This window comes from Musa acuminata, chromosome BXJ2-5 (genome assembly GCF_036884655.1).
Source record: "Musa acuminata AAA Group cultivar baxijiao chromosome BXJ2-5, Cavendish_Baxijiao_AAA, whole genome shotgun sequence".
Taxonomy (NCBI): domain Eukaryota; kingdom Viridiplantae; phylum Streptophyta; class Magnoliopsida; order Zingiberales; family Musaceae; genus Musa; species Musa acuminata.
The window spans coordinates 41,063,027-41,207,205 of record NC_088342.1 but is presented as its reverse complement, the minus strand read 5'-3'; the positions used below and the strand labels follow the sequence as shown (position 1 = coordinate 41,207,205).

The 144,179-nt window shown below is 36.5% G+C and overlaps 10 protein-coding genes, 3 non-coding genes and 4 pseudogenes across 25 annotated transcripts; 12 read left to right on the top strand and 5 right to left on the bottom strand.

The window, feature by feature from the left end:
- The first annotated feature begins 24,012 nt into the window (after positions 1–24,012).
- Positions 24,013–25,917, top strand: LOC135611813 (probable indole-3-pyruvate monooxygenase YUCCA9). The gene is made up of 3 exons (XM_065107450.1): positions 24,013–24,781; positions 24,866–25,237; positions 25,456–25,917. Exons 1-3 carry the CDS (start codon positions 24,110–24,112, stop codon positions 25,678–25,680), a joined length of 1,269 nt encoding a protein of 422 aa, XP_064963522.1. The 5' UTR covers positions 24,013–24,109; the 3' UTR covers positions 25,681–25,917.
- A 5,344-nt stretch (positions 25,918–31,261) lies between these two features.
- On the top strand, positions 31,262–31,380 carry LOC135613298 (5S ribosomal RNA; annotated as a pseudogene).
- Positions 31,381–31,735: 355 nt separating this feature from the next.
- Positions 31,736–31,854, top strand: LOC135613274 (5S ribosomal RNA). Its single transcript, XR_010487258.1, has one exon. It is a non-coding gene; the product is annotated as a 5S ribosomal RNA (ribosomal RNA).
- Positions 31,855–32,195: 341 nt separating this feature from the next.
- On the top strand, positions 32,196–32,306 carry LOC135613271 (5S ribosomal RNA; annotated as a pseudogene).
- Positions 32,307–32,457: 151 nt separating this feature from the next.
- LOC135613310 (5S ribosomal RNA) lies at positions 32,458–32,576 on the top strand (annotated as a pseudogene).
- Positions 32,577–32,817: 241 nt separating this feature from the next.
- On the top strand, positions 32,818–32,935 carry LOC135613270 (5S ribosomal RNA; annotated as a pseudogene).
- Positions 32,936–33,253: 318 nt separating this feature from the next.
- LOC135613286 (5S ribosomal RNA) lies at positions 33,254–33,372 on the top strand. The gene has a single exon (XR_010487269.1). It is a non-coding gene; the product is annotated as a 5S ribosomal RNA (ribosomal RNA).
- Positions 33,373–36,540: 3,168 nt separating this feature from the next.
- LOC135612813 (uncharacterized) lies at positions 36,541–61,617 on the top strand. Its single transcript, XM_065109520.1, has 13 exons — positions 36,541–37,028; positions 40,802–40,973; positions 41,053–41,270; positions 42,144–42,207; positions 44,968–45,040; positions 52,747–52,824; positions 53,712–53,869; positions 56,295–56,463; positions 56,638–57,100; positions 57,287–57,670; positions 58,682–58,885; positions 59,762–59,895; positions 61,052–61,617. Exons 1-13 carry the CDS (start codon positions 36,648–36,650, stop codon positions 61,230–61,232), a joined length of 2,679 nt encoding a protein of 892 aa, XP_064965592.1. The 5' UTR covers positions 36,541–36,647; the 3' UTR covers positions 61,233–61,617.
- Positions 61,618–62,532: 915 nt separating this feature from the next.
- Positions 62,533–64,078, top strand: LOC135611930 (uncharacterized). The gene is made up of 2 exons (XM_065107575.1): positions 62,533–63,098; positions 63,809–64,078. The coding sequence occupies exons 1-2, from the start codon at positions 62,605–62,607 to the stop codon at positions 63,966–63,968; spliced, it is 654 nt and encodes a 217-aa protein (XP_064963647.1). The 5' UTR covers positions 62,533–62,604; the 3' UTR covers positions 63,969–64,078.
- Positions 64,079–65,719: 1,641 nt separating this feature from the next.
- On the top strand, positions 65,720–68,135 carry LOC135612812 (photosystem II reaction center PSB28 protein, chloroplastic-like). The gene is made up of 2 exons (XM_065109519.1): positions 65,720–65,909; positions 67,575–68,135. Exons 1-2 carry the CDS (start codon positions 65,834–65,836, stop codon positions 68,048–68,050), a joined length of 552 nt encoding a protein of 183 aa, XP_064965591.1. The 5' UTR covers positions 65,720–65,833; the 3' UTR covers positions 68,051–68,135.
- A 539-nt stretch (positions 68,136–68,674) lies between these two features.
- Positions 68,675–75,902, bottom strand: LOC103985665 (uncharacterized). 3 transcript variants are annotated; one of them, XM_009403433.3, is made up of 10 exons: positions 75,368–75,902; positions 74,229–74,441; positions 73,930–74,130; positions 73,462–73,569; positions 73,188–73,325; positions 72,832–73,083; positions 72,374–72,694; positions 72,104–72,271; positions 68,933–68,966; positions 68,675–68,815 (listed from the first exon to the last, which is right to left on the bottom strand). In XM_009403433.3, the coding sequence occupies exons 1-8, from the start codon at positions 75,848–75,850 to the stop codon at positions 72,107–72,109; spliced, it is 1,881 nt and encodes a 626-aa protein (XP_009401708.2). In that variant the 5' UTR covers positions 75,851–75,902; the 3' UTR covers positions 68,675–68,815; positions 68,933–68,966; positions 72,104–72,106. The 3 variants fall into 3 exon arrangements, 2 of the variants coding, with proteins under 2 accessions (XP_009401708.2, XP_009401707.2); XR_671746.3 differs by having other exon boundaries at positions 68,693–68,815; positions 68,933–68,980; XM_009403432.3 differs by lacking the exons at positions 68,675–68,815; positions 68,933–68,966 and adding an exon at positions 71,528–71,748.
- Positions 75,903–82,723: 6,821 nt separating this feature from the next.
- On the bottom strand, positions 82,724–95,331 carry LOC103985667 (bifunctional riboflavin kinase/FMN phosphatase). 9 transcript variants are annotated; one of them, XM_018825669.2, is made up of 13 exons: positions 95,033–95,172; positions 94,641–94,909; positions 92,299–92,373; positions 90,372–90,480; positions 89,948–90,134; positions 88,054–88,184; positions 87,047–87,116; positions 86,876–86,941; positions 85,436–85,590; positions 85,253–85,348; positions 83,395–83,546; positions 83,245–83,328; positions 82,724–83,159 (listed from the first exon to the last, which is right to left on the bottom strand). In XM_018825669.2, exons 4-13 carry the CDS (start codon positions 90,445–90,447, stop codon positions 83,010–83,012), a joined length of 1,167 nt encoding a protein of 388 aa, XP_018681214.2. In that variant the 5' UTR covers positions 90,448–90,480; positions 92,299–92,373; positions 94,641–94,909; positions 95,033–95,172; the 3' UTR covers positions 82,724–83,009. The 9 variants fall into 9 exon arrangements, with proteins under 9 accessions (XP_018681214.2, XP_018681215.2, XP_064965588.1 ...); XM_018825670.2 differs by lacking the exon at positions 92,299–92,373; XM_065109516.1 differs by lacking the exon at positions 94,641–94,909 and having other exon boundaries at positions 92,218–92,373; positions 95,033–95,170.
- A 1,824-nt stretch (positions 95,332–97,155) lies between these two features.
- On the bottom strand, positions 97,156–101,979 carry LOC103985668 (E3 ubiquitin-protein ligase WAV3). The gene is made up of 2 exons (XM_009403442.3): positions 101,270–101,979; positions 97,156–99,503 (listed from the first exon to the last, which is right to left on the bottom strand). The coding sequence occupies exons 1-2, from the start codon at positions 101,525–101,527 to the stop codon at positions 97,593–97,595; spliced, it is 2,169 nt and encodes a 722-aa protein (XP_009401717.2). The 5' UTR covers positions 101,528–101,979; the 3' UTR covers positions 97,156–97,592.
- Positions 101,980–116,707: 14,728 nt separating this feature from the next.
- TRNAF-GAA (transfer RNA phenylalanine (anticodon GAA)) lies at positions 116,708–116,780 on the bottom strand. The gene has a single exon. It is a non-coding gene; the product is annotated as a tRNA-Phe (tRNA).
- A 6,831-nt stretch (positions 116,781–123,611) lies between these two features.
- LOC135612811 (RPM1 interacting protein 13-like) lies at positions 123,612–131,468 on the bottom strand. Of its 3 annotated transcripts, none has more exons than XM_065109513.1 (4): positions 131,239–131,468; positions 130,628–131,131; positions 125,178–125,264; positions 123,612–125,013 (listed from the first exon to the last, which is right to left on the bottom strand). In XM_065109513.1, exons 2-4 carry the CDS (start codon positions 130,991–130,993, stop codon positions 123,931–123,933), a joined length of 1,536 nt encoding a protein of 511 aa, XP_064965585.1. In that variant the 5' UTR covers positions 130,994–131,131; positions 131,239–131,468; the 3' UTR covers positions 123,612–123,930. The 3 variants fall into 3 exon arrangements, with proteins under 3 accessions (XP_064965585.1, XP_064965587.1, XP_064965586.1); XM_065109515.1 differs by having other exon boundaries at positions 130,628–131,108; XM_065109514.1 differs by having other exon boundaries at positions 130,628–131,105.
- A 2,211-nt stretch (positions 131,469–133,679) lies between these two features.
- LOC103985671 (pentatricopeptide repeat-containing protein At3g24000, mitochondrial-like) lies at positions 133,680–136,211 on the top strand. Its single transcript, XM_009403449.3, has one exon. It carries the CDS (start codon positions 133,804–133,806, stop codon positions 135,481–135,483), a length of 1,680 nt encoding a protein of 559 aa, XP_009401724.1. The 5' UTR covers positions 133,680–133,803; the 3' UTR covers positions 135,484–136,211.
- Positions 136,212–137,507: 1,296 nt separating this feature from the next.
- LOC135612810 (uncharacterized) lies at positions 137,508–143,920 on the top strand. Its single transcript, XM_065109512.1, has 8 exons — positions 137,508–137,763; positions 138,510–138,955; positions 139,043–139,115; positions 139,262–139,342; positions 139,448–139,511; positions 141,973–142,060; positions 142,153–142,237; positions 143,605–143,920. Exons 1-8 carry the CDS (start codon positions 137,650–137,652, stop codon positions 143,641–143,643), a joined length of 990 nt encoding a protein of 329 aa, XP_064965584.1. The 5' UTR covers positions 137,508–137,649; the 3' UTR covers positions 143,644–143,920.
- Positions 143,921–144,179: the final 259 nt, after the last annotated feature.

Genomic DNA, 144,179 nt, shown 5'->3' with positions numbered 1-144,179 from the left:
TTGGTCAATATACCTTTTCTAAAATAATCTTAGTAATCTTTAATATTTATTCTTAAATATCTTAATACCAATAGCATAAAATATCTCATTCATATTAATTATCTTAAAATTCTCGGTGAGAAATATCTTGATTTTATGTAATAAACTAAAACCACTATTGGCAAACCAATATATCATTTATATATAATACTAATATAATAAGCTTACTTCATTAACCTTTAGATATATACGTTGACTAATAGTATTTTTTTTTAATTTGAAGAAAGTAATGATATCATAAAACTGTATATTCTATTATTTGAAAGCATGTTTAACGTCATAAATGAATTTTCTATGTTTATAATTTTAACTTTTCTTTTCCTTCTCTACAAGTCCTTTAGATTATTCTATATAAATTTTCTCATTTGAATCTCTATTCAGAAATAATGTTCTCATATCTATCTTCTGATATAACTCAAGATTATAATGAGCTACTAATGTCATGACAATCCTCAATAAGTTCGGTTTAGAAACCGGAGAAAATATCTTGTTATAATTGATATATTTTTATTAAAATAACTTTAGCCACAAGTCTAGCTTAATATTATTTTATATTACCTTTTAAGTTACTTTTTATCTTAAAGACTAATTTGCAATCAACTTTTTTACGATTATTAGGCAATTCAATGAGTTCTCATATATCATTCTGGTCAATCGATTTCAATTCTTTTTTTATTGTGCCATACCATTTTTAAAACTTGACACATTATACAATATTATTATAAATATTTCAATCATTTAGGTTGTTCTACAAGATTATTAGCGATAACATCAATATCATGTGAGGGTTCATCAATGTTATTTTATTATTCAATTTTATTTATTTAATGATTTGAGAAATGACCTCTCGAATATGAAATAATAAAGAAGTATAAACTTATATCCCCTCTATATTAAATTTAATCTTTTAAGATTTTTCACTCCCGCTAATTTCACCATCTTATAGGAATATTGTATTATTAGATTCTACTATCCTCATACTATGATTATAGTAATAAATTATATCTCTTGAAATTTTCTAGATAACTAATCAAATACCCAGAAATAATTATTGGATCTATTTTTTTTTTATATGGATTGAAGACTCTTATCTTTGCATGAGTATCACAAATATATAGATGTATCAAACTAGATTTTTTATTAATTAATAACTCAAATGAAGTTGATAGAACCGACTTGCTAGGAACCTTGTTCAAGATATATATAGTTATCTTGAGAGCTTCACCTAGGAATAACTCATCGTACTTCTAATCATGTTCACAATACGATATTGCCATTTCAACAATGTCATTCTATTATAGCACACTTAGTATACTAAGTATAAATACTTTGCTTTTCTAAGAAACTAACAAAAGGCCTAGAATTCTAACCTAATTCATTATATTGGTCATAAAACTCACTACCCCTATAATATTTAATAATTTTAATTTTTTTATCTAATTTTCTATTAACTTTATTTATGTATACCTAAAAAATGTCAACAACTTAGGATTTTTCATATATTAGATACACAATTATATCTTGATAGGTCATGTGATAAAATTTTTTTCTCTACTAAATTAAAGAATATGAAGTGGTTTACATATATTAGTATAAATAATCTTAAGAAGTTCTTTAATTATTGTGATATTTTTCTTTGTATGCTTAGTTTACTTTCCCTTAATGCAATCTATACAAATATCAAAATTAATGAAGTCTAAAATTTTAAAATATTATCATTTATTAATTTTTAATTCTTTCCTTGGAGATATATGTCAAACGTTTGTGACACAATATAGAAGATTTCTCATTATTAAAATTATGTTTCAGTCTAAAATTTGATTATAGGGTCACCAATGTCTTTACAAAATTCTAGAATTAACTTTTATTGAATCATAAAATATATTGAGTTTACCATTACCGAAAGAAAGACATAGCATATGTCTTGAAATAGTAAAAACGTAGTATGTGTCTACAAGATCCATAAGATGACTTATCTTTAGGCGTAATTAATAAGTTCTCAGTGCTATCACTTTCACTTTGAGATGATTCCCCATGACTATAAATCTTTCATATTCTTTTGATTTTTGGATTGAAAGAAATCTCTACATATTATTGGTAACATGAGTTAAAATACCAAAATCAATTTACTAAGCATTAGAAGGAGCCTCTATAATATTTGATTCAAAATATATAAAATTTAAGTATATACCTTTTATTTTAAATCAAGTCTTATGTTTAACATAGTCTTTTTTCATATTTTTTTTTACCATAAAAAATTATTTTATTGTGAAGTCTTTCTTTTTATTAGTCTATTTAGTATTTCTAGATCCAACAGATTTATTTTAGTGAATAACATTTTAACTTTCTTTTTTTTATTATCAACTTCTTGAATAGTAGTTAAAATATTATGGGATCTTTCTTGTTTTACTCTTGATTCTTCGTAAACACATATACTAATCAACTCATTCAAGTCTCATTTATCATTATTTGTATTACTTTTTGTGCTTTCTAATAAATTCCAACAAATCTTTCTGTTCTTGGTTGTGTTAGATATCAGTTTTCTAGTTTGGAGGTGATGTAATGGGTAGTTCTCCGCACACTATAATGTCTCTTTTTCTGAAAGTAGATTGTTGTTGTTCTTTCTTCTCATCTGATAAGGCTTTGCTCTTTTGTGCTGCCATTCAACGATGGGAAGCCCAAAAGCCAACACCCAGTCGAGACAACAGAGCATCCATCGAAGTTCCCGCTGTTACAGCGAAGTCCCCAACCGTTTCATCATTGAAATGATCGTAAAGGTCACGATTCTCAGTGTGGCTAAGACACTTTTGGCAAGTTGACACCTGCTCTTATCAAACTCCCAGCAAAGCTCTTAATATCTTCTTCGCTTTTGACCTGCCACCACCTCTCTGAACAAAAAGCAAACGCAGCCATAGCTGATGCATCCACCACCACTGCCTGAAAGGTACCGGTGGGGCATAAAAAGATAAAGATGACATTGTGTTTAGGCGTCCCGAGAACAAGTTATCCAGAAACACAAGTCCCATTGTCTCTGTTGATTCAGATAGGAACCACTTTGTCTTTTCTATTTCTCTGCTCAACTCAACACCTCTGGTGGATCCATTAGAAATGTCACTAGGGGGCAGAACGACTAGTTTAATGTGCCAGTGTTGGAAGAGATCAAGTTTTCTGCTTCTTTTTCTTCCCACCATAATTGCATGCTTAATGACAATAAGGCATTGCTCGCTGCTCTGCCGACACTAATTCTTGGGCTGGGCAACTAAAATTTCTGGCCGGGTAGGATTTTTACCCTAGAAATCAGTCATTTGATATAATTTCCTTGAACTAGCCAGGTTCAGGATTTGCATTTGTACATGGTGCCTTGGCTTTTGATGTTTGAGTTCTTATACCGAAAGATGCATACAATCATTGCCCGTAGTTGTGCATCAAGAGTAGCTGCAACCACTTTTCTACTGGGCAAAAGGTATATCGACAAAGCACTTGCAGCTATTTTCTTCACAATGACAAGAGAAGAAGAAAGCATCTGCAACGACTAGGAAAAAGATACTATTCACTCTTATGAAAGGATATGAGCTCAATGGATTAGTGAGCTTTGGTTGGAGGGACTGATATGATAGAAGTCTTTTCTTAGGAGAAGCAATCATGCCAAAAGCACAACCTGCTTTCTTCCTCAGAGCATGGAAATGCGAGGTCCCCCATCAATCATTCCTAGCAAGACGACCCTAACCCATCCTCGTACGACTAGAACAGTCATTCTTATAAAAAATTTAAAAGATAAGAGAGATATCACTGAAAAATAATAGTAAAATTAAAAAAAACAATCATTATTGCTTGTAAATTAAAATGCCAACTACAAGGGTTAAGTAACGAAATAAAAGTATGAGAATTACTATCGATTTTGGTCTTCTCTATTTTTACCATTGGAATCTCCTCTTGAAGTTTGAATAGTAAAAAAATTAGATTTTTTATTTTCTGATAATAGTTGGACAAAGCGTTCGTGAAGAACTTTGGTTAGTAGAACTCGAATAAAAAGAGGCTATGGTTGGATGATAGAACCTTTTTATAAACTCTTCTTTTGACTCTTAGGGGAGGCTGAAAAAATTAAGATAGATTGGGACTCCTTGCTATTACTTTTTAGTTATTTTTGAATATATTTTTTTCTTTTTGCTATTGTCGAAGGTCTCTTTGGAAGCTATTAAGACCGACAACAAATCAGAAAATATCTCTATAATAAGGTGGCTATAGGTAGGAAGAAGAATTACTGAATTTGCAAACTCCTTTTTCTCTTTCTCTCCTTGCTTCTTAGTTTAGGACCAATTGGCTTCTTAAGAGGAGCATGGCTTGGATGCTTCAAAGAACTATAACCCCTAAGATTTATACGATTGAGAGCGTCCAAAATCCTAATATGAGTAGGATTTATCCTTAGTTTCTTATAGTTATAGGAGTTTTTTATTATGATCCCCATTGTTGGCTAAGCGCTATCATAATCTTAATCCTATTAGAATTGAGATTAAGTTGACTTGTGATTCTTTAGATGAGACTCTCTTCTCTTTTTTATAGCTGAGGTAGGAGTAAAATCCTAGTTAGATTAGGACTTAGAAAAGTTCTAATACATTTAGGATTTGGAGAGTCTTAATACATTTAGGACTTGGAACTGAATTAAATCTAGTGTTTGAGCTGGAGATTTGACTTAATCTTGGTTTGATTTAATCAAAATCAAATTAAAGTCCGAATGAAGCTTTAGTTGAACCAAATTGAAGTTTAGCTTGAACTCACGTCCCTGATCAGGAATCCGAAGAAAATAAATTTATGTAACTTAGCTTCCACCCATCCATAAAAATTGGCTTAGTGAAGTTAGGTCTAAAACTTAAGATGATTTAATTAGGAAGCATACTATTTGATGGGTTGATGGATGAGAGTTGGATGAGAATAGTTAAGATTGAGGAGTGATACGAGATTATTCCATTAAATTATATGATTTTATTTAATTATGTAAGATATATTATAATCTGATTAAAATCTACTTATGATAAGATTTATGATAAGATTTCTTAGAAGACGAGATTAACGAGAGAGACTCTTTATTTAAATCACGCTCACATGCACACGGGTCCTTACTAATCAAAAAGGATATTTTTACTCGAAATCAGATAATTTTAATGTATATTTTTTAGTTCATTTTTACTAATTTTTTCTTTAAAAAATTAATTATTTTTTACTTATGCTTTTAGCTATAAAATTTATATTTTACCCTTATGAAATTGATTATTTTTGGTTGATTTCCTTTGTTTATGATTTTACCTTTCTAATTCGATATAATTATCTTAACAACCATAATTCAATAATAATAAAATTATACCTAAAAACCTTATAAATATTTTTCATCAAAATTAAATACAAATAAATTATAGATATTTTACTTTTATCCAATGTGATATAACGTATTATTGTTAAATTTAATTGTTTATGTTATTTAAAAATTTTAATTATTATTTTGGATATTTATTGTGGCTATTAAATACATGAGCATTCAAGAAAATTATGAAATAATATTTATTTTTTAGATATGATTTATATTTTATCATGTTGATAGTTATATATACATATATATATATATATATATATATATATATATATGAGTTTTTTATATTAATTAATTTTCAATAATAATAATAATAATATTATTATTATTATTAAATTATTTTTGTATGAATTAGATTAATAATATTTGATGTATATTATTTATAACTTATATCCTTAAGTTTTATCTAACTAGTAACTGTCAAATTAGCCTAGGAGGGTAAACTTATATGATATGAATTATAATAAATATTTTATCATTTATAACATAGTTAAAAGTGAAATGATATTTACACACACCTCCATAACTTATGCAGAAGAAACGGTTCACTCAGAAGCAGTCTCTTCAAGTCAAGAGCTTCGGGCTTAGTGAGCGATTCAGTGTTAGAATCTGAAATCTTGTTTTACTAACATGAAGGGTCATAGCTTGGGATGGTAAACTACAAACTGCTCCCCATGTTCATGTGCAAAGAATGCTGCAAGTAACTTCAAGAATCAACTAATTTGTGAAGGTAAGAGGTTGTAGATTCTATTATCTGGAGATAGATAATGGATTCCGCTCTCGCATAATAATTATTATATTAAATAACTGGAAGATGCCTTCGAATTGGACAGCATCAGTAGGAGTTTCCTTGGGACACAAAATAAGCACACCATTTCCACTGCATGTTAGTGTAATCAACAAATGATGAGATAGTAATAAAAGTAATGATTATATAAGGAGTCAATACCATTTAAAAAGCTAAGCTATTAAACATTATTTCAGCCACCTGCTTGAGGGCTGTCAGCCTCCAATTAGGTCTGATCACATTCGGCAAAACCTAAGAACCAGAATCCAACAGGTAAGGGTCGATTTTGGAAGCGAAATTTATAGTTTTAATTTCAATTCAGTCGATTTTGGTTCTGTTTCGAATTGATATTTTTTAAAAAATAATTTATAATATAAAAAATTTATAATTTTATTTTTAAATTTTAAAAATGATGTAATAAGTGTACATGTGTGATGATATAATAAAAAAAACTTGATATAAAATTAAATAAAATTATAACAATCGTTGTAGGTGTCGAACATTTTGATGCTCTTAATATGTTAAATAGGCAATCGTTATCTCCGTAGACAACCTCTTAGTTTTGTTTTATCACCTTTGTGTAATTGTCTATGCATGCTTGAGCTTCAATTGATTCTATCGTCATACTTGATCTAGTTTTATCTAAAAACCATCCTTCCATGTTGAAGACTTACTTGATAACTACCATTAACATGGAAAGAGCCATGTTCGACTTTCATATAGTTTCAAAATATTTTATATTCTCTTCGTTCCTTGAATTTAAAATTTTAGTTACATATGATATGAAAAAGCAATCGATATTACCAACTTTCTTGAAATATAGTTTGAAGATGTCTTTCTTGAGTTATCGTATCGAATTTTTAAATACCTTCTTGGCGGTGAAGACTTTTACCTGCCATCGAAAAGAGTTTAAGAACTTTAAAAATTCAATAAGTGTTTGATCAAATGTGTGAAAAAAAAAAAAAAAGATTTCAACCGTTTGTTTATCATTGAGCTCGACTATTCGAGTCCAATGGTCGATCAATTTTGGTCGTACTCTTATTTTTAAGATGAAATCATGGAATCAATAATTTTGATTTTCTAAACCTATGAACCAAATCATCACTCGTAGGTTCTGGTTTGGTATTAAACTAATAAACTATCCAGATGATTTTGATGTAATTCTAGTCCAATTCAATTTTGGTTGAACCAAAATTGAATTGGATTACTTTCAATTGTACGAAAGTAAAATGCATAAAGTGTAGTAGACTTGCACGAATCAACTGGCTAAAGAAGCAAAGGAATAAACGCAGGTAAGAAGTAACTGTTTGCTACATGAAACCAGTTGATCATGACACAGCCTCATGGAGTAGTTCCAAGGTGGCGTACAATATCAGTGACTTGATTGTGGACTCCAAGCACAATGTAGTCCCTCTCAAATGACATTGGAAAGCGACATTGTTGGATCTATCGATCAGCACAAGGATCAAATCCATAGAGGAGGCCTCCTACACTTAATGGAAAGATTGCACATCTTTTTGTTTGCTTAGTCATTTCCCCTATTTCGTTTGATACATTTGAATCCGAAGGTTAGGAGGCCTCCGTGAAGAACTCAGGAGACAGAGACCTGTTTGTTGCATAGCGTATCACAAGCATATGAAAGACACTAACTACGCCATTTGATTCAGCTACAAACCATATATTAGCAATGTGACTGGAAACAGAGCAAAAATATCCAATCTCAATTTAAAATTATCAACTTCAGATGGAGGTTCGAATGTGTTAGTTATTCTACTCATTAGATAAGCCATCTCAAATAGTTGCCTTTCTGCAAGCTCAAAATAAGGCTAGTGCTACAATTGTTTTCTTAATCCATGTTGAATGACACAAGTCTAATGTATTTACAGAAGCAGGTCTAATTGACTAAGGTATCAGCAAACTAATATGCTTCGATTAGAATTTTCTGGAACTACGATCTATAGTTTGGGAATCCCATGATGTAAACAAGAGAGTTACTGTAGCATTCTTTCTTAAACATGGCTATTTTAATCTAACGTTTCCTTCCCTTTCTTCTTTCTTGAAGTGGGAAAAAGGAGAACAAATTTGAGAAATGTCCATAGTGAAATCTCTGTGACCAATTCTACCATCAAACACAACCAAAAGAAAGACATGAAGGAATTAAAAAAGAGTAAATTTTGATACGTGGAACAGAAAGCGAGAAACTCATCTTCAAGAACTGACCTACCAGTAACCAATATCAAATCAGAGGACGACATCCAACGATCTATAAGAGCAGGAATCGAGCTCAATACCTTATCGTTGTTCAGATTCTCTTGCAGTTGGAGATTCTTCTCCCGCCGGAACCCCTTGTTGCACACCCTGTAGATGAAATCGGATGATGGCTTTGTCGGTGAGGTTGCCGAGATGGATCATGGTGGGCGTAGGTGGGCTCGGGGCAGAGGCACACTCACTGCTGCCAGTGAAGCTGTAGGTTCTGCTCCTGCTGGAACCCCTTGTTGCGCACCTCGTCGAAGAATTGGTTCGTAATTATCAGTGACAAAGGGCCACGCGAACAATTTTTCCTAAGAAATCCTCCAAGAATCGTAAGATTTTACGCTGACAATTCATTCATCTCGACCAAGCAACAGCGCCGTACGCGAGTGCCACGCGATGAAGGATATCCAAAAACTAAAAATAAAAATACGCCGTGTCCGGTTGTGTCTGCAACGTATTCGCGTCTGATATGTCTCCGACACAAATACGCCCACCAAAAGCACACGTCATTGCTTCAGGATCACCGTATACCATGATCTACCACTCGATCTATTGGAATCGAGGAAGAGGTCGATTTCTTTTGTTGGTTCGACAAGTGTGGGATTTGTGCTCTTCGACAAGAGGTGATATTTACTGTTGACAACTCCTTGATAATCCCTTCAAAAATAATAAATTATTATTTTATTATTTACAATATCAATATTATCAACTTTTTTTTTCTTCACCACAACATTATACTCTATATTTGGGTATTCGATAAATTTTTATAATAAGACATGGGACTATTGGTGATATTCCAAACACACCTACCAAGGAATGAGGATTCAAAGTCTTATACGATAAATTGAAACTATCGTTTACTACAAACTCGAACATAAATGATTAATTCAGCTGTGGTTTCAAGCCTGCAATCCACAAAACCCTACAAGGAACTAAATTCCAGTTGCTTTAGCCAATCTGCAGGTGTAGTTGGTAACCTATACTGCAATCTATTAGTGTTGCATGGCCAAGCGATGCAATCTATTGGTGTTACATGGCCAAGCAAAATTTTAAACTAGGGATAAATCATATCCACAAGGGATACAAAAGCCAGCTTATTAATCATAATAAACTCTTATAAAAACAATGTCAGGTGAACCACTACATTATCGTCTTCTCTCTCAAATATTTTTGGCAAACAAAAAAACCATTCGGCATGGGTCTACATAGTTCTCGTATCTAAAAAAGAGATGCCCTTGTGTACAAAGAAGTAAGATGATTAAGCTGTGTTTGCCTCACCAGTGATATCCTGTCCAAGCCTGCAATGAATAACGTGAAAAGCATTTACATGTCAAAGAAACTGAAAGTTATTATCTGGAAATGATGAAAAATAATGTTGGTCTGCCAAAGTAAACTCGAGTTAAGAAAAGTATAGAGGAAACAGCTATGTTCGATATGAGTATTTATATAAACAAATGTAAAGGCAGACAAATGACAAGGTATCCGCTAATCCATTATAAGAAGAAAGTTAATATACACAAGTCTGATCCTTTTAAGGAGAAGGTTGGTTTTATAATTCAAACTTAGCTGCTTATTTTGATGCCGTCATACCGAGGTCCATTCTCACACAACTATAATTCATTTAAGAAGCACAAACATAGGCATGAACATTGACATAGTAACATGTCATCTTTTTCTAAAAAAATAGAAATACTGTGAGGATATATTTTATATATATATATATATATATATATATATATAAAATATTTGATTAACATGAGTTTTATAGTATTTATATTTAAATTTTATACACTCAGTAATGTGAATAAATAAATATTATCACACAAGTTAAATAATTAAAATCATCTAAATCTAAGTATCCAAAATAAAATTTAAGTATATCAAATAATATTTAACAATCACTATGTGCATTCTCTATGTCATTATCACCTCTATCTAGTGATTCATTGACATCATTAGTAAAAATAATTTTTTCTACTCTTGATTCATCTAAGGATAAATTTGTAACTTCAAGTACTCCAGCATCTTCCAACAAATTTGATTTAGATCTAGCAATATCTCATATTTTAATATCTCTCTCTCTCTCTCTCTCTAAGTATTCTAGTGTTTTTCTAGAAAGAAAATAGAGATTACAATGAATTAATACCAAATCAACAGGATGTTGAGAAGTTATTATTATTATTTTTTTAAAGAGCATATGAAAGAATAGTTGTTTCATTTTCTCTCATAACATGGTGAAGAGGAATAATGCACAAGCAACTTCGAAGCTAATGCCTGAAACATAGAAAGTGATGAACCATATATAACCCATGAACTTTTATGATCCATATGATAGTGATCATGTAAAAAATCATGGGCAGTTTACACAAAAAAAAACCCTTTCTTATATGACGCTCCCATATTTGATTTTTACCAAGGGGCTTCCTTTTTTTTATTATGACCAAAACATCCGCTATAAAATAAAATAAAAAAATATGTATCCATTGACCTTGTTTGACTTAGGGTTTTTTTAGCATGTTTGATATAAACCAAACCAATTGAATGAAAGCCTATCTATTTGCTTTGGTTCAATTGAGACCTAAATTATCCTTTATTTTTTCCTAAATTCCTAAATCATGCTACCCCCATTTGATTAATGCAACAAAAACTTGTAACAAGATCATTGTTTCCAACCTTCTTGCCACCGGTCATTGTCGCAACCACCGTCATCGTAATCAAACAAGAACTTTGTCAGTGTTTCTTAGCCTAACCTAGTGATGCATTGAGCCCTAGTCATTACAAAAGTGGTAGGAGGTTACCATTGCTTTCTTTTGTAGGTTTTTTAAATATTTATTCTAAGAATATATTCTTTAAACATCTTACAGAATAAGGTCTTAGTAAATAGATCACCAATCAGTATAATAAAACATAGATTCTTAATTGACACTAGTTATTTCTGAACTCTTTATCTAATTATTAAGTATTTTATGCCAATATGCTTAGAATCACTAAAGTAATTGACATTTATACAAAAAATAATAATTATGGTGATTATAAAATTTATTTAGCGATTTGACTATTGAATCTAATTACATCCAAATGAAATTTGATAATTACAAAGCTTCGTTAGTGACATCAAAGTAAATTAAGAAATTAGCTTCTATTATTGATAATGTATTAATAACTTATATTATACTTTTCTTATAAATTACCCCTCTACCTAACATAAATACAAACCTTAAAATGAATTTCCTGAGGTAATTTATATAAATAATATCTAAAAATTCTATCATTTTAAGTTGATCTAATTTTTTTACACATGAGCATATAGTTACTTCATCTCTTACGAATATCATTTTTTTATTTTTTTTAATATTTTATTCCTATATAACTCTAATATCTATCTAGCATTTCAATTGTAAAACTGATATCTAATATTGTATAGACTTCTGACTATACATGCATAAGAAATATTTTTTTATTTAATTTTTTTTAAAATCATTTTAAGATACTGAATTTGATTAAATTTTTTACCTTTGATTATAAGTGTAATATTTGATGAATAAAACTACATATTAAATCTCTCTAAAAGTTAATCAATATATTATTTTTGAGATAGTCATAGGAATTATTAAGATGTATCCATAAATATCTCTATGTTAATAAAATAATCTATCTTGTTCATATTAATCATTTTAAAATTGTTAGTAAGAAATTTTTTAATTTTATATAATAAACTAAGATCAGTACTAGTAAGTAAAATATCATTTACATACAAAACCAATATAATAAACTTACTCTCACTAACCTTTATATTTATGCACTGATCAATAATATTTTTCTTAAATTTTCAAGAAGTCATGGTATCATAAAATTTTATATATCATTCATTATCTAGAAGCTTGCTTAAGATAATAAATAAATAGTTTAAGTTTGCAAGTAAAATTTTTCTTTCGCTTCCTTGTGAATCTTTCAGGGTATTCCATATAATTTTTCTCATCTAGTTTTCCATTTAGAATAGTTATCACATTCAACTGATATAATTTAAGATAATAATGAGCTACAAATATTAGGATGATTTTCAATGAGTATGTTTTAGAAATTAGATAAAATTTCTCATTATAATTAATATTTTTTAAGTAAAACTTTTAACTTTATATCATTTAATATTATACCCTTTGAGTCATATTCTATCCTAAAGATCAATTTACAGTCAACTCTTTTATAATTATTAGATAATTCGATAAGTTCCGAAACACTATTTTAGTTCATTGATTTTAGCTCTTCTTTCGTTACTTTATACAAATTTCAGAATCATTACTTTCAACTTATAAAAACGATAAGAGATCCTTTTTAAATTCCTATATAATAATATAATTTTATAAATATATCAATAATCATGAGAAATGTTGAATCTTCTTTCCCTTTAAAATATACTAAAAATTACCAATTATGATTTTTAAACAATTTAATCACTAGCAATATTAATATTTTATGATAATATATTAATGTTATTTTATTATTCGTCATCATCAAATCATTTAGTGATTTAAAAAACAACAACTACTCAAAATAAGAAATGATAAACGAGCATCAACCTACATATCCCTCAATATCAAAATCAATTTTTTGGGATTTTTCATTCTCATTGATTTCACTATTTTCTAAAAATTTTGTATTACCATATTCAACTATTCTCATGATAATTAGGATAACAAAATCTATACTCATTGGATTTTTCATAATAACTAATAAAATACTCATAGTTCTAAGATCTATTTTTTTAATATGGATTGAAGACTTTAATCTATGTAGTATAATTCTAAATATGTAAATATCTCGGACTATGTTTTTTATCAATTTAGAACTCAAATAGAGTTAATAGAACTAACATATGAGGAACTTTATTCAAGATATACAAAATTATCCTTAAAACTCTACCTATATTGATTTAGATATAGAAAAATAACTCATCATGCTTCTACTCATATTAATAAGCATAGAAGTTCACTTTTTCATAATTTTATTCTGTTGTGTCATACTTGATAAAGCATATTAAGTATAAATAGCTAAGATTCTTTCTTGATACAATAAAATTTATCACCCCTTTGGATTTGATGATAAGTACTCATTACTATCATTTTCACTTTAAAATGATTCCTTGTGATGACAAATATGCTCTTTTAGTTCTTTGAATTAAAATAAATTAATATACATTATTAGTAACGTAAGTTGAAACACCAAAGTCAATCCACTAAGTATTAAAAGGGACTTCTATAAGTTTGTATAGTATTTCTAAACTTAGATGATTTATTTGGTGGATTGTGCTCTAACTTTTATTTATTATCACCCACTTCTTAAGCAATAGTCAAAATATTATGAGATGTTTTCTATTTTAATCTTAATTCTTTCTAGATATATAGTTTCACTTATTCTTATTTGCATGAGAAAAAACTCATTTACATTCATGCCCAATGTTTGGAGCTTTGTAATTTTATCAATTATATTAAGGATATGATTTAGAATTTCTCGAATGTCTTTCAATAATATGTCAATTAATGACTTGTTAATAAATTCAAATCAATATTAAATATTCAAATATACTAATTACAAATGATAATGAAGTCTAGATGTTATTAGTAATAAGTACAAGACTAAGTCTATTAGACGTATTTCAATCATTTATTTCTATTATTTATTTCGCGGGACTTAACATTTCATCAATTAAGTGCGTGACCCTTTCAGAGTCAAGATCTAATACTTCTTATGTAAATTGCATAAGATTGAACCATTTAGAATAATTTGATCTAAAATATAGTGATAAGAATATAATCATGAAAGTAACATTTATAATAATAATATAATATAATATTAATATCTTAAGTTTTTAAAAAATATGATGAGCGATTGATATATCTCTATTTTACCTTTGGATAAAATATCAATATATCAAGTATTTACTCAAAATTTTATAATTATGGAGAATTAATATCATCTTATTGATTAATGTTGCTACCTTTCGGTATATAACCCTAAATTATAAGAACATAAAAAATAGTATTATCATATCATATCACATAATTATTAAATGTGAATCCAATTTGGGATTACCCAAATATCATAATTATGTGTATCATTACAAATATTATTATCATTAATAACAACCATGATAATTTTTTTATGTTTCTATAATTTTATCGATTCAAGCCATTTTTACAACTACAAGATAAATATAAAAATATTTTTTAAAATAATAAATATTTATTATAATTTATATATCATAAGTCTATTATTGTATGCTACTTTGGTAACTACTAATCAAATAAAACTTAAATATATAAATTATAAATCATATTTAATAATTTTTATATTAATTATAGAGAAATTATTTAATAAAAAATGACCATAATAACTATTGAATATAAACTTTAATCAATAGAGCCGTATAATAGCAATGGTCATGATAAAATAAAAATCATCCTTTCATGTGAAAATAAATATTATTTTTTAATTATTCTCTCATGCTCGTGTATTTAATAACCACATAATTTTTTAAAACAAGAATTAAAAACTTAAATATCACAAGAAATTTAATTTAGAAAATCAAATATTAAATCAATTAAGGATAATAATATTCATAGTGACACACACAAATGTCAAACCACTTATTATTCTACCACATGAAAAAAACTAAAATATCAATAATTTTTAATAATTTTGATAAAATTATTTATTAGATTATGTTATGACATTTTATGTTTTTATTGATTCTATAAAGACTTTAATGGGCTAATTTTATTAGGCTAGATTAATTGGATAACTTAGAATTGGACCATCTAAATCAAATCAGGTCAATCATAAATCTACATTGTGTTTAAAGAGAGTTGAGCTTAGTCTAAATTGGCTAATCAAAATCAGGCCAGATTGGAGTCAAAATCAAGTTCGATGGAGTATGAACTAATTAGGGAGGTGAGAGAAAATATATTTATGATAATTAGATCACTAGGATGTCTTATCATTATACAGGGAGAGTCTAGAAAAAGATAATTAGAAGTATTCCTCCCAAAGTTTTCTCCTAAGATATCCTAATATAAGTGAGCTTCATTTTCATTAACCAATAACTTTAATCAAAATTTAATTATATGTTTAATATATATAATCTTAAGTTAATTAGATCATAAAATAATAAGGTTCCTTCACTTAATACCACACATCACCCATGCTTGCACCCGTGAATAAGAGGGGAGAACTAGAGTTCATGGTTATTGACAAGAAGGAAATGGAATGGAGGAGATGGAGAATAAAGGGGCAATGGCCAATGGGTGTACTTCTCCGCCTCCCTCTAAAGGCGAGCAAGATCGAGAAAGATGAGCTATATCCAAATTGGGTTAAGTTAGCCTATTCAACGAGCTCAACCTAATTCAACCTAATCCATTAAATTATAAAAGAATAAGCATATGTTAATTTTAAAAAAATATATAACAAATATTGAGTAGCATTTACTCCTTAAATTATTATAATTTTTTATATCAATAATTTAATATCATATCAATAATCTGTGTGACACGATAATTTAATCACATATTAAATTTCAAAAGATATTTGAGTTAGTTTGTAAGATTAGATAAACATATTATTATTAAACTAAGTTTAACTATTTTGGACAAATGACTCGAGCCTATCAATTTAATAAGTTAGTTATCCTACATGTTATGATTAATGATATTAATGCATAGTAGGTTACTTGTTGATGAGACTAGAGCTGTGAGTTGGTTTATATAATTAGATGGGTTTATCTTAAGATATGCTTATAATGAGTTGGTTTATCTTAAAGTTAAATATTTTTGGGTTAGTAGTTAATAGCGAAAACTCAAAATGTATCACCATATGTATGTGAATGATTTCCTTCTTTATTTTAGGGGCTAATAAGTAATCTTGTGATGCTATTAGAAATATTTTGTATTTGTATAAAACTCTTACTAATCAAATGATTAATCTGTCTAAATATGAGATTTTTTTTCCTTCAAAATATCTCAATAAGTTTTAGAATAGACATTTGTAACTTTTTTAAGTTTAAGAAGGGTTTTTTTTCCTTTTAAGCATTTGGAAGTATTTATAATCTTTTCAAGTTTGATGTAATATGTTGTTGATAAGATAGAGAATTAGCAAGGAACTCTTATTACTCCGACTAAGTAAATTGTATCTTGCCACGGGAACATTCTTACCACATGCGAGTCATATTATCTTGATTAATTCTATATTAAACTCTATTCATTTTTAATTCTTAAGTATCTCCTAGATGTCGAATACGATCATTGATGCGGTTCTGAAATTTGTTAGAAAATTTCTTTGGGATCATTGATGGAGTTATATTTTCTTTCCTAAGAAGTGGTCACTCAACCTTAGGAGGATAGATTGGGTATTAAATACTTGCAAACTATGAAATTTGCTGTAAAGAAAGAGAATTTTATAATATTTGAATAATTATGATAATCTATGAGTTAAAGTAGTTAGGGCTAAATATGGGAGTATTGATCCTTAGGATTTATATTTTCTTCTAAAAACAGTTGGTGTTGGAGATTATTTTTTTGTTACCTTTGAAATTATATGATGATTTCTGGATAATGGGTCTTTAATTAGAGCTATTTTAGATGATTTCACTAAAGCTCACTTCTTATAATATTTTTGAGATGTAAAATTGGGTGTAGTTTTAGATTTATTTTAGATGTAAAACTGGGTGTACTTTTTATAACAAAGGTTTAAAATGTATTTTCAAAAATGATACAAGTGATCCTCTATTTATTAGGTGCAAGTATATTGAAAAGGGGAGTATCCTCCATTGTGAAGTCCTACTGTATCCAAATTACTATTTAGGATAAAATCAAGATGATCAATGAAGAATTAAAATCCAAGATTCTACTTCAAATTCTATGCAAGACGATTCCTATTTCATGAGTGATGAAAATTTTGATTGAAGATACTTTGTATATCCTTAGTTATTTTGGTTCTTTTCTTATTACTCATGTAATATAAATAAAGAATAAGACTACTAACTAATTGACACAACTATTAGTTAATTTTTTGGGAGAAGGTAGTGACCCTCACAGTTGGTTAGTTTTTTGCACTAATTGACACAACTATTCTTGTATCTTTGCAGCTTAATTAATATAGTTTATTTTAAAAAAATCATACTTATCAAATAAATATACTAGTTTTTTTATTGGACCCTATCACAACATCTAATTGACTGTATTTTCTGTTATTTTTTCCATCATTTTATTTTTTTCAAAAATAAAAATCTCTTTTTTTAGATGGATTCTACCTGATGCAAACCGTTGCTCCTACCCAGATTAACACAACCTACATATCTTAAACACTTTTCTTCTTATTTCTTCCTTTTGCAACGTCAGAAAATTTTGTACAATGGAATGATACAGATATATTTTATTTCCTGCTTTTATTTCTTCCCACGAATGAGAATTTTATACCACACTAATTTTTCCCTGCTTTTCTAATGTAAAATCAAGGTTAATTTATTTTTATGAAACAGGCTATCAAATGATACAGCATCAGTCTTTCAGAAAAAGATAAAGTAGTTGATATATACAGCAGCAGAGTTGATAACGGAATCATGAAGTCCCCACTGCAGTAGCAGTTCTGCATGTTCTACTTTGTGAAGAAGGCAACCGAAAATGCTTATCATTAACCAGCAGCAACCCGTCCTCACATGCCGCACCTCTCTCTCTCTCTCTCTCTCTCGTTTGGTGTATGCAGTTCATCTCCATGTGGGCTCGTGGATTCTACCTGATGGCTAACCATACAATCCAGTCAAGGGAGAACATGACTGAGAATCTAAAAGACAAAGAATGGTGCCTTGGATCTTCTAATTAAACAGCAAGTCATACATATGCATGCGGTCCAAGACAAGCAGAAAGATCTACCAAGTGTTCGACGAGGACCCTCCACATTAACTGCTGCTTGTGTTTGACTTATGGATCATCTAATATTGACATAGCATTAAGCAAAGTCTAATGCATCTAAAAGTGGGCCAGATAACTACAATAAAATAAACCACATACCCCAAGTAAAGCATGCATGAATGTGAACTTGATCACGTTGAGCTTTGAGTTTCGCAAAAACTTAAATCAACCAACAAACTAAACTTGAATCTCGTCTGCAATTCCTATATGCAAAGGAGCATGAACCCAAATCTTGAACCACTAAAGGCATAGATATGTGGCATCCATATGTGGGTGGAGCAAGATTCTCCACAAGGAAGAAGATACTGATGAAACAACAGAAGAACACAGAGAAATTGATGCAAACTTTCCAATGTACTCTCTCTCTCTCTCTCTCTCTCCATGCCAATACTATATGTTTCTTACCATGTGATTTACCTAGGAAACTGGGTTGACACAAAAATAAGTGCACAAATCCCTGTGAAACGACCACTGTAAGAGTGCCATTCAAATCTCATAGACATGAAAATTTAGATTGGTGAAGAAAACAACAGCATGTGTCAGATGGTAATGCTTTGAAAACACTAAACAATCAAATAATTATAGTTCCACATGGTAGTTAAACGGTTAGCTACCGACCACATAAGGAGAACCTGACCGTTGGGAAGTGGTCAGATCATTTATGTTAGTCACTGTTGACTGAGGAAGACGAGCGGATGAATCTGTTTTGTCTATGTGATGAGGCAATGTGCCACCAGATGATTTGATTCTCCTCTGGCCTGATGCCATGTGACCACCAATTCGATTCTAATTTGACTCAGCCATATGTCTAACCACCTCTTAATTAATTATAGTTTCAGGACTAACGAACCCGATTAATACACATGCATGAGCATCGGATTAAGTGAATGAGATGCCATTCTTTTTTCCATGAACTAATATCTTTTAAGAATTTTTTTGATCATGATGCATGTTAACTAGTAATGCATGCAAATAAATGTTTGTGTTATTAGGTTATCTGAGTTAGAGGCCAAGGAATGTCAACTTTGTGTTGTTCTTATTGTAAGCAGATAATGTGGTTCGATTCGAGGAAGGATTTAATATGGCATTGGAATCTTTTAGTTGTTTGATTGAAAGAGCATGAAGGTAGATCATCACAAGGTAATGAGATGATGGCATCTACTTACCCACTTGGTTAAGTATGCATGAACCTTCACATTCTCCTCAACACCAACCTTCCAAAAGCCTAGTAAATGCTAATCTAATGTGGTTACTAATTATATAGTCTCTTATCCATGTATTTGTTAACTTCAACAACTGGTGCCATTTTGTAAACTATTTAATATCACACCGTGCATTATGATCTGTGATATATTTATTTTTTCCTGTCCATATACCATTAACATTGAACAGTAATATATAATATGGGAGTTCCTGCACAATGCAATCAACACTTAACAGTATCAGTCCTTTCTTTCATAGCAGAAAAAATAGGAATAAGAAGTTACAGAATACGCTCAACCTACCGACATAGCTATAAAGCTTGAGATTTTTTTCAGTTTGGTATGACGACAAAGCCATGACCAATCAACATAAGCAGATCATTTTGCTATGTTTCTGCTGTTGCAATTTGCCTATGTGCATTGTAGCAATTTGATCAAAGATGCACATAGCAATTTGATCATTGCCATTTGATTTGATTAAACGATCTATCTACTGTTGCAATTTGATCATTTTGATATGTTTTATGTAAAACACTACTTGTGTTAGCATTTGCCGAGGGTGGCAATTCTAGACTCAACTCGTCAAATATAGACTATCCATCCACATGACGTTGGACAAAGCCAACTAGATCTATTTTCATGCTCTAGTTACAGGGTGATTTCAATAACTACCTCAATCATGATCTAGTAGTTATATGGTAGTTTTAATAACTACCTCAATCATGATCTTGTAGTTATAGGATAGTTACCACTAGCTCCTATAAAAAGGATCATAATTCATGAAGCAAGATATATAGAGAATATCTTGTAAGTATTCTTGTCAATCCTCCTGTTTTTAATATTATAATAGTATTTTATTTTTTTTCCTTGCTCCTTCATCTCCAACATAATAGAGATGACCTTCTATCAAGCCAAAAAACAAAAAGAGAGGTGAGGCTAGCGATTTTGAGATGACCACTCATTGACATATCACATGTGTATGTATCTAAAACCATTAAAGTAAAAAAGTTGTGTCTAATCCAAAGCTACATTTGTTTGGAAAATCTCAGTGATCTTCAAGTGAATAGAAAATATAGATTGTATTCTTGTTAATGAATAATAGAATATATTAGGTCCTAATTGGGTTTGATATGCATGATCACAAGAAACCGTCAAGAATGAGAATTCCTGGACAAATCGCAATAACAAAGAATAAGCTAGAACATGCATATGCAATGCATCATTTAGTTGCCATGATTGCCAAAGAATATAAATAGATAAGCTAGTTGATGATGGATTTAAGTTTCAGCTTGGCCCAATTCTTATAATTTGTTCAAGTTTCCCTTTCTCCTTTCTCCTTTCTCCTTATGATTAGGATTTGGTAGCTCGATGGCATCGAAACAAATCATACCTGCTTGATACCTTCATTAACATATGACAGACATGGATTTGTGATTAGGCTTCTGGACTGCATTCTTGCAGAAAGTAAGCAAGCATGATTAGTGGCTTTCTAATGTTGAATCAATCATCAGTTGCTCTTAATTATTTGTGCTCACAAGGAGCCACCAGAATTCATGTGGAAGCTGCAAAGCAGTACATATAAATGGAAAAGTATAGATCGAACTCAATTAGTTAAGCATGACCTTCCCTCATAGAAATAATTTCTTGTGACCCTTTAATGATCAACTAGAATAAAAAAGGGCCCATGGTGGTTTATGAACATTATTAGAATCCACAACCCTCGTTCTTTGTGGTACTAGGCTTTGATAAAGAAGAAGAAATCCTATTCAAGGAAGTTATAAAGCTCACAAAGATTTGAGAGGTATGCAAGCATTCTTTTTGAGACTGGACCGTCCCTCACTAAAAATGTAAAGAAATAACATTCCCTCCTTCCCCCCTTTTGAACCGTCCTTCCTAAAAGCACACATCACATAGGTTAGGCACACTCCAAGAGTCCACCACAACACCTAGGAACCCACAAAGAAGTTCCTTTTTAACTAGTTGGTATCGATCCTAACACCATGGTTTCTAATCTTCGTGAACTTTTCACGCATGAGCATGCCACTCACTCCTTTTAGCTAGTAAGAAATCTTCCCATCGAGATTGCTTTGTGGGGTAATTAAAGTCTATGATCGCCGACCACAAAGATCTAACGTTTAAACAAAAGGGGATTAGGATACATGGACATGGCGCTCTTCCTCCATTTGTCCAGTGCAGAGTTAACCTACCTTCATGCACATATCCCTAACTAATCATGCATGAATTGTTGCAACCAATGTACATGTGGTTCTACTCATTGCAACGCTTATGGAATGAGAGCCCAATGAGGAAGCACCACTGCACATTCTACCTCCTATCTAGGCATGAAAAGTAGAGTCACTTGGGAAACCGAGGTCTTATAGCACATGCCTCGCCACCAAGCTCTCTCCCCCTCGAGCAAGAGGATGAGAACCAGTTTCACCACTAAATCTTTTGGCGTAGCATTTTGAGTCCCATGTGCAGATTAAATAAACAGGCCTGATTTCACATGATTTATAGTGTCTGCCGAAACAAATTCATGAACCTCCATTTTCTCACAATGTAGATCGCTTGACCCAATCTACAGAACCAACAGAAGGAATCTCATGCGGATTTAAAGCGTTCGAAAAAGGAAAATGCACAAGGTCAGAACATGCTTGAAGTGATTTCATGCTGCTCAATGCACATAGAATATGCTGCATACTTCGCAAAGATCTTTTATTCTTTGAAGAAACTGGGAAGCAAGGATCATGAGGATGCAAAGACAGAGAAAGTTTCAGCATCAGAATCCGCACACAAACAGTTCAATGGATGGAGGCCAACGAGGGTTATTATGGTGGTGGGGTGGGGAATCGCCGACTAAATCCAGGGTGGTAGATCCTCCAGCCGTCAGATATAGATATTATTTCCCTTCTCATTTCTTATTGGTCACCATTCATTGGGACCCGCGCAGCAGCAGTCGATCTGATTGGCCGGCGCCTTGAGATCGTTCCAGGTGGACAGCATGGTAGCTTTCGGCTCATCCATTTCCAACTTCGAGGTTTTGCTAGCTATATCATAACCATTGCCAGATCACTGCATCAAAGCAGTTCATATGGAGATGATGAAGCAGAAAGACTATAAGAACTGGTAGCAGTGGTGTCAAAAATACTTCATCAAGTTGGGGTGGTGGTTGTGTTGGATTCTCTAATAGTACATGTGGATATTTAAGAGGGGTTTGGGATGCAAGTAGGACTAAATAATGCAACCCATTTGACCAGTACATGTGGTTGCCTGAGTGCAGGAGAAGCAGAAGCATTATTCATGCAGTGTGTGTATGGTGGGATTGGGGCCTGTTTCATCATCTGCCATGGCTGAGGCTAAGAGGTCAAGTGACCTTACAAGTGAAAAGAACTAGATGGATATGTCATGGCTTATGTTTCATGTGATGCTTAGATGGTATCAGAACATTTGGCAACTTTCATCACGACATGGCTTTTTGTGAAGTAATTCATTTTTTCTTCTTTGCATGGAAATGGAGGACAGCTTAACAACATACTCGAGCAAAGCTCTATAGAATGATCTATACCAGGATCAGATACTGTTTGAGGTAGACATCAACACTTCAAAGCATGTCTTGATGGTTTCGTAGCCATGAATGGATCCAAAGTCAATTTTGATGAGTCTGATTGCTACAGCTCCATTTTGGCTCAGCAAATTCAACTTGGGAGGAACTTGCTACTTGAGCTTTAATTCCTAATGGAACAACGTGTGGCTAATGAAACATAATCTAATTTTCCTTCAGAGAACAGCTTGACATAAAGCTTGGACTAAAAGAAAACAAATTCCATCTCCCAACCTTTCACTCATTATGTAGTTTCATTATCTAATCTAGTGCTTCCATAGCTAGTGTGTTATCACAATGTGACAATAACGATCTCAACAAGTACTTCACATGAAGACATCAAGAAGCAATTTGTGCCGGCAAGCAACGTTTGATGAAAGGAAACACGGGATGGAGGGAATCAATTGAACATATATGCTAAACTTATACTTGGAGAAATCAATAGAGTTACCGACTTTGTGAGATACATATGTATAGATAAAATTTTGCGTTCAGGACTTTGTGAGATACATATGTATAGATAAAATTTTGCGTTCAGAAAATGAACACTAAGATCTTGTGATCTTAACGTCTTCTTCGCCCATAGAATATTCATGGAAAACTTGGTATGTTTGTATTTTTAGAGAGTGACCTGCCTTCATGAACTTTGTACAAAGAGAGGCGGCAGGCTTATTATATTGATAGGGACCTCCGAGTCATATGCACAGCTCTCATGAGCCATGGTCAGGCAGCTCCCCCCCTATTTAAACACCTCCCCTACCTCTCACCCTTCACCACTTCATCAAATCCTCCATTGCTTTCTTCCTTGCTATCTCCAAGTCCAGCTTCCAACTGCTATCATCACTTCTTTAGCTCTGCTCTGTTCCCACCTGCCGTTGCATCCAATCCCCACTTACACAACCAAGAATGGTCTTCATGGCTGATCAATTCGACTTCTTCTCGCGGAGGTGCGCGTGGGTGAACGGTCCGATCATCGTCGGGTCCGGCCCCTCCGGCCTGGCCGTCGCAGCATCCCTGAAGGAGCACGGCGTGCCCTTCGTCATCCTCGAGCGATCCGACTGCATTGCCTCCCTCTGGCAGAAGCGCACCTACGACCGCCTGAAGCTTCACCTCCCCAAGCAATTCTGCCAGCTGCCCAACTTCCCCTTCCCGGAGGACTACCCCGAGTACCCCACCAAGAAGCAGTTCGTCGACTACCTGGAGTCGTACGCCAAGCACTTCGAGATCAGCCCCCGGTTCAACCAGTCCGTGCAGTCGGCGAGGTACGACGAGACGAGCGGGCTGTGGCGCGTGAGGACAGTCGGAACCGGCGCCGAAGCGGGCAACAGGAGCCACGAGATGGAGTACATTGGCAGGTGGCTGGTGGTCGCCACCGGTGAGAACGCGGAGAAGGTCGTCCCCGAGCTGGAGGGACTGGGGGAGTTCGGCGGCGACGTGACCCACGCTTGCGACTACAAGTCCGGCGAGGCCTACCGCGGCAAGCGCGTGCTGGTGGTCGGCTGCGGAAACTCCGGCATGGAGCTCTGCCTCGACCTCTGCGACCACGACGCCTTCCCTGCCATGGTGGTCCGCGAGTCGGTGAGCAATCCTTGCTGAATGAATCCCACTTTTAATATGCTTCCCGCATCGGCATCTTTCCTGATAAACGCCGCTTGATCGCAGGTTCATGTACTGCCGAGGGAGGTTCTCGGGAAATCCACGTTCGAGCTGGCTGTTATGCTGATGAAGTGGCTGCCGCTGTGGCTGGTGGACAAGATCCTGCTGGTATTGGCATGGCTGGTGTTGGGAAGCATCTCCAAGTATGGGTTGAGGAGGCCGTCCACAGGTCCCCTGGAGCTCAAGAATACGCAGGGGAGGACCCCTGTCCTCGACATCGGGGCTCTCGGCAAGATCAGATCCGGCGACATCAAGGTGGTCCCTGGAATCAAGAGGTTCTCACCGGGAAGAGTTGAGCTCGCCGACGGCCAGGTCCTCGACATCGATTCCGTCGTCTTGGCCACCGGATACCGCAGCAATGTCCCTCAGTGGTTTCAGGTACTAACCAAGATTCTCTACTGTTCCAGCTCGACAGTTAAAGTAGTTTGGTGATATTGCATTTGATGAGACAGTTTTACTGTCCAAGAACCACTCGAAGGCCATGACTACTACTACTACTACTACTACTTCTTCTTCTTCTTCTTCTTCTTCTTCTTCCTCCGACATTAATTCTGGTGTTAAATGAGAGATTGATCCATCTTTGTTTGAATCTCCAGGGATGTGATTTCTTCTCCAAGGATGGGTTTCCAAAGACTCCATTCCCCAACGGGTGGAAGGGGCAGTCTGGCCTCTATGCAGTGGGCTTCACGAAGAGAGGCCTCTCTGGTGCTTCCTCAGATGCAGTGAAGGCGGCCAAGGACATCGGTCGGATGTGGAGGGAGGAGACGAAGCCCGCAAAGCGGCCTGTCGCCTGCCACCGGAGATGCATCTCGCAGATCTGAGGGCATGGCTCATCAGCTCCTGCAAATTCTTCTCTACTTCTTTGTTTTCCTTTTTCGTGTGGCTGAGATGGACTGTAGACTAGTGTAACATAGAGCAGCAGAAGTGCATGGAGCCCTCTCTCAATGGTGCCCAAGTTTTGGAACAACAAATGGGCCTACTGTACAGAGAACAGTTGATGATGATGAGGCTTTTCTCACTTTTGTGAACTTTGTACACCCTTTCACAGCATTACATCAATGGAAACACTACTACTCTGATATCTTGCTCTCTTAATTCTCTCTCTCACTGTCCAAACTGCAAGGTGAACAAAGCTGATCATGTTTCATCTCCATGTGGTTGCTGACAAACAAGACTGCCATCTCAGAGCAATGCACTGCAGATACTGTAACCTTCATGAATTTTTTCTGGGAAGCCATGGAGCTCAGATTCATTCTGCATGGCTCAATCTTGCTTTCAAAAGACAAGCAATCCCGTCCGCTGGAAAAATTCAAAAAGTTCCTAACAGTTGCAGGCAATGATAGGGCCTTTTCACTGGAGATGGCCCTCCTATATTCTCCAGCACTATCAACTCACATTCTACTCTGTAACAGGGTACAATGTATGTAAAAGAGAATCTTAAAGTGCTGTGCCATCTCGGTTCTCTATCTCAGTTCAAAAGTGGGGATCAAAAGCATCGTACCCCTGGTCAGACTCTGAACTTAGCTCTACTTCCATCCTGAGGCATCATGAAATCTTACCGGACCATTTGTTCCACTTCTGATCATTAGAAGAATGTAGCATTTCACTGATGGGGAGTTCATGGATTCTGAGATCCCTCTGATGAGTTCTGCATAACAATCCAAAAATGCACTGTCAATGTGCATTTCAGATGCTACCACACATGTTCTGCCTCACTGACCTCAGGTGACCTTTGCCCTGGTCCATGGAGTACAGCTTACAGCTTGCTCTGATGCAGTCTCAGACCAGATGGCTGTATGCTTGTGCTCGTACAAGCAAACATATATGCATCTGTACCATCGTCACCAATTTGCAGATGTTTGGTTTGAAGGCTGATGACATGATTTAGGAGCTGAAAGAGAAAGCTCAGCGCCACCAGCATCAAGTTGTGATCAAGGTGGCCCCATTGGTGGAGCTTGGCAGTAGGATGGGAAACTTCATGGTGATCCTAGTGGAGGTCATCTTCTATTTGTAAAGAACCAAATCCTCCTGAGAGCCTCTTACTGATCTTCTCTACCTCTCTTCTTATTTTCGATCAGTAATCTGTAAAATGAGTTTTTTATTTAGCAAGAAACTGCATGAATAATAAGCCTTGTTGGGACAATGTTCATCACAAGCACATGAATTATTTAGGCTCTCAAACATCATAGTGTCATTATCAATACCTATCACATTCTTTATGGACTTTCCTCTGTCAAAAAATTATGCATATTGCTCCTCAAAGAGATCCATATCTATTACTTATCTAATTATTTGTCATAGTTAGAGCAATTTAGATATCTCCATTTCAATATTAGTCTTGCCTTCCTTTTTCTTCATATGGTTGTTTCTTTTGAGTATTGAGAAATCTACTCCAGAGCTGATTCAAAAAACCTGTTCTTGAAGCAGAATACCAAACAATGCTCAAATATGGAGGATGTTTTCTCCTTCCTCTCTTTTGTTCTTCCCTAATGAGGATTAATTATCATGTTGCAGCTTAGGATAAACTTATTTGAAGTTGGAACCCCCACAAAATGTGTTTCTGGAGTTTCTTATTAGATCGAGAACCTGTGAACTCTAAGATTAGTGTTTTCAATTATCAGAGATACTTCAAAGGTCTCTGAAATTTAAAAATATATTTCAACTTGCAGGATACATATTTTCTTATGGAGTTCATATTGTCAACTACAAGAAAATCTGCTTAAAGTTTTTTTTTTTTCAACTCTTAAAAGTGAATTAACTATTTAGTTCTGAAATGTTCTTTTAATTTGACAAGTGGTCATTCTCGCATTAAAAGTCAAAGCTTTGATTCTCATTAACTAAAAGACCATATAGTCAGTAGCATTAGAAATCAATGTCAACATGCAGGATTCTTTCACATCATTGCATTCACAGAGAATAATAAAATGTCAACGAGACTTCTACTTTAGATGCCATGGCTACAGATGATTTTGGCTGTGAAAGTAAAAAAAAACATGGTTTGTGAATGCATCTCTAACTTTGAATATAGAAGTGGAAGCAACGTTAACTACTTATTTATGCAAAAGCAGTTTCTTTCAAATTTTCCTAAAGAATTTTGTGTCTACAAAATCAACCTAGTCATCAGCCTTTCATAGTTTTCGGAAAATCTCAATATTCACAAAATTTCCGCAGCTGAAGTATTCTGTTAGTTGTTGCCGAATTTAAAACTCGCACTTGGAGTTGTCTTTAAAGAATTGTAATCAAGGTTTACAATATCATCCGATATAATATGGTCCATTACGAATAGTATTTACTGGTCCGATAGCTGTAGACTAGGGTAAACTAAGTGGTATGTCCATTACAAAGCTTATATCACTCAAGATGCCTAGTACACTTGGTACAAGGCCCGTACCATCTGGTATAGGGTGGTAAACATCATGCATTATACATTTTTCTTTTTCATCTTTTTTTATTTTTTTAAATTTGATAAATACTGTATCGATACTCGATAGGCCAATACGAGTCTTGAGCAATACAATAAATGAAATTGTGAACCTTGCTTCTAATGATAAGAGTTGAAAAAACTCAAATGGTGACAAGGTCTTGGTTGACAATAAATAAATGTACACTGAAAGTAGAATCAAAATAACCCAATTAGAAAAATTGTATGACTAGGCACTTACAAATATGGAGGTGGTCAAACTTCAGAGCTTTAACATTCTGGGTAGTCGGATTCTGCATGAGTCGAAGTAGATACAGTTCCCCAAAGAAAAAAAACACACAAATGTAGCTGACTTCTAGTGTCAGCTTTTCTTTCTTTACTACCTTAGAAGGATGAAAGGGACCACAAGGACCCGCTCCCGATGGGATGAGAGAGAGATTGCAGACTCCATCAAGAGCTTCTTCTCTCAAAAGCAATAAAAGGGTCCCATTGCCAAATGGCAGACAAATCATGTGACTGATCATTCTTCTTCAAAGACATGGCTGAGGTGGAGATCAACTGCCAATGGGCAGCCCGCAGACCACACCTATCCACTGCCACATTGAATTGGTGGACCGATCATCCCTTATTTGTGGTGCACCGCGAGTAGTCCTGCCCGTGACACCAGCTCTGAGGTTACCTACCATCAAGGTCGAGAAGAATTGAAAGGTGGTCCATCTAACGCTCCTGATAAACCAATATACTGGTCCCATAATAAGTGATAACTTTGCTTGAACGATGTTATTCCCCATGGCGACAACCATGTGATACCCCTCTTCATCAGCATTTAAGCACAAACTCCAACTGAGTTAGTAGCTGCTTGTCACCAATCCATTAAATACGTAGCATATTCAGATTGCAAATTAAATGCACATTCCCTGAGAGCATTCATGAGTTTTGATTGCTGGAAATGGCTCACAGTATATTTAGCTAGCAGCAGCAGGTTTTCTTCATTGTCATTGCGGGTCTCTTTAGAGAAAGCAAGATCCAGCTTTTCTCAATGTTTTTCTTGTTCTATTATCACCTGCGTTTAACAATGAACTGCACCTACAAATGTTTATCGTCTACAAAGTGTCCCTTCTTTAAAATGAATTCACTTAGATGCAAGTGTCAGCAAGCACATACCTTCTTCTCCGAGCAAGTGAGTTAGTGAGACATTCCAAGAGTAGATTTGGTTTAGTCAAAGGACGGAGAGTCATCGAATTCTCCTTTAGCATGATCACCAGTGATAAAGATGTGCTGCCAGGATAGAATTATTCATGCATTCTGCTAAAAAATCCGTGAAACCTTATGACTCACCAGTGTCAAAACTTATAATATCGACATTTTATTGTTTATTCAGTCACCCACTCCACATCAATCTTGTTATTCTGCACATAATTGCATTTGATGAGGAGAGTATGTGTCCCTATCGACGGAGCTAAGCGGTGAGGACGCTCTCCTCAATTTTTGACTTCCTAAAAAGAATCAACAGTAGTGAATAATATCTTTGATGGTTCAAAATATAAACAGTTAGCACATAAACGTAGAACTGAGTTTATCTGCCGACCACTTAAACTAAGCATTGATGGACGGCCAAGCAACAGGGAGATTCCACAACTTTCCTCTAAAGACAGAAACAAAAAAACCAATGTATGGGAATACATGCAGATTGTGGTTAAGCCTTTGTCACTAACATTCAGGGTATTATCGAGTATTTCCAAATGCACTCTTCCTTTGGCAGGTAACTAAAGAGGTGCCTTCACATCATGTGTTCACAAAATTCCATCCCCAGCTTAGCTCAAGAGCCTTCTCGAGAAGTTTGCATAAACTTAATGTTAGTTAAACAACAGACAAATTCAAAATGATGTCATAGATCAGTTACAAATCCTCTCACAACTAACAAAACATTGCATAATGACCACAAGACATACATGTGTGATGTGACATTATAGTAACTTATCCAATTATCCTTCCACTTGTAGATTACAGGTAAGATATGGCATTGTTCAAAACCATCAAGATTTGGTCCTAAAAGTGGAAGCAGCACAATATCTTGTGGGAGAATCACAGTTTTTACTGAATCTTGACATTGCTGATAATATTGTTGCAATATAAAAAGTAATTGCTTATTTTGAGTACATATCAATTAAAGCATCGTTCAGAAAATTCTCACCAGTTAACCCTACTATGATGGTAACATGATAGCTCGCGAGAAATTTAGTGGCCAGGAGGACCCTTGTCAAAGTGATCTTATTTGTCGCTGGGCCATCTCTCAGAAAACCCTTAGAGCTTCCTCCTATTCTCCATTCACAACATCCACAACAACCGTTGTAATGCACGCCACAATATTTATTAAATTCATCCCATCAAAAACACACCTTACTAACTCCATTCACCTCACCCTCAAATACGTATCTGTTAAACAACTCCGAAATCAGGACCCAAATCCAAATTATTTATCAAAACAAAAAATTGCATCACCTTTGCTCCAATGGTAAAGCCAAAATTTTATAGTCGTGCCACATCTATGACATTCACTATATCTGATACTTGTGAGGGTGACGTCACATCAATACCATAAACTTAAAAAAATAAAAAATCAATAATCATTAGCAAACGATATAATAAATAAAATTTTTAAATTCATTAAATCATAAACATAATATATTAATCTCTCAATAGTTCTCAATCAACTAGAACCCTAATTGGAATAGTCAAATTAACTTAAACCAAACTAAATTTAGTTAGGACCTAACAAACAACTTCAAATCTTTATAGAATTGATATGGAATTATCCAAAATCGAAAACCTATTTGATTTAATTAATTAGTGTGTTCAAAACAATAAAGGGAGAATAAATTAGATTATGTCGTATAGTGCTAATCCAAATTGAAACGGTACGTAGTCGTTGGGCAATGACTCAGAGAGAGCTTGCAATAGGCGACGTGCAAATGCAAAATAGGTACGATCATATCAACACTGAAGCATCGGATCCCATCAGAATTCCGAAGTTAAACTTGCTTGGGCGAGAGTAGTACTATGATGGGTGACCTCCTCGGAAGTCCTCGTGTGGCACTCTTTTTTTTTTGCGCCCTGAGCGACGAAAACCTCTCCCATAGACCTCTGAGGCAATGGTTTTGGGGCTCGAAATTTGTCGTGACCGCTATGCAGTCAATCTCGTGGGGCTCAGAGAGAGATTTCCGGACTGGGGTCGTAATAGCGATTCCGAGATCGTTCGAGAAAGTGTCGACGGTTTCATCGCACGCTTGCCATGACCGATATGCAGTCATTGGGCTGGGGCTCGGAGAGAGCTTACAATAGCGATTCCGAGATCATTCGAGAAAGCACTGACGGTTTCGAGGTGCGCAAGGGGCTCCGGTGGTCAATGCACCGGCCGCGACGTCCACATAGGAGAGGGAAGACGCATGCAAAATGGGTGCAATCATGCTAGCACTAAAGCACTAGATCCCATCAGAACTCAGAAGTTAAGCGTGATTGGGCGAGAGTAGTACTAAGATGGGTGACCCCATAGGAAGTCCTCGTATTGCATTCCTTTTTTTTTGCGCCCCGAGTGACAAAAACCTCTCCCGTAGACCTCCGAGGCGATGGTTTTGGGGCTCGAAATTTGTCGTGACCTCTAAGCAGTCTCGTGGGGCTCGGAGAGAGCTTTCCGGACTAGGGTCACAATAGCGATTCCGAGATCGTTCAAAAAAGTGTCAGCGCGCGCTTGCCGTGACCGGTACGCAATCGTTGGGCTGGGTCTTGGAGAGAGCTTGCAATAGCGATTCCGAGATCGTTCGAGAAAGCACCGATGGTTTCGGGATACGCAAGGGGCTCCGTAGTCGATGCGCCGGCCGCGACGTGCACATAGGCGAGGGACGACGCACACAAAATGGGTTCAGTCATACCAGCACTAAATCTCATTAGAACTTTGAAGTTAAGCGTGCTTGGGCAAGAGTAGTACTAGGATGGGTGACCCCTTGGGAAGTTCTCGTGTTGCACTCCTTTTCTTTTTGCACCTCGAGCGACGAAAACCTCTCCCGTAGACCTCCGAGGCGATGGTTTTGGGGGTCGAAATTTGCTGTGACCGCTATGCTGTCAGTCTTGTGGGGATCGAAGAGAGCTTTCCGGACTGGGGTCGCAATAGCAATTCCACATGTGCGATCATCCCATCCTTAAAGCACTGGATCCTATCAAAACTACGAAGTTAAGCATGCTTGGGACAGAGTAGTACTAGGATGGGTGACCCCCTGGGAAGTCCTTGTGTTGCACTCCCTTTTACGCCCCGATAGATGAAAACCTCTCCCGTAGACCTCCGAGGTGATGGTTTTGGGGCTCGGTATTTGCCATGACCACTACTATGTCAGTCTCGTGGGGCTCGAAGAGAGCTTTCCAGACTTGGATCGCAATAGCGATTCCGAGATCGTTTGAGACAGTCCTGATGGTTTCAGGGGGCTTCGGTCATTGATACATCGGCTGCGACGTATACATAGGCGAGGGACGACATACACAAATAGTGTGAGATCATACCAGCACTAAAGAATCAGATCCCATCAAAACTTAAAGTTAAGTGTGCTTGGGCAAGAGTAGTACTAGGATGGGTGACCCCCTGGGAAGTCCTCATGTTGCACTCTCTCTTGCGCCTCGAGCGACAAAAACCTCTCTCGTAGACCTCCAAGGTGATGGTTTCAGCGCCCACAGGGGGCTCCGATCATCGACACGCCGACCGTGCACATAGGCGAGGGACGATGCACACAAAACGTGCTTGGGCGAGAGTAGTACTAGGATGGGTGACCCCCTGGGATGTCCTTGCACTCTCTTTTGCACCCCCAACGACGAAAACCTCTCCTGTAGACCTCTGAGGCGATGGTTGGGGCTCGGAGAAAGCGGGCCCCAGTCATTGATTCATCGACCGTGACGTGCACATAGGTGAGGGACGATGCACGCAAAACGTGTGCGATCATACCAGCACTAAAGCATCGGATCCCATCAGAACTCTGAAGTTAAGCGGTCCTGGACGAGAGTAGTACTAGGATGAGTGACCCCTTGGGAAGTTCTCGTGTTGCACTCCCTTTTGCGCCTCGAGCAATGAAAACCTCTCCCGTAGACCTCCGAGGCGATGGTTTCAGCGCGCGCAGGGGGCTTTGATCATCAACACGCTGGCTGTGACGTGCACATAGGCGAGGGACGACGCACACAAAACGTGCTTGGGTGAGAGTAGTACTAGGATAGGTGATCCCCTGGGATGTCGTCTTGTTGCACTCCCTTTTGCGCCCCTAGTGACGAAAACCTCTCCCGTAGACCTTCGAGAAAGTCCCGATGGTTTCAGCGTGCGCAAGGTTCAGGCGACACGTGCGACCCATGCGGATTTGCCCATCGCATCGCAGGTCACGACATGCACTAAGGCGACAGACGATGAAAATAGCATAATTATGATTATAACAACACTAAAGCATTGGATCTCATTAGAAATCTGAAGTTAAGTGTGCTTGGGCGAGAGTTGTACTTATTCGGAAAATCTTTGGGGGCGACATCACATGCGTAACGGAAGAACAAGAAAAACAAAATCCCCGATTCCCAAAGTGATATTCGTCGTCGTGCGAAGATTGGTGCGCAAAATCCGCGAAACTGAAAAACTGCGTATAGAATAGATTGTGTTACCTAGGGAGATCGTATATCCCTGTTTTCTTACATATCCTTAGGAGAGGGTGAAGGAGGTCAAGTGTCCTCCTCTCTAGTGGTGATCCACATAACAGGGCTGCGACGATGCTTCTCAAAACTCCAGGCCTGCTCTGAGGTGGAGAGGGGAAGGAGAATAAGAGAGGCAAGCAATGACTCTAGCCTATGAGGCTCTGAATCCCTCCTATTTATAGAGGTCCCCTGTCAAACCCTAATAGATCCTCCTCTAGTGGGTATTGGATCTGCATCTAATAACCCAAGCCTTTTAGATTAGTGGATCTCTATCCAATAATCTCTCATGGGCTCTTATTGGATCTCATCCATGGGATCCAATAATTCAGGGGCTTATTGGATATTCAATAAGACAAGGGCTCCGTCGGATATCTCATATCCGAATCTCTACTCATTGTAATGCCTACCATATATGTGTGATCCTCTAGGCCCAATATCGAGCTGGCCGTGAGTCATACCTGTCAGAACTCCTTCTAACCCAGTGAATTATTATCTCTGTAATAATTCACTTGACTCATCGACTACGGACGTACTAGGCCACTACGCCGTAGTCCCCAGACGATACAAGGGAATCCAATCCATTGGACCTATCTGTCCTCAGTTATCATGTACCTATAGTTCCTCATCCATCTAATATCCCAAAGACCGTATATCGAGCATGGTGCTATCAAACCCATATGGTTTCTACTCGAGTCTCGCCCTAATCGGAATCTCCCGGAGAACTCTTTCTCTCTCAACCCGAATGACCCTAGCCAGGGATTTGTCTGAGCAAGAACACATGGGATATTCTTCTCATGACGCCGAGAGTGGATAATCCTCTATCGACACTCAATAGCCCTCGTAAGGTCGACTACCACTCCCAATGACCAACTGTACTAGATCTAGGACAGCCAAACCTATAAGTCTAGTATCAAAGAGTGAAGCACTCATACAGGATATCCTTGGTGTCTCAAGTCTAAGGATCAGATATACCACTAGGACTACGGAATCGTTGTCTGACAATAAGGCATCATCAATCATCCAGCATTCCGTAAGCGGATCAATCAGTGAACTCATTCTCCAATGAGCACCTGTACTGTATCCCTAGTGTCCCTACACGAGCAGCTATGAGACCAACTGCATCCATCACATGGACGGGTATACAGCACACCAGTCTGTCCGGTTATCACGATGTCCCTCTCGAGTAACCTATGACTAGGATTATTTAGGATATGTGTTTAAAGGTGAATCGATCTCATTTTCGTGATCTCATCACTATCCGATTTCCATTGCGCGCGCGCGCGCGCGCGCGCGCGCACACACACACACACACACACATATATATATATATATATATATATATATATATATATAAAGTGATATATGCCAAAATATAATAAGCAAAAATATTCTATATCAAGTCACACGTGCCATCACTCATGTGATTGGCTTGCTAGGCACCTATGACTAGCACTACTCCACTGAATAGCAAAGGTACAACATCACGTATTGCCTGCTTCGTTCCTTGGTTGTGCACTCTACATGACCCGAAGTCCTTCACTTTCGGATATCTTGATGAGAAGCTCGTTAACAATCAGTCTTACGAAGTTCCTCGGCCTCTGCCCTTCAGCCTTGTCTCGGTACTTGGAGTTTGCCTCTGCATGCTCCACCTCCTCGACCCCTTTCACAACCAAGCGCTCTCCCTCCATGAGAGCAAGGGATCGATAACTTTTACGGAAGTCCCACCTCTACGGTACCATGGTGTTGTCATACCCATGACCCTACTATCTATTGCCTCGTATTTGCATCCCTTTTTTTCACGATCAATAGATATGTCTCTGTGGTGCTCCTCTGAGTCTACCTTCATTCTAACTGATGCTTGATTTTTACTTTATTTTTAAAATATTATAGGGCTATAAATAACTTATTTGAGCTTGCGTAATAAAGTATCAAAATCTAAGTTTACAAAGTGTTATAACTCTTTTTCTTTGAGTAGTTTTAAATTTCTTTCTTATCGAGTTAATTTGTGATATTAAGTGTACGACTCTATTTTAATATAATAAGTTAAAAGATTTTTACGTTTTAAAAAGAAAAAAATTATAAAGATAATTTATCTTTACCTATTAAAGAAAAATTAGTGGAAGCTGATGACCTTAACGATAGAGGAAAAGAAAAAGATATAGATTAAAAGAAGTATCATTTAAATTTCTTTCTTATCGAGTTGATTTGTGATATTAAGTGTACCAGAGTCTATTGTACTAGAATAAGTGGAAAGATTTTTAAGTTTAAAAAGAAGAAAATTATAAAGGTAATTTATCTTTACCTATTAAAAAAAAATTTAGTGGAAGCTGATGATAGAGGAAAAATAAATAGATATAGATAAAAAAATAAGTATCATTTACTTTTTTTAGCATTTATATTATCAAAAAAATATTATATACAAATTAGGTGTAGAGTATTTTGTGTAATTTGGGAGGCTACATAGAAAATAATAAATAAGAAGTGGTAAACGGGATTAAAAATGAAAGATTTTGGATGTTCCTATTTAAAACCCTCGCTTCCCCAAAACCCTTCTCCTTCCCTTATCCATTTCCTTGCCTTCATCCTTACTTCCGACCAGTCCAAGCAACCCCAGAAAGGAAACGCGAACCGTGGAGGAAGAAGAGGAGGACACTAATGGCTCTTCTTCCGCTGTCCTCCGCGTCCCCTTTCTCCTACCGGTCGGCCTTCCCCTCCGCCCCCAGTACCCGGGCCTTTCCCGTCCTCAACGCCTTCCCGGCGACGGAGAGGAAATCACGCAGAAAGAAGAAGAAATCGAGGCACGACGATCCCGATTCCCCGTCTTCTTCTTCTTCCGGTGGGTTGTCGGTGTCGACCGTGGAAAAGGGCCTGAGGTTCGCCTTCATGGAGGAGCTCATGTGGCGCGCCAGGAGCCGCGACCCGGCTGGCGTGGCGGACGTGATATACGACATGGTTGCCGCTGGGCTTAGCCCTGGGCCGCGTTCTTTCCATGGGCTCGTCGTCTCTCACACCCTTTCCGGTGACGAGGAGGGCGCGGTGCGTTTTCTTTTCTGCGCTTTGGATATTGTGTTGTTGAAGTCAAGAAAGCGACTCTTGGAGGTTGACATAATTCATGGAAGCAGTTATATTTGAAGAAACTATGCACGCCATAGTATTGTGATTGTAATTTAGTTGTTGATAGAAATATGAATCTTGACTTATGATAATGAATTTGTCAACAAATTAATTGTGATAGACTAGTTTCACTTGAATACGATTAGTTCCATGTATATTATTTAACAAGGAAGCTAATCGAAGGAATATCTGGAAAAATGCAGATGGCCTGTAGGAGGCTAGGGCCTAATTTGGCTAGAATATGAGTCTAGGTATCATCTAACATTGATACTGTAGAAGAGCTAGATTGCCCCTTCCTAGTGATTGAGCATCATTTGCAATGTTGAAAAGATTAGGGCTAAATAAGTTCTCAAAGACAACTAAGGGTCTGAGAAATATAAATGAATGTTAAAGAATTGAACCTTGTATGGGAAAAAAGCAGTGATGCCTATATCTTCATTGCATATTCCCATCCTTGTTTGTGAATCATCAATCATAAACTGCAGAAAGGAGAAAACAAGTAATTTATAAGGTACTAAAATGAAAAGGTAGGAAATAAGATAAACGCAATGCTGAATGGCCAAAGGCATATTTTTGTTGCAAGTAAATTCTTAAATTACAAGAATATATATATTTCTTTAAACAAGCCTAAAGCACTATATGGTCTTTAAACTAAACACATGTAAAATTGTTAAGTTACTTGAGGCAAATAAGATGGTGATTGGCTATTGAGTACAAGTCAAAAGGAGAGAGGGCATGAAAAGAATAGTGGTAGGAGGATATTCCTCTCATTCATTTCTTATGTATCAATTGCACATTAATGTATGAAATAATTTCCAAAGCTTAAAGATTGAGAATAATGGAAATCCATTGTACGACAGAGTACTAATGAGGACTAAGGAATCATGTTCCTATTTTATATTTCTCTCAAAGATAATGTGCAAGGAAATAGTTATTAATCTAATATCTCAGTTCTCTTTATTAATAGTTATTGTCTAATCGTTGAATGCATTGACTTACCAGCACATCACAGTGTCTAATATTCTCGTTTTCTGATTTTGTGATTGATCTAAATCTTTACACTCTTCCCAATACTAGAACTCATGGCATTGTCAAGTGGTCAGCTAGGCAGCTTCGCCAGTGCTGGGGCAGTTAACAAGTCTCAAGATGCCTATGCTTGCTTAACCATCATATGTAAATTTATTATGAAAACCATGTTAGAAACTTTTGAACTATGGATAAATTCAAACTTTAACCTAAATGACTCAATGTTATTAGAGTTATTACCAACTTTTTTTGACATAATCCATAATCAAAGCATGTCTTCTAAGTTCAGTTTTCTCAATGAACAATTTGCTTGAAGTATTTACCCTGGAGCATTACGATGCTTAAAACATCATGTCTTTGTTTCTAAATTGATGTTCCCATGAGTTGTTTTTTACATTTTTAGATGCATCATATTATTTCATAGTCAACGTCTGATGTGTGTCATTTTGGGGTATCATAGAATTTCTCACTTGAATCGAATCCCATGAAAAGCTCTGCGTGGGTTGCATGACACGACAATAATAAAACCTCCACCACCATTGTATTTATCTCTCTCCCAATTGAATTTTATCTTCTCTACTTGGTTAATTTATCAGTTATCACACATCTTTGCCCTAGATCTACTTATTATTAGCTTTGTAAGGATTGAAGATTGAAACTATACCGGTCTTTGCCTACTGGAAGTCGCTATTTGATATTGGATTGTAACATATAAATCATTTGATGTCATAGTTGAGATCGTTTGAGCATATCACTTAACAATTTTGGTTCAACCTTATTTTGCATGTGGCAGCTACTATATACAACTTCAATTGTATATTGAGAAATCACACGGTGCTAGGATCCACTTCCAAAATTAGGATTCTTTCCATATTATTGTCTAACCACATTCTACTCCTGATCCAATTATGAAGACCATCCAAGCCTCTAACTCTTATCTCCAATCAGACGTTACATTTAATCAGCGATTTCAATAGGCGCTTGGGCGAGGCGAGGCCCGAGCACCTCGCTTCATTTCTAGGCGGCGCGCTTCAAAGAGGCGCTGCCTGGGCGCTCGCCCGAGCCTAGGCGTCGGGCGCTTCGGGCGAGCGCCTGAGTTAAACCAGGCGATCGAACCAGTATTTTAGGTCTGGTTCGATCTCCGGTGCTTTAGTTGGTTCAATCGAACCAACTAAAGCACCGATATCAGCCTTCCTCTCGCGACTTCACAACCCTAACCTTGCTTGCGGCTCCCGCTCCTACTGTTGCTGCTTGTTGCTATCGCAATCGTTGCCACTGTCGCTGCTCCCGCTCCAACTATCGCTACTCGCTGCCCGCTGTCACCGCTCCTGCTACCGCTGCCGCTGTCGCTACTCGCTGCTACCGCTGTCGTTGCTCCCGCTACTGCTGCTCGCTACTACTGCTGCCGCTGCCATTGTCGTCGCTCGCTGCTCCCGCTCCTGCTGCTTGTTGCTACCGCTGTCGCTGCCACTGTCGCTGCTGCCGCTACCGTTCCTACTGCTGCCGCTGCTCTCAGTCAGCAGCCTCGGTCTTCCTCTTACTCACACTCTTCTCACTTCAATAGTATACTATTAACAGTATATTGCTAACTGTATACTAGTAACAATATTTTTATTTATTAGATTAATAATATATTATTTTGATTTTAATGCTGTTAATTTTTATTTATTTGAAATTATTGTTATTGTTTTGAATTTTGAGACTTTTTGTTAACGTGATATTGTGATTTTGCAAGATTTTCTTAATTTAATATCATATTTTTATTTAAATAATTATATTTATTAATTATATTATATATTTTTATATTTTAGCCCCTCGCTTCGTTCGGACGTTTTTGAACCTTGACGCATTTTGGCACTTAACGCTTTTTAAATCACTGCTTTTAATCCAATTAAAAAAATCATCTAAAACTTAAAATCCAAATTACAAAAAAACCCTATTTAAATCAACTAAAACTTCTCAGGTATAACAACTCCTGATGATGAAGCAGGCTACCACTACACCACACTAATCTCACACATCCTATCTAGATCATAAGAACTAATCAGATTTTTAGTGGCATTATTCCTGGCATCCCATGTTCCTGTAGATCCTCAAAATTATACTCTGGTATCGCTCTGTTACCCCCTGATACGATTTAATTCATATATCTAAAGAACTATCCAAAATTAGGATTCATATTATTGTCTACATTCTACTGTTAATCCGATTTTGCAAGATCAGCTAAACCTCTACTCTCATCTCTATTCAGACCCTATTCCTAATCCAATTGGGAAAACCATCCAAAAGTTGAAATATAAATTACAAAAATACCTTTAATCAAATCAACTTAAAATCTGGATACAATACTAGCAGTTTACATAATATCTTATTTCATAGCCTGCATCCAACATGGGATGGCTGGAGGTAATACATTGCCATCATAATATTTTGTTCAGTGTCTGGGATCTGATAATTAGTCAGAGTCAACTTTCGAACCTAGATATTGACTATATTATTCTCTTTCTCCAGTTAGATTGCCACTTAATTCATCATTTTCTTGTTTTTTTCCATGTTTGCAAGATAAACCACGAAATCTATAGAGTATAGTAATTTGTCTCTTATTGTTTTTCTGTTGTGTTCTCATTTGACAACACTCTCATACTGGATATATATTGCATACTATGCAGATGCAGTCATTGAGAAGAGAATTAAGTGCCGGCCTACGCCCTCTGCATGAAACTTTTATTGCTTTGATTCGTTTGTTTGGCTCTAGAGGTCATGCAACCAGGGGCTTGGAAATTCTGGGTGCAATGGAAAAATTGAAGTTTGATATCCAGAAGGCTTGGCTAGTCCTTGTTGGTAGGATACTTATCTGTTGGTTAGATCTAGAGATTCATTTACCTCAGAGTTCTCTAAGAATATTTCTGTTTGAATTTAGAGGAGCTAGTCCATAATCACCATTTGGAAGATGCCAATACTGTATTTTTGAAAGGAGCTAAAGGAGGTTTGCGAGCCACCGATGAACTTTATGATCTTTTAATTAAAGAAGACTGCAAAGCTGGAGACCATTCTAATGCTTTGACCATTGCATATGAGATGGAGGCTGCAGGAAGAATGGCTACCACATTTCATTTCAACTGTCTCCTTAGTGTACAGGTAGTGTTTGAGTATTTTATAATGTTGACATAAATTTCAAAAACTCAACAAAAAATATCATTATTACAAAAATGTTGATAACATGCTTGTGTGTAATTTTGTCTTTTGTGTGCCTTACTGTAGCAAGATATAAAAGTTGTATAATTTTATCAGTCAACATAAAGCTTTGTGCCGCAAGAGGTCTAACTCCCTCATGTTTCTTTTTTCCTTTTGGCGCTTAAGGTGTATCTTGCTTATTTGTTTATTTCTTTTTAAGCTTCAGGGAATTGAAATTTTTGCTAAATTTTTTTTTGCCACTAATTTTTCTTCTTGAGATTGGTATTGAAGATTTGCTACTGTTCTAGGCTTTAATTAGAGAATAATTTGTTATGAATGGATCATGTAACAAAAATGCAGCAAAAATGTTGATGTCAAAAATAACTTTGGTACTTATCTGCAGAATCTTAAAGGTCAACATTCATGTTTGTTTAGGCAATGTTTTAAGATTTCTGACAAATGTAAAGCACAACCCTTCTTTATCTGACCGCGAACTGTCTTTGCAAAAATACGGCATTATGCACATTCAGGTAGATTTCTATGTCTGATTAACACAGGATTCTCTCTCAAGTCTTGGAACACAATACCAATCAGTAGACGAAATGGATTTTTAGGTATAGACTTCTTGGTGCAGATTGCTTGCATTACAGTTAAAAATAGGAGGGATTTCTTGCTTGGATTAGTTACAGTTTATTGCTCCATTTTTTGTTGGAGAATATACTCTTTCTTTATAACACAAAACTTATATCCACTGCATGGAAATTCTAGTTCCTTTTTACTGGTTGTTCATAGACATGCTTCCTGATCTACAGTTTACTTCTTGGCATCATGGTCCAGGCAAATTGTGGAATTCCAGAAATAGCTTTTGCAACATTTGAGAACATGGAGTATGGGGGTGAAGGTATATATCTTACACAGAGGTTATTGCAGTTATTTTGTTCTTCATGATGTTCTTTTATTATTATATTACTTGATTAATTGATGATTATGCAAACTAGAGATGTTCAATTGCATTTGGTTGTTTATTGTAAAAATTCTTTGATTTAAGTCGTATGTCTGATGACAGATCAAACAACTCAGCTGCTTGGCACTGCTAGTAAATTATCTGTTAACAATCTTACAAACGTTATGGATTAAGGTCATGCGAATAATCATTATCTTTGCTAGTATTTCTTTTTTTGTATTCATATCTATCTATGCAATCAGAAAGAAGTTATGTTTCTTGTATGATCATGTTATTTCTCATGGAGCTGCTATATGACGTCATTTATTAACTTACTGTGAAATCCTTTGCTCCTTAATGGTGAAATAGAGTTGCTTATATAGTTATATGGTTTGATCATGTTACTTGATTGTTTATGTGTTGTGCCAAGCAAGGTTCGCCGTACCGGCGTTTCGATCCGGGCTCGGTACCGGTACGGTACGGTACGGTATACCGCTCGGTACACCCAGGTGTACCGAGCACTGTAGCAGTGCTACAGTGCACTGCTACATTGCTACAGTGCTAGGTACGGGCGGACCGGTACAGGGCGGTCCGCGTACCGCTAGCCTGTCGGACCGGTATGTACCGCCCGTACCGGGCGGTACAGTCCGGTACGGCAAACCTTGGTGCCAAGTGCCAACCACTGGCATAATATATATTTTATCATGCTGTGCTTGTGGATTGCCTAATTTGACTCGAAGGCATGTCAGAAAAGCAGACATATATTCTGAACCGTTCCATGCTTTTTTTTCTTGGATCATCAACATTGACATAATCTATAAATTACTTGTGTGGTTTTGTTGTGATTGCTGCAGCTCATACCCATGTGGTTGACATGCACTGCACGAATCATAACATGCATAGATAGTCCATGTACAACATTCATGTCTTGCAGGTCTTCACTCTCCTAACCAATCATAGCACAATTTAGATTGATAAGAGGTTTTCTATTACAGTATAGAAGGTTTGAATGTCTATGACCAAAATGTTGTCCAGAATAAGAGTTAAACCTGGCTACTTTTACATGTGTTAATATTTTGAATCTGGTTACTGCCTGGAGAATGAAAAAGCATTTAATCTTGCTGGAGGTTTTCATGGAATAGAAGAATTTTCACGGAACCTCCTTGGAAGCAGATTGCATGGTTGTGAAAGCGACAAGAAATCCGATTGGGTGGAAGATCAATGTACCTGGAAGGAAGCTAGGAGCCCTGACCACTTGTGTTTTGATTAAACAATTGACTTTCTTAGCTATTTCTTTCTTTCTTTCTTAGTTTCTTTCATCGTTTGTAGTCATTTCATTCTTGAGTGAAATAAATCTATAACCCTGCCTATCTTTGCCTCAGCGAAGGTACTTACCTCATGATGCTTTGTATCCAATATTAGGTGCAAGGCATTTGGTTGGAAGATCAACAACATTTTATGTGATTTTGTGCATTTTAGTGTTTAGGAGCTAGAATGCACTCTTTTGGCAATATGCTAATTACTCATTAATTGATCCTGAATTGCACTCTTTTGACTGTGGTTATTGCAGTTTGTTATGAATTGATCCTGAAATGACTTTTTTGTGTTCTGAGATGATTCTGGTTATTGCCTTAGTGAAATGACTGTTTTCACTTTTATGTTCTGTGACCTAGCAATTGGGATCAATAATTCTGTCTTTTAATCACATTGGCTAGGTTAGATTTTGTTGACTCCATTTTTTTCCTATTAGATACATTGGCAATAAATAACAGATAAGTAGATATTCAGCTTTAGCACATTATCTTCAATCATGTTCTCTTTCCATCAAAAGTGCCTTGTCATTGAAAGTGATTGGGATTGGCCAACTCGCTTCCTAGAATACTGGCTGAGAATACTGCTCTAAACAAACTACTTAGGTGTGGTAAAGACAAAGAACATTGAAATGTTTCTGTATCTCTTTGTGAAAGCAAAGAGGATATAGTGTGCAGATAGGAACTAAACTTACTAATTGACAGTAAAAAAATCAAGAATATAGTTACCAAGCAATGGTATATAAATGTGCACTGAGGAACAGTCTGAGGCACATATCTATGTCAAAGGGGTTGGAATTATAGCTAGCATAGGAAAAATTTTGTAGCAAAAGCAAGGGTGGTTACTATGAAATGCTGACATCATAATAATGCATAAGGTAGACTAAGATAGCTAAAAAATTGGGCTCAACAGTTGTGATTCTGTAGGAACTCGATAAATGCTTGTTGCCATTTTGTTTCAATCCTTGCCATGCATTAGTTGTTATTCCCACTGAATGAATTAGGTTCTAAAGTACCTCCTGAAGTTGGCCTTGTTTCCAACTGAAATCAGGATTGCTTGACCAAAAGCAACAAACTATATAAATACCACTGATAAATGTTCTGGAGATTATGTACTTTCTACACTTCTATTTTGTTGTAATCCTCTTTGGTGTTCTGCTTGTGTTTTTTTTTTTAATTTTAAAGTTGTATATGCAATTTCTATGTAGTTTGATTTTACTTTTTTTTATTAGTGGCAAAGCTGAAACTGCTACTCTATTTTTCTACTTTGATCATGAACCAGTTCTGTTTTATTATTAGATACTTTGGCTGTTATATGTCAATGATTTTGTAGTATATCTAAGTAATCATGCTTTGACGAATTGGTAACCGAACTGCTTCTGCAACTGATTACTGCATCATCTTATAGATTACATGAAACCTGATACCGAGACATATAACTGGGTAATCCAGGCATATACAAGGGCCGAGTCCTATGACAGGTAAAACCTTCTGCTTAAGCATTTATATATGTTATTATTACTGGCCTCCTCCTCTTTTGTTTTATTTAATTATTTTTTTTGTGATTTGCAATCAAGTTTATGACAACTGAAGTCAGTGTATCAATGGCTACATCTATTAAATTCTTCTTAAGGACCTTTTTAAAATCATTACCTAATGTCCACTATCTTTACTGTCTGTCTTTCTTCCTCTCTCTGTTAAACAAATAACATCTCATGCCCAAATTTACTATATCGCTTACCATGAAGAATGCTCTGTACGATCTAACTATGAATTATTGGCCAACATGCCAAACAAGATAGAGGATTTTAATCACTTCTTCTTAGAATATAAACTCAATAAATTCCAAGAACAAGAAAAACTCAAGCGGGATAAGGGTGTATTCAGTCAAACACAATACTCATATTAACCATGGTTGTCATACAAAGGAAACAAGATTTTAAATCTTTATTGCAATGCTAATATCAACACAATACTCGTGCTATACTTTTTCCCTTATTTGTTAAATTCCATCTGTCATTCTTTCAGCATTTTCAGAATAAAACAAAATACCTTTCACCAAAGTGAAATATTGACAATATTATTATGCCACCAGTATTTCCAGAATTAAAGAGTTCACTAAATTAAGAATGCTCATTCTTTTCTGGTCAGACCACTGTTATGCTTCCTCACCGCATCGAACAGGAGAATTAGCAAAGGGAACTGCAGAAAGAAGGATGCATTTATGCTTTTGTCAGAATGCCAACAGGGAGGTGCAGCCACTACAAGATATGGTGCCGAAGTTCACTAACATCGTCATATTAGGTTGTGCCTGGAGAAGATAAACAAGCTCGCTCACAAAGCGAAGGGCATATATATTTGGACTACTGCAATTGGGCTCTTTTAGGTCATTCTTCGGTCTGCTTGAAAAAAAATGCATTGTATACCAGGGTTTTCAATTTCGATGTGCACCGCTTGGTACATATTGGTTTGAGAGGATACCGGCACGCGAACCGCCCTCTATTGAGGTGTCACGAATGATCGTCGCGCACTCACAACAACTTCGTTCAACGAATCATTCGTCGCTTTTGCATGCTTGTACAGAGACATGGCAGTCTGTTTTGCTTTGGTTTTGTGTGTTTTGCTTGTAAAAATACATGTTCGAACATGTTGCACTGCTACAGTGCGACCGCTCACCGCGCCGGGCCAAAAAGCCCCAAAATGGCTTCGTTTTCGAGTGCCGCGGGTTGTTTTCTATAGCCCGCTGCAGCGCCCAAAACGTCAGCCATCTCAGCAACTTGGAACCCCCCGGGGGGCACAGGGTTGGATGGGGCTTCGGTATATTGTCGGGTGTTGAAAAACTCTTCACAAGTTTGCATGTTAACTTGACGGGAACTTGCCTTCGCGCCCGATACTCGGTGAGTAGTTGTTTGTGGACTGACAACTGTTCGTTCTACCTTCTAAAGTCCTTGTTTTCCTCCTTCCTCTCTTTTCTCCTATGAACACAAGAGCACTGAATACGGGATATTCTTGAAGCGAGCTTGGAGGAATTCTACCATGGCCAAAGAAGGCTTCTTGGGGTAGAGAGCTCGCAAGGAGAAGCTGAATCCCAGATCGACAAAGTTGAGGCCCTAGTCGATCGACTGTCAGACGACACCAAAGACTCCGTGCAACATATGTAGGAAGTCGTGGCAGAACTCATTTCTAGGGTGACTATCCTCACAAGGGCACTGAATGCGGGAGGAAGCAATACCCGCGTTGCGCCGCCACAAAACTTGAGGGCACCCGAGCCGCATTGTTATAGAGGTGCCAGAGATGCTAAAGAGCTCGAGAATTTCCTATTTGACATGGAACAATACTTTCGAGCTATAAGGTCTGATTCGGAAAATACTAAAGTTTCTATAGCAACCATGTATCTGAACGGAGATGTAAAACTTTAGTGGCGAACCCGTTGGGAGGAGATCGAATAAGGTCGATGTCAAGTGGACACATGGGAGGGACTTGAAGCGGGAGTTGAGAACACAGTTCCTACCGGAGAACACAGAGTTCGTCGCAAGAAGGAAGTTGAGACAACTCCGCCAAAGTATCTCGAAATCCAACAATAAAAATTGCCATTTCTAAGGTTTTCTTGATTTCTAAGATCTTTCCAATATCCTCCAACATTAAATCAATACAATGTGCTGCACATGGAGTTCAATACAAGTGTTGTCTTTTTTATTCAAGCAATTTACCTGAGACAAAGGATAACAAAAATGATAAGACTTAAGAGTTTAACACACTTAATTGAAGATAAAATAATTAACAAAATCAAAAGATGAATATTACCAGTTAAAACATAGTTGCTTCCATTGTCGGTTATGATTTGAACGATATTTTGTTCTCCAATTTCTTCCACAAAGTTGTCAAGTAAATCATATATCTTGTCTTCAGATTTTACAAAAGATGAAGCATCTATTAACTTCACAAACATAGTCCCTAAAGAACAATTAAACATAAAATTAATTATACTCCTGCGCCTCCTGTCAGTCCAAACATCTGACATAATAGAGCAACCATGTGTTGCCCATGATTCTTTATGCCCCTTTAGCAAGTCATTTGTATAATTCAACTCTTTTTGCAGCAATGGAACTCGCATCTCATAATAACTTGGAGGTTTTAATCCTGCACCATATCTTCCAATAGCTTCAATCATATCCTTAAAACTGTCTAAACGACTTGTACTAAGGGGAAGACCAGCCTGATAGAAGAAGCGAGCAATGTGCTGAATTGTTCTTCCTCTTATTTTTTTATCACAAGCATCACTTATATTTGTTTGTCTAAATTTTGAGCCTCCTTCTTGCCCTTGTTGTTTCTGGGATCCTTGAAGCATATATAGATCCATCAGTCCTTTTTTACCTTTCTTAGTACTCATAACTTCTTTTCCCTTTTTGTCGTATACTCTTTTTCACTTGGGTTAATACTCATAGAATAATCTTCTTCTTCATCCCTGAGATGTTCAACATTGTCTTCTGGTAAATTCCTGTAAGATTCATTCTTTTGTGTCTTCTTTTTATATTCATATAACTCAGCAACTCTTCTTTTACCTCAGGTGGATATTTTTTGCAAGCTGCTGCATTCTTGAAATTTCCTACTAGATGTTGTTTTGCACGAAAAATACCACCTCTAGTAGTCTTATCGCAGAATATGCAAGTCACTGCATTATGATCTTTCGGATCCTTCAAATAATTATACTTCCATGCAGGATCTTTTTTTGATACCATTGGAGACTTTATTGAGTTGCTCCCTACACTTGCCATTTATGTTGAAACCTAGCAATAATTTTAAATAAATAAAAATTAACAACATTAAAATCAAAATAATATATTATTAATCTATTAACAGTATTGAAAATTATTCATTTCAAAATTCAAATAAACTTAATATTAAGAGTATACTGTATATTGAGCCTGACGGAGAAACGAGGAAGCAGCGGCGAGCGGCGGCAGCGGCAGCGGGAAAGGGAAAGGGAGCGGGAGGCGCGAGCAACGGGAGGGCTCGCGGGAGGCGCGAGCAGCGATAGCGACGAGCAGCGGCAGCGGGAGCAGGAGCGACGAGCAGCGAGATTGGGATCGGGATCGGGAGCGGCAACGGGTTAGGGTTGGGTAAGGGTTATATCGGTTTAGTTGGTTCGATTGAACCAACTAACAACCGAACCAGGACCGAACCAGACCTAAAATCTTGGTTCGGTCACTTGGTTTACCCAGGCGCTCGCCCGAAGTGCCCAGCGCCTGGGCTCGGGCGAGCGCCTAGGCGGCGCCTGTTTGAAGCGCGCCGCCTGGGATATTAGCGAGGCGCTCGGGCCTCGCCTCGCCTCGCCCGAGCGCCTTTTTCAATCACTGGAAGGAGCAGCCTTAGAGGTGGTCTGACAAATGTGAAGCTGCATTCCAAGATCTGAAGGCTGTTGTGTTGGAAGAACCGATGCTCAAATTGCTGGAATATGGGGGGCCCTTCGAAGTCCATATAGATGCTTTAGACTTCGCTATTGGGGGAGTACTCATGCGGGAGGGTCATCCGGTGGCCTACGAGAGCTGCAAGCTCAACGAGACCGAGCGGCGGTATCCGGTGCATGAGAAGGAGATGACAGCGATGGTCCACTGTCTACGAGTTTGGCAGCACTACCTTCTTGGATCGCGATTTGTGCTGAGGACAGACAACATCGCTTTGAGCTTTTTCTAAACTCAAAAGAAACTCTCCCCGAAGCAAGCACGATGGCAGGACTTCCTGGTTGAGTTTGATATGGCAATGGGGTACAAGCTTGGAAAAGCAAATGTCATGGCCGATGCATTGAGCCGGAAAATGGAGCGAGTGAATGCCGTACAGTTGGAGGGTAGAGGCCAAGCAAGTCAGTTGCACTCTAACTTCCTTTTTAGGATAAGGGATAGACTGTACAGCGATCCCCAAGCAGTAACCCTAATGTAGCTCATCAAAGAAGGCAAGACACGACAATTTTGAGTCCAGGAGGGACTCGTTTACACAAAAGGGAATAGTGTTTATGTCCCTTGAGTGGACAATTTGAGGCGTAAACTCTTAAGAGAGTGTCACGATTCCTTTTGGGTTGGACACCCCGGCATTCACAAAACCTTGGCTCTCGTGGAGAAGGCATTTTACTGGCCGAAGATTGGGACTGATGTGGAGGAATATGTTCGAACATGCCTCACCAACAAGACAAGGTGGAGCAACGGAAGCCGATAGGACTTTTGGAGCCGTTGCCCGTACCAGAAAGGCCGTGGGAGAGCATTTCCTTGGACTTCATATCAAGCTTGTCGGCAGTAGGGGGACTCGGATCGATACTCGTGGTGGTCGATCGATTTTTAAAGTATGCAACTTTCATTGCTACACCCCTACACTGTTCAGCAGAGGAGGCGGCTAAGCTGATGATGAAGAATGTGGTGAAGTATTGGGGAGTCCCGCATAATATCATCAGTGATCGAGACGCTCGGTTCTCGGGACGATTCTGGACCGAGCTATTCAAATTTTTAGGGTCTAAGTTATACTTCTCCACAAGCCTCCACCCCCAGACGGATGGCCAAACCAAAAGGATAAACTCGCTCCTGGAGCAATATCTTCGGCACTACGTGAGTGCCAACCAACGAGATTGGATAAAACTGTTGGACATAGCCCAATTCTCCTACAACTTGCAGTGGAAATTTGCGTCCAACAAGAGCCCCTTCGAGATCTTTACAGGACAACAACCGTCCACTCCTCACACCATAGCAATCGGGTATACTGGGAGTAGTCCGTTAGCCTACCACTTTGCAAAAGAGTGGCACCGAAATGTAGATATTGCGCGGGCTTACTCGGAGAAGATGACAAAAAAGATGAAGAAGTGAGCAGATTTGGGAAGGCGAGCGTAGGAGTTCAAAGTCGGCGATTTGGTGTTCGTAAAGCTCCAACCAGCATCACTCCAATTCTTTAGGAACAAAGTACACAAAGGATTGGTGTGCAAGTATGAAGGGCCCTTCCCAATTATCAGTAGGGTGGGCAACGTCTCCTACAAGTTGCAGCTACCGGCGTGGCTCAAAATTCACAATGTTTTTCATGCCAGCAACTTGAAAGCCTACCACTCAGATCCGCAAGATGCTTCCCGAAGTGTTTCAACTCGGCTACCCCCCACCAGAGCCTCCTACGAGAAGCGAGTTGAAACCATTTTGGCGGATCGCAAGATAAAGTTACCCAATGTAGTTGAGCAGACCGAGTACTTAGTGAAGTGACGACCGAACTGAAGCCAGTTGGGAGCCCGAAGACGCCCTACGACATGAAGAAGCAATCATCAACAACTACCAACAAACATCGACGAGGGCGTCGATAGTTTAAGTGGGGGAGAATGTCACGAACGGTTGTTGCGCACTCGCAATAACTTCGTTCAATGAACCGTTCGTTGCTTTTGCATGCTTGTACAGAGACATGATAGCCTGTTTTGCCTTGGTTTTGTGTGTTTTGCTTGTAAAAATATATGTTCGAATAGGTTGCAGCGCTATAGTGTGACCGCTCACCGCGCCGGGCCAAAAAGCCCCAAAATGGCTCCGTTTTTGCGTGTCGCGGGCTGTTTTATGCAGCTCATTGCAGTGCCCAAAACGTCAGCCATCTTAGCACCCTGGAACCCCCCGGGTGGCACAAGGCTGGATGGGGCTTCGGTATATTGTCGGGTGTTGAAAAACTCTTCATAAGTTCGCATATTAACTTGACGAGAACTTGCCTTCGCACCCGGCACTCGGTGAGCAGTTGTTTGTGGACTTGCAATTGTTTGTTCTACCTTCTAAAGTCCTTGTTTTCCTCCTTCCTCTCTTTTCTCCTGTGCACACAAGGTGCTTGCTGAATTGCTTGTAAAACTTCCTCTTTTGCGAGACGTCGGGACTTGTTCGTCGCTCGTTCTTCGAACTAATTAACTTTCTCTTTTATAGGTCCTTCGAGACCTGAGTGAGGTTGCAAATTGGTTGACCCTTTGCAGACATGTATCGCAAGGGTGCATCATGACTTAGGCAATCCCAGCTAAGTCCGGAGAGTTGGCACAAGGGTGTTTCGCGATTTAGGCAACTCAACCTAAGTTCGCATCTTTGCCGCAAGGGTGCCTCACGACTTAGACAATTCTAGCTAAGTCTGTGACAGGGCGGTACCAGTGTTTTACCTTCATATCAGGCGATATGAGGTCTATACCGGGCGGTAACAGTAGAAATCCGATCGTTACCGAGGCATATCAATCGGTACGCCTTGGATTTCGACCGTTATCTAGGTGTACTGGTTGGGATGGTATTTTTGGACCATTACCTCCATGTATTTTTGGGGGTTTCTCAGCTCTTTTTAGGCGTACCACCGTTTCACTCTGACGTACTGTTGATATGTCTCGGCACGTACCATACCGAGTAGGGCTTGGTACAGCGGTACGGACCGAAATTTAGAATCTTGTTCTATACAAGGATGATTGAAACAACATCAATAACAACAACAACAACAATAACAAAACCTAAAGCCCCAACTATATTCTTGAAATAACATTACAGGACTGAAAAATTGACAAGCAGCACATAAAATGCATCTAAGTGCATATTAAGGAATAGATCCATGTCTATATTCTCATGACCAAGGTTTTGGATACTCGGTATGTACTGTTCAGTGCTTACCCATCTAATTAAAAGACTGTCACTGGACACTATATTACCAGTTGGTATTTGTTACAGGTCAGTACACCAAAAGGCATATTGGTACCATATTTTTGTGAATGGTTGCCAGAAAAGGTATGAGGCAGTATTTAAAACTTTGATCACGACTAGTTGGATTTGCTGTCTATGACAGATTATATGGAGAAAGTACACTAGTTTTCATCTAATCAATAATGGCATTGTGATAATGGTTAAGGTTGTAGAATTTCTACTAGCGACTGGAATGAAAATTAGCTCAGAATGAATTGTTTTCTTGGTGGAGTTTAGCTTAAATTTTTTTTGGGAATACTGAAGTTTGAAAAATACAGATGGAAATTTTAGTTGATTGATTAATAAATCCACAAATATTAAACATTATTATTTTTTGGAGACAATCTTTGTCATTTTTCTTCTAAAATTCGGAACTTATCACTATTGCCCATAAAAATCATATGTTGCCATTTTGGGTTCTATGAATTGTTCACCTTTTCTCAGTTGCAGTTTGTGATTTACTTTGGTTGGATTGGTCTTAGGGTACAGGATGTAGCTGAGTTACTTGGGATGATGGTTGAAGATTACAAACGTTTGCAGCCAAATGTCAAAACTTATGCGTAAGGACATTACCTCTGTTCTGCCTTTTATTTTAAATATTTTGGTATAATATTTCTTCTTAATTTCAATTGAAATTTAAAGTTTATACTATATCTATTATTAGCTTTTTACATGTTCTCAAGTGGATGATATTTCCTGGTTTACACTGGCTACTTTTTCTTTGTGTCAACCTCTTTAATTTAAGATTTTTTTTTGTTAAAAATATTCTCTCAAAATGTTCCCTCTTTTGGCATCACAAGTCATATCTATCTGTCCATCTGGATTTTTATGTACATGCATATCCATGGTGGTCTACAGGTATAACAAAGTGAATATATCTTAGCCAAGCATTGATTCTTTTGCTCGTGCTTGGTCATGTTTGACAATGTCCAAGTTGTGGGACTTCTTTGGAGGTTGGCATCACTAATATGTAGTTTCTCATATAAATTATTTAGCATTATCTAGGATTTTTTTCTTGTGTAAACTTATAAATATTAAAATTATGTTATCTCAATAATTGCCTCTTCAATCCCAGTTACTGCACTTTGCTGTTATTGTAAGTTATGCGGCAATGTTAAAACCAATTACCAATGTTATTAAGCACAAAGTAATTAAAAATAATGTTTAGAATTTTTTTTCTTTGCGTGCTTGATTTTCTTAATTTCTCACCTGAAGACAACATTATACTATTACATCTCCATTAATGGTTTTGTTAAATAGCTCATTTCTTTTTCAGTTTATGGACTAATAGCATAAATGATATGTCAGGTTCAAAAGAAAATCTGACTTTTAGTTTTTATCTTCTATGTGACATGGTTTATAAATATTTTTTAACAAGTAACTTGAAATGAAGGTTTTGAATGTCTTTTTTTTAGACACAAAATAATGGATATGTATTTTGTGTTAGGTTGTTAGTGGAGTGTTTTACAAAATATTGTGTTGTAAAGGAAGCAATTCGGCATTTTCGAGCCCTTAAGAACTTTCCAGGGGGCACAAGGGTTTTATATAATGAAGGGAACTTTGGGGATCCACTCTCGCTTTATGTACGAGCTTTATGCTGTGAAGGTACTTTTAACTTGTCATTTTCAGTCCTGATATCTTTCTGTGGTTACTAAGATTGCTTCTTTAATTGACAATCTTAGGCCTTATGCTTTATTCTTTTTAAAATTTTCCTTGGAAAATTTTATTACTCTCTGGTCCCATATCTTGAGATTTGAGTTAAAAGGATGTGGATGCTTATGCTAATGTCATGAATGTGTTTTTTTGTTCTTTCGCGTAACTCATTGATACTATGCGTGTGATACACTATCCTTGTTTTGCACACTTTTATGATCTTGCTTGCTCTTGCAAACCGAGCTTAATACCCACTCTCTCTAAAAATCTATTGTCAAACCATGTAGTGCACATATTTTTTTTTGCTAAAATGTTATTGGTAGACATGAGCTTTGGGGCTAGACTCTTCTCAGCTTAAACCCACTATTAGGTAGAAGAAAGGGAAGATGGAATAAGATCATTTTCCACCCACCAGCACCGACTCAGATAGAGATAGGATCATATAGTACCATATCAGGGTAAGATTATGAATTTCTGGATCAAATAGTACTATATGTTGGTAAGATTCCATCTTTTCTAGATCAAAGAGTATTGTACTGTATACGTTGGTAAGATTCTATATTCTGTTAGAAGTGGTGTCAATCATTTGAAATAAAATATTGAAGGGTTGAGTAAATACACTGCTTTGCTTCGCAAAGAGTAGCAGGGGGTCTCGTTCCAAACAAGTATTGGTACTGACATGAAGTGTGGTCTTAATTCTTGACAAACATTACATAGACAGTTTAAATATTTTTTTTCAATGACTAAGGTGCTGTCTGCTGTCATTCTTATGGTTTGTGGCATCTACTGTCCTGTGTCATCGTTTGACAAACAATGGCATACACTTATGCAAGGCCAGTATTCCAGCTATGCCAATAAGTTAATATTTTGTGTCTTCACTCATTTCTAAACATCTGAAAGGCCTTTAGACTGTACCAATTAAATTTGCACTTTATATTGCATCCACACTAGGTTATGCTGGATGATTATTTGAAGAGTATGCCTTTTCTTAATCTTATTGATCACAATCATAACTCCAAGATAGATGGATGGCAATATATATCTTTAGGGTATCAATTTTCCTCCTGTGTTGTTAAAGTTGGTCCCATTGGCTCCCATAATCCAGAGAACATTCTTGTCACTGTATTTAATATGCCTGGCTTACTTATCTGCAAGTGGATGACGATACGTTGTATCCATATCATATGCTTTACCACTGTGATATTTTTCCTCTTCATCAGTAGTGAAATATGACACTGTACTAAGCAACCAGCTCTATTGTTTCTTGTTTTTCTTTGATTGTTCATTAACTCCTTGCATCTGCAGGGCCGTTGGACTGTTTCAGATCTGACAGCTCTGTTTCCACTTCAATTGGAGACCTCTTCAAAACCTATAAAATCAGTATTACCGGAAGTGTTAGCCATATGCATTATCTTCCATGTTTCTGGCATCTATACTTCTTGGTTTTAAGTGAAAATCTCGACAACTCAGAATCAAATAGATTATGATAATATAATCAGTTATTTGGAGAGTTTTAGAATTTTTTAACATATAATTTCTTGATCATTCTAATGTTTCTCAAGTGGAATTCTTTACTGGCATTCCCAATTAGCACTGCTTACTACATAAATGATATAATTACCCTATAATTATAATATTTGAAATTTTAATGGTAACTTGCACAAAAGATAGAGAAAATACAATGAATCACACTGTCTAGGCATATTGCAGATTGTTTTCTTTTAAATATGTTCTTGAAAACAGTTATTTATGATATCATAATCAATTTGTAAAGTACTTATTTCAGATTTTTTAATATCTACTCTCTAGGAGCACCATGCTAAATATTCAGTCTTAACTAGGGATACGTAAACTAACCGGCCAGAGCATAAAGCTGATTTGAACTGATAGACTATTTGTTTTTGTTTGGGTTCTTTGTGTTGATTCTTTTGGTTCTGATTGGAAACTTGGAAATCAAGCAATCATTAGTCTGGTCTGGGTTTGAATTTAAGAAATTCTAAGTTGACCAGACTAAAAAATTATTATCATAGGCTATGTATCAATTTGTAGAGTACTTATTTCAGATTTTCTATATCTACTCCTGGGAGCACCATGCTAAATATTCAGTCATAACTAGGGATATGCAAACTAACTGGCCAAAATAAAAAACTGATTCAAACTGATAGACTAAATTGTTTTTGTTTGGGTTCTGTGTGTTGATTCTTTTGGTTCTGATTGGAAACTTGGAGATCAAGCAATCATTAGTCTGGTTTGGGTTTGGATTTAAGAAATTCCAAATTGACCAGACTAAAATATTATCATCATGGGCTATGTTTAACTAAGCATTGGAGTAACCTCTTAAATGTAGTAATTTATAATTAGTTGTTTGTATAACCAGGAAGAGCTGTTGAGCTGCTGGAAGCTTTAGAAGCAATGGCTAAGGACAATCAACTTATTGCACCAAGAGCAATGATTTTGAGCAGAAAATATCGTACACTTGTGAGTTCCTGGATAGAACCTCTGCAAGAGGAAGCAGATGTGGGATTTGAAATTGATTACATAGCCAGGTAAACCTTATCCTTTTGAAAATCTGTTAATACTAATACTTCAGTGAGCTTTTGATAGTTTCAGAAGCTTGTGATGTACAGAGTTGCATCATGGAAATTTTATAGTTATATCTGTTATCATGCTTGTTCTATTTATATATGTTTGCTCATATTGTGTCTTTTGTGGACTAAAAGGTATGTTGTAGAAGGAGGGCTTACAGGAGAACGCAAGCGGTGGGTGCCACGGAGAGGGAAGACCCCTCTAGATCCAGATGCTCTTGGTTTTGCCTATTCAAACCCGATGGAAACGTCTTTCAAGCAGTGCTGCCTTGAGGAATGGAAGATCTACCACCGTAAACTTCTAAAAACCTTGCGCAACGAAGGACCTTCGGCTTTAGGTGATGTTTCTGAAGCTTATTATATTAGGGTCGAGGAAAGATTAAAGAAAATAATTAAGGGGCCTGACCAGAATGCTTTGAAACCAAAGGCTGCTAGTAAAATGATAGTCTCAGAGTTAAAGGAGGAGCTAGAAGCACAAGATTTGCCTACTGATGGAACTAGACAAGTCCTCTATCAGCGAGTGCAAAAAGCAAGAAGAATAAACCGCTCACGTGGTCGTCCACTTTGGGTTCCTCCTGTGGAGGAGGAAGAAGAGGAGGTAGCTAATCTTTTCTTGAACCTGTTTGTAGGTTATTTTTGTCATAATAGTCATTCATTTTGAAAGAATGAATATTAAAGGAAGCATATGTTGTTTGTCTAGTACATGCCTTTTTTAGGTGTCTTTTGGTTCCTACCGCTTTTGTCTTCTGGAGGTATTTTTTTTTTTCTCTTCTATTCATTGTAGGTCGATGAAGAACTAGATGAATTGATATCACGTATCAAGCTTGAAGATGGAAATACAGAGTACTGGAAACTCCGTTTTCTTGGAGAAAGCTTAACAAATGTTCATGAGAAGGATATTGTAGTAGAGGATTCTGAACTTCATGATATATTGGATGATGCGGATGCTCTAGAGGATGGGACAAAAGAAGCAGAAGAAGATGATGTAGATGAAGAGGAGGAAGCGGTTGAACAGACAGAAAACCAAGAAGGCGATGTGATTAAGGACAAGGTAATTGAGAGAGCCAAGCCTCTTCAAATGATTGGCGTTCAGTTGCTAAAGGACTCTGAAGAAACAGCTCCTTCTTCAAAGAAATCAAGACGGAGGGTTGCCCGAGCTTCTATTGAGGTATATTTTACATGAATAAACATCCCCAAGGATAAAAATTTCTTCCCGTTGTTGCTACCAAATGTATATCATGTTAGGTCTATATCTAATCTTTCAATTCTGTGATCTTAATACACTCTGAATATTTTTTATTAGCTATGACTGTTTCTTTTCATTCAGTTAACTATTGCCAAGACCATGATAAGTTTTTTTTTTTTAAATCTATATTGCAATGCTCTTGCATGATTGTTCTGCCTGAGTTGAGTTCTGCCATGCCCATGATAAACACATGCAAGTGCACATCCAACATGGTGCAAAATGATCATCATGGCCAGCATGTTTAATTGTTGCTCAAGAATTACGTTGTCGTTTGCACCAGATTCCATTATTTTTTGTGCAAAATATTTACCATTAATGCTTCTCTACCCTTGGTGATTCCGCATGCTTAACCATACAACGAATATCTTGCTCTCCCTGGAGATTACAAGCTGAGATGCTCTAGTTGTTGAAACTAATGACTCCAAAGCTTTTGCTGATATATAAGAAAATCGTGTTTTGGGGCTCCGGAAAATTTCTTTACTTGTGTTGTTTGCATCTTATTTCTGGTTTTCCTGTTGCTCGTGTTTCCAATTCTATATTTATACTTGTGAGTTTCCTGTCCTTTTCCTTTGGCTCTGTAGCTTTTATAATTTTGGTTAACTTCCTAGCCTTTACCTTAAATCTGGCCTTTCCATAAATCATCTGTATATATATATATATATATATATATATATATCCACAAACAAATGCGATTAACAATACTAAAGAGCTGCATTTTTTCAGGTTGACATGCTATGAAATTCTTGCTAAAAATAAATATTTGTTACCAAGGTTCTTAATTTCACTCAGACTAGTAAAGACTAGGTTATATTAATGGTCCATTGAACTGTCCCTGATCGTTCGGTTTGGGTCTGGTTCAGGATTAAAGAGATTTTAGTTCGGATGATCCAGATTTTCTTTCATATCAATGACATAATTGCCTTATTGATGTAGGATGATGCTGATGAAGACTGGCTTCCAGAGGATATACATGAAGCATTTAAGGTCATGAGAGAGAGGAAGATTTTTGATGTATCAGATATGTTCACAATTGCAGATGCTTGGGGTTGGACTTGGGAGAGAGAATTGAAGAACAAAATGCCTCGTAAATGGTCACAAGAATGGGAAGTGGAGTTAGCAATTAAAATCATGCAAAAGGTATGTCCTTTCATCTCCTCTGGAAGCGGCTGTCTCCATTTCTTTATATTACTATGTGCCACTATTCATCATTTGAAGTGAAAAATGTTGGATTTCATTGATACACCCACATTTGTTAATTGTCTTTGTAGTGTGATCTTTTCTTTTATGTACGATATTTCTGTAATTGAGCATCAAGAGAAATGATATTATATGGTTAATAGTTTTTCTCCAAGCTTGCACTATGATGATTGAGTATTGAGTGAACAAAATAGTAAGTTTAATTGTTTGAAAGTGCCCTTACATAAAGTCGGGAAAAATTTCGAAAGGAGGAAGTTTTTCCATTTATTTCCACATTTACCTTTATTCAACTAGATTTATAATTCAGAGACTTGTTTTACCAGTTAATCATGATGGATTTCTGGTACTTCATAGATGCATTTTGTACCCCTTTTTTATCATTCAGCTATAAATTAAAGATCTGAATTACAGTATAACATTTTGATGCGGTTATCAGTTATCCATTTTCTAAGCAATTTCATTTGCATAGTTTTTTACCCTATAAATGGTAGATAGGGAAGATTAACAATGTTTTTAAAGCCATAAAGAGATAGTGCACTTAAGACGATCTTTACAAGCTTGTTTGACTTGCTAACGTCCAGTATGAGTAGTTTCTTTTGCTATCTTTATACTGTTTTTAATAAATGTCTATTTTATCCTTTTTACAAGATTTGTATAATATGTTGTATTGTTTTTCTTTACATCCCTACTCGCCCAGTCTCTTGATTCTATATGTTCTGAAATCTATAAGGATATATTTTATTAATGTTCAAATTAGAAAATATTGCCGGTGGTAAGTAGGTCAGTCGACTGAATGTAATATATTGTGATTTTCAGGTTATTGAATTAGGTGGGACCCCAACCATTGGAGATTGTGCCATGATACTCCGTGCTGCTATAAGAGCTCCTCTGCCATCTGCTTTTTTGACAATCTTGCAGACAACACATAGTCTTGGCTATGCATTTGGGAGGTAAAGTTTATAATCTTTATATAGCTCATAGATGATGCAAGAATAGCTAATCCTATTTAACTTTGCATGGATTATTAGTAATCTGATACTAATAGACCAAGATGGTTGATGCATCAGTTGGTTCCTTTAGTTTTTTATTCAAAGTGATCAATTGTTGTCCTAGTAAGGAATGTTTCTTAAGCAGAAGTATCAGGTGTTACTAAACCTAATGGGGCCCTCTTAAATTGTTCATGTTATGCATCAGGCATTCGTGCTGCATTCGATGTGTTACATTTTTGCAGATAATATGATACTTTGATCCGGAGTTAGTTTCATACTTACATTTATCTCAGAGACATGATTAAACATTTTTGTATAGTTACTGATTTTGATCATGCTTGCAACCTAAATGCTCGATACAAGTAAAATATTGTTCATTGAAAATTATGGTGCTTATATTTTTGTGTTTGCTTCTTTGTACATGTGACAGCACATGTTTACATGTGCCTGTAGTGTCTTTGTGAATAACCGTACCATGCTTTATTGATATAGCTATATAGATGGCTGAATTATGTCCATTACCCTTTAAATGGTATCCAGTCTTTTAAAGTTAAGTTGATATAATTGATCTCATTTATCATGAAGCCATGATCCATATTCAAAGACCTATAGATGCGCTAGTTAGACAAATGAGTTGATTAGAATTAGTGATCTGAGGAAAGGTGTAGGGAGAACTAACAACATTTTACTTGGAAAATAAGGTGTTATTGTTGGTGCCTTCATGCTGATTTTGGGACCATCATTGTAGTATTAAAATATTAACTGAATGAGCATTTCTGCTAAATGAATAGTTATTTTCTTCTAATTGTATATTTGTGTTTTCTGACAAACTATGATTCAGTGGGAGAAGATTCTTCGATTATTCTCCTAGAAATGGCCAGTTCAAACTAGAGTTTCTAAAATCCATGATTCAATGCAACTTGCATGTGGTTTTTTCTCAATGATTCTGTTTTTGATTCTTCCATTAGGTTCTAAGACACCAAATGTTAGATCTTTTTAAGTCTAGTGTACTCTCATTTCAAGAGCATGGAAAAGACACTTCTGCAGTGCAAAACTACCAGTATGTTTCTGCATTCTTGGTTTGCAATTCTAACTATCGTTTTCCTGATGGATTCAGCCCCTTGTATAATGAAGTTATCCTGCTGTGTCTTGATCTTGGAGAAGTGGATGCAGCCATTGCGATTGTTGCCGATATGGAGACTACTGGAATCAAGGTTTCAGACCAGACGCTAGACAAAGTGCTCTCTGCTAGACACGGTGTTGAATCTACTTCAGATGAGTCAGCAGCTCAGGAATAGACCTTCTGGAAGATCGACACGAAGGCTTCAGATCCTACAGAGGAAATCATTCCCATGGATGATTTGTCACATGCTATCTTAACTGTAAACCAGGAGCAGCATGGAGCCGACATTTTACGGGTTATCATGCAATATTCATGACAAGTCTTTTCAATTGTAACATCCTTGGGGAGTCCGTGGGGGCAGAGCATGGAAGTTTTGTTATTTACTGCTGTTCAAGTGTATCAGTTTTAAGTCTAACTTAAACCAACATGAGTAACTTGAGTTTGCCTTGAGTTTCCCCGAAAAAGAGGTATGCTGATAAAATGTATTCTTGTGGGCTTCATTCACTTGAAATTTGTAATATAATCGTCTCATTGTAGGTATCTTATGTATATTTTGAGCAGTGGATCAGATCTTCATTTTGATGTGCAAGGTGAAAAGAGGGACATCCTATATTTCTGCTGCTTTGCAAAATGCTCCACTGCTTAACCGAATCTTTTGGTTCTCTTGTTGGTTTGTCGGAGCCTTTTGGACCTTTACATCTGAAAGTAGCGGAAGATGCATTTCAGGCAGGCACTAATCAACCCTTTAGTGAGGCATTTGGTAGGCTAAGACATTCCACAATTTCTATGCTATTGTTATTTAGTGGTTTCTCTTGTCATTCTTCCGACAATTTTCAATGTATATCTACACTAAGATTCATGCTCAATTATACTATACATACTGGTAATTTGCCGAGACAAACCACCTCTTGGACTACATGCATGGTGATTCACATTTCCAACTATTGGCTGAGTTCTATGAGGTTGAGCAGCTCCCAAAATAAAAAGGTATTTCTTTGTTTTTCTAATTATTATTATTATTATTATTATTATTATTATTATTATTAATGTTTAATCCCAAAATATTGTCTTCACCAATGATAAAAGTAGAGGATAATAAGTCCATCAAAATCAAAAGTATCAAGTAATATATTCATTAGAGCATAAGATAAATAAAAAACAAACAAAATTATAGTAAGGAAACGAAATTATGAGATATTAAATAATATTTAAAGTTCAAGGTAGACACTAATATTATAAGATTTTTTTCGTTAACGTACCTTCTAGAAGAAAAAAAAATTGCAGGTAAGACATAAAAAAAAGGCAACAGAAACAGGAAAACGTGTTTTATTTTTGTCGTGTTTATAAAAGCCTCAGAAACAGAAACATGTGAGCAACTGAACATGCATTGTCTCAGACTTGGCGTTGACCGAGTCGCGCGGGTGGCGCTTAACATAATCCCCACAATTAGCACTGCCCGACGAACGACAAGCAACGGGCTCGTCGTTCGTTCGCCTCCTAACGTTCCAAACTTAGCCGGGAGCCTGTGTCATCGTTAAGTTATTTTCATGTTTGTGGTCGCGGTGGTGGCGGTGGTGGCGGCGGTCGCTGTCGCTGTGGCCATGGACGGTGGCCGGACTCCCGGAGGCAAGCGAAGGGTCATGGTGGTCGCCGACCCCGGCCGCGAGTCCGTGGGCGCACTCGAGTGGGCCCTCTACCACGCCGTGCTCGAGCACGACGAGATCATCCTCCTCCACATCGAGCAGGCGAACGCGCGGCGGTCCTCCGCGTTGTCAGCGTTCCTCCGCCGTCCTCCCGCGGCCGCCTCCCCCCGCGTCTCCCCGCACGCCGCCGTCGGCGTCGCCGACGGCAAGGGCGACTACGAGTTCCTGGAGGTGATGCGAGCTAAGTGCAAGTTCGCGCAACCCAAGGTCAGGGTGCAGGTCGAGAGGGTGGAGTTGGAGAGCAAGGACAAGGCGACGACGATCCTCACGTGCACCAAGGTGTTCCGCGTTGACCTCCTCGTCATCGGTCATCGCCGGAGCTCCTCTTCATTCCTGGGGTAAGCGTTTTCCAACAATGCATGAATGTATAACCCCACAAGACAATTCGCAAGTTGTTGAAGAAAATTTCGTGGAAATACACGTAAAATATATGCACCCAAAACAAGCCTAATCAAATTCGCCAAGCTTTCGCAACCGTATTGAACACTTCTACTTATGTGGATAAATTAATGAAAACATTTGGGTGGGATATAATAATGTAGAAGGTGTTTTACGTACTTATTTTTCTTAAGAAGATTTACTATAATATAAAGAAATATTTCCAACAAAAATCCTATATATATATATATATATTTCCAGCTTTACTTTGGTCAATGTTTTTATATGAATATTTTCTTAACATCTCTTCCTATTCTCTCTTTTTTATAATATTTAACTCTTCATTTTTAAATTTTTGCACACGTTGACTTTGATATCATGTTGGAAATTTTAAGATCCACCGAGTAAGTCTGAGCGATAAGATCAAATAACGTACATGGGATTAGATATCCATTCAACTATCTTTTCAACTGTTCTTAATAGCTAAAACATAATTCCTCGTGTTAACCATTCATCACTTATCAAACAAATGCATCAAGAAATCTGTGGAAAGCCCACGAGAAAAGTGGCTTCTATGAACTATATTTTCTTGTTATGAATTGGAAGCCACAAAGGTTGCGGAAGACGTTGTGGCATCACCATCTTTTTTTTGTGTTTTTTGTCTTGGCAGGTGCAAGCTAAGTGGAGGTATGTCAAGTAAAGGGGCAGACGCAGCAGAATTCCTGATCGAGAACAGCAAGTGCCTCTGCGTTGGCGTCCAAAAGAAGGGCCAAAACGCAGGCTATCTCCTCAACACCAAGACCCACAAAAACTTCTGGCTTCTCGCCTAGCCTTAGTGTGCCTCCATCCCTTTCTCTTTTCTTCTGTACTAACTGATCTCTTCCATCAAATGTGATGCATTTCCCTTTGCCTTTTACCTCAGCTTGCATCTTATGGGCATTCATGAAACCAAAGAAGTCAATGATCAGTTGAAGTATAGGAAATCTAAGTTATAAGATGATGGTTTGTGCCTGACTGCTGGATATGTCCTTTTGTTTCCATCTTTTGAAGCTAAAGATAGATGTGTTGATGCGAGAATACTGCTTTTGGACGTTAGAACTTTCTATTTGTGTGGAGTATATGGTGTTTGAGAACAATCAAGTCCATGATTTATTGTTCTTATAACTTGTTTTTTTATGTACTGCAAACGTTTGCAGAAGAATTAAGCCGTTTAGGTTATAATAAAGAGTTACGATTATTTGGTCTTCTATATTTGAGATCATGCATCCTTTCATGGGGTCCCTACTAATTGTTGGGTACTTTTCAAGAGCCAATAATGGATGATACTATTTTCCTGAATATAGAAAACATATTGGTCTGATGGTTATTATAATGATAATTATTTTTGTTTATTCATAATTATCGAAAGATGTTGGCAATAACTATCCTACTTATCTCTGTTGAGACAATCGGTTGAGACAATAGTGTATTATTACAAAAAGTAATAGATCTTAGATTCGAGTTCAATATATGAGCGTTGTGTATGTATTTAATACAATAAAAATATATTTTAATTTTTTAATAAAAAATAATGGTCATCCTTAAGATCACCTCCGTGCCTTTCTTACTATGTTGTCCTTCCGATCATGTATCATATTATCAATTTTCAAAGTTATAAATTCTAGATAAAAATAATACATATACTGGTCTGCTGTAATTAGCTCTCTCATTAATATAAATGACTAACTAGATCATATTGATTGATGTGTCTCATTAAAAGAAGTAAAGAAACTGTTGGACATACGGATATAGGCAGGAGATGCCTACATTGAGGTACTTCAATTTCCCTAATCAAATTAATCTTGGCCAAAAGAGTGCCTCTTAATCAAATCAATTTCCTTGTACTCTTTTCTACATAAATATTCTATCTTTGGAGAAGAAATAAATCTATGGATGTTGAATAAAAACTTGGCTGATCTATTATACAAAACTAATCATCCTCCACCAAAGACTGGTTTATGCCACTAATCATGGATATTAATTTTCATATTTATTTCAAGAGAAAAGTAACACGATTTGAAAGATCTGAAAGATATCATCATAACCAAGAAACATGATACATGTTATATAGTCCAGTAATGGTCTTCTTGTCGCCTACTCAAAAGAACGAGGTACACAATTGAGCACATAATGAGCCTACACACCACTATTTTGCCAGTGAACCTGATCTGACAATCCAACGCAATCTATGGAGTGTGGATTCTCTTGTCCACAGGTTGAATCTAAGTCAATAAATCTTGACTTTTTGGGGAGTTCTCAAGTTCTGGCCAACAATATTTTTCTGTTGTTGCATGTATCAGATTTAGATTGGAAGGTTGGATCTTCCAAAGGTGTATGATGCTGAGAATCTGTGCAGATTCTCATGATACATAAGCGATTCCTTTGACTGGAGCATGATTTGAGCTGGGTTAGGCCAAACTTGCGATTGGATCAAATAATTTGGGTTCGACATGATAGATTTGGTTAGTTTGATGTCGGATGGCCCTCCATATCTGTTCAGGAACACGGGCGACATGGATGTGAACGACTCTCGTTGTTACACACCAGCACTCAAGCCGCTCTCTTTTCTATTTCACGAGGCTTTTCTGTGTCTCTCCTCTGCCTGCCTTCTCTCTCGTTGTTTGACTCCCCTCTCCGCCGTCGTCGACTCCTGAGGATGTCTGCGGTTCACTTTGTTGCTGTTTCTTCTTCGGCCATCTCCAAATGCCCCAAGAACCATCACTCCCTCCCAGGTCTCTCTCTCTCTCTCTCTCTCTCTCTCTCTGTGAAATATCAGCATTCGTTTTCTGGGCAATTGGTTCCTTTTTGAGCGTCGACAAAGTAGAAAGAAATTTGTTTTCCTTGTTCTTCCTGTTCTGTTAGTTCTATGAATGTGTGCTTTAGGATAAATGCTCAGGGAGTGGTGGGTTGTGGTAAATTTTGATGCTACAGAGGGAGGTAAGAGAACGATGTGTGTGTGCAAACTTTTTTCTTTCATTGTGATTCGATAATGCTACAGTAGGAGTAGGAAAGGAGAAATTTTATGTTGCTTATAAGCTAAATAAACAATTTAGTGGGCGCAGTTTATAGATTTAACAATTTACAGGCTGCAGAAATCATATCAAAGATGTTGTTCCACCATCCCACTCTTCCTTTTCAATTAGTTCCTTCTACATTTCCTTAATCTGAACTTGTGATGCTCTGAAAGAGAGCTTTTCGAGTTATTATACCAAAAGTTATGAAGCAATTGTTTTTCATACAAGGTGTCAGAAATTTTCAAGTAATTATAACAATAAATATAATGAGATGCCTTGTTTTACAGGTTCTTTTTTTCTTCTAGTTTGTAGGGATAAAAGAAAGAATGATTGCCAAAGTGATATCCTCAAATACCCAGCCCTTCCTCTTGCATTAACTTCAGTATATCAAAGTGTTTGAATGAAAACACAAGCACCTGCAGTTCGATGTATTTTGCAGTAAAGGTACTACTTGGTTTTGCTTAGTGTTAAAATCGCAGGCTTCTTGCTCCGAGTGCCAGATATTACACTCGAATGTCAAACTTTCAAGTGCTTATGAAGAGTACCATAATCTGCACATACATTCATTAGTATAAATGTAACTGAAGTTGCGTAGCTATGCATAGTTTTGACTAAGAAATGGATAAATTTAATTTTTTTGCAGTTTTTAAGTTGATAAATCTTAATCTTCATCTGGTGGCGCAGGATTTTCAGATGTCTTTCCTTTTCCCACTTCCCTTATATGATAGCATCATTGCTTAACCTTAGATGAATATGATAGCATCATTGCTTTAACCTGAGCTTCATCGCCTATACCTTAGATGAATATGAAATGCCCTTCCTACTATACTAAAATCTGGTGGACTTAAATCAAAATTCTTATGTCCTGTTATTACCAGTAGTCGCACCACAAAATATTGGTCCATAAATTCCAATTTTTGTTGATCATATTAAAATTGTACTGAATCTCTATAAGTTTTAATCCTTTTCTTGGTATACATTACTAGGAACAAACTTTCTTGGTTAGAAGCAAAATGGCCTTTCTATTTCTTCATGCCATGCCGATCCAATTTGGTTACCAGTCTTCAAATCCTCAGCTTGTTAAATTTCTTTCTGAGCATGGCTTTGGAGTACCAAGAAATTTTGGAAGAATCTTCTCAATAACTCTGGAAAGTAGCCATGGAGGTTCATGTATAGGAGGTCTTTATAATGGAAGCAGGTTGACAGTTACACCTGTATGTTAACCGGCTTTTCTGTACTTGTGATAGTTGTTTATTATTCTATTAGTTGTACTGTTTAGTTGATTTTGAATATAGATAGAATTCTTGGATAGATAGTGTGAAATATCTTATTCAAGTTTCCATTTAATCCTCTTTAGTTAATGAACTTTGTGATGTTTTACAGGCATAGCACATCTCTCTACTGTTGCTCGTCCAATTTCTCATTCTGCTTTCTGTGGCATATCTTTAAGGATTCCTCCTCCAAAGGTGATTCCAAGAGGAGGGAATTCTTATAATTCAAGGGTGACTATGATGATGGTCAAGCCAGCGATTCAGTTCATCCAAGGAACTGATGAGCAGACTGTACCAGATGTGAGACTAACAAAATCGAGAGATGGTACAAACGGTGTCGCAATATTTAGTTTTGACCAACCTTCTGTTTTTGACTCATCAAGTGAACTCGGAGACATCACTGGATTCTTCATGATCGACGAGGAAGGTGTGCTCCAGTCAGTTGATGTGAGTGCCAAGTTTGTGAATGGAAAGCCTTCAAGAATCGAAGCCAAATATGTGATGCGGAGTCCCCAAGAATGGGATAGATTTATGAGGTTCATGGAGAGGTACTCTCAGGCCAATGGCTTACAATTTGTCAAAAAGTGAGGCTGCATACATCCTCCATTTTTCATAAATCTGACAAGCAGCTATATTTGAATTATACTATCTAAAATTTCAAAGTTTTGTTCAATGTTTTTTTTTATGTTTTCTCCTCAAAATTAATGTTACTAACATCAATTGCAAGATGTTGCTCAACATATCAGAGTGATTCCATCTCAATTTGAGTTTGTCTAAGAAAGCTAAGTTCTATTGTAGAATAATATAAACAGGTACATAAAATATGGTATGGTCTTTTTGTTGGTCAGAAACTTAATCTTTTCATGTATTGTCTCTCCATCAAAGGTGATCTGTAAATGATAATTGTGGGTACTCTTACTGCTATGCTCTCTCATCAGTCGATAAAAGACTCCTCTATCATCATAATGTTGGGCTACTTATGGACATGAAGCAAAATTGAGTCTACACCTGAGATAAAACATTCAATTTTGTCAAAGGCCATCTGGTCTTTAGGTCTTTTAGAAACCTAATGTTACTTTTCATTGTATCAGAATCACAGTATGTATGGCAATCAACAATCCTACTCTGTAGATTACTACAGATGAAGTGTGAATGTTCATCAGAAGATTACTACATCAAATGAATTCAGAGAACCAAATGTGCTGGAGTAGGATCTGGAATTCCTCATATTACGTGTTAAGTCTTAGAATCGATGTCAGAGATTTTGTACAGAGGAAAAGACCCTCATCAGCTTCAAAAGAAGAAAGAAAAAACAAACATGAACACAAGCCCTCATATTCCTTCATCTCCTATCTGCAAAATCCAGAGATAAGCCTTCAAACTTTCAACTAGTTTCTCAATTTGAACTTGATGAAATACAATTAAAGAATTGTTATACTTTTTGCATTCATGTTACATCTATGTACTTACCATCTCTATCCCAAATTGAAGTTAAGCGCTGTTCCTGTTGGAATTGTTCTACAGAATTGTTATACGCTTATCAGTTTTGTTTTTTCAAAAGAGAAATATATTAATTAATTTGTAGAAACACAAAAGGAGCTCTGTAGATTAGAATGCAAAAAATGATACGGCCACTCCCCAATCCAAAAAAAATACCGATATAGTTATAGCTTAGTATATCTAGCTAACTAATTAACAGTCTTATTCTTCAATTACATTTTTGTACAACTTAAGAGTAGAGATTGTCTTATCTAACATCTTAATCAGTACCTTCTGATATAGCATGTTTTGCTCCCGGAACACGTCGCAGCTAATGCCACGCGCCACATCAAAACTCGTACACTTAAGGCACTATTCGACACGCCTGGTCTCGGCAATCCCGGAACGGCAACGCCCCGCACGCCGACCCAGGATCCGTACTAGTATCGTGCTGTGTCCACCATGCCAATCCACATACGACTGACTCTCTCACGGCGGTATAAAGACCTCTATCTTGGCTCCCAACAGGGAAAAAAAAAGGAGACAACTGACTTGCTCGTCGGAGGGGCCAAAGTCGGAACTCACCCGACGAAAGCCTTTTTTGCAGGAAAGCGATCACCCCGAGCCACGAGCGTTGACCCGGAAATCGCCACCCGGTGAAGGAGGGCGAGCTATCACCTATCCCGGGAATGAAAAGACGTAGCTTTACGCAGACGATGCTCGGACCAAGAAACGTTGACCAACACTCTGTCACGAAGGCCCGACCTACCTCGGCGTCCAGCTCAGTCAACGGAGAACTCCCGACATCGACCCATTGACCTAGTCGTGCTGACTCACCAGCCACGACACATTTGTTCACCAACACCTTCGAATCAGATTTCACATGGATCATGTTGAACCTATCTTGTGCAGTCACCTGAAGATCATCGCTCATGACAGCAGTCTCACAAAACAATATATTCCAACTTTCGACCCACCCACATCCAGAAAAAAAAAAAAAAAAAAAAAAAAAAAAAAAAAAAAAAACCAGTGTTATTTCTTAAAAAAATCCAACACCATCAGACTTATTTGTCACCGTAAAACTATGACAGTTCAACTTTATACATCCAGTTTGAGGTTTATACCACAAAACAAGTCGTTGGACTAAACCTTGGCTACAACTATCAAACCTTACCTACAGCTATCAAATTGACTTGTCAGTCAAGATAAGATAAGAATGGCAGATGGCAACTGTAGTCAGTCAAATTTTAGGTTTTAGATATCTCGATCAGCATGCAGCCCTCACTTCACACATTCGCCTAACTTGAATTCTAAATTAAAAAATACAAATTGGTTTGTAGATGGAAAGCATTAATGTCTATCTTCTTATCCCAACGAGGACACTTTTAGGTAAGCCTGATGATGATGATTCTAAAATCGATGGTTTCGATTTCGGAACCAACGGTTCGATTCCCGAAAATTAGGAATCGAAATGAAACTAACAAGGGTCAATTTTGGAATTAGAAAAGGATTTTTTTAATTATTTTAAGTAAATAATTTTAAAAATATAAAAAATTATAAATTTATTTTTAAATAATAAAAATAATTCAAAATTATGAAACCAATGTTTCGAATCAAAATTGCTACTTCTGATTCCTAAATGATTAGTTTTGGAATCGATAATTTCACTGAACCACCAAGCTGGTTTTAGTTTGGTTTGGAATCGATGAACCATTGCACAAGTTCTACAAGACTATTTATATATAAGATTAATATTTTTAAATAGTATATCCTCAATACTTGTCACTCAATAAATTACTTTTAAATAGTTATATTTTTCGATCTTTCTAATTTTCTCTTACGATTGTGAGGAAAAAAATAATTAAAGCAACAAATTCAACTAGAATTCAAAACACGTTGTAAGCTAAATGGCAATGCTTGTGTAACTAATCATGTATGGGAATTTTTAAGTTTTTATTCAAAGCAGTGGTTTTGATTTCAGGGTTTGTAAGAATTTATTGAAATTTATATCTTTTGCAGTTCATATACTTATATTTACTATATTATCACTTATCATATTTTTAATACCTCACACAATCGATGGATAGAGAGAGGTGAATAAATACAAAATATACATACATATATACATATATATATATATATACATATATATATATATATACATATATATATATATACATATATATATATATATGACCGATAACATATGAACTTAATGTGTATAAATTTTAAACATGAATAAATATTTTTTATTTGGTTAGATGTTTAAAATTATATATAGATGTTAAACATCACTTTATATAGGAGAAACATTATCATTTTATAGATTACTCTGTTTCAAGATTATCTATTTTTTCTTTACACTCTTATTCGTAGCAAAATTAAACTGAAACGCTACATCCTAAAGACATCATACTTTAGTATATGTATAGAACAAAAATAAGATTATATATATATATATATATATATATATATATATATTGTTCGCATCAACAATTTATTCTGATAGAGAAACGTCGTGCATACGTACCTTAATGTTAAAATCAGCCCCATCGGCAGCAGCCAAACAGCCATATCGCCCAAATCTAATGTAAATCTCTTAGACCGCAACTTCTATTGCTGGTTTACCTTTTTATAACTTTTTAATATAACATTACAAGATACAAAACCAAATTCATCGCTCAACTCCATTCTTGGAACAAATCGACGTGATGTTCATCAACAAATCCGACAATTTTTTTTCTTTTTTCCGGAGTTGCCGTTCTATTAGTCTCCACATCAGGCAAGCAAGTTTCCGTCCTGAAGAACTGTACAATAGGTGATGACTGTGGATCAGAGACTCTAAAATTAAAGCATGAGAATTATAAGAAATCAGTCACAAATAATAAATAATTAATTATGTAAAACATTTTCAACTTTTAGCAGGAATTTTTTATAGCAGGAATTGCTCAAAGGTTTCCTAACCAAATTAACAGAAAAAAGAACAACGGATACCAACAATTAATTTACACAATGAAAAAAGAGGAGGATTTGAAAATAAATCTGTTGGATACTAGAAAGAGCATACTCCATATTATAAGCAATTGGCACGCATAATGACAACCCCAAGGGTAAAGATTATACATCTCTTAAAAAAAAAACATGGAAAGGGAAGAAAAGTACCTCTCATTTCTCTTCCTCGGAATCTGACTTTGCAAAAACAGGCTCTGGTTGAGTTTCTGCATATGCAGGGGCAATGAATTTAGGATCCTTTGCAGCAGCATCAGCATATTTAAGTATTGCCTCTCTTGGATCTTCATCCATCCAGGTTTCTTTGATTAAACCACCTTGCTGCAATGATAATTATTAAAACTTGATACATGCAACAAGAACAAGGATAACAAGTAAAAGAAATAAAATAACAGAAATGGTGTTTAACCAAATAACACATACCTTCAAAAGGTACTGAGTCAACAAACTGCCTTTGGTCACTCCAACTCTTCCACCAAATCCTGGACCAGTGACAGGAAGTTCAGGCTTGTGTGACTTCATGGGATCTTTTAATGCTTTTTCTCTTAGACGTTTGCGGCTGGGAGCATCTCTAAATAATGGTAACGCATGTGGGTTGTGAATAACTGGCTGCACCTCGAAATCATCAACAGACTTTTTCCTTGGAGCTCGTCCAACACATACAAGTGCTCCTCTCTGACTTACAGATGAATCATACAGTATATGTGTTCCACCCTCTTTCTTGTCCCCCACTGTTGCAAAAACCTTCAGAAACCACAGCCAACAGCATCATACAATAGTATATTCACAAAACCCTCTCTAAAACAATTAATTTAAGAAATATACAGTCAGATATAGATAATTGCATTTGACAACCACAAAGATTAGAACCAAAAACAAACCTGGTTGATCTTCGGATGCCAAGTACAACGTATAACACTGTATGTTGCAGATATCCCCACCTGTGATACAGGCTCTAGTTTCCTTCGGTCAAAAAAGAACAGTAAACCGCCAGATGAGCCTTCTTTTTCAACAGATGTTCCAGTGAAAATTAATTGCTCATCAGGACTAAATGCAGCATTTGTCTGAGCATAATGGTTTGGAAGATCTGCAAATACTTTAATAGGTGTTCGCATTTGGCGCAGATCCCATATCTATTCAAACATCCAATTATTTAGCTAAACTTTTGCAAAATATAAATGAAAAGTAAAAAAAAATCGTCAACTATAGATTGATCTGAATAATAATGTAACATCACCTTCAGTGTACTATCCATGCTTCTCGACAGAAGTACCAGCCCATCCGTGGAAAACTTAAGCCCAGTAATATCATCACTATGCGCATCGCCAACATGAATATCTGGTCTGCTTCCCCATCCTGGCTTTATGCTCCATAGCTGCAAGAGAAAGCAACTCCATTAGAAACACTAACAGTTTAAAAGAGATGCAATTGAAGGCCCACAAAGTTCGAAGGATAAAAAGATGAAGTTCTATAAAAAATGTTGGCTGACCCCAATTGAACTGCCTTTCTACCTGTATTGATCCATCGCCAATGCCACCAACAATTCGTTTACCATCATGATCCCAAGCACATGCAGTAACTGGAATTCTTAATGGTCTGGCAAGTTTGGGTTTTATCACCTGCAAATAAAAGAGCTTCTTAGATTGGTCATAAAACATCTTACAAACCAAACTATACTGTCATGATCAAGCACATGCTCAAGATATACTTATAATATTCCAAACTTCTAAGAACTGATAACAACGATAAAGACAATTCCTGAATTTGAAACTATGACTTGTTTACAAAAAAGCGTTTCATCAAAGTATGAGGTACTAATCGTGGAAATTGTTCCATATTACAGTTGTAGCAAACTCTTTGGATGTCTGAGAAAAACACACTGAATATTGTTCTTTGAGATCACAAGGCAAGAACAAAGATCAATTGAATTCTTGTTTTTTGCCAGATACAAATGTAAATGTAAAAAGTGGAACATAGACCTGCTTTTGACTTTTGAAGTCGGCAACATCCCAAATACGCAAGGATCCATCTTCTGAAGAAGTCAAAATAGTCTCCTTTGATTTTGGGTTCCATTCTCCACCAGTCAATCCTGATATATGCCCCTTGGTGTTCTTCAAGTCACGTATATACATGTCTCCCTTTATAAACTCACCCAAGGTAAGCCCATCTCGGTCATAGATCTGACATACAGGTTATATTTCTTGTCAAAGAAGGGCTATATATTTTAAATATCCCCAAAAGTGGTCTGATTGCTTTGTAGATTAAGGACAGAATCTACCTTAGCCTGTGCAGAACCTGTTACACACAAAAAACGATCTGAGGTTGGACTCCAACTTAAACTTCGGACTTGATGTCCCTCAAATGGCTCCAGTTGTCTGAAAGATTGCAACTTGGAATTCATTCCTTGGAAGTCATACATGCGGACGGTATAATCATAGCTACCAGTGAGGACTCTTGATCCTGAATGATCAACAGCAAGAGCTGAGACAACCTACAGAAAAAAGAAATAATTAGTCAGGCACTAAAACATGTATGGATTGAAGCCATAACAAAAGCTTAGCTTCACAGGAATAATCTTGCAATTTATTTTGAAATCTAATTGCTAAAAAAGCTCTAGCATACAGACACTAACGAAGCCGTCATTTAGAAAATTCATATTCTACTAGCACAATATTCTTATTCTTTTAAAAAAGCTTGACTAAGAAAACATGATATATGACTCATTGACTCATCAGTGTTGAACTTATGAAAGGTTTAAATGAGAATAACATGGGAACTAATTTAGCAATAAAAAAACTTGTAAAAAAATGAAAAAAATCTACATAAAAAAGTTGGGACAAAACCAGTTCAACATGATATTAAAACAGAGCGGATGATTTGAATGTGTTCTTTAGTGAATATTGTTAAACAATGACTTTATTTGACCTTTCTACTCGACGGTAGGCATAAACAAAAGATAACAGGGAAAATTATAACCCTGAAATGTACAGATTTTTTTTTAATAAGCAACAGATAGCACAGGAAAAGCCAAACAAAGCATATTATATCACAAACACAAGGAGTTGTTTCTTATAAGGACTGCATATTGGTACTCCAAGTGATGCTATTAAAAATCCTTTAAAGTGTGTGTACCGCTTTCTCGTTATTGCAATTTTCTTCCCAGAAGCTGAGAAAATATGTGCATAATGTTCTATTAATTTACGATTATAACCCAATTCTCTGGTTAACCTAAAAAACAGTGTATAATTTGCTGTCAATAGGCAGGCAAAGATGTTGAGACTCTTGGCACAGCCAGAAAATATTATTTGATTTATAGCTAAGACTTTCTTTTGGTTTATGCTTTAGGATCTTCTTGCAAGATATTTCTCAAAAGAAGAAATGCGAACGAAGAAGAAGCTACAAAGAGTAAAACCATACCTTAGTATGCCCTTTGAGGACGATCTCGTTACTGAGGGGAATCCGAGGCAAATCCTCCATATCGCCATCCAATTCGGACGACTCCGACTCATCATCCGAATCATTTTGCTCCGAGGACGACGGTGGAGGCCGCGGTGGCCCGATTATCAACCCGTCATCCCCCTCCTCCGACCCCGCTGCCATCGGCGGCGGCGGCGGCGGCGGAGGCCCGATCATGGTGCCGTCATCCTCGTCCTCCGCCGAAACCCTGGACTCATCGGCGGCGCGGCTTGAACCAGCTCTTCCAGGCTCGAAAACCTCTCTGCGGGGGCCGTGGTCGGGCCGAGAGTCAGGGTTAGGGTTCGGGAAGGAGGCGGCGGGGTTAGCGGAAGAGGTGCTCCGGCGCGTGGCGGAGTGGGCGCCAGAGGTATGGGGTTGGGGCTTGGAGGGCTTCCCGAAGGAGAGCGGGAACTGAGCACGCATCGCCTCGTCCATGTCCTCCATTTCGTGCTTCTCCCTCGTGCCGCACTCTTTCTGGGGGAGTCGGGGGAACGATGGACCAATTTAGTTGCCCAGGTAGGATCCGGATCCGATAGCTTATTGCTTTGACGGTATCAATTTTGATTTAATCATTATTTGAGAGTAATTGGCCACACAGTAGTTAAAAATATAAAAAAAAAAGAAAAAATAAATGTTTTATCGATCACATCTTACTTCCCTCTCTTTTAATGCCTCGAACGAACAAATGTGGTCTGGACTTTTGTCTGTATTGTAATCATACCTCCCATATTCAGATTGCGCAGAATACATACATTTGATATTTTGTTTTTGATGAAACAAACAGCCTCTCAAAATAATCATACAAGTGGAGAACTCAAAGCTCAAACGTGTCTTCCGTCTCCATGACTCCGGCGGCAGGCAGGGGTTCTTCTCTACTCGCCGGAGGTTACGGAACACAAAAATAATCATACAAGTGGAGAACTCAAAGCTCAAACGTGTCTTCCGTCTCCATGACTCCGGCGGCAGGCAGGGGTTCTTCTCTACTCGCCGGAGGTTACGGAACACAAAAAGAATCATACAAGTGGAGAACTCAAAGCTCAAACGTGTCTTCCGTCTCCATGACTCCGGCGGCAGGCAGGGGTTCTTCTCTACTCGCCGGAGGTTACGGAACACAAAGATAATCATACAAGTGGAGAACTCAAAGCTTAAACGTGTCTTCCGTCTCCATGACTCCGGCGGCAGGCATGGGTTCTTCTCTACTCGCCGGAGGTTACGGAACACAAAAATAATCATACAAGTGGAGAACTCAAAGCTCAAACGTGTCTTCCGTCTCCATGACTCTGGCGGCAGGCAGGCAGGCAGGCAGGCAGGGGTTCTTCTCTACTCGCCGGAGGTTACGGAACACAAAGATAATCATACAAGTGGAGAACTCAAAGCTCAAACGTGTCTTCCGTCTCCATTACTCCGGCGGCAGGCATGGGTTCTTCTCTACTCGCCGGAGGTTACGGAACACAAAGATAATCATACAAGTGGAGAACTCAAAGCTCAAACGTGTCTTCCGTCTCCATGACTCCGGCGGCAGGCAGGGGTTCTTCTCTACTCGCCGGAGGTCACGGAACACAAAGATGTGGAAGGCCATGCTTGCGCCCGTCATCGCACCACCGACGTCTGCAATCGAGGAGCTTCTCAAATGCAGGAGTACGCTAAGTTTTAGAACACATTTGAAATATAAAAATTAATATTTATGAAATTATTTTAAAATCATATTTGATCGGAATGTTATATTAAAAACATTTAAATACCAATGATATCTTAGAATAACATTACTATTTTAATATTTACGGGATATTAATATTATTTTTTAATTTTTAATGTACCCTATAATATTATCTAAAATTATAAGATTATCAATATATAATAGAATTTCTAATTCTCATCTCCTAATCCTCTCTCTCTCTCTATTTTCAGTGTCGTACGTTTTCTCGTAAATTTAAAATTTTATTTATTTATTTTTAAGATTATTTTACATTCATTTATATGATTAATTTTCAATTTATTCTATATCTAGGCCATATATTTTTTAAAATATTACATATATTCATGTCTTTTATTTTGTTTATTTATATATTAATTTAAATAAAAATATATTTACTTTTAAAGAAATGTTAAAAAAATATTATTAGAATAAAAAATTTAATAGACTTTTGAAATATAATTTTATCAAACAACACTTATAGCGCATTTAAAACACAGTTTTACACTCGATACTCAAAATATTTCATAACAATATATTTACTAAACTCTTTTTTGAAATACATATTAAAAATACGTTGCCAAACACAACTTATAATCCTTATGCAATATAGTTAAGTTAGTTCATGACCATGAGACAATTATAACAAATTAAACTTTGACAAATTCTTTCCTGCGTTCTTGATCTTTGAACCATGTTAAGAGCTGCCACTGAACCACACGATGGAAAAGAAGACGACGGAGTAGTAAATGATGTAACGAGTATAAGTTTGACGAGTCAACTAACTAATAACACTCATCAGGTGCAAGACAATCATACTCATTGTCCACTTTCGATGTGGGACTAATGGATCGGGATCATCCTTTCCTACTCGAGCCCTCTCATCCTGCCCAAATACTAGGTCGGTTCTGATACCAAATGTCAGGACCCGAGTCTGATGAGCCAACTGGCCAATAACTCAATTTTGGTCCTTCAACCACGAACCAAAATGTTTAAGTAAGAGTTAACATAATGAGACTAATATAAGTCAATCATACTCATTGCCCACTTCTGTGGGACTAACGGGATGTTAAGTTAAGTAGCAATATGAAATTATATTATTAATCATCTTTCAATTACTTATTTATAATAGTAATCTATTTTTCTTTTTCACTCCGATGCAATAAAAAACTAGCTTAAACCAACCGATAAAACATAAGCTACTAATTTAATATGGAGATAATTATTTATAAATCTTTTTCGGTTATTTATAACCCCAAGTTAAGAAGTAGAGGAGAGAATTATCGCATAAAAACTAAGTGTAAAATTGAAAGAAAATAACCTCTTTTACTTATTAAGGTAAAGCCATAACAATGAGATTTGAAATAATGAAAATAGAAACATAAAAGAAAGCTTATGTGTATGTAAAAACATAAGTTATTTTTGGACAGTATATCGATGCTCTTGATAGGCTGCGATCACTGTCGGTCTTCAGTCTTCTCCTTCTCTCTTTGTTGCTAGAACATCTTCCTAAGACTTCTCACAATAGCTATACAAAACCTTCGGCTAGAGCTTTGGGCCGCTGGAAGGTGAAAATAAAGGTTGCTGGTGCATTGTAAAGGCATCACCAACCACTTATTCATGGGTCACATGAAGGTTGCTGTTGCATTGTAAAGGCATCACCAACCACTTAAATAATTCTTGCCTTGTCTTGAACACTATTTCTTTAGGTATATTCTTCTCATATTCGAATATCCTAATTTAAGATCTTGCTTTAAGAAGACCATGATAAGTAGTAGTTGGTCTAGCAAGTCATCAATCTATAATAGCGAGTATCGGTTCTTTACCATGATCTTGTTTAAGGCATGATAGTCGATACACAAGCGCTAACCTTCATTTTACCATTGGTGAGTCATAAGAGGAACTACTCGGCTAAATAATGTCACTCTCGATAAGCTTAGCAACTTATCTCTAGATTTCTTTACTTTCATTATCGAACTCCTGTACATGCTAAGATTCAACAAAGGGGCATTGGAGATAAGTTAGATTTCATACTTCATTACACGTCATGGGGGAAGTTCATTGTGTTCTTCAAAGAGCTTTAAGTACTTATTGATAAGCTATTGTAGGCCTTCATCTTCTATGATTTCATGGGCTGATGCTAAGGCTAATGTTTGTGTTGTTGCGGTAATCAGTTGGATGATCAAGAGCTCAATCTTTCTGGCATGCATTCACCATCCTCTTTACTTGGGCAATCATCACTTGGTCAATTAGCTGTCCTTCAAGAACATATATTATTGGGGGCAACAATGGTAGATGACTTCTGAGTCCCACAAATATAGACTCCCGAAAAAAACTTAACATATATTGAGGGGCATTACCTCACATGTTACTTCATCGATGTACTTATTAGTGATCATAAATTTGAATATGCACTAATGATCTATCCTCATCTTGATATCTTTGTGGATCCACCCAACGAATATGGCTTTAGATGAGAAGTGGTCTCTGGTCCAAGTCTTTGTAGTAAGCTTATCGAGATGAAATTCTTTTAGCTTTTGGTGTCGACGATTGTATTGATGGCCTCTTATTTCACTTGGATCTTGAGAGTAAATAATTTTTCTCAAACTTTTGGAATAGGGGTTGGATTTGAGTCTGTAGCTTTTAGTCTAGCCTTCAACGATAGATTCAGATTTAAGTATAAAACTGATGCTAGTTTGATTTGATCATCTCCTATAGTAGCGATTGCCATACATCGATTTTGATTATTTTTCTTCCACTTCTTCGAAACGAGTTCAGGGTGAACCTTCCAACACTTCTTCAATGTATGATCTATAATTTTATAGTAATTGCATAACAAATCTTTTTTTTTTTGGAAGAAGATGTAGTTTTACTACTCTTGGTCTTATATTTTAAGTGCTTCCCTTTTGCCTTCTTTATATTCTTCTCGATGTGGGTTCGATTCTTTTTCTCAATCATCACTATCATCATGCTTACTATTACGATGTTGTGAGTTTTGAAGAGGCCCAATTCTATGTTTATCTAGGCATGGAGGCTAGTGATATATTTCATCATTGTCGAGTGATTGTCGAGGAAAATATGGAGTGTTATAGCTTTTTGTTGAAACTCGATGGTGTATTCTTACACGGATTGATCCCTTCCTTAGCATATGTAGTGTCACTTCCTCCATCTTCCTTCAATGTACTCCATAGGATAGAATTCATCTCGTATGAGCTTTTTGAATTATGTCTATGACATATCTTCATCATTGTTGGTTCAAAGATAAACTTTTTATCAGATAAGAGTATGTCTGATAAACTTAAGTTGCAAGCATCACCCTATCCTCGATGTTATAGTCATATAGATCGAAATAAGTATTAAGTTGATCTATCCATTAGTCTAATACCTCAATATTAATCTAGCCGTCATAGGATAGTATGTCAATGCGAGCCTCGATGCGAAAGAGTCGAGTTCTTGCAGTGATGTTATATTCAACGTCTTTTTCATAGTTGTGCATCTCGGATGGAGGTGACTCTCTCCTTTATCACGACATTCTTTACTCGGTTATTCTTTATTATAAGATTGTTTTAGGCTTGCATCTAACAAATGACGATCTCCATCTGTTGGGCTAGTACTATCATCTAGACAGTAAAGTTAGCCATGACTGTTGGGTTATCAATCGTCATCCCATTAGTGTTTCTTCTTTTGGGTGATCATGGCATGAACTCCAACTCTTGTAGCTCTTCACTTGACTTTTTGTATCCATGTCTCATGATCATCATTCATAAGAACGTTGCTATGATATTATCTGATCTGTATAAGGTTCGAGTTTGATAATCCGTTGACTCGTTACTATCTTTCAAATAAAAGTTTTGATGAATGAGACTTGAAAAACCAATCATAAAATCGAAAGAAAATAACATCTATTGTTTGTTAAGTTAAAATCATAACTATGAGACTTGAAATAATGAAGATAGAAGCGTGAAACAAAGCTTATAGGTGCATGAAAACATAGGTTGTTTTTAGACAATATGTTAGTGCTCTCGGCATGATGCGATCACTACTAGTCTTTAGTCTCCTCCTATCTGTGCTATTAGAACCCCCTCCTAAGGTTTGGATAGATAATAGACGTTGAGGACTTTTTACAATAGTTAGACGAAGCTTTGGGGTAGAGCTTTCAGATATTAGAATGCGAGGAATAAGGTTATAGTTAGAATAAGTTAGCTGCAGTAGTGCAGAATTCTTCCCTCTTCTCTTTGCTGCTCTAAGGCTATAAAACTAGGGCCAATTACTAAAGGCTTTCATAATTTCTTTTAAATGTGGGCACACCCCTTGTTTTATAAGGAGAGGGGTATCCTAAATTCTTATGATTTAAGAAATTTCCTTATAAGGCACGTCAATTAGGGGTTTCCTTTTATGACTTTTTCTTGTGGGGCATGCACCCCCCTTGCTTAGTAGCTACCCCTATTTGGATGATGAATAGGGTTATTATTTCTTGGTTTTGTTTGATTAAACAGGGTTGAATAGTATTGAGATCATTCCTGATGCATAAAATAATAATAAAAAAAAGATAGAATGAGATGACTTAAAGATCAAATAGTAGGAGGTTAGAAATAGTTTTTGATATTTGTTATAATGATTTAATATTTTTAGAATTATATACATATTGTAATAATACAATTGATGTAGAAGACACTATCTTCTACATCAATTGTATTAACCCAAGAGAGCTGATGGTAGGAGTGTACAAGCAAGGGTTGTGGGGAAGGAAAAAAATAAAAATAAAAATATAAGGATTATGAATAGTAAATATTATATTATTTTTATTTTTTAAAAAAATATTAATAATAAATAAATTATGAATAGTAAACTTCATTTAAGATTTTTTATAGGTAGTAGGTAGTTCAACCTAACATATAGAATATTATAGGACCCTTTGTCGTACATTTGTTCCGAGTAAGTAAATTATATCAGTTTACTATTATTAATTATTAACGAAGGATTTTATCTAGTAACGCTTGCCGATCTCCAATTAAGTTCGTCAAACAACGAATTTGTTTACACATTTTGTTCGTTACTAATTTGTTTTCTTTCTGTGCAGATCGTTCATGTTATGAACATGAGAAGACTGATCTTTGTAAGTAGGGAATATCATGCGACTTTAGTCACTAAAATCAGCTAAGTCTATGATATTAAAATCATTAAAATCAGTTAAGTCTATGATATTACCATAGATGTTGTAGTCCTTCAGAGATGTTCCTGATCAATAGTCGACGAGGTACTATCGATGGAGACGCCCATGTAGCACTGCACAGATGTTCCTGATCTCGGAGAAAGGCCAGAGAGGAAGGAGAGAAAAGAGGAGGAGAATGGCCAATAAAGAGCAATTAGAAAGAGTGACGTGAGATATACGAAACGGAAAAAGTAATATAGAGAAACATTGAGGTTTGTTTGCAAGGAACCTGGAAATGGAATTCACTGGTTCGAGGGAGGATGGCGAAGTGAAACAAACGGGCTACAAGCCATGGAACTTCCAAGTTAGTATGTATTGCAACAACTCTTTGGAAACTCTTATGTAACGAATTCTTTGAAGACTGAAGAAAGAATGAACTAACACAGGAATACCAGAAAGAACATAGATGATGTGCGCAATGTGCTTCCTGCTTATAGCATTTAGAGCAGAAGAGAAAATGTTTGGCAAAGTTCACAAGCTTTAAGGTAACATTAGAAAAACATTCACCTCTTTTTGCTCGTTTGATCAAGAGATTTATGTTTTAGAAAAGAATATAGGTTAACACAATCATGTTTGCATTTGGCATCTTCTTCTGTTTGATGAATGTGGCGGTGAACAAGGCCATACTTTGGTTCTTGTTCTGACCGTTGACCAATCTGAAAGATTTATCTCTTCTACACATCTAAAACTCATGCAATTCAAGAATGACAATTACTCCGCAGCATGGAGTTCTTCAAATATGGTGAATCTTTCGAGCCTGCATATATAGGAAGGTCAAGGGCTTTCTTGGCTATCCTACCATCCTCATGAATCCTTGCTATCAGACTCTCGAGCGACGGAAAATTCGCCTGTGAGTTCAAACAGAATACTGTCAAACAAGCAGTTGATGTAAATTCCTCTATTTTTCTTTGTTCTTTCTTTACTTTCCAATACCTCTGGTCTTATGTAGCCTACAATAGCAAGGCGCAACTCCTCCCCGTAAAAGTCCTCACCAAAGTCATGGAGTAGCCATGGCTCCTGGAACCGATAACACTCTGTTAGAAAGAACAAACTCCAGACAACTATAGACAAGAGCACACTTACAATAGTCTTCTCGGTGTTGTCAAAGTATGGGTTCCAACCAATGCTCATGACCATCTTGTAGATGCCCCTTGTTGAGAGTCCTGCCCAGCCAAAGTAGACTCCTGATGTGTGCTCAGAGAGTATTGTAGAAAAATTTTCTGCAGGTAAATTAGCTGCACATATTGCAACATGGATGATCAGTGTTGACAACCAACTAAACAAAGTGAAAAATAACTGTATGAGCAGTAAATATTACTAATATTGATTCATTACACTGTTTTGGAAATTTAAAGAGAATGATGTAGTGCATCTCTCTCTAGAACAAAAAAGTATCAATAATAAATTGAGTCATTAAGTTATTTATAGAAAGGGAAAGGAATGTAGCATGACAAATGTTAAGTGGTACAAATCAGGATGGAAAAATATTTTAGTTCATAGTATGAGTAAATGTTTCTTTCAAATAAAGAGATTGTAACAATGGAGGATAGACTAATACAAGCAATGAGGGCTACCAAAATAATATTCATATTTCATAGTATGTCTTCTTTGCAACAGAACCCAAAATGACCTTAGTTATTAACACAATCCATTGGTCTCCCAACAACACCTCTCTATCAACCTCATTTTCATCTCGCTCCAACAGAAGACATACTATGACCTTAGTTATTAACACATCATTTTCATCTCGCTCCAACAGAAGAAAAACTTTGGACCATACCTTTGACGTGGTTAGCGTTCTAACCACTTGATGTTTCTCCACGTATAACTTACAGTTGCACCTTAACCTTTATATACAGTTGCTAAACTAAAGTATTATCACTGTTCACTCGTTAACTTGTGACTTCAGGCAGCCAAGCGCAAGAGGCAAACAGTCAGAACTGGGTCCAACAAAGGTCAGATATAGAAAGTTGTAAATCCTCATCCAGAGTTTATTTTCACAGTTTCAAACCTCAAATTACAAGGGAGCAATTCTACCATTGTACCAAGGCGGCAGGGCCCACCATCGAAGGAGTCAAAATATTATAATGTAAATTTTGCAGAACATTTTATGAATGTTCACTGTTTCTACCGGACCGGTACGGGAAAACCTAGTTTTCCACTTCTCATGCAAGCGCTGCCTCCGTAGCGCTCACAAGCATCGCCTCCACCTAAGTAACGCTCGCGAGCATTGCCTCTGCTTCCGCCTCTCCAGGGCTCATGAACATCGCCTCCAAAGCAGCAATCGATGGCGACCTCCGGTTGCCACGACCTCACTGCACTGCCATGTCTTAGGTAAGGTCTCTTCTTCTCTTCCTCCTCCATCACTTCCTCTTCTTCCCTCTTTCTTCCTCCTTCCTCTGCCATCCCTTCCTCTTCTCTCTGTTTTCTTCCTCTCTGAAACACCAGTACTTACCAGTGTACCATGTGTTGGTACATCAGTGCAACTGGTACATACCATTTCGGGCCGATAGGGCAAACATTGCATTTTATAAGACAAGAACTGAATGTATCAAAATGAATTCCTACTATCAGAAAATAATAGTATGACTTTCTATAGTAGTGCAACTATCCTAAGACCATTTTCAACAATGTCTATACCTTGATTCCTTAAACAGATCAATTGAATAAGAAGTAACTAGAGAAATTATTTCACAACTAAACAAGAAGAGATAAACCAACAGACCAAGTTTCACAGATTACATTCATCTTCTTATATGATCTTTAGAAAATTCCTTATAATATTCCAAATCCAAAGTCCAGCTTGTAGAGAGAAAATAAAATTGAAAACAGTTGCACAAGGCTTCAGACACCTTTGCGAAACAACAAACAGAGGCAAATTCGCAGTCTTTGATATCCTGACTCAAATATGCAGTTATAAACTTCTTAAATCCTGACATACCTGTTGGTATCCCAAGTACCTTGGAGCCCCTACCAAATCCCTTAATAACAGGTCCTCCAATATACCATGGTTCAATTGGTAAAGTGCCTTCAATCCCTGCAATTTGTAGGCAGGAAATCTTCAGAAGCGAAGGAAAAACTTACACAAAGTGATAAATTTTTAAACAGAGCTTTAAGAGCATACAATCTTCAAAAGGAGGTAAGCCCCACTTTTCAGGATGCAGATCAAGCAAAGAATTGATTACCACATCCGCTGAACTGTAAAGACCAGCTTGTTTTGGAAGAGATGGCACTGCTACCACTGCCATTCCTGCTGCTTTGCCAGCAGCAACGCCAGGCCTGGCAAGTACGAGACATCCTTGAAAGCACAGCCATATACAGATGACATAGAGAAGGCTACATCTTCAAGACCAAGTTCTTGCAAGCAAACTATAAAAACAGAGTATAGAATAGAAATATATATAGTAAAATTGGAATGATGAGGATGTGCCATGTATCCATTTTCATATATCCTTAGCTATCCTGGTGGGACCAGGTCTCATCTAACATGCCAACAATCACCTACATGTCAAGCCCCTCATATTACTAAGCATTAATACCTATGTAATATTCTATATTTTACCTCTTTGGAACTTGATTATGCTTAATGTTCTATATAGCTTATCCTTATTATAACTTTGATTGTTCTTCTATACCATCTTATAATATCTTAACAATAAATTAAATAAATCATACCCTGGACATAGGATGGGCTGCATTATGGTGTAAAATAGAAAAAGGATCAACAATCAAATTTATCTTTTGACACTCGGAGCGTCGCCTTTGCAATTCTTAACATAACTATAGGACTTGGTACACAAAAGACTTCATTACCTTCACTAAGATAGTCTAGGACAAACAAACCAACTACTTTTCACTTTAAAATTTTTAAAGTATTTTTCTTCTGAAAATTCTATAATATTCTTGTTTATTAAATTAAATGTAAATCATCGACATGAGCAGCCCATTAGATATTCAATGGTCCTTGCATCACTGGACAAACAGCTGCCCTTTGAGTTTGTATGTTCCTATAAAATTCATTCACGTTCAGAACAATCATAACTCAGTGACCATTTTAACTATCTTTATTGGCACTGCATCCTCTTTTTATAATAAGAACCAAATCTTTGTATGGAAGATTCAACAAGAAAGCAGGATTGAATCTATCATGTAAATCATTAGGAAAATACAAAACCAAAGAAACTCACAATTAACAAATTGAATTATATTTAATTTTGTTTATTTGGTTTATTATGTCAGCATTGAAGGTCATACACGTCAAACAGAGGTAAATTCAACTTAAACAGTCAAAGATCAACCAACAAAATTTGCATTTATATCAGATATAGGCATAATTATAAATCTGCTCTATAATTCTTCCCATTATTGCAGAAGCAAAATAATCATAAAACAAAAGAACAATACAGTAAAAATACATAAGATATTCATTACTGTGTAAAATCAAAATTTGTTATTTCATTGTAATTTCAGTATTCAGAGAAGAAAGGACTAATACTAAAACTCATGAAGATATATGATGGTGGAAGGAAAGAAAATTGAGGAGAATTAAGATTTGAAAACTTACAATGAGTCCTCGATCACCAAGCAATTTGAAATATCAACATTCATTCTTTTGGCAGCTTCAAGGAATCTTGTCCACAAAAATTCAAAATTTCCAAAGTAAACATTAATATAATGAACAATGTGCCAAGCATAAAAAAATCAACAAATCATGCTACTCGTTTTAGTGTCTCACATTTCTGGGGATGGCTTTCCCGTAGTAACTTCATCACCACCAATGATAACAGAAAATGATTCTTTCCAGCCTAAGTATCAGAAATAACATTATGAGAACAAATAAGAGAAAGTGAGAAACAATAATCAAAATGCCAGCAGTAGGAGAAAACTTAAATAAATATATCAATATGTTAAAACCAAGGAATGTTGTATCACGTATTAGACCCATATCAGTCCCTGGCAAGACCAGTATGTAACGGTGTACTGACACATGGTACTGGTCAGTGTATCGATACACACCGATGTTTCGAAGATGAAAGAGAAGATGCATGCTCAGTGGAGGAAGAGAAGGAAGGAGGAGGAGGAAGACAAAGGAGGATGAAGGAAGAGAAAGGAAGAGGAGGAAGGAGTTAGAAGAAGGAAAAAGAAGAGCGATGGAGGAAAAGGAAGAAGAAGGAACAAGATGAAAGGGTGGTGGAGGAGGAAGGAAAAAGAGGAAGCGGTGGAGGAGGAGGAAGCATACAAGGCAGGTAAGTGATGATGAATGATAGTAGAGGCAATGTCGGCGACGAATGACAGGAGTGGCAGTGTTGGATGGCAAAAGCTCGAGAGCCATTCCATGCTCCTTGTGAGAAGAGTGCTAGCAAATGGGCTCGCATACGCGAGCCCTAATTGGAGATTTAAGTTTTTTTTATTTTTCTAATGGATTGGACCTGACCAACCAAAACGGGGCCAGCCCAAGTACCAGTCTACACTCGGACCAGTAAGTACTAACTGTTTTGTACCAGTCTGGGTGAAACAGAGAACCTTGGTTTTGAAAGATAATGCTTTTTAAGCTGGCATTATACCTTGGTGGAAAGAAATCTTTGTTTCTATGCAGGATTTTGAAGAGTTTGAAGCTAAGGCGGGGCCAGCCCAAGTACCAGTCTACACTCGGACCGGTAAGTACAAACTATTTTGTACCAGTCTGGGTGAAACAGAGAACCTTGGTTTTGAAACATAATGCTTTTTAAGCTGCCATTATACCTTGGTGGAAAGAAATCTTTGCTTCTATGCAGGATTTTGAAGAGTTTGAAGCTAAAGCCATAGTCACCCCATTACTCCTCAGATGTTTAATCAACCGATTAGCACCTGGCAGAGCTTTGATATTGCACCACCTTCAGTTAAAAAATGCAGTAATTCAAGTCAAAGTTAAAAAAAGAACCTTCAACAAAATACTGTTCCTTAGTTAAAAAGAAGCATAACAAATATGGCCTGTCCATGCATGGGTCATGACCACGTGTGGCCAAGAACACTGGCTGTGACTGCTAGGAATTGGAATAAGTCCTCATAATCAACTCTATAATGTATTTTATTCTGGCATTGCTCTATATGTTTATGATTTTTATTACTAATAACTGATTGTTAAACTAAAATTCCAGCAACATATTGTTACTCTTCTTGCATCAAGTTATTGTTTATCTGTAATTCAAGCTCTAACTAACTGCCAGCATACTTTTGTGAATTTCTAAACCATGGTTCATAACAGCCCAAACAGCTTTCTTAAGCCTAATTATTTAACCTAAGAATCCAAGACATCTTAAACTTCCAGCAGGTCCTACATTATTCTAAATTAAGTATCAAGCTCAATTCATTTGGATATCATCCATGCATGTTCAGTATATCAAATTGGATTCAGCAGATGATTGCAATCCTGGTCTAAAATAGCTCTAGCTACCTACATTTGGATGTGGATTGAGATTTTGGCATGTTGACACGTAACTGGGTGGAGGAAGAAAATACAGGAAGGAAAAGAGAAGGGAGAAAACCAAATATCTCAAAATATCAGGAAACCTCTAAAGGTTCACCCCAAGGTCTCTTAGACAACCTAGATTCCAGTGGCAAACAATTTTTTCCCTTTCCTTCTTTGGCATCAATTGAACAGAAGAGAAATGAAAAAGGAAGATTATCTGCTTGAATTTCTCTTTTCTGAACATGACCAAGGTTTTCAGTTCAAACTGTTTGACATGCAAATACATATTAAATGTTGAAACTCAACATGATTTGCTTTCAAAAATAATCAAAATCAATAACCAATAGGCCTCAAGATACTTGCTACATTTGTGATAACTGTTGAATTCAAATTTTTGTATGCTGTAATTTTAGAAGAAATTTCCCTATAATTTCATCGAGAAGTCTTCAAACACCTGAGCTTGTGTGTCCTCCGGTTCAGAGAAAACTGGAAACTGACTACCCCGAAAGGAAAAATTTTATTCTCGTAGATATTTTCCTATTAATATTATAAAATAACCATGGGACCAGTAGTTTTAGGCCAATTTTAGGGACCCAAAAGGGACATATCAAAAGCCTATCAAGTTCAAAATTAGTGCACAACTACAATAGTCACCAGGGGTTTGTCTTCAGCTCTCTTTGCTTAAAACTAAGAACAGGCAGTAATAATAGCAAAACCAACTTACAGAAAAAAAAGGCCAAGAACTGGCCCCTGGAAAAGTGATTTAGTTTTTCGGAAAAAAAAACCAGCAAAGATGGAACTGCAATGGTGTTGGATCCCTTTTAGTCCCTCCTTTCTAGTAGTTTCTTCTCTCACAATATTACTATCTCCTTTTATTCAATTTTCTTAATTTGTCAGCCACATACTGTCTTAGCTGCAGTTTCGGAAAGAACAGAGGAAAACATTATCTATAAAAGGTGTGGGTACATTCACTGTCATCAAGGCCCTTAAACAGTCCTTTCTCTACCTCAGACTGCACTGAGGAAAAATGTTAATATCATCGCTAAAGATAGGCGAAGACATAAAAAAGAAACATGAGCATTAAGTGACACTACATTCCCTCTAATCATATATTGCAGCTGTGTTCAATAATGAATGATATAGATAGCACAAAGATGATAATCACAGGAAGAATGTCATGATGCTTACTGGTCAGAGAACATTGGAGAAATTGCAGACATGAGCTCCTCAGTTGTCAGAGAAAGTGAAAAATCTTTCACAACTGCAGTTGCAACTTCCAAAGGTGTCCTCCCTATTATTTTCTGAGATATTTTATTGTCCCATCTTTTGCCATATTTAACAAGGAATACTTTGAGAACTTCATTCATGACACCATCTGTCACCGGTTAAAGATTAGGAGATGAACTCTAAGCATGAAACTTAAAGAAGAAAGCTCGGTACATAGACATATTTGTAAATGTATCTCTATGTGTGTTGCAACAGCATATAAGTCAAAGGTCCATCTCACTATGTGTGTGATTTTACGACAGTAATGAAATTGGAAAAAATTGTGAAATATATATTGTACTTACCATGAAAAAAATGATCAAGAAAAATGTGGGTAAGTACACACCTGTATTTAAAAGTGTACCATCCAAATCAAGAATCACATGTGAGACCATCCGAGGAAAATGCTTGGTTGCGGCCATTTTCCAAACCTCAACAAAGCTATGAAGTTGGTTCTGAGAACCAATAGAAAGTCAGTACGAGTAACTGCACAAAGCTTCATGAAACAACAATAATTTCATTTTCATTTTAGCTCTATACACAGAAATTGCACTGTTCTGGTAACTATAAGCAATGGCAAATTTTTATACGTTCAAATTCCAGTAAGTAATATATAAAAAGTCTACTATATTCTTTCTAATTTCTAAAATGATGTTATAAAAACAAAGTATACTTGTTCTTCATTTAAAAGTTGCATACCATAAGACCTCCAAATTTTGTGAAGTGAAGAAATTGGTGAACTTTTTTTTTGGGGGGCAAATGATAAGTGGTGAAGGCAGAATTCAAACTTAGGACCTTGTGATAAACTGTTAAAGTCTTTACCAGCTAAGCTAGCTCACACCTTCATTGATTAACTTATTGGTTATGTATTCTATCACAATTAGAAGAGAATTCTTCTTCTAGTATGTAGTAACATTACGTTAATATTCAAATATTATATCAAGAGTTCAAGACAATATTATGTACAAAGAATGGCACTATTCATCGACACCAATGTTGTTGAAGGTGTTGGGCTATTGCGCTAAAAGATGCCAATGTTCTAAAATGCCGCAGGTACTAGGCACTCACCTATATAAAGATGATAAAAGAATAAAAAAAAGAAGAAATTCAATCATTAAAATAAAAAAAGACAAAATATAAGTTCCATATGATTTCAGATTCAAATTATCACCGCAAAATATCAAATTATATTCACTTAACCATCTACAAAACATTAAAGTACTAAATTCTCCAAATCTAATAACAAAATAACCCATGAAAAAGAATATTAACATCAAAATTAGCACGATTCAAAATAGCAAAAATTAACAATTCGAAATTCTAGTAGTCACAAATACAGTAATTGACACAAATCATAAACTCTTATTTACAATAATTAACTATTATAAACAAAAAATTAACATAATTTTGCAGGGGAGGAAGCGCTAGGGCTAACAGCGACAGGAGGCCGAGAGGAGGGCGGACTCCTGGAAGAAAGAGAGAGAGGCGGACAGGGCCGTCCAAAGAAATGGAGAGGTATAGAGGATGCCATGGAAAAGGAAGAGGGAGAGAGGGCTACCGCCTCCAGCGCGAGGGTACGAGCGAGGCCTACCCGACGCACTGGAGAGAGAGAGAGAGAGAGAGAGAGAGCGAGAGAGAGACCGAGTACAGCAGAGGGTGGGAGCGTTGCCCTGCCAGAGAGAGGGAGAGAGAGAGAGAGAGGTGTCGAGGGGAGAGAGCGCGCTAAGAGAGAGGGAGGTACTGCGGGAAGGTGTCGCGCTGCACCGCCGCCACCGCTGGGAGAACACTGGTGGTCGGTCGTCGGTCGACTTGCATCTAACAGGGATGAGGGTCGGGTCAAATCGGGGATGAGAGATGGGCATGAGGCTTGCACCTAACCACTGAATGACACTTCATCAGCGATACGAAGCAAGCAAAGCATGGAAACCTCATCCGACCAACATAGTGATTAAACAGATCAGGTGTCTTACAAAGCGTATAGATCCTCAAAAACGAACATTTTGGACAAAAGCAATATTATTCCCGACGGCTTAAAACCTTAAACATCTGTGACGATGAGAAAGCCCAAAAGCCATATATATCAAACCTACTTTCGAAAATGTCAAGAAGAGATCATCAAACCACTCATACTAATAAGCACAAGAAACTGCTGAAAGATTCGTGTACGATAAGTCCATCTAGAAAAGACCAACCGATCAAACGTTCGGCGTTCAAGTAAAAATTATGAATTAGCATCTGCAATGATACGAAGCATCGACTAAATGGATCGTTACAAGAATTCTCTGAAACAACTCCTCTTGCTAAACACCCAACGCTGCAATCCTTTTTTAGAATTGCAAGGCTAAAACCTGCACAAATAATTCACCTCGACAGGTTATTTATTTATTTTTAACTCATAAATAATTCAATCATACGACATTCATATCATGTTTAATTATATTTTAACAACTCACCTACCAATAGGAAGCCAACATAAATTGCATGATCAAAACGTGAACAAGCAACAAAATCTTTATTTATCATCATATAATCATCAAAATTTTATATTATATCACAGTGAACACCCGTGTATCTATATAACTACAAGATCACCATAGCATATCCAAAATAATATTGCATATTAATATCATATAACTCCAAAATAAAAAGAGTTTCAAACAATAATATTTTTCCTCAAACATGTTCACGTGTATACCAACCAAAACTTATTACAAATGCATACAAATATATATTTATTAGTACTTTTTACAATCAATTTGACACAACATATCAAATGTCAAATCATTCTTATTATTTCTATCAAATATTATAAGCTTTACATTTAGTTCAAAGTAAACAAAACCATAATTATAATTATACGGTATATTAGAATAAATATCATATTCATATAAATGACAATGAGTTAACCATAACATCAATAAATATAGCTAAAGATGTATGTATAAATTTATAATAAATATAACTATAGCTAAAAGTAAATGTCAAAACTATAGTCATAATAATACCAACAGTTGCTGTTATGTTATATGCATGTGATAAGACCCAGAATCATGTTTAACCCCAATGATATAGATAACACATATCTTCCTTGTCCAGAAAAAACTAGCTTCCGAATAAATACCAATGTAACCCCTATTGATAGGATCCACATCATAGCCATACTAATCATGCAAAAGCAGGTATCAAAAAATTGGCCTCCATAGGTTATTTATTATTTTTTAACTCATAAACAATTCAATCATAGGACATTCATAACATGTTTAATTATATTTCAACAACTTATATCTAACAAAATAATCCAACATAAATTGCACGATCAAAACCTGAACAAGCAACATAATCTTTACATGGTCCACCAAGTTATTTACCATCGTATAATCATAAAAAAATTTATATTATATCACAGTCGACACTATACATTTACATAACTATAAGATCACCAGAGCATATCCAAAATAACATTGCACATTAATATCATACAAGTCCAAAATAAAAAAAGTTTCAAACAATAATATTTTTCCTCAAACATGTCCACACTAGACTATTTCTCGGGATTTAAAAATTCAAAGAATAAACATATGAGCAAACAACATCCCAATAAACACCATAACTCATATACCAATCAAAATTTATTACAAATACGTACAAATATATAATTATAAGTACTTTTCATAATCAATTTAATACAACATTAAAAATGTCAAATTATTCTTATTATTTATATCAAATACTATAAGCTTTATATTTATTTCAAAATAAACAAAACCATAACTATAGCTAAATGGTATATCAGAATAAATATCATATTCATATAAATGATGATGATTAGTTATCTGTAATCAAAATAAATATAGCTAAAAATATGTCTAAATTTATAATAAATATAACTATAACCAAAAGTACATGTCAAAAATATAGTCATAGTAATGCTAACGACGACGATCATGTTATATTTCCGTGATAAAACCTAGAACCATGTTTAACCCCTATGGTATAGATAACATATATCTTCTTGTGTCAAAACACTAGTTTCTAAATAAAACCAATATATAACCCCCATTCGTAAGTCCAGACTCAAATTGTGTATCCTTGATTCACTTAATAATCAAAACACTCCTTCTCCTAATTATACACACAATATTATTCACAAATCACTCATAAAATATAAATAAATATCATATATATATTAATTTTATTTTATTCTTCATTTTTCATTGTTACCATTTCTAATTATTCTAAAATTTTATCAATTCCCTATACACTGTAAGTACGTTTATAACTTGATAAACATGCTTAATCTCTCTGTTAATTCCCACATAATATTGCGACTATAATTTTATCTTTTTTAAAAAAAAAAAGAAAAAAACCTAAAGTACAGCATAAAGTAATTAATTTTACAGGTTACATTTACCACTTAAAGCACTATTACAGATTAGCTTTGTCCTTTTTTTCCCCATCAGATTAGCTTAAAACATAATTCTTTGAGAATAAACTAATGATAATTAAAAATTAATATTATTAAGGATCCTATTAACTTAGGAAGCTAAAATTAGCTAATTGATAACCCTATTTGGTAATCTAATTAGCAGGAAAGTTACAGAATTCAAAACCATACCTAATTTAGTTTTCTGATCTCCAATGCCAAAAACGAAGGCTGGTAAGTTTCTTTCTCCCTCTCTCTTCCCTTTCTTCTTCCTCTGTTTCCTTTTTCTCTTCTGCTTCGCTTCTTCTGTTTTTTTATTTTATTTTCTTTTCCTATTTTTTTTTATGGGTTACGGTGGTGGCTGGCTTAAGGCGGCTGTAAGACGCGGTGGTGAAGAGGATTCCTTAGTCGTGGAATTCCGCAATAAAGACCCAATTTTTCGCTGCCGTTTACTGCTATTTCTTGAATCCCCCCAACAGATTAGCTCGATTAGTTAGTAAACAAACTGGTATTATGCTTGCAATACTTGTAAAATTAAAAGAATTGACAGAGGAACAAAAAGATGAGATCATGGTGGGAGTTACCAGAAACAATAGGCAAAACCTAGCGGCGCTCGCAGACGACCATCGTCTTCCTGGAAACTTGATCGGATTAGAGGTGAAAGAACCGCAGAAGCAACGGCGAAGACAATCTCCGACTCTCGAAGAATTCGTGGGCACCCCACCTCCAGACCTCTCCCCCCACCTTGAGATGATCCGCCGTTCAGGTGGTCGCACGAATCGCAAAGATGGTTCCAAGGAATGTTTTGGTTGTGTATAGTGTTTCAAATAATATTGTTTTACCTTGGACAAACACATTGGGCATAAAAGTAAATGTCATGGGCGTGTCGGGTATTTTAGATATTTTGTTTCGTCTTGAGTGGCTACACATTACATCCAGAGAGACGCATTGAATGCTCTTCTTTTACTCCTCCAATGGATGCATCACATATGAAAGGAGATGCCTTCCGTACTAATTCAAATATTCTTTTATCATCCTAGATGTACCATGCATAAATAGAGATGCTACGACACATTATATGTTTAGATTTTCTTTTGTCTTGATCAGATATATTACATACAAAGAAAATGTTTTAGGTCATGTTAGATCTATCATTTTTTTTTCTTTTTTATCCCTGAAGAAAGTATTTTTTTTTCTTTTTTATCCCAAAAGAAAGCATGTAAACAAGGTGCTTTAGTCATGTTGGATAATATGGGCACATGTAAACCTTCTATAACACTTGTATTATTAATATTAGTATAAGTAGAAAGCAAGAGGAGTTTTTCTTCCAAAGAAGAGCTCCTTTATTTTATTTTTAAGAGGCAGGTTGGGTGTGCAGGTTGATAGATCAAGCTACATGGGTTTAAACACTATTGATTTGACCATACTTGATTAGGCATAGGCTCAAATAGTAAGTCTATCGCTCGTCAAATATTATAGATTTATCATGGGTCAAGTATGTGATTAGCCATTGTAATTATTTTTATTTTTATTTTTTGTGCTTGACTTAGGTTAGATTTGGCTTTCTTTTTATGTTGCATATTTATTAAGGTTGATCATTTTTGCTCCATCTATTGAAGTCGATCTTTTGTGCATGAGAAAATTCTTAAAAGATCTTTCTGCCTATCTTTTTAGATAAAAAGAGGTGTGCAAGAGGACCTTTAACGAGATCAATATTATGAAAAGGTTGAGTTATCTTGCTTGATACATTAAGATTTTCTTTATGATTAACAAAAGAAATTTGAACAACTTGAGGTCATATGATAAATGAGGTTGTTACAGCCTTCTTTGATTATCCACTACTGACTAAATGAAACCCAAAACCTCTTGTTAACTCCTCAAAAGATATATGAGAATATCAAAAGATATTATTTAAGTCTTATGTATATATATATATATATATATAAGTCAGTGTTGTCTAAATAGTATGCCAAGGGTTCGTTCATCCATATCGTTTTAATGGTAAGTCGGTGTTGATTTATTAGTTATGGGGCAAAAAGATCATAAGTAGTTTAAAAACTCAAGTTTAATTTCATAAATTCAAATGAAGATAAACATGAAGAGATTAGTTTTTTTTTTTTTCCTTCAAAAAGAAGATAATGAACTAACTTATAACGAGTACATGAAATGGCTTCCTAATTGGCATCTCTATTGATCTGTGTACAAATGTGACTGAATGTAAACTCCAAAATGACTTGTCAATACATGGATGTCTCTGATAATGTTTTGTGTCTGCCAAGGTGGTGCACTCTGTCGATCGACAGCATCCACAACCTGGAAATCCTCAGTGCTAATACAAGATTAATTTTTCGACATGTATGAACAGCTTGGTAAAACACATCGATGGGTTTGTGATTCTTATGTTGCTTTTACTTCAATGTTCCATGTCTTCCTCCTGTTGAGCTTTTCAAGGTTTAGCATGAACCATACTACATATAACACACCACAAGATACAGCCAGAGATGATAACAGTGTTGTGATCCTTTGTAATTCCATGACCCAGTCTTGCATTTCTAGTATTACCCATGTAACCAAGTACCAGTAAGACCTGGCAAAGGAGCATTCAAACAACCAAGTGAGGAATAGAGTCAGTGTATATGTCGCTGAGAAGTCCATATCACGGGCAAACCATCCACAAGGACATCCAAAAGTGGCAAGAGAAAAATGATGAAGAAATAGTCTGACAATAGTAGATAGATGAATCCAAGAGAAGAATGCACCCCCCAAATATTTGCAGAGATTACAACCTTACGACATCGTCCTCTTCAGGGAAAACCTTCTCCTATGTACATCACCAACAACAAAGTTCAAAGAGGAAAATAAAAAATAAAAACCAATAAAGCTATTACCTACACCTTCTCCCTCTTAACATTATACCATTTCACCCACATTACCACTTTATCCCACCTCCAGAGTTATTCATTTACACCATACATGTATCCCTCCACCTTGTATGCCTTAAAACCGCTTCAGCTTTACTTTCACCAGTATACCACCATATCCACCACCACCACCTCAAATAAGAAGAGAAGAGACAGGTATTAAACAAGACATGGTTCCTTTTTTTTTATTTAATTTAACCCTCCGTTGAATCAGAGACTTCGACTAGTTTGACTGTGGCTGAGAAGGGAAAGACCTTGTATGCTGGATGGGTGGAGCAGGATGCCGAGGTGAGGGGCACATAGTCTGTGAACGATTTAGCATGTAAACCATCGTCGGCGTCTGATAAGCATGGACAAGACTAGCACTATCGGTCGAGTCGCCACGTGTGGTTGCTCTCTGCCATGAGTGCGAGCTCAGTCCCGACAGCACATAAGCACGCCCCGAGGCCTCGTATCTCTGTCGACTTGCCATCCTGTCTTGCATCTCCCTCAGTTCTGCATCCAGAGCCAAACATAGTTGGTCGTTTGACTGTGCAGCCAAGGACTCGGACAGTATCATTCGACGCTGCTCGAGTATTGAAACTGCATCAGATAGATCACCTCGCTCGGCGGCAGCCCTCGCATCAGACATTGCCTCAGCAGACTCAATACGGTTCCTCTCACGGTCGACCTCAATCGAGGGGGTTTGGGATAAGATGATTTCTGGCCTCTGAATTCTTACTTCTTTAACTTCCAAATGAACAGTATCTTTTGAAATTGGGTCCCTATAGACACAGGCCACCTTAAGGAGTATTATCTCTTCTTTGGCACATGGAACATTTACCGAAACCAGAAAGTCCCTCTCTTCATCAGCATAAAGGTCACCTACCTCGATCAATCCGGTGCGAGCATCATTCAACAACTGATTCCTGTAGCTACCTGATTTTATAGAAGCTAGCTGCACACCAGGATGCACACACTCCACATCCAACTGCATCTCCTGCACGACCACACTAAGAAGCCCACCAATGCATTGTGCAAAGGCATCCTGAATGACGATCTCTGATTCAATAAAAGAGAAAGTCCCACCAGAGACTTCTGAAATAGAATGCATGGCAGCAGAGTCATGGTCAGCACCAAAACCAAAAGCGTGGACTGGTATTGCTGTGCCACTAATAATTGAGGGCGGCACGAGTGATTTGTAATCCAGTTGTGAATGTTGAGCTCCAGTTGCACTCGAGGGAAAAGTGTAAGTGTCCTGGCCATCAGAGAGAAGGATGATGCTGCACACTGGATTCTTCTCCTTCCGTTCTTCAATTACCTTGACCCCCTTCCTAAGGCCTTCGGCGATGTTTGTCCCTCCACTGGACACCAAAGAATTGACAGCTTGCAAAGCCTGCTGTCGACCAGAGTCGGACATTCGCCGCAGGTGGAAAAGACGTCGTGCAGCTGATGAGAAGGCAATGACCGAAAGGCGATCAGATGGCCCAAGGTTTTGGATCACAAAACTCATGGCACGCTTAAGAAGTGCCAACTTTGTGCCAGCCATGCTGCCGCTGACATCAAGCACGGTAACCAGGTCTATTGGAGCACGAGAGTTTTGTGACGCTGTGGAGCTTGCGTTGTGGTTTCTGCCAGGATTCTGTTTCATGCTAGCATGAGGAGCCTTCAGATGGACCAGGACAGCAAAATTCTCCACCAAAGCTGATTGTGAAATAGCTGAGAATTCGGGATATGTCTTGACCTCTACTATCTTAGGACAATTTTGTTGGGAATTTCTGACTGTTTCAGATAGCAAATCCAAAGGCTCATCATCATTAAAATTTTCCGGTTCTAATTCACGAAAGTGAGAAGGAAACTGTTCACGCCGCCTGTTTGTGGAGTCTGCATGAGGAAGTCGGCGGACAACAGTCATATGACCTTCCTGCAGCCAACTGACTGGGTTTACTCTCGCTCTTCCATGAGGATGCTCAGAAGGTAGAGAGCCTTTGAAAGGGATCTCCTTCCAAGTGGCTTTGCAAAGTGGGCAGACATAGTTGCCATGCTTAACATTTGAAGTGATGCAATGGAAGTGAAATGTGTGGGAACACTCGGCAGTGAAGAGTGCATGACCATGTCCCGCTTTCATGGATCCAAGACATATGGCACATATTTTCTGAAAAATTAATTATTGCAATGTCAAGAAATCGAGTGTCAACTACAATACTTAGAAGCCTAAGTAAAATCTAAATACAGTGAAATGTTCAAGAAGCAAAGTTGAACAAGAATTAATTTGAAAATGATTGCAAAGGGAGCTCATATGCCACGCCATCATCCAAAAAGCAGTGCAAATCAAGTGTATAAACAGCATTGGTTATTCTTTAGAACGCTCATGATATATATCATCACATTAAACTAATCAAAAGCTTTAGTCGGAACCACAGATATTAACCGGCAACCTTTCACTTAGTAATATGAAATACAGGTTTGGACTGTGCATATAGAACACATATCATGTCAGTAGAATTATATATGAAACATGCAAGATTTTGACAGCAAGGTAGATCCTGCTAATCAAAATAGTATTCAGGATAACACGCAAAAATAGGAAATTTTGGTGAATCTTAGCTCGTAAATTTGCAATATTCCAATTTTTATTTCCTGCAGTTTATTGAATCTGAGTTAAGGCTGCATCACACAAGGAGAACCTGAATCGATAGGAGAATGTATAAGCAAACAATTAATCACAAAACCAAATTGGCAATGGCACCCCAAACATGAGCAAATTAACAAGACCTTTAGTTCAGATTGTTCTGTCTCCTAGGAAACATTCTAGTGGTTAAGGCGCAGCTCAAGCAGTGCACACAGTCAAGATGTCAGGGGAGTTCGGGTGCCACCATAAGCGTTTAGGACCCATCTTATGTAATACTTAAAAAAGTTCAGTAAATTGTGTGTCAACAAGAAAACAAAACTGTATTACAATTTGAGACTATTGGCTTGACAACCTCAGGAAACAGTGTTAGACATTGGAAAGAATGCATATTGTGGTTTATCTTCTTCTGGCTGTCGCTTAGCTTTTATGATAAATCAAGCATGAAACTCAGCAAATCAACTGACAAAACGCTACATTGCCCCAAATCACAGCATTTAAAGCACAGCGGTTCAAGGAAAAGGACGACATCTGTTACAATTTCCACAGTAAATGGCTTCTTATTTGAGCAGCTCAAGCACCAATTCCAGACAGGCAGTTTGATAAGCAAGCAAATCTTATTTCTTTCAAATAATATGTCTCATTTAATTTGGTTTTCTAGGATATAAAAGGCAAGCACTATATTCTATATACCGCTCAAAAATATAAATTTGGGCCAACGAACAAGACAATGAGCAAATCAAGAAAAGTTTTGACCAGTCCACCAAAATCGATACAAAATCATCATTTTTCCCTCATAAAATTGCTTCGAAGTTTATCCTCAGAACCACCACCAGAAATGGTCAACAAAGACTTGTTTTAATAAAGCAAACCAGAACAAAACAATTCTTCACATGAAGCGGTCGACCCCCTTTCGAGGATGTCTGAAGGCATTGATGCATTAAAATAGAAAAGAGAACAGGCGGTTCACCCTTTCTTTTGGAGCGAGTCAGATGTCATTGGTCCTCGAAGGGCAAAACACCAACAAAAGCAACATCAAAAGAGAAACAAGAAAGCAAAAAAGGAAGATCTATAAACATCATCGTCTGAATCCATGTTCTGAAAGTACATCGCGCAAGAGTAAAAAAAAGAAAAGAAAACCAGAGAAAATTCCTTGGGAAGAGAGCAAGCACAAGCATTCTATCGCTGATTGTATGCATAACTCTTACATGAATCCACCAAAACGCCAAAACAATCCTTACAGAACGATGGATCTCATCGAGAAGCGAAAAGGAACGAAAAAAAGGCCGAACCTTTGACGATCTGCTGCCGGATTTGGACACCCGGAGGCTGCCTGAAGACAGCGTGGGAGTCGACGGCATCAGCGCCTGGAACTCCGAGGCCCCCACCGACCCCGCCGGCGAGGACGTCGCGGTCGCAGCAGCGTCTGAGACCCTCCAGCCGGCGGCGGGCCCACCGGAGGGGAACCCGTCGTCGCCCATTGCACTCGGGACGTGGACGCAGAGGTTCAACCCCATCGCCTTCTTCGCTTTCCTCCACAAACTCCCCATTCTCTCCCTCCCTCTTCGTCAGCCCTCTCCTCGAGAATCGCGTGCCGAGCAATATCAAGATCCCGCCTTGCCTCCCCGACCGCACTCCCCGGTCCAAAAAGATCAGATCTTGGAATCAGGATTCGGAAACCTCTTCTCCTTTACTAGGATCAGAAGAGGGAAATGGTGTATATAGTCAAAAAACAAGGGTTGGTGGGAGAGAGGAGGGAAACAATGGCGGTGAAGGTGGAGGCGGTAGCGGCGGCGCGGTGGGGCCGGGTCAGCGGATGGAACGAGCACGGGAACGGGAAGGGTAAGAGGAGGTGCCGGGTTCTCGCGCGGAGGGAGCCGCCATTGGAGACAGAGATGGTTTTGACCTTTCGAGCAGACTTTTGGGAAACGAGGCGAGGAGGGAGAGGAGGGGAAGAAGGAAGAGGGAGAGGAGAGTAAGAATTCTTTTACTTAAAGAGAGATGATGAGCGACAGACGGATATGAAAGATTTTGTCGGGTGGTTTTGACTTCTCGGGGTAGGCTGGTCTGCTTTGGTGGATTGGGGGAAACGAGTTTCCCATGGCATGCTAGAAACGTGACGGGATCTCTTTGTCGGGCGAGTAAGAAATACTAGCGATGTTTGGTCAACTCATCATATCCTTGCGTATATGGATTCCTTTTAATTAATTTTGACTTAAAAAGCTGTCAAACTGATATTATAATTAGTGTTATTTTTCTGTCCTCTCTTTAAAATTGGATTTAGAGGAAGGATCAGAAACAAAGAAAGGAAGACTTATCCAAACTGAAGCTCTTTTTTCCTATATTTTGCTAACTTTGAGAGATACTTTGATTGAGAATCTCACTCATGAAAGTTAATTGAAAACATAGAGTCAATCATATATTAAAAAATTACAAATCCTTCTCAAACTCAAGATTCAATCGAGTTTTGCTTGTATCAGTCTTGCGCTTGGTCCATTCTTAAGAACAGCAAAGAGAGAAGCCAAGTCTAAAAACCCTAGTCTAAATAATATTTGTCGCACAAATCTATCGTCAAAGCTCAAGTTGAAGACTCTAAATTGGCGTAAAGAAATCATGCAGTAGATAAGGATGCATTGAAACCTGACACCCACAAAGCAGGTAAGTGTCAATGGCAGGTTTGAATGGTACAAGCTTCGTTTCCCTTTCACGCATCGGTTCTGCGGATTCAATGAGGGGGCAGTTTAGGAATATAAGGCGGAAAAGACGGCCAACCACAAGTCCTCAAGAACAGAAAACAAAGTAGAGAGAGAAGGAAAAAAAAAAAAGAAAGCGTTGAAAGGAGATCACGATATCTCCCGACCTAAATAAAGCGAGGAGAGAGAGAGAGAGAGAGAGAGAATGGAATGATATGAAGTGAGGCTGAACAAAAGGAGAGAGAAAGAGGCGGAGGAAGAAAACAAAGAGCAGAAAAATCCAAGGCAGCATTTAAGGAGGGGTTTGCTCTGAAGCGGCGCTGCCTTTAACGCAAGGCCTGTGGCCCATCTCTAGTTAATATATTTCTCCCATCTCCGTGAACAGTGTCGCCTTACCCTTCCACTTCTACTCACGGCGCAGGAGGAAGGCGAGATGCTTTTGTATCAGTCGAGTCCTGTTTAGAGGCACTGTGGTTGCCATCAATGGGAGGGGATGAGGAGAAGTGAGGAAAGAAGGTGGCATCGTACCCCATCTGGACTTTATGACCTGGTTGTATGTTACTGTCAGATACAGCTAATGGCAAGCTGTTGTGGTGCATCAGACAATGGCATGTCCACTGCAGGGAAAGAGAGAGAGAGAGAGAGAGAGTGGGGGACATGGGGTGGGGGCGAGCAATGAGTCGAAGCAATCCTGGTGTCGTGTTCGTGCGGTGAGTCGTATCATTGGTCTCTGTCACGAAACGATTGGAGTGGGCTTCTGACCTGGGCATTCGAGTCGTGGCCACCACGTCCCCTCGTGTTTCGCCTCCGCCTGTGCACGTGGGTTAGTGACCCCATCCCACCTGGCTCTCGGACAAGGCGGGCCCACTCCCTGGTCGTCGACGTGGTCCCGGACGGTGCGGTTCGCGCGTCCAATACCAAAGTGCTCAGTTGCTTGCCTCCAAATTGTTATAAAATATTCTTTTTTATATAATTTATATATTAATTTAATATATTTTATATTTAAAATATTTCGATAATGATTTATCAAACTCATTTATTAAAAATTGAGGATTCAAAACCTCCAAAAAGAAAATATTCATATATAGAACTAGATTAAAAAAAACATAGGTGTAAGTCCATTTATAGTTTGGAATACTCAAGTCAAACTTGTAGGTTTGGTCGTAAAAAAAAGAAAAATAGATTTTTTTTTCCTGACAAATTAAATTTTTTGAACTAGTGGCGATCCAATTTGAAATTTTTATTATGGTATGTCAGAGATTATGACCTCTCTCTATTTTCGTCTAGTGCCAATTTAATATTGATATAATATGGTGGTGTATTTAACTTATTTAACGGATTCAACTGTTTGAGTGTTAATATTGATATTAAGTGATTGAATTCCGTCTTTTATCATATTCCTTATCGGCATACAAAAGTAAAAATACAAGACTCCAAACTCACCGCTTCACCGTCCGGTTTGGACCATTCCCACCCTACACAACTTTGTGGGCCCCAGTCTCAGATACCCCACTAATATTACACCGTGCCTGGGTCGGTAAGTTCCAACACGAGAACAAGACGTGACCAAACAACTTGCCTTTGGAGTGGTCAGACTTGTCATCCCCCAAACAACTCAACCGTCCTCCATTGTCGACGGTGGAGTGTTTGCTGGTACAAAGAACTAATAACATATATCATTCATTACTATCAGATATAGTATAGTTGGTCTGAATTCTGAACAATAATGAATCATCCCATGGTGTCTTATAATTTTATCAGAAATACTTTTTTTAATGTGAAGTAAAAGATATATATATAAATATGTGAAAATAATTATATACGTCCACTGCTTGGCTTTACATATCAAAAATTTTGATATTGATTAGCTGTGGAGGTATAAATTGTCTCCTGGCACGAATGTTGTTCCGTGCTGTGATAAGTAAGATTATGAATGTATTAAACACTTCAAGTAACATAATTTTTTCTTTTATAGAAAACTATAATATTTTTTAGAAAAAGAAAACTATAATAGAAAGGTAAGAAAATCTATGTTTGTTAGGATTGATAAATATTTTTAGATTTAAATATCCTAATAGCATAAAGATTTCTAGTATAGAAAAACTCTTTACAAGGGAACTCTATAAATTAGGATTTGATTTTTTTATAAATATCTTATATATTTTTAGGTTTTGATGAAAAAAAATGTATGAGAAAATAGTTTAGTGTTCCTATGTGTCTCTCTAGGACTTGTACAAAGATTCAAAGAAAATTTATTTATTTTTTAGGCTTATGTGAAAAGATATAAAAAAATTATGTCCGATGATAACTCAAGGATTTTATAATTAATTTCATATATAAAAATTTTAATTTTTTCTGTAGATATAAACAATTAAGTGTTATAAATATTATGTCGACTTTCTAGCATATTCTTTAGTAAATCTTATGCTGGTTTTTCAACTTTCTCTCCCTCCCTAATAAATTTGTGCACAAAAATTTATTAGGGTTGTAGATTATTAATTAGTATTCCTAAACAACATCTTTAGAAAATAATTATGATAACAATTTTTTTCTATTTACCATGATGGTGATGTTATCCTCTTTCTTTACGAGCCCAAATTTTCTATTATTGTTATTATATCTAGATAAAAGATTTTAAAAATTTTAAATAATTAATATTTATTAACTTTAGGAAACTCTAAAGATATGATTCTTTTATTTTATTATGATTTATTTTATTGGCCTTTATTCGTGTAGTTTTTTATTGTCTGAGTTAGAATAGTACCGTAATAAATGAAAGTTCTTCAATGTTAGTCTTAATGTTCGTGTCCACCCAAAAAAGTCTAAAAATTATTGAATTAAGTCAAGGACATTCTCGATTAATACTCCTTTGATAATTAAGTTAGTATTGAGTTCAAATAAGCTCTTTAAAAAAAAAATAGTGCATAAGAAACGCATATAAGGGGCCCTTTTTATAATGGGCTATGAGAGTCATTACTTTCGAGATCATCAGCGATTACATAGAGTAGTTACGCATCATTCTTGAGCCATATTGAGATAGTGGCATCATGGCATATCGGATCTAAGACAAGGTTAGATTTGAGTGCTTTGAACTCAAGACGTGCTTTGACTAGCTTAACTATGTCAACCACATGATATGTGAGTGGGCTCGAGCCATCAATGTATCAGCCACATGGTGTTGTATCAACTATGTCAATCATGTGTTATTCGAGTTCTCGACATGTTAGCCATGTGATGCTCAGGAGTCTATTAGGTCATTAGTCACCTATTGTCAACCCCTTCACTTCCCCACTTCTTGACTCACCCAAGTGCAACAAGGTCAAGCCGAGAAGTAACTTGGTCGATATTGTTGACATTGTAGAGGAAAGACATGGGTAGTTAGTTGGGGCATCATTGATACATACATTCGGCCATTTCGACTACACATTGTTGATACGTGCCTTTGGTCATTTTGGTTGTGCATCGTCCATATGCACTATCGATCATTTCGGTTACATATTATTGATATGCACTTTTACCTTTTCAACTATATATTATCAATATATGTTTTTTGTCATTTCAATTGTGTCATTGATTTGTACTTTAGGGTATTCTGACTACATGTCATTGATAAGTGCTTGCAGCTATTTTGGTTATGTATCGTCAAGTGCTTTTGACCATGTTGACTGTGCCTTTGATTACATTCGAATGTGTACGGTACTTTCATCTAGTGAGATTTGATCTCCATGATCTTTGTAATAAAAGTCTAACACTATGCCCATGAGGTTGACTTTTATTCATCCATTTAGAGATTTTATGAACTATCGGATTCAGAAGATCATCATGATTGAGCCATTTCGATCTTGTATAATGGTGGATTGCCAAATAGCCAATTAATCAAACCATCAAATGAAGAGGCAGTTAGTGTAAGGGTCACTCGGACCCTACAAACAACCATCCTTCTCCCTTTATTCTTCTCACACCTTCAAAGCAAGTCTGAGCATTTAGACCTTCCAAAGAATTTGGATCTTTTTAACTTTTAAAAAATTTTCAAGGTTTAAATTTTTTTTCTTCCGACTCTACTTCGACCACCTTTACAAGGGATTTTAGTAACTCGTTTATCTTTATCTCATCGGTTAGTGATAGCAGAAGAAACTTTCTCCTTCAATAAAGGGGTTGAAATGGCTACAGTGAGGGAGGCTACATCTTCAAAGATGAGTCCCTTGCATAGTGGGGTTTCGCATAATGTGCTAAGATCCAATGACTCCCAAGTCTCATATCTCCTTCATCAACCTAGTTAGGGAAACCTATAATATTCTGATCAAGTTCAAGCTAGTCGCTCCTTGGCCAAGTGATTGACACTATATATTACATTACTATTTTTTGCATTTCCCTTGATACTCTAGAGGAGGGACTCAGATTCTCTCTATCCTTAATTCTTAGAAATTCACTCTTGCATAAGTGATATCGAATTCCTGGTATTGCCTTATTACTTTTGTTGAGAGTGCCAAAGATTCAATACTACCCTATCATCGACTTTGTTGCACTTGTGCTTTAACATGTGCTCTAGGGCCCCTTCTCCCTTTTTACCTATTCTTGCTACAAAGTCTCATGAGCTCCTTCTTCTATCAAAAAGTGAAAATAGTAATATTTCTTTGTTTCTTTATAAAGAGGGTAGTCGGTCGGTCAACCTGACATGATCCATCTAGAAGTTTTAGAACCTCATACCAAGGTTGAGCAAATTAAAAAGAGAGTAACATTATTGATTAGCCAATACTTTATTAGAAACCACCATCATCCTATATATGAGTGAAAGCAAGGCTCAATCTTGCTCCTCAAGGTTGGTATTTGAAGTTAGCCTCCACCCTCTCATGGTCTAAATAAGCCTTACACTTCCTAAGTCTTTGAATAGGAAACGCGGCCCGACCATTAGTAAAGTCATCTTTATCAGGTCTAATGAAATAAATGATTGTAGCAAGTCAACCACTCCTGCTGTCACGACCCAAGCCTGATGGGCTAACTAACCTATCAACTTCGTTTGGTCTAAACCACTAACCAAAATACTTAAGCTGAAGTTAATAATAGTACACTCATCAGACCCTTAGAAGTCAATCTTAATATTGCTCACTTTCGATGTGGGACTAATCAAGGATGTTACACCTACAAAAGAAGGTGAAGTTGAATCTGATGAAAAAAATAGAAGATGAGCTAGTCGAGGAGATCAAGATGTTGATAATCGAGGCCAAAGGGACCATTGTGGCACTTATTGAAGCCAATGTGCTAAGGATGTTGAGAAATCTAGGGCGACATCATATGCATAGAGGAAGAACAGAAAATAAAATCCTAGAATTCTCGTAAAAAAATAAGGTTTCATCATCGTGCAAATATTGGTGCACAAAAACCTACAAAACTAAAAAAACTACACATATAAGAAAGATGTGTTACCTAGGGAGATCGTATATCCCTGAAAACCTACAGATATGTGGGAGAGAATGAAAGAGGTCAATTGTCCTCATCTCTAGCGGTGATCCATATGACAAGGGTTACAAAGACGCTCATCAAATCGCTGCCCAAATCTCTTCCTCGTGCGCACCACACAATCAAGAAGGGGCTACCCCTTCTTACTGTATACATGCCCCAAATAGGAGCTGCAGTATGAGAAGAAGAGAGAGAGAGGAGAATACGATAAGGCAACAAAAAAGAACCTAGCTCATGGCCCTTTGATTTCCTCTTATTTATAAAGGCCCTCTATCAACTTAACCCTAATGGATCCTACTATATTGGGTACTAGATCTTCATTCAACTACCCAAGCCTCTTAGATTAATGGGTCTCTACCCAATAATCTCTTATTGGCTCTTATTAGATATCATCCATAGGATCTAATAATTTAGAGGCTTATTGGATATCCAATAAGATAGGGGTTCCAACGAATATCTCATATTTGAACCTCTACTGATCGCAATACCTACCATATGTGTGTGACCCTCTAGGTTCATATCGAGTTGGCCATGAGTCATACATATCAAAACTCATTCTAGCTCAGTGAATTATTATCTCCATAATAATTCACTCAACTCATCAACTATGGACGTATTATGCCACTGCGCCGTAGTCCCCAAAACGATACAAGGGAATTCAATCCATTTGACATATCTATCTTCAATTACCATGTATCTATAGTTCATCATCCATCTAATACCTCAAATACCATATGCCAGGCATGATGCTATCAGACTCATATGGTTTCTACTCGAGTCTCATTCGAATCGGATTCTCCTAGAGAATTCTTTCTCTCTAAATCTGAATGACTCTAGCCAGAGATTTATCTAAGCGACAACACATGAGATATTCCTCCCATGACATTAAGAGCGGATGATTTTTATTGACACTTAATAGCCCTCGTAAAGTTGTCTACCATTCCCGATAATTGGTTGTTCTAGATTTAGAACTTTCAAGCCTATAGATCTAGTATCAAAGAGTGGTGTATCATACAAGATATCCTTGGTATCTCAAGTTTAAGGATCAAATACACTACTAGGATTATGGAATCACCATTTGACAATAAGGCATTATCAACCATCCAACATTACATGAGCGGATCAATCAGTGAACTCATTCTCCAATGAGCACATGTATTGTATCCTTAGTGTCCATAGTCTGTCCAACTATCTCAATGTCCCTCTTGAGTAACCTATGACCAGGATTATTTATGGTCTGTGTTTAAAGGCGAATCGATCTTATTATCGTGATCACATCATGATCTGATTCTCATTGCATAGATCCATGAACATCATAATATATATTCATTCAACAAGTAATATAAAGTGATAAAATATTAAATATATAATAAATATAAAGAGTGAGTGTCATATTATACGTGTCATCACTTGTGTGATTGGCTTGTAGGACACCTATGACTAGCAAAGGTGACTACCTTTATCGAGCCTGAGCATAAAGTTCTTGAGTCCTCCCCCGTACCCAAACCTCTTCTAATTCAACCACTCATCATAGTGTTGCCTCTGCCTAACGCCATCATGATGGGGTGGTTAAGGTTCTTTATGTGTCATAGTTGACACTTCGACTTTTTACTCTTTTTTTAAAAAAAATTTTACGTCAAGGTGTTTATTTAGCATGTACAAACTCTCGACCATAATATAAAAGATTTTATTAATAAAGGTTTTTTATGTAACCTTTTTGAGTACACAGACAGACGTCAAATTCAGGATTTCGAGACATATACATGGGATAGTAATTCTGAAGGTGTTAAATATTCCAAGTTTGTAAAATGTCTAAATCTTCTAAAGTCTAAAGTCACTAAGTCTTATATCAGGCATTCTTAACTATGAAGTAGAGTCCTTCCTAATTTGAGTCAACTTTTCATTTATTATACATTAGGTCACTGACTTTTGCCTTGCGTAGAACTAAATCTCTAATGCCAAGGTACTAAAATTAAACCCTCCAGTTGTGAGACTTTATCATCAAACTTTTGTAAGCTAGGTTATGGAGTGCACCTTTGCCCTGACTTCGTTGACCAAGTCTAGATTTGTATGAAGCCCCACATCTAATGCTTCTTTAAGATACTCTTAGGTTCCGACTATAGAGAGGTTTATCTTAATTGGTACTAAAGCTTCAGTTCCATATGCGATGCAAAAGAGCGACTCTCTAGTTGGGCCCTTTAGGGTGGTTTGATAGCTACACAAGATGCTCGGCATGTTGTCAACTCATGTTTTTTTTGCCTCAGTCACCTTTTTCTTCATTCTTCTATAATGGCTCAGTTAGTGACTTATAACTTGCTCTAACATTATTGAGCTTGAAATGCATAACTTTATAGCAATATAGCTCTCGATCAGTAATAAATGAGATATTTTCTTCATCCTTTAGAGCTATTCTTATATGATTCAAATAAAAGCTATCTTTTGGATAAGCCTTATTAAAATCGGTATAATCAACATATATATCATTTTTATTATTTTTTTTACAAGAACTATATTGAAGAGCCAGTTTGAGTAATGGACCTTGTAGATAAAATTAGTATATAATAGTTTGTTAACTTCTTCAATTATCATTCATTAATTTGGGGTGAACCTTTTGGACTTCTATATAATAGGCTAATAGTCAAAGATAATGCTGAGGTAGTGTCCATGCAAAAACTTTAGAATTGTGATATAAAAAGTTGATGAGCTCGATCTTCTTCTCTTTAGAAAATGGCAAGCCAACCCTAACCATTCGGCCTGGCCAAGTCTAACATGATCTTGATTAGTGGTTCTTTGATTTCTAGATGGGTGGCTTGAGGTGTCAACTCCCTCAAATCTAGTTACTAAATAGAAAGAGATGTCTTCTTAAGAAGTATGATCGATATCAAATAGCACTAACAAGATTTTTAATTCTAAGCTTCTTGACATGGTTGGTAACTTCAAGGTCATATAATATGTTAAAACAATTGCTTACAGTCAATTAAGGGTTAAGCATCTAATGATGGCATTATATGAGATGGAACATCGACCATTAGGATCTTCGTCTTTACTGTCTTCGAGCATGTAGTTGACCCAAAAACAATGTACAAGTCAATAATCCACAAGGGAGTAATGGAATCCCTAGTGAAGCTAGTAAGTGTGGAGAAGATCGACTACAAATCTATAGCTATCAAGTCAATCTTCTAAAATGCATTATAATATAAGATATCAAAAGATTTTCTTGTGTTAATTAGGATCTTTTTTACTAATGCATTGATGATCATAAAAGAAATAATAAATACACTATCGTATTTGGGATCCAAGTGTTCTATATCTTCCTCTTTGATATAGTGGGAAGATCACCCGAAGGATGGAACCTCTTAGCTTGAGGTTCCCTTGTATAGGTTTTATAGGTAGAAGTGCTAGTTCCTCATGATGCTAGCAGTCTGACTATCACATCAACTTGTCACTTGATGGGCTTTTGAGGTCTCAAGGATGTTTTCCGAACCCTATTAAGATAGCGATACAAGTGCCTCTATGAGTAAGCCTCCATGTCGTGTCTATGGTCCTAATAGAATCGATAGAACTTTGATTGATTTCTTTTGATTAGTAGGGCTCATAAAGGATAAGACGTACGGAGGAGCCTCGTTTCCCTTATCTATATTACTTTGGTGTGTGAGGTATTTAATAGGGTGATCTTCCGACAAGGGACAACTCGATCTCCCCTCGGTCTTTCATATAGTAGTCACATTGGTGGATTCTATCGTAGAGCTCTCAACTCCTTTGTTGGCCTTTTAGGTTTTAAGCTCCTTTTCCTATCAATGATATACTCAATAAAAATGTGTTGATTAGCCTCTTATAATAACTATAGGAATATAGTTGAAGGTCGTGTAATGACCAAATAGAAGAACTTTGATAGTTGAAGATTACCAATATGTTAATGAGAATAGATGAGATTTGATTTGTTAGTGATTACTTCATCATTTAATCATTTTGTATAGTTGGTCAATGATTCCTTGTTTTGCTAGTGTATAGTTAAAAGAGAAGTTGTGAGCTTCTTTGACCGTTTATAACTAATGAAACTGAGCTCAAATTATTTAGCAAACTATCCAAAAGAGGAAATTGACTCCAAGAATAGTTTAGAGAACCATTCCCTCATCAGCCCCTACAAAGTCAACTAAAAAGTATGACCCATGAGAGAATCTATCATTCTGAATAACATCATTTGAAAAGTAAATGTTGATACACTTCATGGGATCATAATTTCCTTCACGATACTTCTTAGAAAAAGAGATTTTAGATAAGGGTTGGACTTTAGCTGCTTTCCTTGCTTGATCTCTTTTTTGATATTTTTCTATCATTGGTCCACTTCAAAAAGTTGTATACAAATATCAAATGGAGTTTAGTGGATTGAGCAACCAACTTCCTTTGCCCATTAGGCACTTGAGGTTGATAATGGGGTGGTCCGTGGGGAATGTTTTGATGGAAATTATTTTCCTATGGTAGATCAATCGAAAAGGGTTGAGACTTTACCACCAGATTAGGAACTAGAATAGATGGAGGGATTGGAGTTAAAAAAAGAAGTGGAGATGAGGGTGGTCCTTGCTATGTCATCTAGACGAATTGTGAAAGGTAAGGGGTCACAAATCAAAATATCATAGTCAGAAACTAAACTCATTGGATTTAGTTATGAAAGATTTCAACAGAAATAGTTATGGTTTGAGTTGATGGAATTGATTAGGAGACAAGCGATTGTAGGTTAGTTTTGAAACAATCGATGAAATAGTAAGGGATTAGGTATTTGAAAATTAAGAGGAGCAGGCCCGATTATTGATCCAGGTTGACCTTGCTTCGAAAGTACTTAAACAAGTAGGGTTGGAATTAGGGCATTCAAAATAGTAAAACTCAGCCTATTCAGATACTCATGGTTTAGTCGGGAAGGTCACATGAAATTTTTCTAAGACATCTTGTGTCCTCTTTTTAGTATGAAACTATCAATGCGATTTTTTATTGTTCGAATAAGAATCAATTTCGGAACTAATCGAGGATTTTCCTAGGTCAGTTTCAATGTAAATTATAAGTTGGGGGTATTTCCGAAGGTGCTTAGCCTGTAGAACTAAGTTGGGGGTATTTCCGACTAATGCCCTTCAATTATCAAGTCATTATTGACTTTAGACAGTTTGGATAAGTTCTTAAGGAAATTTTTAGTATGTAGGGAATACACCTTAGAAGTCTTTTATAAAGTGAACTCTAAGAACTATTACTTTCAAGATCATAGTGGTACTTTCAAGATCATAGTGGTTATTGAGAGCGTTATATATCATTCTTGAGCCAAATCGGAATAGTAACATCGTGGTGCATTAGATCCGAGACAAGTCTTAATTGGGGTGCATTGAACATGAGACATTCCTTGATTGACTTGATTTTATCAACCATATGTTGTGTGAGCAAGCTCAGGTTGTCGATGTGTCGTCCGAGTCGTTTCAAGCTATCAATATGTCGATCAATGTTATTGAAGTAGCTCTTAGTCACATATCATTAAACTAAATAATTTTATATTCACAGTTTTATTTTTTCAATAAAATTGTATATGTTCTTAGTCACCTATCATATACGAGCATCAGGTTGACCTATGTTAGTTTATCTAAATACTAGCATTCATGTCCTTAATAGTGAAAGATAATTAAACATGTAAAAAGTAGATTTTTTGGATTTCATGAGAATATATCTTTAAAGTCAACGTCATGGCTTTGAATTTCTATAATTTGTCAGATCAAATTAGAGAAAGTTTTTTGTTCAATACCATCAAACTTAGCAATTTGTTAAGGACAGTGCTAAATCCTAAATGGTCAAAAATAATCAAATACATAAACTACTATAAGATCTAAATGTTCTTATATTATTATTTACATCAAATGCTTAACACCTTATAATTAAGGGTTGTTGTTGTTGTACATGTATAAAATATTATGATTGTTGACATGTTATCTCATGTTCCAAAGTGTTGTGAAGTCATAAAAGTCTGCATTGGAGAGTATTTATCATCTGGAAGTGGGAACCAGTGATTTTAACCTAATGAAGATATTAAAGAATGAAGCTGGTGTTCCTTGGTCTATCAGAAATTGCATCAACAATATATTTGTATTACTATCTAAATTCCAGCATGTTTAATTATTTCATATAAAATTCCCAGACATAGGAGTAAGGCTGCTCATTATCTTGCAGCTCATGATAAGGAATTTATTGTTGAAAAGATGTGGAGGTCTCAATAGTCTTCATTCGATCCGATGAGTCAACTGACCAATAACTTCATTTTGGTCCTTCAATGGCGGATCAAAATACTTAAGCGAAAGTTAACGTAGTATACTCATCATGCCCTTGTAAGCTAATCATACACATTGGGACCGAGACTAATGGGATGTTACAATTCCTATTCTCTCTCTCTTTCGATACGAGCTTGATACGAGCTAAATCTGTTGTTTTCTTTTATATTAATTAAGTGATATTATTTTCCTTGAGGAAAAAGTCATAGAAGTCTTTATCATAAGTAAAATAAATAACAAGTACATAAATAGAGACAGAAGAAAAGTCATGCAAATATGGCTACGTAGCTCGTCATTGATGACCGTCCTCGTCATGTTTAATCGAGTTGAGATTGACGAAGTCATCACCAAAAGGATTGGATTGAGATCGGGACGTGTGCGTTCAACGCTTCGACCGTCGACCGACCGACGCACATGTGATACAAAGACATTGACGGCATGTCAATTTCTAAATACAACACTTGCCTTTAGTGTCTCTTTACGTTAATTTTTGTTTTACACGTGTTATAATCAAAATGAAACATAATAATAGATAATATTTCAATCTTAATCTTATCTACTTATGACGTAGGATTAATCAGAATTTGATGTCCCAATTAATTCAAATCAAATCTTAAATCTTTTTTATTCGAATCTTCTCATCATCTATTCTAATACTAAATATTGTGATCCAAATTACATTAATTGACCTCTCAACATCGTTTAATATAAATTATTAAAAAATATTTAAATTAAAACTAATAATAATATTTATAAATCAATCTTAATCTTATCAATTTTTAATATAAAATTAATCGAAATGTTACAACACACTATATATCAACGCCAACTAAAAATATATGAGTGAAAATCACGAAATTAAAAAATTTGGGTTCTTAGTTATAAATCTAAGTCCAACTTCAAAGACGTCATCATCCTCAAAACATACCCAAACCATCCTAAAAATCGAGGTAAAAACGAAATGTGATAAAAAAAATAAATAAAGAAAATATTTGGTTAGCTATTCACCCCCCAAAGAATACTTCTTTGGCAGTTGGATTTGTATGTTCGTTTCAGGTTTTATTATATTTCAATGAATATGCTAGCAAAGCAAGAATCGAGCAATATTATGTAGGGATTAATCATATAAGTTTTGAATCCGCATGACATTAATGTCTGTTTCAAATAAGGCATAAAAAATATGTGCATGACATGCAATCTATTAATCTAATAAATTTCAACTAAATTAAGATGTTTTCATATATAATAATAACTCGGGAGTCATTGAAACTAGTTTAGAGCGATCAATGACAATCGTAACATTATAATCATATGCTTTAATCTGTTAGAAATTTGACAGGTAAATAAATGAAATTATATTTTCTTAAGAAAGAATAAACCTTAATTTCAAGAAATTATATCATATTCAAGAATCCCTACCAAAGGAAATCATAAGATGATATGCATCTCTCGAAACTTTAATCCATGTACCTTATAGCTCCCTCAATGCCTACTCCTCAAAAGTTGGCAATGGAGAAACAGTATTAGATCATTATCATAATATATATTATATGTTCCACACTGAACCTGATCGAAGGGAGAGAGAGAGAGAGAGAGAGAGAGAGAGAGAGAGAAGAGGAGGATCTGCCTTTGTAAAGCCAAAGCCTGCACTGAAACTTTTTATGTTGACTTGCCCCATAAAGCCTGGCAAGCTCTCAGAGCTGAGGAGGAGGGGGGAGACGGAGTCTCAATCAAGTGCACCTCCCTTTCCTTTCTTCTTCCTGCTTGTGCAAGCAAGGATATATGTTGGAGAGGAGGCGGAGGATGTAGCAGTGTCCTTGATTCGTCCTTCTCCTCGGCTCACCTCTGTGGAGAGGACCGAGGAGGATGTAGCTCTATCTATCACCCACCAGAGATGGGCTTTTTCTTTTCGGGAAAGGAGGCATTTTATTGGAGCCTCCCTGTTGTTGAGTTCCGTTCATTTGTCTGCAGACAGCAGCTTCAAGTCCATTTCCCTCTGGGAGAGTGAGATCAGTAAAAATATATTACTCAACTCTATAGTTAATATATATATATATATATATATATATATATATATATATATATATATTAGTTCTACAATATGTTTTTTTTTTTTTTGATAGAATGCAAATGAATAAACTAAACAATACGGATTATTTGGAAAAATCAGGAATTGATTTTATAGATGGAAATATCTAATAAAAAATATTATAGATTTTGTGAAGTTACAGTATTTTCATTTTTCTTTTATTTTGACATAATAGATATAAAAATTAATAAATGCGGTGAGCGTGGATCGAACACGCGACCTTCAGATCTTCAGTCTGACGCTCTCCCAACTGAGCTATCCCCGCTGTTTATTATATTTATATTATATTCTATAAATCGATAATAACATTGCAACTACATCTCAGAACACATCTTTACTGGTACAAGAAGCTCTGCAACTCTTTCTCTCCCATTGGGTCTTTCGACTAGACTCTTTGCGCTTCTTTTCCTAAAGTTGATCCTTCCTAGAAGTCAAATTTTGATCTTTCATTTTACACCTCAAAATCAAAACTACTATACATAATTTGATCTTTCATTTTACACTTGGAAATCAAAACTACTATAAATCAAATGGATCACGGGAAAAACCTCAGCCCAATTATTTCGATGTTGAGTTTTATGTCAATTTTAGAGGAATTCTTTGTGAATTTGAAATCTTCTGTCTTATCATTTATAAGAAGAGTAATGTTATCGTAGATTTCAAATTGATTGCTCTATGCAACATCCTTTACAAAATATTGAATAAGGTTCTTGTCAAAGAGGCTTAAAACTTATATCAGTTCTTTGATCAATTCTATGTAATTTGTCTGTATCGAAGGAAGAATAATTTATGATACCATCTTTATTGCTAATAAGTTTGTTCATACTCTTAACTAATTCGAAAGCTAAATATCTCCTCATTCTCTTCAAACTAAATGCCTTTGATTCTGTATCCTAGATTGTCATTAAAATCTCCTTAGAAATTATGAACTTTTCTTACCAATTTACTAAGTGGATCTTTATAGGCTTGTATCTCTTTCCCTATTTTCTCCTACCCCATAAATAATAAAAATTTTATATGGTTCAAAATTAGTAGTGGTATGGATCCTCTATTTCTTCTCTCATATTTTTTATTATTAAAAAATATCACACCTTTTAACTTTAAAGATATCAAAATCTCTTATGTTATCTTACTAATGATCTCCTTTTTGCCTTTAGAGCCAACCCCAAATCTTAATTATAAATTAAAAAATTTTCAAAAATTTTGAGAATCTTATAAACCTCAAAGTCAATATTGCAAATTTTGATATTTATTTCTCCAAGCTTATTACTAAACATAATATTTGCTCTACCCTTAATATTCGTGAAAGTAAATGACCTTTTAAATATCTTCGAATATATTTCTCTTAAGACTGATGACTTTAAGATCGATACAAGTACTCTCTTGTTAACAAAGTCATGAGTAAGATTCAAGGTTGATATAAGGGTTTGCTTTCTTAGAAAAATTATTCTAACCAATTTTATAATTAATTCTATTTCCACTCACATCCTACTTAATTTTCTGGTTTTGAATAAAATCCTTAACAAAATATCTTATATCTCTTTTGGAATGACGATCCAAACTACGATGGCATGCATCTTATTGGATGATACATCCTTACTAAATCAAAAGATATCGAGGACTTGGCATCAAAGACCTTATCATTACTAAACAAGTAATATGCATAAAAAGATTAATACCTATTCTTAGCAACAAAAATAAGCTATAGGTAAAAACTTTTATTTCCAAATATGGCACCATGGACCCATGGGGGTCTCTTTCTACAATTATAGCCTCTAGAACTGCTCATATAATCTTCAATTTGTCTCACTCTTTAATAGGTGATTTAGAATTCTTATTGGCACTGGTACTTCAATTACCTATTGGGATGATTCTTGGCTTAATAATCTTTTGTTCTCCAAATAACCCTCTTTCATTAATGTGAAGGCCATACAATACTACTCCAATGTGGCCGACCTCATTTATAATGGCTTTGGGTGTGATTCTTCTCTACACTTGCTACTTTATTATTTTCTAATTGATAAGATACGAGGCATACATCTCTTTTAAAAGACCAATAATGATAGATGAGTCAGGACCCTCTATACATTTAGAAATGTATCAGTACATAGTGCCTATAGTTGCTTAAGCAGAGAGGAATGAACACCCAAGAAAATGATTGGTCAAGGTAGAAGCCTGTTTAGTAGTTAAAAGTGGCACCAAAAATTAAATTCTTCATTTAAAGACATCTCCCTAACTCTTCATTATTCTCTAGCATTCTTCATTGTCAAATTGTTTATCGTTGTTTTTTTTGTGTAATCTTGATTCAAACTCTTCTTCCATCTATTCTTTACTTATCGAATTAATATTATTTTTTAAAATATTTTATGATCCAAACTTGCTTACCATTTCAAGTGATTATATAATTGGCACCTTGTAGCTTATCTTAAGGAAGGTGATGATCTTGATAAACAATTTGTTGATTATCTTTGTAGCACTATTGCCACTGGACTATGTCTCTTTGGATCAGTAGAAACAATGCCAAGCATCAACAACCACTTGATCAATCATCATACCTTGACTCTTAGAGTTCTATTCTTTGCTCATGATAACTATCAAATTGCTTGGTTGCCTAAGGCTTCCCTTTAGAGAGGAAGGATCGAGAAGTCATCAGTGGAGGTAAGGAATGAATTTTCAATTAAAAATGATGGCTCATTCACAAGCAATATTATATTCAAAAGATCTGGGCATCTCCTTCCCTTTCAAATTATTATATTCAAGAGGTGTGAGTATATCTTAAATTAAGAATATTATAATTTATCCATAATCCATAATGAATCCAAACTAATATTTAAGAATATTAAAAAATATTCAAATATTATTCACATTCATAAAACCTATGTAGTTTATAATCAAACACTATCTTACTCCATAATTCACAAAACCCAAAGCCAACATAACAAAATATTAACCACACTTATAAATTCACTAATGTGAGAAACTATATAATTACAAAACCAACTATTTACTAAACTAAACTTTAACATTTCAAAATTTCAAATAGGAGAGGTCTTGTAAAGCTTTTATATGATACATCAATTTAAATTTGTCGATAATATTTTATTATACAAAAAATTACACTTATACAATAATAAAATCAACCTATAAAAACTTTCTCTCTAATAGTTTTCCACTACCTCAGCCTAATTCTAACATTTTAGCAAGTGACAAACTATCTTGAAAAGTTTATATAGCAATAGAGTGAGCTACAAAGCTCAGCAAGCAATAAACATATCCATATCAAAAGAGGAATGTCTCAAACAAATTTTATATCAAAATGCAACGTAGGATATAAGAATTTATATATATCCACTTATAGCATACAAAACCATAATGTCATTTCTTCGAAACATATTTGGTTGAGTAAAAAGTAATTAGAGCATACCAATAGCATAAGAAGTATTTCAGAGCATATCGATAACATATGAAATGTCTCAGAGCATATTAATGACGTATGGAATATTTCGAAGCATACTAATGACGTATGAAATATTTCGAAACATATCAATGACATATGAAATATTTCAGAGTATATCAATGACGTATAAAATATTTTAGAGTATATCAATGATATATAAAATGTTCCAGAGCATATCAATGGTATATGGAATATCTCCGAGCATATCAAAATAACAAATAAGAAGCAGAAACTCAAATATCATATTTGATGTTACATTTAATTTATTCTTATCCAAACTGTACATATAAACATATAAGTAATGCTTTGGATATCATATCAAAAATATAGAGGATGCAATGGGATCATAGATAAAATATGGTCTATCCGTTTCTGTATGACCATCAAATAAAAGTCTCATACATTTGGAAGCTCCATCCACCCACGTCTAAGTGAAGTCAAAGGGAGTTGACAGAGCATCGCGGGCTCTAAGCATAACTTCATTTTTCATTTTTAGAAAAAGTTCATATTATCTCATAAGTATCAGAGTATAAAAGAAAATTGTGATCAATAAAATTGGTGCAACCACATGCAAGATAATAAAAATATACATGTGCTTATATGAGTCAATATGATGCAAACATAATCTTTCACATAATGTATTCAAATAGGAAAGAAATTAAGGACAAGAGTATATAAGAGTTAAAAATAGTGTCATAAGGCTCAATTAAAACAAAGAATTATAGATGAATTAAGTTTCAAAAAGATAAAACAAAAATAAGCAAAATTAATAAAAGTTTCATTCTAGAATAATATGAAAGGCACGCTAAATGAATTATTTAAATAACCAATTATACTCCAAATTATTAAACATATATTAAATTTTAAAGATATATAAATCTACTTTAGATTAATAAAATATTATAGGAATAAGAGTTTTTAAAAAGGAGTTACGAATAATTTAGTGACAAAACGTCAGAAAATATTATCTCTATTCTATCGATTCCATATGATCAACTAAAACAAATATTTTAGTAGGCATTTGTACTATAAATCTTTCAAGTATACACAAAATATATTTTATTGAGTTTAGTTTTTAATAAAATATATTTTATATAAATCAGAATTTCCAACGAAGAGTTATAAACAGTTTAAAATTGAAAGATAAAAAATTATAGTCTCTATTTTGTAGAATCCATATAGTAAATTAAAATAGAAGTACGAGCACAAGATATAAAAAGAAATATCTATAAGTATATTTTCAGATAAGGTAAACTTTATCTAAATGAGAAATCAGTACAAATAGTTATAATAAGAATAAGATAGATAGGTCATAAATTTTAAAATTTTCAGATTTAAAATTTTACATCTAAACGAAAGAAATATTATATGTAAACTTTTTAAATTTCTTATAATTAAGATAAAAGTAGAAATTAAAATTGTAATAGAAAGGAGTTAGCACACTTGTACATTCCAAATAAAAGAAATTACTCCAAAACTCTATGCCCAAATCACTTCCTTTCTTCTTCTTCTTCTTCTTCTTCTCCCTCGCAGATGCAGCCCTTTCTTCCCTCTCCTTCTTCTATTTTCTCCTTTCTCATTCTTCCTTTTTCTCGCTCCCTTTCCCTTCTGCCTCCACAACCGTGCGGAACGTAGAGGGGCGCAGTCCCCTCTCCCTCTCCTCTTCGTCCGCTCATTCTTTTCTCTCTCTCACAGTCCTCTTCTTTGAATATTTTACGATTTAGTCCTTTTATTATTTATATTTATGATTAGATCCTTGGGATTTACAAATAGATCCTCAGATTTTTAATCCTAGGTCTTTGCTTTACTATATGATATTTGAAAAGCTGCTGAATTAAATCTAACAACATATGCATCAAGATTTACTCCTTAAAAACTGGTTAATTTTGCTAAGGTAAATAGTCCGTGCTTCCTCGGAAACATTTTGGAAGATATCTTGCTCCTTTTCTCATGTCTCCAAGTAGTCAATGTGATGCATGCTTCGAAGGTCACAAAATGGTGTGGCCTCGGCTCGTCAATTTTGGGAGAACTATAAGATCTCTATTTCTTGGGTTGCTTCTGACCCTTGTGCAGCTCAGTTTAGCATTAATGATATTTTTCTCTTAAAAAAAAAAGGATCCTAAAAAGAAGTCGTGTTCCTTTGATATAGAATAATAGCTCACAGTTTAATTGCATTGAATTTTAGTTTCCAATTTAGATTTCTTTTCTAAAAAGAGGTATTAAGTCAACCTATAATGGGTTCATACATATCAAAATTTAATTTAGCAAAACTAACAAGAATGTAAGCAAAATTGTTATTGTTTCTATTGATATGTGACCATTGAGCAACTGTTTCAACATTAGAAAGGATGTCATGACAGACGGAACAAAGCTGTGGTGGAATGCAACTGGGGTTGGAAACTCTTTCTTCGCAAGGTGAAGAACTTGTAAGGTGTCAACTTGTTTAACTTAATATTGATAATTTATTGTAAAGGTCTTGGAATCAAATTTTGTTTTCGTCACTTATCTTTTTTTCAAAAAAAAAAAACACTTGAAACTTTACTTTATCTTTATTATTTTTCCAACTACTATTTTAAGATAATATGTTTTAGCAAACTTGAAAGAAAAAACATAGTAACAATAATAAAAAATAATGGTAAGATAAAATGTTTTAAGACTATTCAGAATAGTAAAAATGAAAAGGGATGATTCAACGAAACTCGTCAAAGCAAAGTCGAGCGATCACAACAAAAGGAGCAAGTTTATGTTGACCCAATACTCATCCTCAAATACAGAATATTATAGCAAAATAATCAAAAAGAGACATCAGCAAAATAATAAAAAGAGACATCAATACCAATTACTGTTTTCCGATACAAAAATAAATAACTTTTGTATATGAACAAATACTAGCAGGCTATAACATGCAGCATAATTAAATGGAACCACAATTAAATAAAATACCAAGATATACGTGGAAAATCCCTCCAACGTGAAGGGTAAAAACCATGGGGTAAACTAGAGATAATCCACTATAATAATAATGAATATACAAATCCCAATCTCTTGCCCAAAACTCTAGCAATAATCACAAGAGAATAACTAGGATACAAGGATCACGTCACTGTGTATAATATCTAAATTCTCCTTAATTCTCCCCAAGTAATCACAAGAAAAATTTACTGTAGATCTGATCTAACCTGAGATGAAAGCACTGCTAGATGATTAAAAACAGTCTTATTGTGTTGTCCTTGTCTTCTTACTTTTCTTTTTCTTATTTTTCTGTCTCGTTCTCCTCCTTTTCTTTGGAATCACGTGGCTGCAATCTTCTCCCTCGCTGCTGCCCCTTTTTCTACCTATTTTCACAATCTCACACCCCCCTAATATAAATTATGATTAGATTAAGAAGGGATAAGTTATGAACTGATAAAAAGTTATGAGCTGATAAAACTCACCTTAAGTTGAATAGCCCAACATACTGGAGTACAAACTCACAAATGGATAAAGAAGATGTCATAGAATGGAGTTAATAAGAGCTTCAGGATTTGAGACTTTGTTGGCATGTATATAATATTACCAGGAGGTTATCAACTTAAAGAGAGTAGTGCCTTTGTTTGATGTATGCATCTGATAAAGTTGACTGAGAGGTCCATGCCACTGTTAGAAATTAAATGACAATTTCAACCTTTAAATAATGGAGACTTGTGTATCATCGTTACTAGATGATTGGGGAATTATTTCTTAGCAATTGATAAGATTAAAAGCAAATCATCCCTGTTAAACATACAGAGGAGATGATTGCTCCAATAAAAGACCAAATACATGGGCAGAACAATACACTGGTGGAGTGGGTCAAACACAGAGTTAAGCTAGGCGTGGGTCGAACACTACCCATGCTCGCATTGCTCCATGAGACTCCAAGACCATATAGCAGACCCTCTTCTGAAGTCTGGTTTATTACTGGAACTACAATCATATCTCAATTCTCTATGGATGCTAAAAGACTATCCAGCCAATTCTCCCCAGCGGTTGTATTGCTTACAAGGTCAGGATCTTCTCCCTCCACATGTTCTGGAATTTGAGACATTGTATTGCTAGACAGACTAGAGCCATGATCTAATGGACTAAGGTTAGTAGTCATTGCAGCAGCAGAGTGAACATCTACATTTGCATTGATATCAGAAAATGACTCATCACATGGTTGTGATGGAGAAGGAAGCATAGGTGCCTGTTGGTTGTCCATGATGCAAGAGTCGCTACAGTTCGAAACTCCAAGTTCAGATGCCACACTAGCCAATATATCCTGCCAACTCTTCTGGCTAAAATCTGCTGCTGTCAACCTAGGGCATACAGAACACTGCAGTTTTGCTGGTGCAAATTGAGATGGTGCAGTAGTTTGCATCTGACCTACTGAGACAACCGATGTTTTTATCAACAGGTTCTGAGATCTCTGTTGTCCTTCTGGAGGGCAAGGAATCTGTGATGTCACTGTTGCATGAGTAGATTTCTGTGGCACAGCCCTGGTAACATGATTATTACTGGAAATAGTGTTGTCAGAATGGTTATTCATGCTAGCAAATCCAGCTTGTGCCATCCCAGACCTTCTAAATCTTGAACGAGAATTCATAAGTTGAGTGGTCAATGCACCAGAATGCTGACCCTCTTTCTGTACATGTTGTACCCTAGGAACGAATTGGTAGAATTTGGTTTGCTGCTGGAGAGGTCTCTGTCTATAAGAGAGAGTGGAAGGTCGATATTGGTTTCTCTGGTGGATTGCATCTGGGTTTGAGATAGTGGCTGAGCAAGGCTGGAGTAAATTTGGTCTGAGAGGAACTGGATTGAAATGATGTAGTCGTACTGAATCTTGAGGTGGTGGGATATTTAAAGAAGAGTTATATGATGTGAATTTCTGAGGCGGCACAGTCAACATGTTCTTCTGTTTGAAGGACTGTCTCATTGATTTCCACCTTCCCTTATCAGTAGAATGGCAATGGTCGGTACCTAAATCACCATTGCCCCAGTAATTGCAGGGGGCTGGAGAGTCACAGACATAACAATGGCACTGCAATAAGTAGGCATCAAACTATTTACACACATGAAAGCATGATAGAATAAAATACCAAATAAAAAATCTTTAAAGTTTCAGAAAGCATGGGTAGCAAAATTGCAGCAAATCATAATTAGGAGAAATGAATACTAGTCTTGAGTAGAAAGGGCAAGACTCACCAGGTCACAATACTTTTTATGTGGTGAGGTGCTAAAAGGGAAATTAGCACATAGATGTCGTGAATGTGGGTAATCCCGGCATGCCAACTGCAAAAATATAAAATATGGCTAAAGAATTATTAGATGCTGCTACAAGGAAAAGATGCAGCTGTTGCAAAAAGTCATAAACATAAGCATGTCTCTTTTTAAGGTCAAACAGTGAAGAAGCTGCAGATTCCGACATTAGCATTTAGACAATATAAGCATTAAAAACCTATTTCCAATATGCAAATAGAAACTTGAACTAACAAGTTTAAACCCTCAAATAATATGGATGATTAAAATTGGCTAAAAACATGCATAGATAGTAAAAATTGATCATGCATCTGCCACAAAAAAGCAAGAAACATTTATAATAGGTGAATAATCATTTATCTAGAAAGATAACTGTTTGCTGACATCATTTTATGACAAGTTATCCCCTTCTTTTATTTAACAAGTTATCCCACTTTAACCTTGACAAAATAAACATTATATGTCTGTTCTAGGAACAAATATGAAACTTCTCTTTCCTTTTATTTTAGTTATCATACAATCAAATGTGGTATCCATGGACATTTTATCTTCTCCAATTTTATTGTTTCTGACATTACTGTAAAGGAATGTAAAGAAACCCTTGATGAACAAGCAAATTGTGACCACAAAAAACTTCAAAATTTAGGAATCAACAGAAAAATGCTAATCATATAGCACAAGATCTCCTGTTTCAGATACATAACCAATAATGTGGTTCATCAATGGACCAATAAACTTCTTCATGCGCCTCCTAAATTTGAAGAAAAGTGAAAATCTTGTTTTCTAGGGAAAGAGTACTTATATAAATGAAAATTATCACTTTTATGGAAGTCCCAAATTGTTATGCATTTCGCTCATAAGTGTAAATTCAAATTAAACAGACTGGTTTCAAAAGCCAAGGAATTTTCCCATCAATGCACTGCCATAAAGCTCAACTCAAATTTGAAATGCTCCAGAAATAGATCCAAGAACATTAATTATACATAGATATTACATAGTACCATGAAACTATTTAAAATGGTAATAATAATAAAGCTGAAAGCATACAGTTATAATAATATTTCTCCACTAAAAAAGATTGCTACATTCATACAATGGACTGTGTTGTACAGATCAGTGTTATTAAAAGAGCACCTAGGGGTGCTAATGCATAAGGCTCGCTGAAGCTCAAATTTTGACCTCACCAACTGAGGCATGTCTTCGGTACACACCTCATGAGCTTTTCCAAAAAAAACCTGTTGCCCACAAGGCATGCCTTTATAATGTTATACTACCTTCATTACTTGCTATGATGTCAATGCAATAAAAGGAGCAAAACTTGGGCTCCTTTTAGCAAGACAAAATGGCCAACATATAGAGAAGGATTTTCCTTTGTTGAAATGCAAAGAAAAACCAGACAGTTGGGTTTCGACATATCATTTCATGGTCCTGATTATCCCAATTATATCTTTCTTCAGTTGTTAATTCCCTACTCTATTGTTAATGTTTTCAACTTCATCTTCACCACCAATGGTGTTGCATTTGACAATTGACCTAACAATCTTTAATCATTGAGCAAATGTGCCAGAACATATTTTCCATTGTTTAGAAACAATTAGATCTAAGTACCGAATATGTTATTTGCATAACTATCCATCATGGATATTTGTGTTGTGTGCTTTGCTTCAACAAGATTTGTGCCTCATCTCGCACCTAGGCTCCAAGAGACCTTAGCTCTTCAATATGCTACAAGCCATTTACTTTGGTACAAAAACAAAATATTAAGTGAAGCTGATATCCAATGTACACTGCTACAAGCCTTATGCTCAAATCTAGGAGTAGAGTGGAATTCAAAAGAGGATCTGAAACTATTTCTTCTCATATAGTGAGGTCTGATGTGATCTACTTATCACCCACCCCACACGTGGCAGAAAATACAAAATGCAGATGACTGAAATACAGAGACATTGGACAAGGGAAAATGGATCATGCCAGCATTATAGAACAGATCAAAGCTGAAGCAGCAAAGAAATGGAGATAGCTGGAGGATTGTAGCAAATCATTTTCCCTACTCAATAGGTTGCAGTTTACACGTACACACACATATAAAATGTACATTCATCAAATTAGATGTTTTTTGAATGTTGTTGACTGTATATGCAATTACTGTGTTATTTGATTCCTGAAGGTATTCATAGCAAATATAGTAATGACACTTTATGTTCATCAGTCATCACAATTTTATTGACTCAATTATGTAACTGCAAAGAGACAAGTTTATCTTACTAGAAAGCACTAAATAAGTTTTTGACATGAAGTATCTTTTTTACAATCAATATTAATATTTGACATTATTATCTTCCAATCAACATAAGTAAGAAATATTAATATATTTTTTTCTCTCAAATTATCTCTCTTTTGCCCAAAATTTCATCATCACATATCATTATTGCCTCTATATGAATGACCATGGAAGCAAAACATATTTAAAAGTTAAATCTTAAAGAAACTAGGGAAGCTGTGGTCTAACTTTAGGTGAGCTGACAGCATTCTCAGAATTGCAACTAAGGAGCATGGTTATTGAAGTCTTTTAAAATGATAAAAGAATATAGTTTTGCAGATATTATTCCAATCAATGGAATCTGACCATGGATTTGTTATCATGGGGGTGTAATAGGTGGCATTTAAAGTTAGAAGACAAAAGTAAAAAATTGCCACCAAAGTGTGTTGACGACAATGAGTTAAGGACAACTATATAAATGTCAGCACAGGTTGGTGAGCTACATATTAAGGTTTGTATTGCTTGACCCTGACAAGAATTAAAAGAATAAACTTGGAGAATTCAATGGTAAACAAACTATATTAACTTGTTGGTAATCAAGGTTGAATTGAATAATCAGAATCTGAATCCACATAAGAAATCAATATAGATGGAAAAAATTTACACCAATGGGACTTGGATACCAAGGCTTCCTGCTATTAGTATAATCATAAGAGGGATGAACTGAAAAAAAAAAAATAAGTTCCATACTTGCAAAGGAAATCAAAGTTTTTTTCCCAAGATTACTCATTACCAGTTTTGCGGTTCTTACCATGTCAAAGGTATTATTAGTTCTCATTCCCTATAAGACTAAAAGCTTGTTTTTAAATGAACAAAATCCTCCTTCCTAAAAAGCACTAATAAGTTTATCTTTACATGAAGTTCAGATATAATTTAGGAAAAGATAGATACTTTTAAGAAATAAATGGCTAGATAGAGATAGAATATATTGACTGGAAACTACTATGTGGTTCTTCTTTACCAGTAAGGAACTCGTCCCTAGATTGCACAAAGGTGGATCACGTTTCTAAGACCTTTCATAAAAGGTAAATAAGGATAAAGTTGGATAACAGATTCATACTAGGATATTATATGTGGTGTTGCCATGGTCAACATCCGCATACTTTTAAAGAACATTAATCATACTAACTAAATGAACTAGAAATCAATGTTGACAGTACCACAGCACTTTTATTGAAAAGTATTTACAGAAAAATGTACCAAATCATGTGAAAAAAAAATCATCCTGTAGACAATAGCACTGATTCTTTTAAGAAAGATGTCCTAGACTCGAGGCAAAACAACTCTCAGACTAAGATAAATAAACAAAAATTGGACTTTGTTTGTGTCTCGTTGCAACAATAAGAAAATATGTCGCATGTTTCTTATGCAATAAGATTCCTTTAGAATCCTTCAATTAAAATTTCATGCCACCATGACAAATCTGAACAAAGATAATTTAGTAGATCATGCCCATGCTATTATTTGTCATAAAGAATTACATGCACGATAACCATTGCTAAAATAAAAACTGAAATGAAATAACAATTAATTAGGTCTACATAGAAGTGATCAATTGGTACTGGTTAATTCATCAATTAAGTACTATAAATCTAATGAGATCTAAACTATTGTAATGCTCTTGGTCACAATGGATCATACATCATCAGAATCTGAAATTTTTAATCATCTGTTCATGGTGACTGATCAATGAATCAAGTAAATTAGGGAACATATTAATCATGGAATCTTAATAGCAAACAAGCAGAAAAGACAAGTTTCATATTCATTAATCTTTAGTCTCTTCCTTAATTATATGGCTGTCATTCAAAATTTTGCTTAGTCTGGGTTCAAATCTGATCGTGTGTATTTGCACATGCATAATGCTAGTAATAAATATGTTCAAAAGAGTTATCTCAGCTTACTAGATCCAAGGTTAAGCTCAATCAAAAATATTTTAGGTGGAAACAATTGATACTAGATCGCTGTGAACACATATCAACAGCTAATAGAATGGTGTTTAGATTATTAATGTCCAGTTTGCCAGTTATAATGCTAAGCTAAAAGTATAGAGTTTCAATAAACTGTTGCATGCCCCAAAGCCATATCAACAGGGCATAGAGCATCCAAAATTCTCCGTATATAGCTAGAGACTGACAGTGGAATCATATCATGGTAACGCAAGACAAGGTAAAACGTAATATTTGTAAACACCAACGTTAAAGGGCACAAACTGCACTATGCGAATGAACAAAGTTGTAATTCAGCAGAAAACATGAGGCACACATAAGTAACATGGATATCATGAAAAACAAAAAAAATTAAAGAAAACCAAATTAAAAAAACTTGTACATAACTAGGACATTTTGCTGAACAGCTCCAATATCTACGAAGTTAAACTCAACAGGGATCTATTTTGAATGCTTAACACACATAATCATCACAAAAGAGAGTCGAAGATATAAAATAATATGTTTAGTTCTTATAAACAAGTCTATAAACTCTTTGAGAGTAACATGTGAATAATGTTTTCAAGCTCCACATGTTTCATATGTGTGCCTTCCAATGGACATCCTGATCATATCTGCCTCAAACATCGCAGTCATGATGTAAAACGTACAAAATACTCTCTAGTAACTAAAAAGAGGCAAAACAAGGGTTGAATAATAAAACTCTTCTAGATTTCCAAGGACAGTTTTCTTTACATTTCAATATCAGATTAATGCAATGCAAAAAGGACCTAGGGTACATAGCTTTAGTTCTCAGACTCAGCGGAAGCAATAGAAAGATCTGAGGCTTCAAACGGTTCTTCAAGATCAGTTCTTGGCGTAGCGGTTCTTTACCTTTATTGTCGTGGGGAATGTCCTGATTGCTTGTCTTTACTTATAATAAATCTATATCTGGTAAACACACAAAGTACTAGTGCTAGGCCACATGGAGAATTCACAGTACAATGAAATGCTCCGCGTCCATGTAATTAGAAGGCAAGGCACGAATAATAGGAATAAAGCAAACACCACTACTTTGAGTAGATCACAGAGAAAGAAACATCATTATGTTTATAAGAAGAAGAGAAGGAAACAGAGTGATTCCCCACCTGCCCCTTCTCGGCGACCACGAGAAGGTCATCCTCCTCCTCTCCACCACTGTCCTTATCGTGCACGACTGCAACCGGCTTATCCGGGCCAGAATCCAGCACCAAGCAGTCGTCGTCGCCGCCGTCCGAGCCACCGCACGTCCCCGGAACATACGAATCAGAATTCGGCTTCCGCCTCTTCGCCACGGGGACCGAGAACTCATCCACGAACACCACGTCGTCCGATTCCTCCACCTGCCGCTCGTCCACGCGATCGTGCAACTCGTCGACCCAGTCAAAGGAGGAGCTGACCAACCTGTCCGGGCCGGAATACTCCTCGTCGGAGCTTATATCGACAAGGACGTGCTCCGGTCCCGTGAGTTCCATCGCTTCGACGACTCAGATTAACAAGAGGATTTCCCAGGAACTGCTCGATTCCACCGACAATTTGGTGCATCGGCTGCGACTTGGGGATTAATGCGGCGATCGTCAACTAAACCTACTTTTCTCGACCAAAAAATACATCTTCGATTAAAGAAAACACACATCAGAAAGGAATAAAACGAGTAAAAAAATTCTTGGTTCAGAAGATTACGAACCAAAGGAGTAAAGGAGAGATTTCAGAGACTAACCCTTCAATTTTCGCATACTACTCTTGGAGACGAGAAGTAGGCAACAGAAGACGGGTTAAAGAGCACCAGTGCGAGCATAAGAGGCGAGAGAATGTGGGGGGCGCTTTCGAGGTTAGGGACGTCGAAGGTCACGTTCAATTTTCTTTTATGATAGTACTTAACAGCGTAGAGAACGCGGCGAAGGTCTCTTATCAGCCCGGCGATTGGACTCCTGCTGGGCTCTGTTATTTGGTCAATGCAGAGGACCGACTGCAAACTATGGCCGCCTCCTAAAGCAAGTCGGATTCAGGCCTTAATCCTTTTCCATCTGTCTACCGCTTCCCGTTGTCGCCTCCCTGCTCACTAAAAGAAGGCGACGGTAAACCCCAGAGGACCGACTGCAAACTATGCCCACCTCATAAATCAAGTCGGATTCGGGCCTTAATCCTTTTCCATCTGTCTACCGCTTCCTGATGTCGCCTCGCTGGTCACTAAATGAAGGCGACGAAAACCCCAGCGGGACCCACTTCGGACATGCGTCCGCATATCAACAGGCAGGTAGCAGCAAGAGTAGGCGTAACTGGTGGAGAAATTAAATTGTTCTTGCAACACCCTCTCATGATGGGACGAACTCCCTCAAATCCGACGGCTTAGATTGCTTCTCTGGAGAGTATGGGCAAGAATTCCCTCTAATCATAACGAACTACCATTACGCCTACCTGCCCAGTTATTGGAGGCGACAGTAACCCCTTCTGGGACCCACTTGGGGCCAACGCCATACAATATCAGCATGCAGGTAGCAACACGAGTAGGCGTAGCGGGTGTCGAAAATATTAAGCTTAAATTTAAATTGTTCCGGCAACACATTCTCATGATGGGATGAACTGTCTCTAATCTGACGGTTGATATTACTCTTCAGGACACGAGAGGCATGAACTCCCTAAACTGGATCAAAGAATTACCATGAAGCCTACCTGCTCGCTTATTGGCAGGAAACCTCAGCGGGACCCACTCGAGGCCATCGCGTCGCGGTATCAACAGGCAAGTGGGAAGAAATATTGCTCAAATTTAAATTGTTAAAAAAATAATAATAATAAACACCTCATGGCGGGACGAACTCCCTCTAATCCGACGGCTGAGATTACTCCACAGGACAAGGTGCCCATCTCGACGTTGCTTCTGGGTGACGGAATAGCATGTTGGAACATTGACGGTTTTAAATTCCTAAGATGGCATATGACCGAGATTAAGTACATCGAGATAAAATAAAAAAAATCAAATGACAACTATATGCGCATTTGGGAACCTTTTAATAATATATTAATTATAACCATCTAAGTAATGGAAGGTATGGTAAACCAAATATTTAATATGATGATGTGGTGTAGGGTACCGGTGACATGGCGCTCAACCACATGTCAAGCTTCATAATTAAAAATATTTAAAATATATTTTCGTGATTAAAAGTATTATTCAAGTCAATAATTTTAAATTAATAAATATAATTACTCAAAAATTTCGGAATAAGTCAATAAAATTTTGGACATGCAGAATAGTTTATTCAAATAGAAACATAATCAAGAAGGATTCAAAATTTATCTTTATGAATTAAAATTGATATAATATCAATAATTACATATAAAAATTCACATAATAATTGCAAATATACGAAAATCACAGAGTTGCCATTCTAATTATGCTGAACTCTTTATTTAAAATAAAAATATAATCAAACAGTATTTAAAAACTATTTCTATATCAAATTCAGATAAAAGTCCTGTAATACATAAAAAATTTCAGATAAAAATATTTGAAATAGTTAGAATATAGAGAGATCAAAATATAATTAAATAATCATTAAAATTAAATTTATAATAATAATTAATTTAAATTGTATGTATTCAATCTAAATATCACAATAAATAATTTCAAATTTATAGAATAATTTCTAAAAATTATAAATCAGATTATGCAAACTTTTAAATGTAAAAATATGAATTTATATATAATAAAATATTAAGAAGAGAACCTGTCATTTTGACGATTCTTTTGCACCTCTTCACTTAAACAATAGCCTTTTTCCATTATGATAAATAGTGAAGATTTTGTCAGCTCAACAAGTTTAGGATTCTGGTAATATAATTTCAAAAATAATTTTTAATCAATCAAATATTATCTATTTATTAATTTAAAAGAGTTGATTTAGGCTTAAAACTCTTTTTTGGATCATCCTTCACCAAATTTAATCATAAAAATTAAATATTTACTTATGATGGAATATTTCGTAATTCATAATTATTTTTATATTTAAATTTTTAGAGACTATATTCTTCCCTCCTAAAAGGAAATATGATCCTAAATTTAATATTACCAGAATATTTCTGATATTATTTAAAACAGAGGCACCGTTAAAAAAAAAAACACACACACACACACGCACTCTTTTCCAGCGAACAGAAATCCTAATTTTAAGCTACGACTGAAGTCATACTCAAGCTCCGACCCATCGTCGTCTCAAGAATCCTTTATTGGACGAGGGAAACGAATATCTCCGGGGGATCGGTTCGCCTTCTTCGTTTCCCAGTAATGCCGGCGGCCTCCTTCCCGCCGGCAATGGACCCAGCCCGCCTCCATGCACGACTCATCAAGGTCTCCTCCACCGACCGCGCCCTTCACAACAACCTCATCACCCTCTACTCCCTCTCACCTTCCACCCTTCCCTCGGCCCTCCGCCTCTTCCGCTGCCTCCCCTTCACCCCCACCGCCGCCTCATGGACCGCCATCATCTCCGCCCATTCCAACGACCCCGCCGCTGCCCTACGCCTCCTCGTCTCCATGCTCCGCCGCCCCAAGATCCCCTCCCAGGCCACCCTTTCCGCCCTCCTCAAGACCCTCTCCTCCTCCCTCCCATCATTTCTCTTCTCCGGCCTGCAGATCCACGCCCTCGCCCACAAGATCGCCCTCCCTCGCCTCCCCTTCGCTGGCTCTGCACTCGTCCACTTCTACTGCAAAGCCCGCCGTCCGCGGGATGCCCTCAATGCGTTCGAAGAAATTCCTGATCAAGATGAGGTTTGTTACGGTGCGTTGGTCGTTGGTCTGGCGCAGAACCATTGTGCGGCCGATGCCTTAAGTGTCTTTGCCACAATGAGGTCAGACTCTGCTGTTTCGTCGACCATGTATAGTGTATCCGGCGCCTTACGTGCTGCGGCTCACTTGGCTGCGCTAGAGCAGTCAAGGATCATACATGCTCATGCTGTTGTTGCTGGACTGGAGACCAATCTGGTAGTTAGTACCACCCTGGTTGATGCTTATGGGAAATCGGGTATCGCCTCTGATGCTAGGAAGGTGTTCGAGGGAATGGTAACTGATGCTAATCTAGTCATGTGGAATGCAATGCTAGGGGCATATGCACAACAGGGCGACTCCGAAAGGGCAACCCAGTTGTTCAATGAGATGCTGAGACAAGACTTCCGGCCTGATGAATACACCTTCCTTGCACTGCTCACTGCGTGTAGCAATGCTGGGTTGGCTGATGAGTCCGAGAGATGGATCGAATTGATGACCTCTCGATATGGGGTTGTGCCAGGACTTGAACATTACACATGCTTGGTTGGTGTGATGGCTCGTGTGGGGCGTCTGGCGGATGCAGAGCGCCTTGCCTTGACAATGCCGTGTGAGCCTGATGCAGCAGTCTGGCGGACGCTGCTTTCTGGTTCTGTAGTCCATCATGCAGTGGATATGGCCACGGTTGCTGGCCGGCGGCTCTTAGAACTTGACCACAGGGATGACTCAGCCTATGTCATGCTGGCTAATATATATTCGTCAACAGGGAAAAAGGATGAGACAGCCAAAGTTTGGACAGAGATGAGGGATCATGGAGTAAAGAAGGAAGGTGGCAGGAGTTGGATTGAAGTGAGGGGTGAGGTGCATGTGTTCATCGCAGGGGATAGGAAGCATGAAAGGATGGCAGAGATACATGCCAAGCTGATGGAATTGATGGAGGAAGTCGGCAAACTGGGTTACAAAGAGACGGATGAGGACCTTTGGTACCACAGTGAGAGACTAGCAGTGGCATTTGGAGTAGTGAGTGGATCAGTGCCAAAGGGAAAGTCACTGAGAGTGGTAAAGAATTTGAGGATATGTGGTGACTGCCATGAATTTTTCAAGTATGTGAGTAGGGTGATTGGTAGGGAGATTGTGGTGAGAGATGTCAACAGATACCATATGTTTCAGGAAGGATGTTGCACGTGCAAGGACTATTGGTGAGTTTGAACTTGGTGGCCTCACTAAAAGAGTGTAGATGATGGTGGTGATTAACACCACAGCATCACCACCACTATAAGCTTAGTGCTCTCTGTTGTTGAGGTGGAAGTTCTTTAGGAACACAGTGGAACAAGCAAAGGAATCATACATATTCATCATACTACTAGTTATTTGTTGACTCCATAGAAGAGTCTGTCGCTCAAAATAAGCTCCATTGATATTTCTGTACGTGATTTTGAATGCCTTGGACAAGATGACTCTAATGATAATTCTCTGAGACACTGGAATGGGGATAGTTTTTAGAGACGGAAGGTAGCGTAATAGCCTCAAAATATATGCTAAGACTCTGAGACAGTGACTATGAGAGCATCCACCAAACTTGCTACAAACGCAATTCCGAGACTCACTCAGGAGCCAGACTGTTTTCAACTGGTTGACAGCATCAATTCCTCGAGACCTTTGCATTCTTATTTGGGTGTTCTAAGTGCAGGCATCTCCAGCATATAATTCTTCATGCCGAAGTTGAGGCTGTCAAGGAAGGACCTTAATGTACCTGCCTGGTATGATGATAGCCAAGGGAATCTTGAGGGTCCTTCTCGTTTTGCCTTATGTGTAGATGCTTTTAGAATTTTTCTCGGAAAAGAAAAAGGAATTATTTGGAATGAGATGCTGTACTTCAGAATATTGCTTTTATTTTATTTAACTTATCGATCGCTGTTTCTTTTCGTTCACTCAATCTATTTTTTATACTCAAAATGAAAGATAAAAGGTAATTTTGTTAATTTTTATGAAAAAACAAAAAATAATAAATACATCAAAAATTATGGACATTAGTAAAATTTTCATTTGGTAATCTCGGGTTGTAAATAATGATAACAAAATCTCAAAAATGTAATATTCAAGCAAACCATTTTTATATTTATCCTTTTAAATATAAATTTAGCATATGCATTCCTATAGAACATTTTTGGATAGATGTTATACACGTAAGGGGTACTAGAATCGTTTGTTTCAATTCTGTCAAATTTAAAATTGAAATTATACCAAATGATTCTGATTCATGGTTTCGGTTTGGGAATTGATAATTTTGATTCCAAACCAGATATATAGGTAGATGGTGATAATGCGTGCATAATTCAACATGAGAACAGCCTCTCATCTTCTCTTACCCCTTCCTTGAGGGTAACCCCCACTCGAGGCGGAGGAAAGACATGCATGATCTGGACAAGTAGGAATTTGAAGGAGAAGGGGAGGATAGTGGTTCGTGGTTGCGACTCATGAGAGACAATGATGATCATTAAAGGTGATAGCTTGGAAGGGGTAAGAGAAGATGAGAGGAGGGAAGGAAAGGGATTACCTTCTGCTTGTGGGGAGGAGAAGGGGAAGGGGAGTGTGGCGGTTGATGGCTAGGACTTGTAAGAAGTGATGATGTCTAAGAGATGCGAGAATTTGGAAGAAGCAATGGAAGATGAGAGGAGGGAAGGAAAACAATGGCCTGCCACTCGAGGTAGAGCAACGGCATGATCTAGACAAGGAGAAAGAGGAAGCAGAGAGTGGCAGTCCTCACGAGAGAGAGACGTGAGGACTTAGAAGAGCCTAAAAGGCAACAAAAGATGAGAAGAGGGAAAAGAATCCATGGAGCATTCTTTGGGTTATATATATATATATATATAGAACCAAATAATTAGAAGCTGGTTTAGGTTCGATTCGGGAACTATTGACTAGAGGTTTAGTTTTAATTTTTAATCGGTTTGATTTGTCTTCAAATCGATCCTAACTACTTCGAGGGGTCTATTATTTATTATAAATTTTATAAGGACAGGTACCCGATTTCAGAATTTGTAAATACCATATGTGGATGATTCTTCATTTTTAGAATTTGGTCTATTTCCGTGTTGCTTCGGGGGTATTATTGGAAACACGACATGGCGACCGAGTGCCGTGCTGTTTCTTCGGTCCCCTCACTATTTTGGTCGCCATTCCCCGGTCCGGTTTTTGTGGTTCTCCCCCCCTTTTTGATGTTTTCCTTTCCATATATGCCACAAACCGGTCGAAGGCGTCGCCGGAAGCCATCTTCTCGCTCGCCACCGCGTATCAGCGAGTGGTCCGAGATTTAGGGTCAGGGTTGGGGCTTCGATCGCCGGATCCCTCGCCCACGCTGCCGGGGCGATGCCGTTGTGGAAGGACAAGGTGGCGGGGAAGCTGTCCCGGCTCCTCGCCGAAACCCCCTCGGCCCCTTCCCCTCGGCCCGTGGATTCCGCCGTCGCTCCGCCGGAGCCGCAGGTGATTCTGCTTGATCCCTCCTGTCTTTATTCTTGCTTTCTCGTTAACGTTAGTGGTTGGATCTGCTCTTGGTTCGTGTTGTTTAAGATTCTGATGGCACATTGCATTGTTTTCGTTGTATCATTTTGGACATCTACTAATTGGTATGTCTTCCTACCAGACCGTTTACTTTATCTGTTCTGTGAACCTAATGTTATGCTAAATGGTCGGTTTTTCCTTGTTTGATGGGATGAATGTTGTATCTTGGAAGCCTGAGAAGGGTGATCGTCCTTAAGAGAGATGATTTCCTACCCAGTTTTCCGAACTCACGTGGATCTGAGCCCTTTTTTAAACTACTAGGTGATTGTTCGTCAAGATAACCAATGACATTGCAATCCGAGACACTGGATATCATATCTCGAAATGTAATGGGAGACAATTGACATGAGAAATATTTCACACCAATGGCTTAGCAATACGTGGATCCCAAATTATTCGAATCACGACTCTCAGCTAGGTTGAGACATGAAAAATCTAGGCTCATGCAAGAAATCACTAATACTTTAGCCCTTTTTCCAGGGTTCAGAGTACGTTTGTATCCTTATCAGTTGTGTAATTACAAAACTAATAATTTAGAAGATGCATTTTTTCAATAATTTTATAATGATTTATTGAATATGGGATATCCATTTTGATGCAATTGCATGCTGCTTTATCGTATTGTCCAAATGCATGGTATGTTTAGCTTATATATTTTTTTCTTGCAGGAAATTGGTTCACAAGAATTTGTTTCTCCAAAGAGATCTTCTTTCTTTTCACGCGTTTTATCTCTTCTGAACCCAGCAAGTTGTGGTATCGATGCAAGTGAGCGAAAATCACCTACTAATTCATATGGTGGCAGTTCGTCATCACGGAGAAGACGGAAATTAAAATTTTTTGCACAGAAAGATAGATCACCTAATTGTCTTGAGGAAAGTGTACCACGAAGTGAGAGTGATGCAGTATCTGAGGGTTCAAAGAGAAACATGGACCATTTCTCTGACAATCCCAATGGCTCTCACATACTTGACAAAGCTTCTACATCACATGACTCTGCTGAATATCTTTGTTATCTCACAGACAAGTCTGTATTCATGTCTGCCATCCTTTTTGAGTTTTTTGGGTCATGTTTGCCTAATATTGTGAAGGGGTGCCAATGGATTCTTTTGTATAGGTAAGATGTTGCAAAGTCTATTGTTTGCAAGTCTCTGTTACTCTCATTGATTCTGATATATGTTTGCTTTTTCCATATGAAGGGCAGCACATGGAAACATGGAATATCACTTCACACGCTTCTTCGTAACAGTATTAACCTTCCAGGTCCATGTCTTTTGGTAAGTTTATATTTGTCTGCTAGTTTCTTCTGGTTGCCAATCACTTTGACTGAGAAAACTACTAACATCTTCATGAGGTATTTCAACCATTTATCTGTTTCACCCTGGGGAATGTTTCTTGTGAAATTGATTTTCTTACTTGCTAGATTGTTGGAGATATGCAAGGTGCTGTATTTGGTGGCTTTTTTGATGGCCCTTTAAAGCCTGCACCTAAAATGAAGTACCAAGTAATGCTCCACAAACTTGTCACAATGAAACACATCTTCTTGTAAAATCTTTTTATGTTGCTTTTGTAATTTCTCAAGTTTGATTATCATCATACACTTGGGCAGGGCACAACTCAAACCTTTGTGTTCACTACAATTTATGGGGAACCAAGGCTTTTCAGAGCAACTGGTAATTGTTTCACTCATGTACATATTTTAAATATGCACAAGTATTTATATTTTCCAAGCTCTTTTTGGGACCATAAGGAACTTTTTGGTGTTATAATTGATGATGTTTTTCTGATTTATTAGCAACTAGGAGATATCCTTTTGAAAATACCAATATTATGTCTGGAATGGTATATAGATCATTGATAATCCTGTTTAGTCTTGCTTAACCACTTCCAGGACAATATTGACTATTGACATTACAGAAAATAATTCTGTACCTTCCCATCCTGTTGTTTTTTCTGTTGACTAATGCCTGACATTTTCCAGTTTGATTCACTTGAAATGCTCTCAAAAATTAGATTCTACCATTGTCAAAGTTGGTGATATTTTTGGATCAAATAGTTAGCTGGTAATGGATGTACACACATTTTTTCATTACTACTTGTTAAAGATGGTAATGCCATCTAAGCACTGACAAATTAGACCATCATCATGGTTTCTTTGTTAAAAAGAAATTTGGTTGTCACAACCAAGATTGTGTCAGTGAGTTAGTGGTTTATATTTTTCTTGTTTGGACAGCGGGCCAGCAACTTTTTGTCCACTTTGTAGTCAAGCTAACAAAGTTGAGATTGTTCAATTTATGAGGTCCCCAGTTGTAATTTATTGATGTCAATGTCTCAGCATGGATGGTCTTACAGTCAATAGGGGCCAATAACATGTATGAAAGTTTTAGGACACTGTTTTCTTAGGAAAATTTGTAAGAATCAATTTAAGCCTCTGAGGTTTTAAAAACTGGATCAAGCAGATAGCGATGAGCATAATTATCATTTGAAGTTCATAAAGCTCACTCAACATCGACCAGCATATTTGATATAGTTTACCCAGTAGCTTCGTGGGAATCTTGGGTACAAGTTTTTGGATGCATTAAACGTTAGTGCTTTTTGGCTTCTTGTTATGTTGGTGTTTGCTTAGAAATTAGTGCATTACAGATTGGCTTTAACTGGTTTAGAAGTCATCATGAAGAAATTTATATATAGTGTAAGATGTATTTTAAATCAAAAGGACTTTTTTCACCATTTTTTATGCTACTTAAAAAAATGACCTATTTAATTTTTGAATTATTACATCCATTGCTGGGTTAAGAAATACTATTACTTCCTCACAGAAGCACGTCAATGAAGAATACTTTTTTTTGCTACCTTATACAATTCTGTGCCTATCTGGAATCTTTGTCCCATTAAAGTGCTTTAATTTGACCTGCCTTTAACTCAGTAGTCACATATACTGAAGTTAATCCAGTGTGTTATCTGGGTCATGGTTCACCATTGTAATGTATATCCTGAAAGAAGGATAGAAGAAATTTGTCCCATGCATAGTTCGAAAGAGAGTCAAAAAAATATAAAATATAGAATTCTATCTATAATTCTATTTAATTTCATATTGCTCTCATTCTCGATATTCCTTTCTACCATCTGTGGTTTCTTATTTTTATTTTCATTTTTTTCATCTCTTGGTATGATATATTTCAGTTTGTGTTTGTGCTTTCCATTCACTGCAGACCAAACATGATCCTTTATGTAGTCTAATTTGGGGTTATATATTTATTTTTAACAATACCTTAATTTATTGTGCATAGCAATTGCCCAAGTTTTGATGGCAACAGTTTTCATACACAGATCATACAGATTTAAAGGTCTTTATCACATTTAGTATATCTACTAGTTTATGAAGTGTTCTCTTGTACTTACTAGTACTACTCAAGGTTTGCAATTTCCACTATTGGTATGTCAAGACTCGGACTGGTATCATATGGAGTTATGGACCACTATCGTATTGGTCTACTTTTATGTACCAAGTTTTGAAAAAAACTTAAAAAGACTGAAAAACAAAAAAAAGAAACTATCTGGTGCAGGGTCATTTTAGGTGGTATCGACCTATACGGACCTATGGGATACATCTTTGGTAGGAGCATACCACCCAGTTTGCTTGGTAATGTCTAGGTAACCTATCAGACCTGTAAATATTGTCCATACCAAATCATACCGAATGGTGCTGCGGACATTGCTCATACTAGTATATGTACTAGCTTCTTGTGTACCAGATTATTTAGATTCAAAGGTTTCTATCATATTTGTAATATCTGCTTTTCTCTAATATAGTAAATATTAAATATTTCTGTGGTCTATGACTATAAAGATAAGGATTATTTTTCTTTTTGAAATTAAATTATCTAAAAACAATTGACATCAATATAGTTGAGGATGCCAATATAAAGTTGCTCCTTTACAACCTAATTGCTAGTGTTTGAGTTACAAACCCCACATATCTGCATGCAAGAGTAAGATTAACCATCCTTTTAGTAATAGTATAATGTAATAACATTGAAATGGAGTATGCATATTTTGATGAAGATAAAATGAAGCAAATGTATTAAGCATTGTTAATTATATACAACAATAATATTGGGACATTGCTTGTAGGTGCAAATAGATACTACTACTTGTGCTTGAATGATGTACTGGCATTTGGTGGGGGTGGAAGCTTTGCATTGTCCCTTGACGAAGATTTGTAAGTAATGTGCTTTTAGCTTGTCTTTATGAAAAATTTTAAATTGAGCAGACTGTTGGAGTCAATTTTGGCTTTCCTTTTTGTTTGAGAAGGTTACATGGAATTAGTGGCCCATGTGAAACATTTGGAAACTTATGCTTGGCTCATAGTCCAGAATTCGAATTGAAGAATGTTGAGGTAATATTTAATAACCTATCTATGATATCTTTTGATGCCTTCAAACATCCAAAGAAGTTCCTACTATGCATGTATGTTGTTTCTGGTTTTTGATTGTATATTGTATCTAAAGTTCAAATTTATGGCATTTTGGGAAGATGACATAGTTAAATATGTTATTTCTTCAAGGCTTTGCATGAAAATAGTGAAATTGTCTGCTTTTGATGAACGCAGTGTTTGGTTGAACATGATTGTTTAGACACTAGAACAGCTCTACATTTGTAAATGTGCAATGCTCCAATTGTGGATAACAGAAGAATTATTAAATTCCTGGTGCAAGGAAGCTGAAGTGAAGAAGTGAAAACAATAGCAGGGGGAAGATTGGGGATATAGACAACAACCGAGAGAGAGAGAGCGAGATGTTATAGTAGGCAAGGGCGTAACAAGCAGTCAATGCACATGGCCATTATGCTGATTAAAATATCTTTTATTGCTGCCAGTTAACATTGATTTATTTCACTAGTGGATAGAAAATTTAACTTGTCACATGAATTTAGAGCTCAAACCTATCTTATTGGTCCCTTACACCTAAAATTACTTTTTCCTAATTGAATACATTAATCTTTTCTCATTTCTGCATATTTATTGGGTTTGCTGTCGATTTTTTTTGTTTGCCATGGAAATCCCTTTCAGGTTAACTGAAGTTTTAATTACTAGCATTAGCTTTTTGCCCAAAAATCAATTGAGGTTGTTGGATCTTCTTTTATTGTTTGAATTATAATATTATCCTTCTCTTTTATCACCAATAAAAAATCGTGTACAATGATATGAAGATAAAATCAGCCCCCATATCTTTGAATTAATATTCTCCCATTTCTATCCATGTGACTAGCCCCCATGATTTGTTCATACTTGGACTTGTGTATTAATGTTGTTTTAATAACCAGAAGTATGAAAAAATTTGAAAACTATTAGACTGATTAGGCATGCATCACAAGAAGACAAAATGATGATTTTGCACCCAAGGGGAGAAAAAAACTTGGATCCTTTTAGTTAATGGATGGTGAATCTTAATGGATATGAATTGTCTACAAGAAGATTGGAAAAAAGTGTCTAGTGTGAAACCTCCTACATGAACAGGCTGCTGTAGTAACCAAAAACCACTAAACACTTGGTGAGAGGTGACCTGACATGCATGTAGGAATATGTGACTCAACCCTGTCATTTCAGTAGTCTTAAGTTTTCCTTTATATTCAACTCTTTAATGGAAATTTTAATGTCAAATACTCAATCATTACTTAAAAGTTGTTTGAAGCTTCAATCGTTCTCGGTTATCTATTGTTATATGTTTTTCTGTATCTGAGCCTGTTGTCATTACAATAATGCAGTTGTGGGGTTTCGCTCATTCATCTCAATATCTCACCTAAGTGGCGTCAAAGATGCTAATTTTCTGTTAATTATTTATTTAATTTCTTCTATTGAGAAGAAATACATTATTGAATTAATACCTCTGTTCTACATGATATGGTGTGCGTCTCCCAAACTGTTTCCTGTGACATGAAGTTTGTACTTTTTTGCTCCATTATTTTGTTGGATCTGAGATGACATGTATCGAGTGTCTTTGTACAATGATTATTCGGAGAATCACGCAGATGTGAACCGAGTACCCAACCCTGAAATGTATGATATTTTCTCTTTTTTAAATATGACATTGAAGTGCACTAGCCCTGTTCTTGGTTTTGGAATCGGCAATTTCAGTTTCGAAACCGGTGATTTCTAATTTTTTACAGTCAAGAATCAAACCAAATCGAACTAGACCGTTCGATTTGAACGGAATGACAATTAGAATCGACAATCCATGTTGGCGATTCTGATTTCGATTTGAACTATCAATTTTTATATTTTTAATTAAAAATAATTTAGAATATAAAAATATAATACTTTTTTAAGATTTAAAAATTGG

Bases quoted from the DNA above. Each gene is read 5' to 3' on its own strand.
- LOC135611813 (XM_065107450.1), top strand. From the start codon at position 24,110: ATGGTCTTCATGGCTGATCAATTCGACTTCTTCTCGCGGAGGTGCGCG. The intron at 24,782-24,865 runs GTGAGCAATCCT...GCTTGATCGCAG, and splicing joins CCATGGTGGTCCGCGAGTCG to GTTCATGTACTGCCGAGGGA. The intron at 25,238-25,455 runs GTACTAACCAAG...TTGAATCTCCAG, and splicing joins ATGTCCCTCAGTGGTTTCAG to GGATGTGATTTCTTCTCCAA.
- LOC135612813 (XM_065109520.1), top strand. From the start codon at position 36,648: ATGGCTCTTCTTCCGCTGTCCTCCGCGTCCCCTTTCTCCTACCGGTCG. The intron at 37,029-40,801 runs GTGCGTTTTCTT...CATACTATGCAG, and splicing joins CCGGTGACGAGGAGGGCGCG to ATGCAGTCATTGAGAAGAGA. The intron at 56,464-56,637 runs GTAAACCTTATC...GTGGACTAAAAG, and splicing joins GAAATTGATTACATAGCCAG to GTATGTTGTAGAAGGAGGGC.
- LOC135611930 (XM_065107575.1), top strand. From the start codon at position 62,605: ATGTTTGTGGTCGCGGTGGTGGCGGTGGTGGCGGCGGTCGCTGTCGCT. The intron at 63,099-63,808 runs GTAAGCGTTTTC...TTGTCTTGGCAG, and splicing joins AGCTCCTCTTCATTCCTGGG to GTGCAAGCTAAGTGGAGGTA.
- LOC135612812 (XM_065109519.1), top strand. From the start codon at position 65,834: ATGTCTGCGGTTCACTTTGTTGCTGTTTCTTCTTCGGCCATCTCCAAA. The intron at 65,910-67,574 runs GTCTCTCTCTCT...GATGTTTTACAG, and splicing joins GAACCATCACTCCCTCCCAG to GCATAGCACATCTCTCTACT.
- LOC103985665 (XM_009403433.3), bottom strand. From the start codon at position 75,850: ATGGAGGACATGGACGAGGCGATGCGTGCTCAGTTCCCGCTCTCCTTC. The intron at 74,442-75,367 runs GTATGGTTTTAC...TTTTTTCTGTAG, and splicing joins TCCTCAAAGGGCATACTAAG to GTTGTCTCAGCTCTTGCTGT. The intron at 73,570-73,929 runs GTCTATGTTCCA...TTTTATTTGCAG, and splicing joins ACTTCAAAAGTCAAAAGCAG to GTGATAAAACCCAAACTTGC.
- LOC103985667 (XM_009403437.3), bottom strand. From the start codon at position 95,305: ATGTGTTTGTCCAAGGTAAAACAATATTATTTGAAACACTATACACAA. The intron at 90,481-95,032 runs GTAACTCCCACC...ATTGGTTCTCAG, and splicing joins GGTTTTGCCTATTGTTTCTG to AACCAACTTCATAGCTTTGT. The intron at 90,135-90,371 runs GTGTGTACTTAC...AACCGGTGACAG, and splicing joins TGGTACACTTTTAAATACAG to ATGGTGTCATGAATGAAGTT.
- LOC103985668 (XM_009403442.3), bottom strand. From the start codon at position 101,527: ATGGGGAGTTTGTGGAGGAAAGCGAAGAAGGCGATGGGGTTGAACCTC. The intron at 99,504-101,269 runs GTTCGGCCTTTT...TTAATTTTTCAG, and splicing joins CCGGCAGCAGATCGTCAAAG to AAAATATGTGCCATATGTCT.
- LOC135612811 (XM_065109513.1), bottom strand. From the start codon at position 130,993: ATGGAACTCACGGGACCGGAGCACGTCCTTGTCGATATAAGCTCCGAC. The intron at 125,265-130,627 runs GTGGGGAATCAC...ATATTTTTGCAG, and splicing joins TGGTCGCCGAGAAGGGGCAG to TTGGCATGCCGGGATTACCC. The intron at 125,014-125,177 runs GTGAGTCTTGCC...TACTTATTGCAG, and splicing joins ATAAAAAGTATTGTGACCTG to TGCCATTGTTATGTCTGTGA.
- LOC103985671 (XM_009403449.3), top strand. From the start codon at position 133,804: ATGCCGGCGGCCTCCTTCCCGCCGGCAATGGACCCAGCCCGCCTCCAT.
- LOC135612810 (XM_065109512.1), top strand. From the start codon at position 137,650: ATGCCGTTGTGGAAGGACAAGGTGGCGGGGAAGCTGTCCCGGCTCCTC. The intron at 138,956-139,042 runs GTAAGATGTTGC...TATGAAGGGCAG, and splicing joins CAATGGATTCTTTTGTATAG to CACATGGAAACATGGAATAT. The intron at 139,116-139,261 runs GTAAGTTTATAT...CTTACTTGCTAG, and splicing joins TTCCAGGTCCATGTCTTTTG to ATTGTTGGAGATATGCAAGG.